We start from the raw sequence: 144179 nt of genomic DNA, 5'->3' as shown, positions 1-144179 counted from the left end.
GAGTGAACAAACACTCAAGCGAAGGAAAAATTAATTTGAATATAACTTTCAGTGAGTAATTTTAACAGCTGATTTGAGGTTAGGATTGAAGTCAAAACGATACCAAAAAGTAAAGTGTATGGACAAATAGTATTTCATGCAAGCCAGTGTTTAAAGTCACCTGGAAGTGGTATTTTTTCAAAATAAAGCCTTTGTCACTAATATGTGTTTTGATGAGTGGAATGTGAATAAACGGTTAACTAAGGTTTAAAAAAATCAGTTCTTATGTTATTTACAAATTTAAGAGTAGACCCCGACCCGAGAGGGCGCTGTTCGTGACGTCAATCGAGGCAGACTTTGCCTGTAATGCGTAGAGTAAACACAATTGCAAAGTACATGTACGGACCAAGTCGTGAGTTTGTACGTTTCAAAAACAAAACAAAATTGTTTTTTTCCGGCAATGCCGACACTTTTTGAAATATACCAACTCACGACTTGGACGTACATATACTTTGCACGTGTGTTTACTATACGCATTGCAGGCAAAGTCTGCCTCGATTGACGTCACAAAAGGGGTAACGCGGAGTCAGCCCCCCAAACAACTTTATATTTTTTTTAAACATATAAATCGTGACAAACAATTACCCAAAAAATTTATTGTTCGTAAGCATATACTCTTATGTGTATGGGCAGATACAAAGCCAGGAGCTCTACCTCCATGTTCCAACTAAATTGGAAAGTATTATTAATTTTTATTTCATAAATCTGTTCCACATACCCCTGGCTATATCAGACTAGCGCCCCAACTTGTTAAGTCTGCTAATAAGCTCAACCCAATTAATTTAATAAGGGAAGAATTTACGAATTTTTGTACTGTATGCACTGTATGCGTAAGGTATGGGCAAATACAAAGCCAGGAGTTCCATCTAAATTGGAAAGTATTATTAATTTTTATTTCATAAATCTGTTCCACATTCCCCTGGCTATATCAAACTGGCGCCCAAGTGTTTTAAGTGTGCTAATTATCTCAGCCCAATTAATTTAATCAAGGAAGAATTTACGAATTTTGATACTGTCTGCGCTGTATGCGTAAGGTAGGGGCAAATAAAAAGGCAAGAGTTCCATCTTAATTGGAAAATATTATGAGTTTTTATTTCATAAATCTGTTCCTTATTCCTTTGGCTATGTCAGATTAGCGCCCCATTGTGTAACGTTTTCTAATGAGCTCAGCCCAATTAATCCAAATAGGGAAGAAATTGCGAAATTCGTACTGTATAAACGCTATTATGCCTAATACATCATTCGTAGGATATAGGCAAAAACTAAACAAACGAATTCCATCTAAGTTGGAAAATATTAATATTATTTATATCATAAATGTGTTCCACATACCCATGGCTAATTTAAATTAGCACCTCGACGTGTTACCTTACCTAATTAGCTCAGCCCAATTAATTTAATCAAGAGAATCATTCACGAATTTCTTACTATACGTTGTATGATATACTAAACACACGCGTAAGGTATGGGCAAATACAAAGCCAAGAGTTCCATCTTAATTGGAAAGTATTATTATTTTCTTTTTTCAAAAATCTATTCCTCATACCCCTGGCTATATCAGATTAGCGCCCCAACTTGTTAAGTCTGCTAATTAGCTCAGCCCAATTAGTTTAATCAAGGAAGAATATACGAGTTTTTGTACTTTTAACGCTGTATATATGCTATACAAAGAACAAGCAAAATCTATTCCTCATACCCCTGGCTATATCAGATTAGCGCCCCAACTTGTTAAGTCTGCTAATTAGCTCAGCCCAATTAGTTTAATCAAGGAAGAATATACGAGTTTTTGTACTTTTAACGCTGTATATATGCTATACAAAGAACAAGCATAAGGTTTGCGCTGAGCTAATTAGGCAAGGTAACACGTCGGGGTGCTGATCGCATTTAGCCATGGGTATGAGGAACAGATTTATGATTTAAATAAGAATAATATTTTCCAACTTAGCTGGAATTCGTTTGTTTCGTTTTTGCATAATTATACCCTACGCATGTATTAGCATAATAGCGCATACAGTACCAAATTTCGTAAATTCTTCCCTGATTAATTTAATTGGGCTGAACTAATTAGAAGACTTAACACATTTGGGCGCTGGGCTTATATAGCCAGGGGTATGAGGAACAGATTTATGAAATAAGAATTAATAATATTTTCCAATTAAGATGAATCTCTTGGCTTTGCAATTGCCCATACCTTACGCTTGTTCTTTGTGTATAGCATAATGTACAGCGTAAAAAAGTAGAAAAACTCGTAAACTCTTCCCTTATTAAATTAATTGGGCTGAATTAATTAGAAGACTTAACACATTGGGGCGCCGGGCTTATTTAGCCAGGGGTATGAGGAACAGATTTATGAAATAAAAATTAATAATATTTTCCAATTAAGATGGATTTCGTGGCTTTGTAATTGCCCATACCTTACGCGCTTGTTATATAAGTATAGCGTATAAAGTACAAAAATTCGTAAAATCTTCCCTGATTAATTTAATTGGGCTGAGCTAATTAGCAGACTTAACACTATGGGGCGCTAATCTGATATAGCCCAGGGATATGAGAAATAGATTTATGAAATAAAAATTAATAATATTTTCCAATTAAGATGGAACTCTTGGCTTTTTGATTGCCCATGCCTTACGCGCATATCATATACAGTACAAAAACTCGTAAATTCTTCCTTGATCTAATTAGCAGACTTAAAGGAACACGTTGCCTTGGATCGGGACGAGTTGGTCAAAACAAAAGCGTTTGTAACCGGTTTTTTTTATAAAATGCATATGGTTGGAAAGATGTTTTAAAAGTAGAATACAATGATCCACACAAGTTTGCCTCGAAATTGCGTGATTTTCCTTCTACTGTGCGAACTAACATGGTCGGCCATTTATGGGAGTCAAAATTTTGACCCCCATAAATGGCCGACGTGTTAGTCGACAAGGTAAAAGGAAAACCACGCAATTTCGATGCATGTTTGTGTGGATTATTGTATTCTACTTTTACAACACCTTTCTACCCCTATGCATTTTATAAAAAACGGTTACAAACGCTTTTCAAAGACCAACTCGACCGATCCAAGGCAACGTGTTCCTTTAAAACACTAGGGCGCTAATCTGATATAAATATAGCCAGGGATATGTGGAACAGATTTATGAAATAAAAACTAATAATACTTTCCAATTTAGATGGAACTCTTGGCTTTTTATCTGCCCATACCGTACGCGTGTACAATCCCATCGCACTGTCTTCGACGATCATTGACGGTCGTTGACAGTTTGTTTAAATTTGGTGCTGGCAACAAATTTGGTGCTCATCACCAAATTTGGTGTTGGGCTCAAATTTGGTGCTCACTTCGAGTCCTACTACTCACTTCAGATGCTTCAGTCTGGTTGTTGTAATAAAATCTCGAGACTTTCAACGGATCTACTACTTGTATGACTTAAACTTTACATAACTAAGGTAAGCTTTCTCCATGTTTAGGGACAAATGCAAAATCCGGAGGACGAAAAGTGGCCATCTTCTTTTCATCAGGATGATCAGGGATATTCATGTAGCTACTTCTACTATCTAGAAACTAAATATAAGGCTCCCCTGCGAGCCTTATGTTAGTCTTGGCCCAAGACGATGGTGCTTGATTCTGGATAGTGTATCCTCTGCGTGCCAGTTATCACGCTATTATGCCTTTTTCTTTGAATTGGGAAAAAAATACTGATGCCATATATCAACCGATGCCCTAATTATCTTCATTTGTTAATACGAAGTATGCAAACATGTATTAAAACTTGATGGACATTGAAATGTTCACACCACACACCGATCTTGGATGACTTCAACTGGCCCCATTTGTTTTGAGTTTTTCCTGTTTTCACGGCAAACGAGAAAGTATGGTTTCCCGGTGAAGCCATACATGGAAGTAGACCCAGTAACTGGGGCGCTGTACTCCTTTTCAACAATTTTTGACTTTATCTGTCGTACTAGCGCCCCAGGGAATGGCACAGAATTTTAACGAATACCCAGTTTTTCGCGACACCCAGCCACAAAAAATGCCTCAAAATGACAAAAAGACCAAACAAACTAGCTCAAAAATCGCCTACTCTATTCTCGATACGTCTAGGATGTAACATCAGGCATTTAATTGTACTCACGATCATTTTTTAAACTCCAAATCGATGATTTTTAACTCCGCATCGTGGAGCGATTGACAAGTCTGCGATTTTCGGATGTGTATGGTAACGAAACATGGCGTCGCGTTGTGGGTGGATGTCCATCAACGGCTGTTTAATGCTACACTTGTTACAGGCGTTGCAGCGAATGCTATACATTGTACACGGGGATGGGTACAGGCGCTGCAGCTAGCGAGTGCCCACGTGCGTTCAATCATGGGCAACGTAACTTATACGGTGCCGGGTTGTTGGAAAAATATCAGAAAGGGGGTGAAAGGTTCTCAGAAAGGGAATATTGTCTGAAAGAGGGGATTTTTCTGGTCATCGCCCCCCCCCCCCAAAAAAAAAAGGGGGAAAAATATGATAAATAAATAAAAACCGCTGTACTTCATCTAGGCCTACGATTTTTGTGCATGGTTAAATTGCTTCTTATAATGTTTAGTGCTGCCAGTGTCACTGTAGAATTTTTATTTATTTATTTATCATCTTTTTTCCCCCTTTTTTTTTTCCCTTTTTTTGGGGGGGGGGGGGGCGATGACCAGAAAAATCCAGACCAGCAGACTTCATCCAGAACCATCCAGCTTCATCCAGCAGACTTCAGACCAGAAAAATCCCCTCTTTCAGACAATATTCCCTTTCTGAGAACTTTTCACCCCCTTTCTGATAATTTTCCAACAACCCGGCACCGTGTAAGTTACGTTGACCATGATTGAACGCACGTGGGCACTCGCTAGCTGCAGCGCCTGTACCCATCCCCGTGTACAATGTATAGCATTCGCTGCAACGCCTGTAACAAGTGTAGCATTAAACAGCCGTTGATGGACATCCACCCACAACGCGACGCCATGTTTCGTTACCATACACATCCGAAAATCGCAGACTTGTCAATCGCTCCACGATGCGGAGTTAAAAATCATCGATTTGGAGTTTAAAAAATGATCGTGAGTACAATTAAATGCCTGATGTTACATCCTAGACGTATCGAGAATAGAGTAGGCGATTTTTGAGCTAGTTTGTTTGGTCTTTTTGTCATTTTGAGGCATTTTTTTGTGGCTGGGTGTCGCGAAAAACTGGGTATTCGTTAAAATTCTGTGCCATTCCCTGGGGCGCTAGTACGACAGATAAAGTCAAAAATTGTTGAAAAGGAGTACAGCGCCCCAGTTACTGGGTCTAACATGGAAGAAACATCTGCAGTGACTACAAGTGTTCTTTGAGACTCTGTGTATGACTGTATAGCCAGCAGTTGCCTTCATTTTATTCAAAATATTTTTTTATTAAATTTTTAAAATTACCATGGTAACTTGCAAAAAATAAAAAAAAATAAAAAAAATATAAAAAGTGTGAATAATTACTGGCTTCAAAATCTGATTTCTATTTATTTGTTTTCTATTTTTTTTTCTTAATATTTATAATAAAGCGTATAAATAAACAGTGATAATTGAATCAACAAGCTGATGTTTAAATTTTAATATAAATAATAGTATTGATACGAGGGTGACAAAATAAAAATCTCCAAAAATATTAGAAAATGATATAAGGCACAGGCTTCTTTAAGCCTCGGTATTTTTTTTCAAGAATGCTCAGCAAAACATTCAGTGACATGATTTTGATCATCATGAATTGTGAATTGAAATAGCGTTTGATGAAACTTTTTCGGTGGGCAAATATTTTTATATGGCCTCAACATTATGACATATTTGTGTACCTTGTAGAAATGCCTAAAATACCAAACTTTTTGCATTTACAAGTGCAAATGTCCAGTGGAGCCTTACGTGTTTCTAAGTTTTGGTCAAAGAAGAGGAGACTCTTTGCTTGGCGAATAAAACCACACAATTTTTATCTTGGGACTGTTTACTTGGGACTGTCAGTATAACTTCCCTTATTGAAGAGAAAAACCTTCCTTCGGGGGCGTTTGACAAATTTAGCCCTGATACTGGCGTCGATAACAACAACGTCGTGGTCACTAATTCCAGCTTGGACAACAACTTTGTTCACGAAGGATGGACAGTTCGTGAAACAAAGATCCAAAATGTTGTTGTGTCTGGTTGGTTGACTCACAATCTGCGAGAGGTTGTTATCCATGGCAATATCTATCATGATCTTACTTGGGCCAGGGTATCTGCCACTAGGTTTGAAGCTGTTTGTTGTCCAATCTACATCGGGTAAGTTAAAGTCACCAAGCAGCCATATAGCTGCCTGCCTGGGGATTTTTTCAATGCTGATTTCCAATTGTCTCAAGTAGGTGTTGTCTGTTTGTTGTGATCTATAAAAAGCTCCGATGTACACAGGGCATACTCCTTTCACATGAATATTCGCCCATATAGCTTCGCAGTCACTATGGAGTTCTGTTTCCTCCTGAGCAACTAAAGTATTTTTTACTGCTAGAAATACACCACCGTAGGAGTCAGATCTATCCTTGCGAAAAACGCTGAAGTTTGGGGGGAAAACTTCACCAGAGGCGATGCTTCCATTTAGCCAGGATTCTGTACCCACGATAACGTCTGGGTCCTCAGTATCAATCAGGTTATGAAAGTTTGGGAGCTTAGATTGTAAACTCCGACAGTTCATGTTAAGAATCTTCAAAGGTTTTTGTCGAGGTTTCTTAGCGGACTGTTGTGTGGTCTGCCTAATGGGAGTTGAAGTAGCAGTTGGGTCACTGATTGATAAATCTGGATTTGAAGAGACTGTGGTTTCATTGCTATTCAGGCTAGAAAGCGATTCAAAACTCTTGGATGTACTAAGACTACTCAGCGATCCAAAAAGAGAGGTGTCACAATTTGGTAGGCCGCAACTGCAACAAATCCATGAGTAGGATTGGTGAGCCCCGATAATGTTGTAAATGTTTCTGTCCATCTTCATGCATTCAACATGAAACCAGTCATTGCACTGATCACACTGGAGACATTCTTGACCCCATTTTGCAGCTTTGTTGCAAGTTAGGCAGGGAAACTTTGGTTGGTAAGGACCGGGATTTAAGGCAACATCTCCTGAAAGGATGATGAGAAGTGCAAATTTAATGCTAGCTTGTTTTTTTAAATTCAGAACAGGAGTTATCAGCTGCTTCGTATTTCAGTACTGGTGGTACATGTATGACTGAGAGTTCAGGAAAAAATGGAACTGACTCACCGGGGTGTGAAGGCTATGGGGGTCTGTCACAGTCACAGGTGCTGTCCAATGTTCAACAAAGTGTTGGTCCGGTATCACAGGCAAAGTCCCACAACATAATCTCAGCATCATGAACATAATTGTAGACACAACATAAGTCAAGGATGCTTGAGGAGTTTCCATTGTTGCACGATGCATGATTATGACTGTAAGGGGAGCACACGACACATCCAGCAAAAACGGAATCAGGAGACTTGTGATGCAGTTAAAATACCCACACGGCTTTCAAGCTCCAAAATGGCCGCCGATGGCATAAAAAACACCAAGAGCAATTCCACGGTAACTCGCGTTACGTTTAAGGGGTAGTTCCATGAATGTTTGGGCTGGTATTCTTTTATTTTGAGGTCAGATAAGTAGAATTTCTCTGAGGAACATTAATGGAGTTATGACTAACAACCCCCCTCAAAAATTATTTTAAAACACTGTTCGTCTTCCTTTGACAACAGCTTAATTTTCGGTAACTCATGTTACATAAAAAGGACATACATGTAACATAAAAAACTTTGGCTAGTTTTTCAAATTCTCATCAAACTGGGCAACACTGATGGAAACTTTTCTGTGTTTCTATGACATAGGCATGTATGATGCATGATTACATTCAAATATTTACAAAACAATTGATAACAAATCCAAAAGGACCTCTCATGTCGGTAACTCGCGTTACGGTAACTCGCGTTACACTTTGTCTGCGAAAAAACGATGTCTCATTTCATGCATATATCATGTCAAGTTTGCAACATTTAGGGCCTACTACATAAAACAAATTGATAACAAGTAGGATTACCGACTTATGTTATAACTACTGACTAACTCATCATGTACACACTGGCATACACCCCATGTCCATACATACAGTATGTATTGTGCACACAACTTGGCTGCATACAGTGTAGTTCCATTGGATATTCCGACCAACTGTACACTACATGTACACTTACAAAAGTAAATGGAAAGAAATCACTGCTTTCCAGAAAAGGTAAATGATCTACATGTGTGCTCATTGTTTCATTTGAAATATACAATGTCCTGTACATATGTACATCATGTGTAAAGTCTCAAAAGTTGGTTGAAAACTTAGTGGCAGCGATTGTTGGCTATGTCTGGCTTCTTAAGCTTCACCATCATACTGCGGAGCCGATAGAAGATGACGTCCCTGGAAAAAGGCCATTTCCAGTTATTTCCTGCTGGCTCCATCACTGAGACTTGAAAGTCATTGTCTTCTCCAATTGCAATGACTTCACTGGGAAAAGGATGTCCTCATAATTCACAGCATACCAGTCCCCAACCTGAATCAATGCGTCTCCTGTCATCCTGTCTTTCCTTGGTGGATGCTTATCTTTTGAGAGAAGTAGCGCTACAGTAGCTCCATTTACATCTTCAAAGAAGTGCACATGTATGTAATTCCAGTGATCTGTTCGGCTTTATCAAATACAGAATTCAAGACCAGTGACTAGTTGTGTTTACTATAATGAGGTCCAACAGATTTACTTTCAAATAAAATCAGTAAAAAATCAACAAAACACCAAACACAGAAAATATAAGCCTGACAGAGGAGGGCATTTAAAGGTTGACAGAAAAACAAAGCAAATATTGTCTGTAATTATTTTTTTCCTGGCACAAGACTACTGTAATTTCGCTGATTATTGCAGCCTCTCATACCTAATATCTATCAAAAATAAAAACTTTGTCAAGCGTCCACTTTTTTTTTTTAGGTAAAAAACGTCAGTTTCGAACGTTATTTTTGACAGATTTTAAGTGACGATCGCCAAAAGATGACAGATTTGCATGACGTTCCAGAAAATAGACGGACTTAATTGCAAAATGACGTTCCAGACTTTATTACCTTCGCGCAATCCACATCAAACGTACCTGAATGGAAGTTGATTTAGTTTCCAAAAACTAGCGTTCTGAAGAGAGTATTTCCGTTGTAAATCATCTGAAAGACGTTTTGGTTTTTCGTCTGGAGCTGTCCGATGGATTGTCGAACGGCAGTAAATGCCGACGTCATTTTCTTGACAGAATTATTTTGCCCGAGTATAAGATCGCGCAGAAAAACATGTGCTGATCGCGCGTTCCGTAAAAACACTGAGTGTGCCTGATTACAAGCAGACGTTTGAGGGGGTATGTCTCGTGTCAAAGGTCAACTTACAGGGCGATCAGAAAATTCATGAACGTCGCGCGAAAGTAAATGACAGACAAGGAAAAATTACATCGCTGGAGATTTGAAAAACTGATTACTCTGATAGTTGACCAGGTATCGCAGCAATCATTGTCACAAAATAACTATTATTAAAACGTGTTTTCTTTGAATTTTTTTCGAACTTATTGAATGTCTTAAAAATTGGTTAACTCACGTGTTTCTTATTGTTGATATTTTTGACGGAAAAAAAAGGCTCAAGGAAAATTACCGATTTTTTTTTTCTTTTTTTTTTTAATTGTCGGACTTTGATTGTCTTTTGCTGTTAAATTATTTGTCAACATCCCCCACCACCTGCGCATTCAAAAGTTAAATAAATGCCCTGCAAATATGAAGTTTTTTTCATTTAAATACCTCAATTATCTAACAGGTTGTTGAGGTCTGTCAAAAATGCTGATGTCAGGGACTCAAAATCTTCTACCTTGATTTATTTGAAAGGCCTGGGCTATCAAAATTGTGTATAATATCTTGCTAGGTACCTCTTAGTTTATTACAATGTATAAATAAACAAAATAGCTTTCACTTATGAAAATATCAGGGTCCGAATTTCAGACTTACAAATGGTCCACATAATAAAGAAGATGCCTTATTACAATATATATAATCATTTGGCTTGGTTTTGTTCAATTATTTTCTCTGAAATATCATACCCTTTCTAATTACCATTTATTTCATGGATTCTTTTGACAAATTGTCCTTAAAACAATTTTTGTCATATTTTGAAAAATCCTCAAGCTTAAAAAAAAAAAAATTCACAATGCAAAACTAGAACTCATACATAAATTAATTATAGTGCCTAAACTTTCATTTCTTGAAGTTGAAATTTTCATGTAATGTCCACCTTTCCATGGAATTGCCCCCAAGAAGAAAACTCAAAAATACTACACCATAAGTTGATTTAAAAGTAGGCCTGGGCGAATTATTCGAATATCCGGTTAATGGCGAATAGGTTTTCCTATCCGTAACCGCGAATGCCTTTTTTTTCTTAACCGGATATCCGCATAGGGCGCGAATACCTATTTACAAACCGGATAATTCTGTAATTACAACCGAGTAACCGGATATTCTTTAATATCCGAATATCCGCGGACGTCGGGCGACAACTGATATGAATATTTTGTCTGAATCCTTATGAAACTTCTATTAAGACAGCATAAAACAGCATATATTAAGTATTTAACTATGCTCACCTCCGTGAAGAGTTAAAACAATGACATTTCTGACGTAATTTGTTCAAAGATTACAAAAGTTTTCCTTCACGTAGAGTCAATCACGATCAAAAGAAAAAGCAAATCGCCATCTTTAAATTAGATCCGGTCATTTTTATGAATGAACCGAGTGACACTGTCTAAAACTAATATCAATCCGCCCATAAGATCTCATTCACAAACGAACAGCGCCCTCTAGCGGCAAAAAAAAAAATTTTTTAATTTTTTTTTAATTTTATTTTTTTTAAATAGCGCCCTCTAGCGGCAAAAAAAACTATTCGAATAGCCGGTTAATTTCGGATAGTTGGCCAGCGGTATCCGAATAACAAAAATTCACTATTCGCCCAGCACTATTTAAAAGCTGATGCATTGACCAGCAGAGACCACAGACGATAGATGACATGAACAGATTAAAAAAGGATGTCAAAAATGATGATATAAGGGCTAAAAAAAGTAAGGATTTACAGAGCTAAAATAAAGGCTGCCTGCAGCCTGCATGCATGACGAAAACATGTAAAGCATTCTGTTGTTTTCCTGCCGCATCGCACATTTTTTGACTTCTCAATAATGCCCAACGCTTTATCTTTTGGTCACTCGACCACCAAGCACTGTACACCAGCCTACTCGCCGAACTGCCAAGCCACCACCGAGTTGGACTAAACTATTCTGTGGAAGGGGTGATACAAACCCGTGTGGCAGTGCGTGCGCTGTTTGTTTACAATAATACCTACCGTTCACGCATAAAGCGCACGAGCGTGCGCATATTATTTTTTTCCAAGGACAAATGTGGAGAATTATCTACTCGCGTTTGTCCTAGAATAAAAAAACACTTGATCCGTGCTTTGTGTACAAAAACATATGGACTCGCGTCTGGGAACCAGACGTCTGATTCCTAGACGCGTGTCCATATGTTTTGTACACAAAGCACGGATCAAGTGTTTTTTTAAATTCTAGGACGGACGAACGTGTGCGAAAATACTCCACGTTTGTCCTGGGAAAAAAATGATATGCGCACGCTCGTCATGTGTCGTGACTTCGCGATGCGTACGGCAGAGTTCGGGAATCAGCATTTGTAGTGTAGTGGTAAAATGGAGTATTTGGGGGCTGAATTACGGTAAGAATTTATAACTTTTAAAATTTGTTGAGATTGCGGAGTGGGTTCTCTGGTCGCCCCCTCGGACATTGAGATATCAAAGGACACATAGAGCCTAACTTTGGCGAGATTAAAATAAAAATAAAGAGAGATTTTTGATTCCAAAATTCATTGAACATTGATTGAACCATCATCGTTTAATGCTTGAGAGATATAAACCTATGAGGTTACGGGAGACGATAGCCGGACGAAGCCGAAATAGTTCTTGGAGTAGATCACGTGAGGAGGTATAGTCTAGACCAGATTTTAAAAAAAAAGGCTCTAGTTAAGGAAGTGAACGGCATTTTTTAGTAAAAGTTGGTAACATACCTGATTTAACTAATTTGGGGGTGCTGAATCCGAAAATGGTGGATACCAAGGCTTATTTTTAGTCCTTCACCCTGAAAAATCAAATTTAAAACAATACAGAAAACCTAGCAGACGATGGACTCCTCACGTGAAAAATAGTCAGGTTCTGCTGTGGTTCCATATTGATGTTGTCCGGATACCATACAGGGCAGGTACCCGGGTGCAGGTCAGGTATCCGTAACAAACTTTTGATTGTACTGGATAGATCTACAACCAAATTGCACTTTCAGAGGGACCAACAGGTGCTTTCAATGTCAATTTGAAAGTATTTTAGTTGGTGTTTTTTTTCTAATAAAGAGTTATTTTTTATTTGAACATAATTTCTCTGTTGTTAAAAGGAAAAACCGTTGATTATTTTCTCTTATAATGTAGGCCTACACTACTTAAAGGATTCGGATACTTTTTCAAAATGTTCACAGATTTACATTAAACTTACAGGGTTTGAAGATAATGATACCTTTTAAATCATTTTTTTTTTGACTGGTAAGATAATTTCAAGCCATGAAGTATCATTGTTGAGTCTAGACTACACCTGGTAGGCCTACTAGACCGGCAGCCTTGAGCACTTTGGTTAAAGGAACGAGGGTACCAATATTTGACTACGGGAACTTTTAGTGGATAACCTGACATAATCAGATATGGATGTCTGCCGGGGACCCCCCGCTGCATGTGGCGCATGGACCCCCAACAAAGAGGCAAAATAATGGGCTGAATCAAACATTCTAGGTACCACATGAAACCAAGTGGAAATGGTCATTACCATGATACTAAGTAAACAAAATCAACCGCCAGACAAATTTTCTGCTGCATTAGGCCTGCCAGACACCCCCTTCCCCAAATATTTAGTGTACAAACCTATGGGTTGAAAATAACCAGTTGTCAAATTACCTTAGATTTACATGAAACTTTGTTTAACTGTTCCACTATGGCTATAATGAACACAAACCAAAAATTAAATCCATACTCCATGTCGTTTCTGAGATACAGCCTCTTACAATATACTAAAATCTCCCCCTTTTGGAGCTCCGCCCCCGGCCGACACCGCGCGTCGTGGTGGTATTCTTTCAAACGTTAAGCCCGTAATTTAATAACGACACCAGCTGTGCGGCTGAAAGGTGTATACTTTTTAAGTTGTGGCCCTTGATTCATAATTTGGCTGCATTGGGCCTACCAGACACCCCACCCCCGGGGTTCAACATCGGAGGAACGACCTAAAACCAAGTTGAAATTACCAATAGGCCTATTCTTAACACAAGACAATATCAGGCGCCGGACAAATGTTTTGCGCGGCAGACACCTCCCTTACCCGGGTTAAACATCAAAGGAATCACCTGAAACCAAGTAATGACCAACCACACTATTCTTTGACGTCCAGTATCAATCACCAGATGAAAGTTTTGCTGCATTGGGCCCTGCAGGCACCTCCCTTCCCCCGGGTTAAACATCTGAGGAACCACTGAAACCAAGTTGAAATGTGACCAATACAATATTATTCTTAATACAAGTATCAACTGCCAGAAGAAAGTTTTGCTGCATTGGGCCCGGCAGACAACTCCCTCCCCTGGGTTAAACATCAGAGGAACCCCCTGAAACCAAGTTGGAATGACCAATAACAATATTCTTTAGTATCAACTGCCATCACAAAAGTTTGGCTGCATTGGGCCTGGCAGACAAATCCCCCCCCCCCCCCCCCCCGGGGTTAAACATCAAAGGAACCACCTGAAACCAAGTTGAAATGGCCAATAACAATATTCTTAATACAAGTATCAACAGCCAGACGAAAGTTTTGCTGCATTGGGCCCGGCAGACAACCCCACTCCCTCGGGTTTTAGAAGAACCGCCTAAAACCAAGTTGAACTAGATATAGTGTTTGTAGAAGCAAACACTAGGTGTTCGGCTATTGTTGGGTCAGTGTTTGAATAAATGAAACAAGTATTGTTAATAGCTCGTCAAATTACAAAGAAATCAAAACCAAACAGTTTTCATGATGTGTAATAATTTTATGGAAAAAGCATCAAAAAGTGTACATTTCAACCTAATAGCCTTTAAATACTGCCTTTTCAAAGCATTTTACAGGCTCTTCCAGTTTAAAAAGGTCAAAAAGTCAAGAGAAGGTCACCAACATACCCATTTTTGTGGAATACGTGAGGCCCTTTCATATGGTGTATAGATTGTCAAAATAGCTTTTGTGTTTGAGAAAACGTGAACTGATGAATAATGGCGACTGGAGAAGAGACTAACTAACCAGGAGGGAAATGTTTGTTGAAAACGCCTTGAAAACAGACTACGTACGTAAAGCCCTTTCATATGATGTATAGATTGTCAAAATAGCTTTTGTGGTTGAGGACATAGGAACTTATGCATAATGACGACTGGAGAAGAGACTAACTAACCGAAAGGGAAATGTTTGTTGAAAACACCTTGAAAACAGACTACGTACGTAAAGCCCTTTCATATGATGTATAGATTGTCAAAATAGCTGTGTGGATGAGGACATAGGAACTTATGCACAATGACGACTGGAGATTAGACTAACTAACCGAAAGGGAAATGTTTGTTGAAAACACCTTGAAAACAGACTACGTACGTTAAGCCCTTTCATATGATGTATAGATTGTCAAAATAGCTTGTGTGGTTGAGGATATAGGAGCTTATGCATAATGACGACTGGAGAAGAGACTAACTAACCGGGAGGGAAATCTTTGTTGAAAACGCCTTGAAAACAGACTAAAGCGAAGCTATTTATAGGAGGAAAAAAAATTAAATACAAAAATAAATAGTACAAATTTTGGTCGCCAAGTGGTCTCCCATCCAAATACTGACTGGGCCCAATTTTGCTTAACTTCAGTGACCGGACGAGAACGCAGACTAAAACGATCAACACGTGGTGCAGAGCGTGACTATGCTCCTCAATGCACCGCATACTTACACGTGGTGACCGCAATGCACCGCATGCTTACACGTGGTGACAAAGTACATGTACATGTAATTGTAAAATCTTTACGCGCAATCAATGGGGGAATTTTGTAGTTCTTTATACATGAATTTTTGAATTTTCAACCTCGATTTTGAACCAGAAGACAAGATCAAAAAGGGGTCATGTCTGTGAGGCGTTTACGGAGTTTTTAATGCCCTTTCCGATGATGTATTGATTGTAAAAATCCCTCATGTAGATCAAAAGTTATGATTTTTTGAAATAATAAACTTTGAATTTGTGTATCTCATCAACTGATGACGTCATCGTGACGTAACAACTTTTGCATCATCTACTGGTTATTGTCTACCTGTGTGCAAAATTTCAACTTAATGCAAGCTTCGCATCTATGCTTTTTCTTGCGGACAATCGACAGCGAGAAGAATAAGAAAAAAACCCCCCCCCCCCAAAAAAAAAACAAAAAAAAAAACGAACAAAATCAAAGAGTTGTTCGGGCTGTTGCCCGTACACCTAAATAACCAATAACAATATTCTTAATACAAACGGAAGTATCAACCGCCAGACATATGTTTCTTCATTGGGCCCGGCAGACACCTCCCCAACCCCGAGGTTAAACTTTGAAGGAACGACCTAAAACCAAGTTGAAGTTACCAATAACAATATTCTTAAACCAAGGGGGTGGGGGTGTCTGGCGTGCCCAATGCACCAATTTTTTGTCTGGCGTGTTATGATACTTGTATTAAGAACAGTGTAAATTGGTCATTTCAACTTGGTTTGAAGTGGTTTTTCTGATGTTAACCCAGGGGAGGGAAGGTGTCTGCCGGGCCTAATGCAGCAAAACTTTCGTCTGGTGATTGATACTGGTATTAAGAATATTGTTATTGATCATTTCAACTTGGTTTCAGGTGGTTCCTCTGATGTGTAACCCGGGGGAGTGGGGTTGTCTGCCGGGCCCAATGCAGCAAAACTGTTGTCTGGCAGTTGATAATGGTATTAAGAATATTGTTATTGGTCATTTCAACTTGGTTTCAGGTGGTTCCTCTGATGCGTAAAACCCGGGGGAGTGGGGTTGTCTGCCGGGCCCAATGCAGCAAAACTGTTGTCTGGCAGTTGATAATGGTATTAAGAATATTGTTATTGGTCATTTCAACTTGGTTTCAGGTGGTTCCTCTGATGCGTAAAACCCGGGGGAGTGGGGTTGTCTGCCGGGCCCAATGCAGCAAAACTGTTGTCTGGCAGTTGATAATGGTATTAAGAATATTGTTATTGGTCATTTCAACTTAAATTTAGGTGGTTCCTCCGACGTTTTACCCCGGGGGTGGGGGTGTCTGTCAGGCCCAGTGCAGCCAAATTATGAATCAATGGCCACAACTTAAACAGCATACAATTTTTAGCCACACAGCTGATGTCGTTATTAAGTTACGGGCTCTTAACGTTTGAAAAGAATACCACCACGACGCGCGATGTCGTTCGGGGACGGAGCGCCAAAAGGGGGAGATTTTAGCATTTTTTAAGAGGCTGTTTCTCGGAAACGATATGGAGTATGGATTTAATTTTTGGTTTGTGTTCATTTTAGCCATAGTGGAACAGTTAGACAAAGTTTCATGTAAATCTGAGGTAATTTGACAACTATTAATTTCAACCCATAGGTTTGTACACTAAATATTTGGGGGAGGGGTGTCTGGCAGGCCTAATGCAGCAGAAAATTTGTCTGGCGGTTGATTTTGTTTACTTAGTATCATGGTAATGACCATTTCCACTTGGTTTCATATGGTACCTAGAATGTTTGATTCAGCCCATTATTTTGCCTCTTTGTTGGGGGTCCATGCGCCACATGCAGCGGGGGGTCCCCGGCAGACATCCATATCTGACTATGTCAGGTTATGCACTACATGTTCCTGTACTCAAATATTGGTACTTCGTTCCTTTAACCAAAGTGCTCTGGGCTGCCGCTCTATACCAGTTTAAATATAGGCCTACATTATAAGAGAAAATAATCAACGGTTTGTGCTTTTAACAACAGAGAAATTATGTTCAAATAATAAATAACTCTTTATTAGAAAAAACACTAACTCAAATACTTTCAAAATGACATTGAAAGCACCTGTTGGTCCCTCTGAAAGTGCAATTTGATTGCAGATCTATCCAGTACACTCAAAAGTTTGTAACGGATACCTGACCTGCACCCGGGTACCTGCCCTGTATGGTATCCTGACAACATCAATATATGGAACCACAGCAGAACCTGACTATTTTTCATGTTAGAAGTCCGTCGTCTGCTAGGTTTTCGGTATTGTTTTAAATTTGATTTTTCAGGGTGAAGGACTAAAAATTAGCCTTGGTATCCATCATTTTCGGATTCAGCACCCCCAAATTAGTTAAATCAGGTATGTTACCAACTTTTACTAAAAAATGCTGCTTGAAGTTTTTTTTTTTTAAATCTGGTCTAGACTAGTAGTTGCGATAACGTAACCCTCCTCCCAACGGCCGGAAATTGGTTCTTGACAGAAACCATACAAAACACCCATGTTCTTTGTGACCTTTGACCTTGGCAACAGTTACCCACCAACATTAAACTAACACCATTTGTAAAAGCAAGTCCAATCTATATCTGGACCAAAATTTGTTTTGGAGACCTATCCCCTTCATGGTTTGCCAACGTTTTGAAATTGGGGGATATTTCTCACTGTTGGTTGCCACAGCAATGCAATGATATGCAGGCATGTATTGTGACCTTTGGTCTGTAATATTTGTTAGCGCCACTCAAATTCCATTTGGTTTTTGCTTTTAATGTGTTGCTGAGAATGAGAATCTAATATCATAAAACGCAGACAATTTAATGGGGTCATTTGGCATGTGGATTTCTAGACGACGCAAAATCGCCCGAAATAGGCAGTAGTGTAGTTTCATATGACCTTTGACCTTTGTTATATTGGTGGGCCAACATGATCCCAATTATTTTTCAATTGAAATCTGTTTAGGAACACTCAACTTAACCAAATACGAGAAAACATTGATGGGATCTTGTTGGCACAGATACTTACAGTGATGAAAAAAGTGAATGTTGTGCCAATTTAGGCCAAAATGTGTGGAGTGGCAAAACTTTTTCAAAAAAAAATTTTTCAAAAAATCTTTCATGACATGCAAGTTGCAGAGATCCCAAGATTCTTTTTTCATTTGTCATTAGATGAAAACTGTTCCAACACCCGGTTGCCATAAAACAACTTTTTGTTGTTGGCGCGCAAGGTTATGGAGGTACAAAAACGCAATATATTGGTAAAATTTGAACTTTGACCTCTTTTATTTCTCTCGCCAACGAGATCCCACTCACTTTGCACTTCAATTTGTTTTAGGGATGCAAGCTCTTTCATGTGAACTTGTTTAATTCATGGGATCTTATGCGCGTTGAGTTACAAAATGTATGAGGCGTTGAAAATGGCACGAGGGCACTATTCGTCAAAGGTTCTGGTGCGCGTAACATGACGCGCCAACGAGATCCCAAATTTTTGTTTTTTTACTTTTGTTATAAGCCCAACTAGAGGTTTCAAAAAATGTTTTACTTTTGTTGGGATGACCTTGGCGCACATTTTTGAAATGCCACGCCGCCTGCGAAGTCTTCACAACAAGAGTGATTATTCCAGTATCGTACATGTGATTGGTTTCCAAATACACACACAAACACAAGTCAGAGATTGTGCTTTGTGCGCGTTTTGTGGCTCACATCATATTTTCACCCATTTTCTGCATAATTTCAAAAATTTTAAAAACTAGCATGACTAGTGTATAATTACGTAGGATGTGAAGAGTGTTGTCACCGTGTTGATGATAACAATGATAAGTCGTGGACAAATTGTGTTTAATCAACCCGTTAGTTTATTTGCACTCAGCGAGGAGCAGGTGAACTAGAGCAACAAATAATGAAATAGATAATTAATATATAAAAATACATAATTAACTCAATAATAAATCAAAGTACAAGAAAGATATTTAAAGAAAACACGCAATCAGAGGTTTCCAGAAGGATTACAAAATGTAATCGGAGGCTTCCGGAAAGATTATACGAAAAATGAACAGTCAATAGTTTCCAGAAAAGATTAAAAACAATTAGCAATCGGGGGTTTCCAGAAGGATTAAATAAAGCAACTATTAAAGGCTTGAACAAATCTACTTCACAACAGTTCGATAACAAACGATGAACAACTATAACAATTATAGACTACTAAATTAACACTTACAAATTGTTAGCGGGGAAATTACTTCAACACAGTGGGAACATACAGGAGTTTACAGGAGTCTACGGCGGCATACAGATATAACAAAACTGTTGGGAAATACACACATGAAAATAATGTAATTTAAGAAACAAATACGTTGGGTGCAAAAATAGGACTTAGAGGAATAAACAACTTTGCCAGTGGCACCATAAAAACTTAGTGTACCAAAAATGTAGTGACGGATCTATTTTGGATACCGAATAATTCAATATACGGCTTAAGGAAGAACCAGGAAAATAGCTCAAAATAGCCCAAATCATTGAAAATAGAAAGAAAGTAATTTAACAGTAACCAGTAAATTTATACAATTGAAATAAGTGACATTAAATATTATACAATGAAGAAATACTACTTACGAAAACGGCAATGAAACTAGCTGGGGTTGACTACAGAAAATACAGCGAACTTAACCAAACGAAACCAGGAAAAGAAATGACTTAGAAATACACCCTAAACAAGATTCCTAAGATGCCAGCAGGGGATTGGCTGTGGTCACTAAACTTTGACTTTATGCAAACAAGGATAAGCTGATAAACGTAAGAGAAACGTGTAAATTAAACAACAATATAAACACATCACCGATGGGAGATGACAAGTGTTGATGATACATTGATGGTGGAAAGTAAGTTCAACAATTAATGTGAAGTAAAAAACATTGTGTTATCCATTACCCTTGTAACAGGCATCTTCTTTATTATGCGAACCATTTGTAAGTCTGAAATTCGGACCCTGATATTTTCATAAGTGAAAGCTATTTTGTTTATTAATACATTGTAATAAACAAAGAGGTACCTAGCAAGATATTATACATAATTTTGACACCCCATGCCTTTCAAATCAATCAAGGTAGAAGATTTTGAGTTCCTGACGTTAGCATTTTGACAGACCTCGACAACCTATTAGATAATTGAGGTATTTAAATGATCAACATTTCATATTCGCAGGGCATTTATTTAAATTTTCAATGCGCAGGTGGTGGGGGATGTTGACAAATAATTTAAAGTCACCTGGACAGAGATGCCAAGTCCAGAGGCCAGCTTTGCTTGAGATTTTTCGCATGCAGTGCCAACACAAGATAGTGACGCTTGGCGCAAGCTAAAAACACGCCCTAAAAAGTTGAAACAATACCTGTTTTTTTTCACGTTAGGTTCGTTACGTCTTTTAGGTACCTTCTTCGACTTCCCCACGAGCTGGAAAAATCGTTGGGATGGCGTCATGTTTTAGAAAAGGACTTTTCTCTTCATGTCAAAATATGTAGTGTATTCCAGAAGTGTTTTCTGCACATCCCTGGAAAAGACCACTTTGCAAACTGACCCCATCTTCAGATGTTTTGCTGCATCCAGCAGCAATACACCTGGTCAACATTGCCAAAAAAATGCAAGAAAAAACCTTTTTCGAAACGTACAAACTCATGACTAAGACTTAAATGTACTTGCACGTACGTGTGTTTAATGTTTGATCGAGGCAAAGTCTGCCTCGATTGACGTCACAAAAGTGGTAGGCGGAGTCACCCCCACACAACACTATTTAGTTTTTTAAACATATAAATCGTTACAAACAATAACTTAAAAAAGGAACATACTCTAATTTTTTGAAGAAAAAAAATCTATTTCCAGGTGACTTTAAACAGTTTGAAGATAATGATAGTTGAAAGCCTCCCTTAAAATATTACTTGCTGTGGTGTTGTAGTTTTTGAGAAATGAGTGACAAAAGTGTCAACGTATTTGTAGGCTCTGAGCGTGGCGTCGTCCATGGACCAGGTTCGTTTAAGGCGTCGAGCGTGGACGATGAAAATAGACCGCCTGGGATTTGGAATGATTTACGGGTGAAGTTGCCTTGTTTGCGCGGGGAACTATTTGCCTAAACTAATTCCAGTATTTCGGAAATTAGACCATGACAAACAAAAACTCTTGACAGGAATACAAAAGCAGAGATTTTATTTTGCTGACGTTTATCTGGTGGTTGAGTGGCTCAATGTTATAGAGCTCTGCTTATAATAAATAGGTAAAACATTTCGTTTATAATTCTGTTTAATTCTGATACTTTGTTTAATTCCTTTAAATTCTGTGCAATTAGATTGTTTCCGTGTACGGTGTTCTACATGTACACCAATTTCTGCAATTCAGTCGGGTGTTCACCGTGATGCGGAAAATTCGGAAGCATGGAATTCAAATTCGCTTGAAGCAAAAAAAAACTAGTCTTCATTTACTTTTTCAAATTTTGTTTGTAATCCACAGATGACACCTGATGGCTAAATCTAGCTGCATTGGAGATACTTTGATATTAGAAATCCTCAGTGATAAATATGACACGTATTACTCTGAAGCGTGTGCTGACTGCATGTATGGCTGTGACAGTTATTTACTTGATTGGCAAGCCCTGGAATAATAGCAATGGTAAGTTTTTTTTTGTTATTTCAAAAAATGTGATGAGATCAAGCTAGATGAGTTGTATATCAGCAATTTTTTATTATCAATATACACAATGTGAACCACAAGGGAAACTGACTGGGTAAATTTTAAAACGATTTTTGGTGTTGAACAAAGAATTAACTAGAGTGGGATTCGAACCAACGACCTCAGGATTAACGGGGCAATAACAGGGCAATCATTTTCAAAATGTTTTGTTTGTTTGTAGATTCAAGTGCCAAAATATCTTTATTTTACTTTGGTTACTTCCTTTCTGATAAATAACATCATCAGGGGTTAAAATTAGCATGAGAATAAAGTTTGCTGATGTACCTTGTGTGAGAAAGAATTCAAAACAAATTTGAAAACTCATGTTGCGTACGTAGGTTTGTTACATGGAAAGTTCTGCACAGAAGTTCTCTTAAATTTGCTGTCATCTCAACGGCGAAAAAAACAACTTCAAAAGTGATTGAAGACGACCACAACATACCTTTGTAACTGAATATGAGTGTCTTTGTTACCTACAGAACTTCTGCACCTCAAACCCTTTGACAAATACTGGCACACCACTGTATTCGGTGTGTAAAAACACCAATAAGTTTAATTACATTACAACACGGTTTGTACACACACAGAGATCGAACAGCAACTCCTGCTTCACATGCGGTGTGATGACAGGATTTCCGACCTTTGAACCCTTCAGGGGAGTTTTGCTATGGGCACCAGTGCTTTTTTTAGACTGTTTTCATGTTGAGATTGCTTTCTATCTACAGCTGTTAGCTGCATGTTACTCGCATGTTTAGAACTTTGCATCTCGTCAAACTTCAAAAGCATTCGGCGCATTATTCAAAGTAATACGGGGGCGCCTGTGATATGTTTTTTTTTCACGCTAAAAAAGGGTTTTCAACCCCTTTCTCTATGTTTCAGTTACTCATATCTTTCGGTGTTTCTCCTTTCACAACTTTTGAACAAAACGTCGTATAAACATGGAGTTTTCAAATGAGTAAAACAAAGCTTTTGCTCTTTTCAGGTTAAAAAAGATTACGCGATTACATGTACTTCGTGTGCAACAATGTGTGCGTGAGGCTATGGCACGCAACCATGGCATTGCACATATACATAGCTGTTTCGTCAATAACATTTCAAATTTCTCATTTGAGTTTTAAATTATTTGTTGTGTATTCAAAGCAATTTGCCCAATGTGGCATAAAAAAGAAATAATTTGGATTACACCATGTTCAGATAGCAATTGATGTGTTAAAGGTGTAAAAATGGAAAAAATAATTAAAAATCATGTGATGACGTCATCATGACGTCATTTCATAATTCAAGAGAACTTGCCGATATCTAATGATCTACATAGTTTCAACATAATGGCGTCATTCCTTCGAGAGTTATACGACTTCAAAAAGTGCACCTTTAATGATGCGTCACGTGACCCCCGATGACGTCATTGATCTGAAACTTCACACATATGATGCCTGCCAGACAGTAAACGTGTGTGTAAAATTTAAAGTGATTACAAAAACTTTCGCCACAGACATCTTCAAAAAGTCCATTTTGAAGAATTTTCAACTTGCCACTAGAGGGTGCTGTTGCAATTTATGACGTCATCAATACTTTTTTTGAATTGCCCACCCTTGCTAGACACTTTTATCGTGGAGAAAAAAATTTCCATAACTTTTACCACTTTTGAGTTACAGGGCACTTTCGTTTTTGGCTCGTTTCGACCGGAAGTAGAGGTCATGTGAGGTCACGCACACGAAATAAAATGAAGACCTAATTTATTCCTACCAAATCCCGTTAACAGAAATCTACGGTCTCTTGTGGTTGATTTGATATAGATTTTCAAAGATTTAAATAAAACACCTTTAAGATGACGTCACATGACCGGTGATGACGTCATCATGACGAATTTCGTTTAGGACCCTCCTTGCACCAATGCCCTTCATCACTGAAAGTTTCATTGCAATTGCTCTTTAGGAACCATGCAAAAAAATGCGAGTACTGAATAATCCTGAAACAACCAGATTAAAAAAACGAACAAAAACAATAGCTGTTTCGCTGCGTTACGCTACGAAACAGCTAAAAAAAACTTTAACAAAAACAAGAGCTGTTTCGCTGCGCTTCGCTACGAAACAGCTTTAAAAAAATTTAAAAAACTAGAGCTAAACTGCATTTGTGCACAAATGCAGAGCTGTTTCGTCAACAAAATATTTCTCAACTGAGTTTTAAATTTGTTGGGTATTCAAAGCAATTTGCCCAATGTGGCATAAATAAAAAAATAATTTGGATTATACCATATTCAGATAGCAATTTATGTGTTAAAGGTGCAAAAATTGAAAAAATCATAAAAATCATGTGATGGCGTCATCATGACGTCATTTCACATTTCATAAGAACTTGTCAATATCCAACAACCTACCAAGTTTCAACATGATCGCATAATTACTTAGGGAGTTATATTAGTTCAAAAAGTGCACCTTTGAGGCCAAGTCACGTGACCCCCGATGACGTCATAAATCTGAAACTTCACACATGATGGCTGCCTGACCGTAAACGTTTGTGTAAAATTTAAAGTGATTACAAAAAACTTCACCACAGACATCTTCAAAAAGTCCATTTTGAAGATTTTTTAACCTGCCGCTAGAGGGCGCTGTTGCAATTTGTGACGTCATCAATATTTTTTTTGAACTGCCCACCCTTGTTAGACACTTACGTCCTTGGAAAGCAACTTCATAACTTTTACCACTTTTGAGTAACAGGGCACTTCCGTTTTTGGCCCGTTACGACCGGAAGTAAAGGTCATGTGAGGTCACGCACACAAAACAAAATAAGACCTAATTTATCCCTACCCAATCCCGCAAACAGAAACCTACGGTCTCTTTTGGCTGATTTGATATAGATTTTCAAACATTTAACATAAAACACCTTTAAGATGACGTCACATGACCGCTGATGACGTCATCATGACATCATTGCTTTAGGATCATCATTGCACCATAACCTTCGATCCCTGAAAGTTTCATCGCAATTGCTCTTTGGGAACTATGCAAAAAATTGTGTGTACTGAAACAGACAAATAAAAAAAATAATAATAAAAAAAACTTTAACAAAAACAAGAGCTGTTTCACTGCGCTTCGCTACGAAACAGCTAATAAAAAAAACTTTAACAAAAACAAGAGCTGTTTCGCTGTGCTTCGCTATGAAAAAGCTAATAAATAAATCAATAATGGAGTGGGGGCCTAGGTGACTGAGGGTATAGATGACCCAAAGCAGTCTAAAGCCCTTTTCACACGAGAGCCGAAGACCAACGTCCCTTGTTGTGGGCGCCAGTTGTCTGTCACAAAGGTTGTTTGCGATTTCATGACCAACATTCACACGATCACGCACATTGCGTTCCCGACGTCCCTTGTTTATGTGAGATCGCACTGTGGGTTGTTTACCAGTTCGCTGGTGCTCTGTCAGTGTCCCGTGTAATGTCATGTATTTGCTTAAGGTTACCATCGATCATTTTTTGGCGCACCACTGTGTATTTCAGGCATAAGAATCTTCCGGATTTTTCACCTTAAAATAATGTGTTCTCCGAGAGTTCAGTGTAAATTTGAATTAAAAAACGAGGGATAAGCGAGAGGGTTTGCGTCCACACACCATTATTTTTTGCGTGCATTAAAAGACGCTCAGAGTGTTTCTCGATCGGATTCAACCCTTGCTAAATGTTGACGTCGCCAGAATATGCATGTGTGGAGAATTTGCAGCGAAGTACATGTACTTCAATTGTACAGCGACTGATCACAACCAAATTCTCACTACATCCTGTAATAGAGTAAGGAAAAGTCCTACTTGTGTTTTGTGTGCAGTACGCGCGATGTGTACACTTTCGTTGAACATAAAACGGACTGACTGTCAAGTCTATATGCACACGTGTGTTTACAGATTTTCTTTCCCGTTTTTGATGCAATCAAAATGAAACTCGGTAGTCGTTACGTGTTTTGCAACGTGAATCCGTTTGGATGTCAAGGAAATTGACAAAACGATAACAAATAAACATTTCTCAGCGTCCCGACTCCAAAAAAAAATGTATCCGAAAGCATTTTGTTTGAAATTGCAAGCGGAAAAGTCAGATTCAAGGCTTTCTTGGCCGGAAGCTTATTGGTTCAAGAAACAAACTTTGAGGAAAGCAATAAAACAAACTAATTTTCAGTTTGTGCTGCCGACACCATTTTGTTGGATACCTGGAATATACGAACTTTCTCCATCAGCAATGACGTGTGCTCATAAAGAAATGCAACCCCATGGTTTGTGCATGCATGATCGTTGTGCGATCACCGAGGACCTTTGTAATCTACTGTGTGTCGTTTCACACGAGTGACTCGGCGATTCTAAACAGGGTTGCGATTTTTTGGAGGAGGTCTTGATCCCGGTTGTTTATTACGCGGGTCCTTGGTGATTTCATCGCACGGATTCATTTCACACGACGCAAATTTGTGATTATATAACGGGAATGTGATTTCGCTCCCAACGACCATGGTTTAGAAAGCTCGTGTGAAACGGGCTTAAGTAGTCTAAGTAGTGGTGGGCTAATACACACCACCCAAGGCTACACAGCAGGTTTCACCCAACTCATTACAGATAGTCATTACATGGTGTTACCGCAAATCTTTCTATATTGTATTTCCACCATGCAAAGTTTCAAATCCTACTTAAAATAGCAAAATAAAAAAAAATTCCCAATTTATTACATTGTTGTAATTCCCAAACATTCTTTGGAGTTTATTGGATAATGGCAATATGAAGTGCAAAGAGAACCTTTTGCTTGTCACGACTTTCCTATTACAGTTACATCCTCCGTCAGCTCATGTTGTCATAGTACTTTTTGAGCAATCATTACAACAATTACACGTATGACTTTCACAAAATTGTTTCTGCATGTTTGATCTGTAAAATTTCAATTATTCTTAAATTGATTTTATTCTGTTGTCAGGATCTATTGCAAAGAGACAAGAGTTGAAGTCAGGGTTTTCTGAAAGTATACATGAAGGTGACATACATGTGGATCAAGAGGTAAGTAAAGACATGTACCTTCCATTTTAACTACATTTACAGTAAGTCTTCTCCAATCAGTAGATTTTAACAGGTGCTGTAGTTTTTGAGAAATAGTAGAACAATGGGTCGTATGAATAAAAAGTAGTATTTACTGACAAGTACTAGCAAAAAGTAAAAGCATAAACTTCCAAGTAGAAGCATTCAGTAAAAGCATCTTCTAAATTCCGTATGAATAAACCTATTCTTTTACTGCAAAGTATTCACTTAATGCTTTGGAGTAAATACTTCTGATATACCATGGCTGAATGGCTCTTAACAAAAGGTTTCCTTTGTATTACAACTCTCATTCACGTCTATGTACGCACTCACACACACAGCCAAAGCAGCATTTGATTTAACAGAAACATAGAAATCTTCAAGTCAGCCATGAGGTTTTTATTCTGACAACATTTTGATGAAGACGACTCATCTGGACACACATAATAAGAACGTTTTTGTTAAGCTTTTGAAACTTGGAGTGGAGCATGACAGCGCTGTATAGAGAAGATGAGAGCTGGATATGAGCATAGCTATTTAACTTAAACTTAAAAGTTTTAATAATAACACGAACAACATTCTATTATTGAAATGCATTTAATTATTTGAAAAATTACTTCTTCTGATTTTATGAACAATAAGCCTTAATGATCGAGGCATTCATTTCTGAGTTGAAAAAATTCTTTATATCTTTTTAAAAAGCTTACTGTAATGATACAAAACAGGTTTTTTTACAAACGGTTTTATTTTATCCTCAGCATATATAAACAAGTTTAATTAAAAGCAGTTTGAGTTTGTGTGTATTGTTTATGTTGTGAAACACTGTGTATGTGTCTATTTAGTATTTCAGTGATGTCTTTCCTTTGGACTAAACCATTTATCCTGTGAGGAACATTCATAAACACTGTCATTTCTTCGAACGAGCCTTTTACTTCTGTGCCCAAGGTAGCTCTGGAGCTACCTTGAAAAATCACTAGTTTTTACTTGTATTTTGTAGTATATTCTCCGTTTTATTCATGTGGAAGTAAGTAAGTGCTAAAATTAAAAGAATTTACTTTTTGGTAAAAGTAGATACTTTTAGCATTTTAGTAAATACTTTTAAGTAACAGTTTTTACATCCTTTTATTCATATGGATGGTAGTAAATACTTAAAATTTTCAAGTAAAAGTAAGTACTACTTTTCATTCATACGACCCAATGTCACCAAAGTATTTTAGTCTCAGTTTTAGCATGTTAAGCTATTAACCAGTTATGTTTTTTTACCATGACATACTGTAACTGGTTAATGCGTTTTTACATGCAAAATAATTTTCGTCTCACGAAGAGTGGGACAAACACTATTTTTGTGACTTGTTTTTTTCTCATTTCTCAAAAACCATAGCACCTCAACAAGTAATAATTTAAGTGAAGCTTTTAGCCATCATTATCTTCAAACTGTTTGTTTTTGGTTTTGTACCTGTTTGAAGTTTGCTACAGTTATGATAAAAGGTAGTTATCAAAACAGGGAACAGATACCAGCGAGTCATTTGGAAGAACTCGTTACAATAACTAGCGATTACAAGCGAGTTCGAGCGGGTTCGAGCGATAGCGTGTGATTACAAGCGGAAGCGAGTGTTTTTGGGGAGTACCCCGTTTACCATGTTGAACAAGGGCTAAAGAGGAGCATTCTTGCGTAAATAATGACCTGTAGAGAATTCTTCAGTGGTGCCTGTTTGCGGACTGATCTGAGTGTAGTAACTGCGTAAACATGGTCCATAAAAGCTTCTGCCGACACAACAAAGCACAATTGACTGGTGTCGACCACACAAAGCACTGTCAGAAAATCCTTCGTGGTCTGGCGACGGTTCCAGCAGTATGGCAGTTAGTTCCTCCATCGTTGTGGCCTCTTTTTAATAATTATCCGTTCTCAGACTTTCGGGTATTTTAACAAAATGTTTTATATAGAAAGTGTCCGAACTCCTACCTTTTTAATAATAATTGTCGTTGGGACATTTGCACTTGGCAGGGATGAGATTGTTCAGACTTTTGGCTGAATTTTTTTCCACAAATAAAGAAATCCAGCTCATTGGTCTATTTTTCTGGTGCTTTAGATACTGTTTCCAACCCCAGAGAAAGTGGAAATGGCATCATTTCAACATCCTTTGAATTTGTATCCTAGTTTCAGACTTTCGTTTGTAATGACTCTTACCCCTGACTTGGACAATAATTTGTTTTAAATGGAAAAAAAGACGTTGAGATATGCCTACCCCGTCTTTATTTAATTAGTGGCAAGAATGTCTGTTAAATAATAATCCCGTTCTGAGACTTTCGAGTATTGTTAACAAAATGTTTTATATAGAAAATGTCCAAACTCACATCATTTTAACAATAATTGTCGTTATGGGACATATGCAGTTGGACAATAATTTAGTTCATATGAAAAAAAGAATGTCTGTATAATAAATTAAGAGGTACCTAGCAAGAAATTATACAAAATTTTGACAGCCCATGCCTTTCAAATAAATAAAGGTAGAAGATTTTGAGTTCCTGACGTTAGCATTTTTGACAGACCTCAACAACCTGTTAGATAATTGAGGTATTTAAACTTTTGAATGCGCAGGTGGTGGGGGATGTAATTTTTCCTTGTCTGTCATTTACTTCCGCACGACGTTCATGAATTTTCCGATCGGATTGTAAGTTGACCTTTGACACGAGACATACCCCCTCAAACGTCTGCTTGTAGTCAGGCACCCTCAGTGTTTTTACGGAACGCGCGATTAGCACATGTTTTTCTGCGCGATCTTATACTCGGCAAAATAATTTCTGTCAAGAAAATGACGTCGGCATTTACTGCCGTTCGACAATCCATCGGACAGCTCCAGACGAAAAACCAAAACGGAAAAACTTCAGAACACTAGTTTTTGGAAACTAAATCAACTTCCGTTCAGGTATGTTTGATGTTTATGTGGTCAATAACAATAGGATGACGAGTGGTAACAATGCAACCCAAAATCACAATAGTATAGGTGGTAACAATGCAACCCAAAAGCACAATAGTATAGGTGGTAACAATGCAACCCAAAATCACAATAGTATAGGTGGTAACAATGCAACCCAAAATCACAATAGTATAGGTGGTAACAATGCAACCCAAAATCACAATTGTATAGGTGGTAACAATGCAACCCAAAATCACAATTGTATAGGTGGTAACAATGCAACCCAAAATCACAATAGTATAGGTGGTAACAATGCAACCCAAAATCACAATTGTATAGGTGGTAACAATGCAACCCAAAATCACAATAGTATAGGTGGTAACCTAGTCTTGGTGCAAGACGTTTCTCGTTTCCTTTTCACACACACCGCGGCCAATTCACCGACAGCGCGCGCAACGACTCACCTGACTTATAGTCCACTCACCGCCGGAGAAACGTCTTGGTCCATGTACAGATCGCTCGGGAAATTCCGAGCACATTCCAATCATGCCATGTTGCGCTAGGCCTGCATAACTCTGACGTAGCAGTATCAGCACAATTTCCCACAGTCTGGTATCTGTACGTCTTCGGTGCAACGCAACCAGAAACAGCCAGGCTTCCTCGTATGTTGGTGTGTAGGGCTTGTAAATTTACGTTCGTCTTTTAATTTTTGTAAACATGATTGCTGCTGAACGATGTGCGAATTTTAGTTTGCCCTAAAATTTGTTTTTAGGAGAGATTTTGAGAATTTTTGTAAGTGCAATTAATTGAAGGGAATGGAATCTTAAAATGTTATGAACGAGGATGTTTATTAGCAACAGAGCTAACAAAAATAGATCGATGTACACGAACATGGGATTTTCTGGCATTTTTAGTCTTAGTCCAAATGGTAACTTTGTAGGTACAACTAATTATAGGGTCACAGTGCCTGAAAGTACTTTTTATGCAGAAAAGAATAAACACTACACCCGAAACTTCCGTATCATACTCACACAGCTTGGTCAAAATCAACCGGTGGTCGACCACCATTATATCTAAGCCTACGAGTAATTTGACACGTCTTCGCGCGAAGATAAGCCCGGCCACAACACCACATTGGCATTAGGTTGTGTACCGTGTGCATGTGTACAAGAAGGTACATGTACATGTCAGACCATGGTCAGACATATCCTTTGCCAACACATTTGGCCACAATTAGACGTGACGTGAAATGAATAACAATTGTCGCCCAAAACTGTGCTTTATAGTAACGTGCAGATTTCTTTATTTTCGAAATAATGTGCAAATATACCCATACAAGTTACAAGTTCTCTCATCCGCAAATAAAACACTTGACTCCTCGAGTATTGCCGATGCGGTCAGCAATATTGTTATAGTATTTTTTCATTGACTGACAATTTCTTCCCTCTAACATGTCTAACAATCGATCGCAACCGCTGATCTCTAATTAATAATAACATAAAGATCAGTGATCGCCTAGCTTTGCATGCACAACAAAACGCACATGGTGAATATTCCCGGGTTCCAGCCGTAGCATGATAGAGCGAGGCTTTCACTCGACACGTCGGGTGCATGCAAGTTACCAGGCTGGCCCGCTTGTCTGTTTCCAGTTGTGCGCGTGCGCAGTATTTTGTTGACCCACACGTTGAATATGTATGTGAGGTCACATAACTCAAACATGTACACGGACCAAGACGTTTCTCCGGCAGTGAGTGGACTATAAGTCAGGTGAGTCGTTGCGCGCGGTGTCGGTGAATTCGCCGCGGTGTGCGTGATAAAAGAAAACGAGAAACGTCTTGCACCAAGACTAGTGGTAACCATGCAACCCAAGTATGGGTGTTCGATAGTAACAATTACTTGCCCATAGTCAGTAGTGATCAATAACACAGACATACTTTTGGGATCCCTGTTCATAGCTATTCCAGCAACAACAGTTAGGTTTTACACCCCTGGTATCAGCATTTAGCCCACTTGGAACAAGTATACAGCAAAGCGGAAAACCAAGATTATCAAAGGAGAATACGTAGTAGTACCGTAGTTTTGGTGACATTGTTAGAAAAAAGGGACCCCTACTTGCAACATCAAGAAACCCAAGGCATATCTTTATCAGTAAACCAGGAGGGTGAAATTGTGTGGAAAAGTAATAAACCAAAGCAATTTTTAACATCCATCAATGCATGGACATCATCCCTTTTAGTCTATATCCATATATTTGAATGCACACCCTAGCCGAACACAAGAGTTACTCGAATACATGCATCTGATTAGAACTGCCGCCTCGCGGTATGAGGGTTTTGGTTGGCGGTCATATTTATGACCAACAGTTTAGGGCGAGAATGCAAGAAAGTCCACAACGTTGTTGGGCGATGGTAGATAGTGAACTTTGGGCACTATACATGACACCATAACCATCTACTGGCAGTAACTACACTACCGGAATACGACCACGTGGATTTAGTAAAGACGCATAATTTTGAGATCAGACAATGTTAGTGGCAGTAGCAATAATACATGGGAACGATGGAAGTCCTCCGCGTTTCAAATTTACGTGAGACCACACCGAATGTTGTAATTCAGAAATAATTAATAATCACGACAATCAAATCCCGTTAGAACAATGAAAAGGCGTTTATCAATTAATTAATTAATTTAACTTAATCTGTCCTTCCGTAGGTATACAATATGTGGAATGCTGAAAGTATAACACTTTCATCAAATAAAAAGGTACCTATTGGATTTACTAGCAAATTTTGTGCAAAACGAACAAACAAACAAACCAACATGTGCTAAATACAGCATCAAAAAGTATGTGCTCGTTGCTGCTGTGTTTCTTTCTCTTACTTTTTTCAGAATCAATGACAACGTGGATAATGGGCAATTTGATTGTAGCCAATGCGGGAAAGAATGGAGACCAACTACCCAGGGGAGGTCGCACTATCGGGTCCAGTCTGTCAGGGGCAAGGTGTGCTGACCTTAACGATCAGTTACGGAGGCTGATTGCACAGAAACCAGGCTCCGACGATACTTGTTCTCCACATAGGGACCAATGACATCCTCAAGAGTCCCATATGGGAGATAGGTAAACGGGTAAAAGAAAATATTAAGGGTATCCGCCAGCTTTTGCTCACACTAGTCGGATATTTTGATCAGATTAGCATATATGCAGATGAAATTAAGAAATGTTTTTTACCTGCGTTACGCAGTATAGCAGGTAAACATGGTTTATACGTTTGACATGTGGGAACACAATGTCATGGTTACAGATACAAACCACACAACTTATGACAATGAATGCATTTAGTGAACAATGGACGAAGTTATCACAGAGCGCCGCCATCGTTTTCATAGTGTTATTGTAACATGCTCGTTTACAGTTGACAGTCAGCAGCCAGACAATGAATAACCATGAATAACCAACCTTCAATAGTTGTACTTCGTTGGTAGTTACCAACGAAGTACAACTATTGAAGGTCGGTTATTAAACCAACGTGCCTGCATGATACGTTTCAATTGACTCAAACATTTTGTTTAAAAACGAAACGTATCTTTGATTGAGCTAACTGAATAGATTATATCCGAATGCCAGTTTGCCAACACTTCTTTGCAACTCCAGTTTACAGGAACATTTCCGCTGCCAACTCATCTTTCTTTGACAGTGAAACTTGATACATTGTCTGCAGATAAGGAACACACAACTGACCTTGGCTGTATAAACCTAATGTTTTCCGAATTTTCAGCGCGATATTCGCCGCCTTTATTTTTCTCCTGGTGTTGCAGGTAGAGGCCTTGATATTTTTTACTCGCTTGCCGCAAAAATATTGAAGTTTTTATATTTGTCATAGCATCTGTATTCATCATGACAGTTAAATCATACTAAAAAGACGACCAAATCGGCACCTTTACTATCTGAAAACATTTCCTACGGCCAGCCAATTGATCGAGGTGATCATCCCCCTTCCCATTCACTGCAGCACATGTGCCGTTTCGCTCGTCCCTAGCGCCTTGCTTTAACCAAAGGCACTGGGATGGGCAAACGTATCATGCAGGCACGTTGGTTTAACAATGCGCAGTCCCATCATGCATCACACTCACACTGCACCATATTTCTATGCACTGCATACATGACGTACTTCCTGATCAAGAATCTGTGCAACCGATTAGCCCATTCAGTGGTCCTGGATAGACTGGCCGCTGGGGCCGAGCGAAATGTGCCGTACGTGATTCGATGACATCGCGCACTAGATTATGGGGACGAAATTGTAATAAAGACCAAAACGAAGTTTCTCATTCGGAATCAGTTAGAATTCAAATGAAATAGAATCGTTGCGAGCTTTGACCAAAAAAAACAACCCCGGACTGGGAAAAATTAAGGGGCGGGAAAATATTCAGGGAGAATAAACCCGGATGAGGAAATAAACCTTCTTTGATGGGGAAACAACCCAGGTCAGCAGAATAATTATTACGGGACTGAGAAAAAACGGGAAGGAGAAATAAACCCTAAGACGGGACACAACCCTGGACGGAAAAAATTAAGGGACAGAGAAAAAACGGGCGGGAAATTAAACCTGGGATGTGGAAAAACTTGCGACGGGGAACTTAAACCTGGGACGAGGAAATATTACGAGCTAGAGAAAAACAGGGAAGGGGAAATAAACTTTGGATGGAGAAATAAACCTGGGAGGGGGAAATATTACGGGACTGAAAAAAAAAAACAGGGAAGGGGAAATAAACTTTGGATGGAGAAATAAACCTGGGACGGGGAAATGTTACGAGACAGAGAAAAACCAGGGATGGGGAAATAAACATAGGACGGGAACAGGACGGGAAAATATTAAGGGGAAAAAACCAGGAGGAGGATATAAACCTTCTTTGACTGGGGAAACAACCCAGGTCGGCGAAATATTTATTACGGGACTGAGAAAAAAAATGGAGGGGGAAATAAACCTTAGACGGGAAACAATCCGGGATGGGAAAAATTAAGGGACAGAGACAAAAACGGGACTCGGGAAATAAACCTGGGACGGGGAAATTAGCCGAGTAAACCGGGACGGGGAAGTACTATGAGAAAAAACTGGAAAGGGAAAACAAACCTGGGAGGAGAAAATAAACATGGGACGGGGAAATGTTAAGGGACGGGAAAATAGGAAATAAACCTTCTTTGACAGGGAAACCACTCAGGACGGGAAAATAATAACTATGGGACTCTGAGAAAAAAAAAACGGGAAGGAGAAATAAACCTAAGATGGGAAACAACCCTTGACGGGAAAAATTAAGGGACAGAGAAAAAACGGGACGGGAAAATAAACCTAGGATGTGGAAAAACTTGCGACGGGGAACTTAAACCTGGGACGAGGAAATTATTCCGGGACTGAAAAAAAAACAGGGAAGGGGAAATAAACTTTGGATGGAGAAATAAACCTGGGACGGGGAAATGTTACGAGACGGAGAAAAACCAGGGATGGGGAAATAAACCTAGGACGGGAACAGGAAGGGAAAATATTAATTACGGGACTCTGAGAAAAAAAACGGGAAGGAGAAATAAACCTAAGATGGGAAACAACCCTGGGCGGGAAAAATTAAGGGACAGAGAAAAAACATGACGGGAAAATAAACGTAGGATGTGGAAAAACTTGCGACGGGGAACTTAAACCTGGGACGAGGAAATATTCCGGGACTGAAAAAAAAACAGGGAAGGGGAAATAAACTTTGGATGGAGAAATAAACCTGGGACGGGGAAATGTTACGAGACAGAAAAACCAGGGATGGGGAAATAAACCTAGGACAGGAACAGGACGGGAAAATATTAAGGGGAAAAAACCCGGAGGAGGATATAAACCTTCTTTGACTGGGGAAACAACCCAGGTCGGCGAAATATTTATTACGGGACTGAGAAAAAAACTGGAGGGGGAAATAAACCTTAGACGGGAAACAATCCGGGACGGGGAAAAATTAAGGGACAGAGACAAAAACGGGACTCGGGAAATAAACATGGGACGGGGAAATGTTAAGGGACGGGAAAATAGGAAATAAATCTTCTTTGACAGGGAAACCACCCAGGACAGGAAAATAATAATTATGGGACTCTGAGAAAAAAAAAACGGGAAGGAGAAATAAACCTAAGATGGGAAACAACCCTGGACGGGAAAAATTAAGGGACAGAGAAAAAACGGGACGAGAAAATAAACCTAGGATGTGGAAAAACTTGCGACGGGGAACTTAAACCTGGGACGAGGAAATATTCCGGGACTGAAAAAAAAACAGGGAAGGGGAAATAAACTTTGGATGGAGAAATAAACCTGGGACGGGGAAATGTTACGAGACAGAGAAAAACCAGGGATGGGAAAATAAACCTAGGACGGGAACGGGACGGGAAAATATTAAGGGATGAAAAAACCAGGAGGAAATAAACATTCTTTGACGGGGGTAATAACCCAGGTCGGCGAAATAATTATTACGGACTCTGAGAAAAAGACAGGAAGGGGAAATAACCCTAAGACGGGAAAACAACTCCGGATGGGGAAAAATTAAGGGGCGAGAAAATATTCAGGGAGAAAAAACCCGAATGAGGACATAAACCTTCTTTGTTGGGGGAAACAACCCAGGTCGGCGAAATAATTATTACGGGACTGGGAAAAAAACAGGGAAGGGGAAATAAACCTGGGATGGGGAAATATTGTACGAGACAGAGAAAAACCTGGTCTGGGGGAATAAACCTAGGACGGGAACGGGAGGGGGAAATATTAAGGGCGAAAAAAAACGGAGGAAATAAACCTTTTTTGGGGAAACAACCCTGGAAGGCAAAATAATTATTACGGGACTCTGAGAAAAACGGGAAGGGGAAATAAACCGGGGATGTGGAAAAACTTGGGGACGGGGAAATATTACGGGACTGAAAAGAAAAACAGGGAAGGGGAAATAAACTTTGGATGGAGAAATAAACCTGGGACGGGAAATATTACCGAGACAGAGAAAACACCCAGGATGTGGGGAATAAACCTAGGAAGGGAACGGGGATATATTAAGGGGGGAAAAAACGCAGGAGAAATAAACCTGGGCTGGAAACAATCTAAACAACCCTGGGAAAAATTAAAGGACAGAGAAAAAACCGGGATGGGGAAATAAACATGGTTGTTGGTCGGTCGGTCGGTCTGACGGCTTTATTGATGGCTGGACAAATCTCGGGTGTGTATTTTCTTCAGTCCATATCATGCCCTGTATTGGAGCGTGTTTAGCGTGTAGCACAGGGAGCGATAGAGGTTTACTATAATCCAAACTAATCCCCCCATCGTGTCTTAATTCACACACTTCAAGCTAACACGCTTGGCTTGGATCGTGTTTGTTGTGTTTCTAAAGGCTTATACTCTGAGCGCCACTGTATGTAACGTTATGGTCCGCCGAGCGGCGGGTAAATTTAAATATGTTAAAAGGCAATGATGCATGAAGGGCGTGTACCGAATGGGGGGCCATTCTAGCCTTGCACAGCAGATGACTAGCATGTTTTTTGTTTTAACAAGATGTTATTTATTTTTGAGTAAACCACGCAAAAGGCGTTAACAAATGTAGACATCAGCATGTATGTGTTCCAGGCGGCTTATTAAGCCGTGGCCGAGGGTTTTTCCAGAGTTTTGCAATTTTCAAGTTTTATCTCTGGTTTTTTAATCCCGGACCGTAGTTGTCATCTGTATCAGGAAAAGTGATACAGCAAAAAGCAAAACACTCTGTTTGAGTTTCTGGCAGTTATAGAGCGTTTAAGTGAAGTACATGTATTGTGTTGATGGCTGTGATAAGGATGAACAGGGGCAGGGCTAGCAGCCACGAGAAATATAAATAAGATAGCTCACAAGTTTTGTAGAGAAGAAATAACATCAAACGTTCATATTATCAACCACTCAAGTGTCCTTAACCGAACAAATTTAAGAGTAGAAGATAAGCCCATATACAAATGGGACGGCACTCATCTTTTTTTTTATACTTTATATGTTGCTGTACGAAAGGATTGTAAATTTCATGTATTTGTATAATACCTGACGAATAAACCATTCAATTCAATTCAACTCAAGTCAATCAAAGTTTGGCTACCACGTATTCAGACAAACGCTATCACAAGCATTAATATTCTTCAAATTCAGCAGAGAATACTGTAATAAGGATATAAGGATAGTTAATTATAATAATAATAATAATAAGATAAATAAAGAAATATGAATTAAACCCCAGTTATTTGTAGCAACAAGGGGAGGGGGGATTTAGCAAGTTGCTCGCATTGCATTGTCATGCAATGCGAGCAACTTGCTAAATCCCCCCTTTGTTTGGTGGTTTGCAAAAAACTGACTTAAATTATGATTAAATATAAATAATTAGCTTGAATTCATAGTTTCTTTCAGGTAGACTTCTTTGAGAAATGCTTCGGCATACGCCCGGAGCAGGTGATGTATTATGTATGAGACAAGAATTAAGGTGTCAGCCATTAGATCTCATAATGCATGCTTGTTTTTATTGTCTGGTCCCTTTGGCTTCACCGGTAATAGACACCGGGTGGTGGAGTCAGTGCTTTGGAGTAGACACTTCCAAAGCCGTTTATTGGGATGCAAGGTTTTGTAAGTCCGCGGCGAACTTATTTGAATTTGTTTTATTTGAATTGAATAATTCTTGGATTCCTGGTAGACATCAGGAAGTTCCTCAAGTATTATCACTGTAGGAAAAGAATTGTGTGTAGTGGCATTTTGTCCACTTTTGTTGTAACCTTTCGAGTTGGCTGACTCCTTTCATTGTTGAAATGTTTTCTGTTGAACAAAAGAGTAAAATTGAGAGAAATAAATTTTGACCCTGTCCGTGCTAGACAGCGAACAACAAATACTTTGTGTCATGAGTCATGAGTCTTTCATTATTTGTCCGGGATAATCAGAGAAATTACAGTAGTCTTGTGCCAGAAAAAAACAATTACAGACAATATTTGCTTTGTTTTTCTGTCAACCTTTTGCCCTCCTCTGTCAGGCTTATATTTTCTGTGTTTGGTTTTTTGTTGATTTTTTACTGATTATATTTGAAAGTACATCTTTTGGGCCTCATTATAGTAAACAATGAATGTTCCTTGTGATTTACTTCAAAACTAGTTGTGAATTAATTATAAATAACCACAGGTTTCACTGCTGCAGACTCTACATTTTTAAAATGTTCACCACACAAATAAAATCAACTGAACTATCCTTATATGAACATTTTAGTAAACCTTAATATGATGTATACAATTATTTAAAATATCTGAAAAGGTCAAAAATAATTTTTAGAAAAATGACATTTGAGGTTGTAAAATGGTCCATATGTATTTCAAAGAAGATGCCATAATGGAAAATTCGCCATCGATGGGAATGTTGTACCATGGAGGAAGGAAGAGAAGGAGCTCGCACGAAGGGACTTCAAAAGTCGAACCCGTGGTACCGCGGTCGTTTAACGACACCTTGTAATCACCCACATACCTTATAAAGACAATGGGCGATCTTGCGTATGTGAGTTTGCGTGTGCGCACTTGGTTCTTCACTCAACTGTGGTGTCGTATGTCGTATGGATATAACACAGAAAAAACAACTTTTTTGAGACCTGATAAAAATTGTGTACACTTGTGCCCACCAAATCGAAAAACACAATTGAATACCAACCACCCACGTGTGCTAATACCCAAATTTTGAACCACCGCTAGTGACCAGAAAGTCACAAAAAATGTAAAAATATGCCTTGATGTTTCCGTGAAACACCACAAACGGTAAATGAAAACACGTAATATGGGTTATTATTTTTTGTGGAGGCCAGTTGTGGTTTTGCTATATGATCTAAAAAATAATGGTATAACATTTTAGTTGAATTATATGTACGATTTTCATATTTATATTTCTGTTGCCCATTTATTAATGTATACTATAATTAAATTTAAGCTAAACATTTTTTTTTAAGTGACCAATGAGCTGAAATTATTGTTCGTGTCCCCCTATTTTTTCTTATTTGTGTGTGACATGCAAAGTATAAATGTTTTGAGCAAGTTAAAATTACGTTGGTTTGTTTGAATTTGTTTTTAAATGTAATATAGCCTTGCTCAAGGCAGTCGAATTATTCACTCCGAAAAAGACCGCCGCTGTATAAAAACCCACCCGTATTCACTGTGTGTAACATTGCACGACACGATGCCCCCGTACACTATCCGCATGCGTCGGCCGTCAGGACGACAGCCTTGTAGGGTCTGTGTTGAAGCCACTGACCTCATTACTATAATAAGCGAAGAGTTCCCACGGTCAGCTCATTACCATAATGCCCGCGAAAGACGAGACATGTCTACATCACACACCACCACCATGGACGCTCAGCGAGCATGATAGGCGTGCGTGATTGGACGTCAACATGAATACATAATTCATTTGTCTCACATCCTGTGTTGTCTGATAGGTCTGACGAAAGATATAAATATTCATGGGCTGCATACTAGCATATCCGAGAGCCCCCCCATTTTTTTCCACTAGTGGAAATTTTTTCATGAAACACATTAAACCCGGAAGTTACAGACCCGACAAGGCTGTCGACCTGACGGCCTCCGCATGCGGTTAGTGGTACGAGTGCGGATGACCTGTGTGCACAGTAGTCGTACGATGTGACAGTGTGTATACGGGTGGGTCATGCGGTGTGATCGCACGCACCACGCACAGGGTATACGGATGGGTTTACAGCGGCATCTTTTCGGAGCGAATAATGCGACTGCCTTGAGCAAGGCTATGACACCTTTGGTTTTTGTTTGCACTCCCTTCTTTGTTTTTTTTCTGTCATTCTCTGAGCACTTTGTAACCTTAGGAAAAGGCGCTATGTAAATGGTATTATTATTATTAATATTTGCTATTTTATAATTTTGTTGAAAAAACACCCGTTGTCTATGTGTCGTGTACGAAGCTCATCTTAAAGCTGTTATTGTTTTGAGATGTAGTTGGCACCAAATAATTGGGAAAAACAACAAAGAATATACTGAAGTTAGCTTATGTCCGTCATAGTCCATCACTACAATCCTTTTGTGACGGAAAGAGAATAAGACGAAAGAAGTGGCCATCCTTTTGGATTCGTATTATGTTGCTAATAATCAAAACGAATCAAAAACATTTCCTTCACTGCCTACAACGTGAGCTGATCCTCCTCCTTCCCCATACACACACATGGCACGTTGTGGGATGGTGGCATTGTGCACTAATGGGTACGAAATTGTAACATTGAATGATGCTGTGCATTGAGTGACCAAAACAAAACACATTTCTCATTCTGATTATCTGTGAATTTAATAAATAGAATAGCTTGTAACTCTGATAGCATGTTACGTGTCTTATTGTCACTATGTACAGTGTGTTGACATTATTGTACATGTATGTGGTACACTTTAAACAATAAATGAATAGATTAGATCAGATTACATGTATGTAACCTAAGCTTTGGCCAACTTGTAGATTTCTACAACAAAACTATATTTATGCAGTTGCAAAGGAAACATACCTCATTGCAGGCGGGAGCCATGTTGAGTTCTCTGCAACATGCCAATATGTGGAAGCGGCATTGGTAATCACGTGTTATCTTCTTTGTAAAATCAAAAACCAGCAGGGAGGAATGGCGCAATTTGATATTGTCGGGACTATAACAAGTGCATGAGGATCAAGCCAAAAACCGGTATTTATGTAACCTAAATTTTTAGACTGTTGGTTTGTTATATTAAGCATCGTTTTTTGGTGTCATCCTTAAATTCGTCAACATTTTCACAAAGTAGCACACACTGCTATTATACCAGCAAAAAACAGCAATCAGAGAAAAAAAAGCCTCTGAAGTTGTACACTTTTTAGAGACCAGGGGCGGATTGCAATAAAACGGTCTTAGTCAGCGGTCTAAGACCGGTCGGTTATAGCCGGCTGTCTGCCTTGGACGGTCTTAGCTTAGTCGGTATTAAAGCCCGTTGCAATAAGCCGGTCTTAGTTAAGGCGGCGAAGAGTAATGAAACACGAACAAACGTCCCTTACTTAGCTTGCTTCGTCCGTACCGACCGTCGGTCCGTAGCGCGACTGGCCGCCATTATTCAAACGTGAGAGCCGTGTAAACAACGATCGACAATGGCCTCGAAAAAACAAAACACGAGCGTTAGGCGACCAGCCTTTACCCAAGCGGAGAAGTTGGCACTTGTTGAAAGTTATGTGGACAGCAGGGACATCCTGCAGTCACAACTAAGTAATTCTGTAACATTAAAAGGCAAAAGGAAAGCTTGGGATGAAGTTACCCGCAAAGTAAATGCCATCAACCCTGCAGCTCTGAGAAATCGAGAGGAAGTGAAGAAAAAATGGAAGAACTTAGGAGCGGAGACGAAAAAAGATGTCAGCAAGGTAGACTATACGTAGACTATACGTAGTTGAATAAATATTTAACACCAACAAATATCTGACGAGATATAGTGATTGGCTGGGACCAATTTCTGTTTCTAATAATGGATGGAATTGTTGCTGGTTTTTTGTTTATTCATCGGTTTGAGGTTTAACATGTACTCACAAGGGCTATAAATGCGTGGCTAGTGTGAGTGTGACTGTGATGCTTTGCCAATTTTAGAATATGCGCCACCTTCTTGTTCAATCGTGTTCAAGAAATATAAGTGTGTACTTTTTTACTGATTTAGATAGTTCATTTAAAAAACATGTTGCGCTGTGATTAAGATTGTCTGGTACTGACTGGACATGTAGATTATCATGAATCTTTGTCGAAAAGTGCCTTCACTCTCCGCTCCCCAAAAAATAACAAAAATGCGCATAGATAGATGATATAGATTAGCATGATATTAGTAATAGTAGCTACTTACTTTACTAATCTATATCATCTATATGTCACTTACCTTTACTGGAGGGAATTCCAACTGTAGGGTGAGGCCGAGAGTAACATGCACGATGATGCAGATATATCATTGAAAGTTAGCGATGTTGTGTTTGTTTTAAAACCGAAACAGCAATGATTTATTTGTGTAAGGTCGGTCGTTGTCTGTGCAACCAACCATGAAACACACACACAGCAAATTCGTGAATTGTATTACATTTTAATGGTTGTGCACTGTGACCTTGTACAATCAAACTTTATTATTGGCTAGTTTTACATTGTGTGACCTCTATAAAGACTCACACAGTGTACAGCCGGCGAGCTCGAATAGAGTGCAATAATAATGGAAATTTAATGAAATATGAACAATAAAACGATGACTTGCACCATTTTGGTTGAATTGAAAGTAAACGCATTCATATCTGCTTCTTTTGTGAATATTTCGTTGCAGTTTGTTAATCCTTGACATTAGGTTAATCAATTTTGCCCCCAATCCCTCCCCTAGTGCTCTAAACCAATCGCCCTGTCCTCTTAATCATGAACAAAAATGTATGCCTTGATGTAGCTCTGTTCAACATATTTTTTGTATTTTATTTTTCCTATCAAATTAAAAAAAATTTTTGCAATTACATTGTTATGTTTTTCTGTGTAAAGGCCTAATAAATAATAATAGTAATAATATTTACTCCAACAATAATATTTACTCCAGCGACCCCCAATCCCCCCCCCCAACCTCTCCCGATCCCATCTGGCATTAAAAGAAAAGTATAGCAAGTTAAAAGAGAATGATGGCAGCCCGCCCTTGGAAAACTGTTTGACAGTTTGAACAGCATTCACCACCGCTCTCGAAATCGGTGAGAGATAGCCCCCGTTACAGAAAAAAAAAAATCCCTCATGTAAGTAATATTTACAAAACAAGATAATACTTCGCATTTAAAGAACACATTCCATTGAAAAGTATTTTTTATGTTCTAGAAGCATCCCCCAACCGGAGGTGGGCCGCCTTATGTGATGCCTGAGATTTCTAGTCTCATATCTGATATTTTTGGAGGAGTGGACATGGTGGATGGTCAGATTTTCGTTGGTATTTGCAGTGGGGCGGAAACCGCATTGGCAAAACACACTCACTGTGCACCCGCGGGACACGGTGAGCTAGCTTGAACATACATAAAAATTAATATTTAATCTGGGTAGGCCTATTTTACCCAACATACCTAAGATTAAATGAATGGCAAACTACATTATTGAAATTGTGACTAGTGTACAAGATTAGTTGATATTTTAAAACCTTAACTATGCATTTATTTATATTAGGCCAACAAAAAAGAAGAGTAATAAAGAGAAAAAAAAGCTTAAAACAAAAACAGTTTTGTTTGTGTTCAAGTCAATGATGCGGCCTCTGAAAGAGATGTGGGACAAAGTCGTGGGCGAGATAAATTTTCAAAAAGAAGTGTCTAGATGCTTTCTTATAAAATAAAATAAAAATAGCTCAAAAATAATGCTGGCAGTTTTTGCTTATAAAAGATAATAATAATTTGGGGAAGTAACATGGGATTATCTTGGGGAAGTAACATGGGAATGGGATTACCATGTCCAGCTGCCAGACGCACATTTGGTATGCCTTAATTTAATTGTGACATCTCGATCTCTGAGAGTATATTTTTCGATCTAATTTAATAATCAGATGAAATTGATAGCCATGAAAATACCGATGATGACGTCGACGAGAGGGACGAGGTAATGGCAGCAGGGCCTTCGCAAACACCCCTTCGGCAGCAGGTACATACAGGGAAACGTCGACGAGATGAGGAGTATTCCAGCTACCTGAAGTGGGGTGTGAAGCTTGCACAGGCTAAAGTTAAAAAGTATGCAGTAGAGGAAGAAATGCTGAGAGAGGAGACGAAGAAGCTTCAACTTGAGCAACAGAAGCTTCAACTGGAAGTCGCCCTCTTAATGACACAAGTTGTTGGTATTAATGAAGCTTGATAACTCTCCACTCCATTTGCAAACATAGCTTTTCTTGGTTGATTTCGGCAAATTGGCAGCCATATTAAACACGCTATTCGCGCGAAATAGAATGCTATACTGAAATGGGTCATTTGATTTTGTTTTATGACTAGTCAAAAGTACTATTGCGTTATTTGATTTAACGAAATTAGTCGTTCCATTTTAACAATTCACAAAAGCAACTTTTTAATTCGCAGAGGCTTCTTGGGTTTTTGGACATTCCAATTCATTTTGGGCAGTCGTTTCTGAAATTAGTGCAATCTAAAAATAAAAAAAAACACGCTTGGTTGAATCATTTGAATTTTTGAGGAAGAAACATCAATAACTAATTTAAAATTGAATTGCAGTAACAACTTGAGAGGCAAACAAAGTTTTGAATCGAACACATGAAAACTGAATTGGCTGAAATTAGTGCAATCTAAAAATAAAAAAAAACACGCTTGGTTGAATCATTTGAATTTTTGAGGAAGAAACATCAATAACTAATTTAAAATTGAATTGCAGTAACAACTTGAGAGGCAAACAAAGTTTTGAATCGAACGCATGAAAACTGAATTGGCTGAAATTAGTGCAATCTAAAAATAAAAAAAAACACGCTTGGTTGAATCATTTGAATTTTTGAGGAAGAAACATCAATAACTAATTTAAAATTGAATTGCAGTAACAACTTGAGAGGCAAACAAAGTTTTGAATCGAACGCATGAAAACTGAATTGGCTGCTAATTTGCCGAAATTGACCGATACAATGTATAGGGCCTATACTCTTAACTCTTTTTCACTTAAATTACTTACATAACTGTTCCTCACGTTGACGCTTCGTGTAGTTCGTTTTGGGTACGCCTTTAAGCTAGCATAGTTTTTAGAGAGAAAAAGTGAAAAATTGACTCATGCCTGATCTTTAAAGTAGATACACATATTGAAATATAAAACAATATTTATTTATAACCAACAGCGTTAACCACAAGTAACAGCTACCGCCTATACAAGAAATACGAAAACACAAAAAGTACATAAAATATAAATATTTAAGAAAACCATAAAAACTAAAAAATATATAACAAACATGTTAGTAATTCGACAATATAAAATAATATCATAAAACCAAGAAGATCCATACCTGTAACCCGAAAAAAAAGCGTTGTTCCGTGGATATTCTTGTATTTAGAACATTTTAAATGTAAACTTGCATATTGGTGAATTACTGACATGTGTTTTATATATTGTTAAAATCATTAGACACGTTTGGTAACATTGTCAAAAAAAAAAAACAGTATTCTCGCCCAAATTTATTATGCATTTAATAACAAACCTGTGAGTAGGCCCTATTTGAGCAAAATTGTTCATCGAATTTGCAGGGGAAGAATGAAAGAAAAGCATCCTTGTTGCATCCTTCTTTGGTGCGTCTTTTATTATTTGAGAAAAAAATACGTTACTTCAAAAATCCGTTACTTCAGAGAGTGCCGTTTCTCCTCACAATGTTTTATACTATCACTAATATAAACAATATATAAAAAAATAACTACCAACAGCTCTCCATTGCTCATTACCAAGTAAGTTTTCATGCTAATTATTATTATAATTAATATATTGGATATTATCTTAAATATAGCATTTATCTGTAATTTACTAGTTTAATCATTTTCAAACACTTTGAATACTCTGAATTTGAATTATAGGAAGAACGGTTTGTTGCAAAAAGTACCATGGGTGAGATTAGTTGGTTCTTTATTCGTCTTCAGAAGGACTCGCCAATCAACATTTCTTTCTCATTTTTACAAATTACTATAGGTTTTCTCGGTCAAATTCGGTAAGTGAGCAGTCAGTTTCATTTTCATGCGTTCGAATTAAAGCTATTTTGCCTCTTCCAGTTGTTGCTGCGTTTCCAATTCAGAATTCGGCCATTCAATTTCGTTTTGAGACTAGACGAGTCAAATTCCTTTAGCACTCTGTTCAGTTTAGCGTATCGTCATTCTTTTTCGTGAAACACACGCATCAAGAAGCGAATGCGAATGTGAATGCTGCTTTGATGAATTGTTAAAATTGAATGTCTATTTTGTTATGTTGAATGACGCAACATTACATTTGACTGTTCATAAAACGAAATCGAATGACCCTTTTCATTAGCATTCGATTTCGAGTGAAATAGCATAGCTTGCGTCGTTAAATCGGCTGCTCATTAATTGCCGAAGTTGACCGAAAAAAAAACCCTATATTTACAAGACACTATGCAAAAGTTTGCCTACAAAATGTTGGTTACCATCCGACGTACAACCTGCCCATTTGGGGCTATGGGTCCATTGAAAATATCCCCTTGATCATCGTTGTCGTCAAAGTACTCTTCATCATCAAAGTCTGGAATCACTCAAATTCTTGTATCACTCGGCATACTGACAATTAAAAACAACCCCTGTCTGAAGACATAAAGTGTAGGCCTACTTAATAATGTCTTACCTGCCATTTCACCGGAAACGTCATGGATCACGCCAGTTGCGTAATAACGCAATGCTGTGCACATCTGCAGCACTGGTGGAACGGCACTGTTCTTATTGCTTTGGTTTAAAGCATCGGATATCAAATCTGTGAGTTGTAATATTTTTACTCTAGGGAATCTGTATTTACGATACAATGTATCATCATCATAAGCCTCTAATGGATGCAGCCTGTCTCTAAATATTCGGTCTCGCTGTAGAGCTCGTCGCATCAAATCGTCTACAACTAACAAATGCAGCGCCATCTTTAAAAAACAAAACTAAGACCGATTATAGCCAGCTCTTAGCAGACTTAAGATTTAAGACCGGCTTTAATTATAGACCGCGCTATTGCAATCGGTCTATAATTAAAGACTGTCTAAGCGCGTCTCAAGTTAGCCGGCTATAGCGCATAGACCAGTTTAAGACCGCTTGGTGCAATCCGCCCCTGTTTTCCTTCAAAACTTCAAAGTATTTCTAAATGTAGATACTTGATGAATTGAACTTAAAAATAAATCTTATTGTGACTCATTTGCATGATTAATTATGAAACTAAACTCGAGAGAAGTTCTGTGCTACTTTGTGAAATCCCAAAAGTGCGTAATATGTTTTTTTACACTTCAACACCTCATGTTGTGTTACTTTATGTAACTGCACACTTGAATGACCTTTCATTAAAGACTGCATTCCCACTAGATCCACAATTGCGAGATCATGACCCAGCAAAAGGATTAGTCGTAGACGTGAAGTCGTGGTCGCGTTCCCTCTTGAGTATGATCGTGAGTTGATCCACCTTTTGGAAATGGAAGTGGTATAAAAGTTCACCATTGAAAGTTAATTCTAATGTGTGCAGCTCGCATGTGCAACATACATGTACCCATGACGACCGCAGCCTGCTCAAGCTCTGCATGATGCTACATGTAGCTCCATCGCCAGCCACCTTTTTGTTGTCATAAACATAACAGAAACTTAATATCAAGTATACTTGATATATTCAATGAAAGATGTCTCCCAAAAAAACATGCTTAAGTTAACGAAGACGGACAGTTTGTGGCTTGCATACATGTATAAATACTGTGTTTCGGCTTGATCCTCTGCAATCGCCGTCCCTCTTCACTTGTTTTTGGTTTTAAAACAAAGAAAATTTGCCGCTACTGTTTAGGCATGTTGCAGAGAACGCTACCGGGCTCCCGCCCATAGTGAGTCATGTTTTCTTTGCCACTGAATATAGGTCTGTTGAAGAAATCTATGTTGGCTGGAAGAGTACATGTAGCTTACATAATACACATGTCGAGTAACATGCTTTATTCGAAGTTTGCTGCAATTATATTTGTTTTAATTCACAAGGAATCGGAATGAGAAATGTGTTTTGTTGTGGACAATGCCACCGTCCCACAGTGCGTGTGTTTGGTGTGCATGGGGAGGGAGGATGATCAGGTCTCGTGGTCGGCTGTGAAGCAAATGTTTTTGCGTCGTTTTGATTATAGCAAAATAATTAGGATCCGAAAGTGGCCACTTCTTTCGTCTGTATTTTCTTTCTGTCACAAGGAATATAATGGACTACAAGTACAACGAACATTAGATAACTTGAATATATTCTTTGCTATTTTGCCGAGTATGTTGTGTAAACTATAACTTCTCCAAATTTTAAGACAAAAGCAGCTTCGTACTCGAAGCGTAGACGACGGGTGTTTTTTCTTAGGCTACAATTTGTTGTGTTTCTCTTCCATGGACAGGTAAAAAACAATTATGCGAGTGTTAATCCTACATGCCATTTTGGGCCCACCGGATGTTCGATCTCAAATTGCGGGGTCCTAATCGCCCTTTGTGTTTCTAGTAGGCTTTGATGGCCCTTTTAAAGGCAGTGGACACTATTGGTAATTACTCAAAATAATTATCATCATAAAACCTTTCTTGATTCAAGCAAGGGGGGAGAGGTTGATAGTATAAAACGTGAGAAACAGCTCCCTCTAAAGTGACGTAGATTTCAAGAAAGAAGTAATTTTCCAGCAATTTGACCAATCAAGCATCTGAAAGCACACAACTTCGTGTGACAATGGTGTTTTTTCTTTCACATCACACAACTTCGACAACCGACCGAGCTCAAATTTTCTCAGGTTTGTTATTTTATGCATATGTTGAGATACATGTACACCAACAGTGAAGACTAGTCTTTGACAATTACCAATAGTGTCCACCGTCTTTAATCCACAAGGGCGCTCAGATCATGTTTCAGTCATGTAAAGCAATGCAATTATACATACTTACATGTATCCAAACGTACAAAAGACAACTTTCTAATAATACCAAACTTTTTGGATCTGTCTTTATAGGCTGGTAAAGCATGGTTGGAACGGATGGATGAAAAGCACAAGGCACGCAAAGAGGCTGTACATAAAGCATGTATGGAACACTTCAACATCTCTTTGAAATCAGAAAGGTCACTTGCAGCAAATCCCAGTAAGCTTCGTCCCTTGATAGTAAACGATGACCATCATTTCATCTACAGTATTGTCTACAAAGTGGGATCTTCCAATTGGGAGAGAGTACTGGTTGAAGATCTTGGTGGATTCAAGAATGTTCCTAATCAGAAGTTATACAGTCACAAAGCATTACACTGGATAAGGAGGTACAATTCCACACAAATTGAAAGTCGTCTGAACAGTTACAAAATATTTATTTTTGTACGAAATCCACTAGCTCGGATTCTTTCTGCTTATAGAGATAAGTTTGTTGACCATCGTAACAGTGTCTTCACAAGAATGGGACAAAATATTATTATGTTATATAGAGACCACAATCAAGTAACTTCTGGAAATGTGACTTTCACAGAGTTTGTTAAATACCTTGTTGATTCACCTGCCCATCGATCAAATCCACATTGGAAGCCAATCTTCAACCAGAATTTCCCATGTGAGATCAACTTTGACTTTATAGGAAAACTAGAGGAGGCTTCTGATGACATTCCTTATGTGTTAAAAAGTCTTCAAATTGACCATCTTGTAAAGTATAAACAAGGACAGCCCAAAAAGACACCAGAGAAAAATTTGTTGGCCATGTATTATTCACAGTTACCACAAGAACTTTTACAAAAATTGTGTGCTATATATAAAGCAGACTTTGTTATTTTTGGTTATGACATTCCAGACAGTTTTTCATAATAGTGAATTGTATTGTCCTGCACAAAGCTCCAGAATGTCTTCTAGTGTGGTGTTTGTACTCCAGATTTGTGCATCATTCCACAGCTATGTTCATGTACATGTAGCGAGTTATTTTGAGGTAGTCTCAAACTGGGGATGCCCTAGCCAAAAAGAAAAAGCAGCAAAGACTCCTTCTTGCATTGGGATTTGGCTTTGAGCTGTATCAAACATTGTAATGCGTCTACACATCCATGGATTACCAACAAATCATGCAAGGAAGTTTCTGACACTCCTGCATGCTGCACTCAGTGCGATTTCCAGGCATATTTGTGTGGATAATTATATTCTACTTTAAAAACATCTTTCAAACCATATATATGGGCAGTTCCAAGCAAACATAGACATGACAGCAAAAACAATTTTTTACACCACTTTTTTTCCACTTTGAAGTTATAGCTACATGTAACATATGAAATCAATTTATTTCTAGTTGTTGACAAGGAATGAACCCAATTTTGACAAATAAGAACTCGGCTTATTCTCCGTGTAGGTCTGAGTCACGCTCTCCTGCACCACAACCATTTTCTCACGCATTGGGGCCAGACCGGGAATTTTTTTAAAAATAATGCACAATCTTCAGATTGCACACAGTTTTTCAGAATTATCAACTTAAACTGGCATTAAAACATAGCGCAAATTTGAAGATTGCGCACGCTTTTTGCTCTCTCTCAGAAGATTCAGTCGGTAATTAGGCAGAGCGCAAAACAAGTTTGTCTTAATTTCTTAGCAGATTTATTGAAGGCAGAAGTCGTGAGCGGAGGATTTTTGACGTCATTTAAGCCAGAAATTTATCTTTTGGGGGGAAAATAATCTGACCCAATCGTACCTGCATTCTGAAAACACCTTTTTCTCAACAAATAATTTTATGCACAAAGAAAGTTTTTTTTTGGGGGGGGGGTCCCGGACCAAGATTTTTTTCTCCAGCGGTGATTCCGTTACCCGAGTAAAAAAAGCTGGCCTCTATAATTGGCATCTCTGAACACTTTGCCTTGGATCGGACAAATTGGTCTATAAAAAGCGTTTATAACCGTTTGCGGTGAGGTGCATATGGTTGGAAAGATGTTATAAAAGTAGAGTCAATGGTCCACGCAAATTTCCATTTTCTTTGCGAACTAATACGGTTGGCCATTGATGGGAGTCAAAAATGGCTGACCGTGTAAGTCGACGAGGTAAAAGGAAAACCTTGCAATTTCGCGGCTATTTGTGTGGATCATTGTATTCTACTTTTACAACATTTTTCTACCCATATGCATTTTATAACAAATGGTTACAAACTTTTTTCAAAGACCAACTCGACCGATCCAAGGCAACGTGTTCCTAAACTAGTGGTTTAAACCCGCCGAGGCCTGGTTCTTGATAATTTTACCAAGACAAAGTCAAGGTAAATTATCACGTTGCCTTAGATTGGGCAAGTTGGTCTTTGAAAAGCGTTTGAAACCATTTGTTATGAAATACAAATGGTTAGAATGATATTTTAAAAGTATAATGTAAGGATCCACACAAGAACACTCAAAATTGCATGGCTTTCCTTTTATGTCGTGAACTAACATGACCAATTTTCTTCGCGACGTAAAAGGAAGAAACTGTCCCTGAGATTGTCACATCCCACTTGTTCAGCTTGTATTGACTGACAAGTGGCCCATTGCAGGGAAAAGACAGATCATGGTGAAGTTGGTACTAGCAAAAAAGTCTTACTTTTACTCATGAGGATTTAAGTAGAAGGCTAGTAAAAGCTAATGATAGTTTTTACTTACACATGTATATGGCCCAATAAAACAGTTTTTACCTGTAATACAAATGTAATTATGATTTATAATTAACAAACATATTTTTAAAAGAATCATTTAACTGTGAGCGTCTTAAGTAATGTAGCAGGCAGTGTTGAAAGCTGGGGCCGTATTCTTAGGCCTTATAGTAAGCATTTACATGTTCCTAGTTCTTTCTTAGCGAGTTGCATCATATTCACGAGTGCTACGTGGGGTGTTTTCGGCTTCATAGCGTTTTCTTAAGCCCTTTTTCAACATTCCTGGCCAACATTTCCTGGCGATTTGAGCTTTATTTCTCAAACATTGCGAAATTTTGGAGAAGGTACCAACATATTTTTTATCTATTTTTAATAAATTCTCCTTGATTTGTGTTAGTTCATTTCATCATTATATTATTTGTTTATGTATTTATTTACTTCATTGACTTAATTTACTGTTTATTTATTTATTTTAGTTCAGGGGTAACCAACCACATTTTGTACTCTCATTGCATGTTTGAGTCGTGTGAAAGCTTGCGAAATCTCTGAATGTCATCCCATTTGTGATGAACCACTTTGATAGTTCTGAGGACTTTCCCTACATGTACACAGTTGATTCTCCGCGAAAATCTGGCCTTTCTCTTCAGCGTTACAACATCTGAAAATTTGTTGTTAAGCACTGACGAATTCAATGCAACAAGGTCAACTAACTTCACTATCTCAGTAGGCGAGAAATTTGCCTTCCGGTGATTCCCCTTCGCCTCCTCCTTGTGTTTTGGGACAACGGTCTTTCTCCTGACTCTCCATTTTTGCAGGGTGACAAATATCTTGTAAGTGACGGCAGTCAGTCCAGTCACTGTATAAATACTTATTCTGGACAATGAGATCACGCTCCAGTGAATTACATAACAAATCCATGACTGTTCAGCTCAAGCGCGTTCCCGCTTAAGAAGGCGTTACGAAAGGTATAGTAAGTAACGCGGTAGTAAAGCGATAAGAATGCTTCATGAATAACACTTGAGGGCTTTACTAAAGTCTTACTAAGAGCCACGTAAGTGACCAGTTTACGAGGGCTTTGTGAATACAGCCCCTGTATCCTCCAATCAAAATGACAAAGATCTAATTGTATTTTATATGAAACAAATAATGAATGATTTTCATCTGCAATAGTGAGAACATTTTCATTCGGCTCCGCCTCGCTGAATAGAACACTCCATCTTTCACCTCATGAAAATATTCGCACCATTGCACTCCATAACCATTCATTATGCATAAATACCTAAGACAGTTTATCCATTCTGATTAGTCAAGAGGGCATCACGAGGGGTTGTTTTTTGACCGAAAAGGTATTTATGAATGGGAATCAAAGTGTGTTGAATCGGTTTTCAACTAGTGGTTTAAACCCGCCTAGGCCTGGTTCTTGATAATTTACCTCGACTTTGTCTCGGTAAAATTATTAAGTCCAGGCCTCTGCGCGGGTTTAAAACCACTAGTTGAAAACCTCTTCACCACATATTGATTCCCTAATTAATATGTCATAAATTTATTTAGTCTTTGTACTTTTTTTTATAGAGAAGTGTTGTAGTTTGTTGTATTGTGTACTGTAGGCCTATACGGTAAAATTAAGTTTATTGTAAATTTGATGTACATGTAAAGGCAGAAACAAATTTCTAAATAAAAATAGAATGGAATTAAGCATAACAAGTTGATGTTGTGGATTTTTCAAATTTAGAGCGCCAACTACAATTTGTTTGTGTGTCTGGGGACAAACCAGCTCTTTTTGGCTGTCAGTGCTAGAAGCATTCAAGGTGGATTGGAACAGTATCTTTAAGGTGGAGACAACAGTAGCTCCCGTTAAAGAGGTAAAAAATCAATATTTTCAAATTATGACACTCATTTGATAGATCTATCCATAAAATGTATTTTTAACTTTATGTTGATACTACAAACATGTAACTAACGTATGAACTTTGACCTTGTACACAAATGTATAGCAAAACAAAATGTAAAAGTGTGATAATCTTGAAAAGGGTACATTTTGAGTACACCAATTGTTTTTGCACTCCCCATCCTCATTGGTGCATATATTGGTTTCAAACAACTTTTTTTGAAAGGTAAATATACCCAGGCAGTTTTTGAGAAAAACAAATAATTCAAATACCACCTTCATGTGGGGTCATAACGACTCAAAAGGCAAACATTTTGCATTTTTGAAAATTTCCCCAAACTGACCCCAATTGATAGATCTATCCATAAAATATAGTTTCATCATCATATTGACATGCCAAGCCTGTGAAATTATGAGTTAATCTTTTGTCTTGTACACAAACGCATAGGAAAATTAAATCTTAAAGTGCGATTTTCTCAAAAAGTATGTGTCTTGAGCATTATAGAGTGTTTTGCACTTCCTATCCCAGCAATGCATATAATTATCTGAAAACATTGGGGTTTTTTAAAGGTCAATTATACCAAGGCATTGAAAAAAAATCATATCAAACTTTCTTATGTAGTAAAATGAAACAAGAAGGTACTTGTATGCTATTCACGTGGAATAGTTCGACATAGTTTTACAGTTTGACATGGTGCCCTTTGACTTGCATCCTTATAAAACTAACTCAAATCAAGCATTTGAGATAGGGGTAGTCTTCCAGGTAACCTCACTCTTTCTTTTAAGCTTCTGTGTGTCTGTGTCAGTGACTGTGAGAGATGAGACGTCCATGTATGTTTTCCTAGTTTGCCTGACAAGGTTGATGATTTTTACCAAGATTTTTACCAAGGTGCACAAGTGTTACCAAACTGCTCAATGAGAGCAAGTTCTCCATTACCGCCGATTCCCTTGACACTAACTATGCTTTTCAGAGACTTTCTTTTCCCAATGGTCATGTAGGAGAGGCTGTGTCGCATCATGTAAGAGCATGGAAGCTGCCTTACAGGTTGTGCAAGTCTCTCACACTAAATTCACCAGAAGTTTGTTTGTTTGTTTGTTTGTTTTATTTCCATTTGTACAACAAAAAATACAACAATGATGATTTCAATTATATAAATACTGTTATAAATTTAAATTAAGTACAAATGGGGGTTGCAGCCAGTGACATTTCTCCACCTGCAAATCACTCTTATCCTTCATTGACTGCCTCTATGCATGGAGCATCAACCTGGTGTCAGCCTGCTAAGGTGTCCTCAAAACATCATCTCTCCTAAAGGACCATGGCTTCCGTAACATAAAGGAACCCCGCCTGTGCTCCTTCTCTACGAAAACTTCTGACAACTTCTGACAAAGTATACCTGACGTGAAGGAGTGGAACCCGGGTCTATCGATGACCTTTGAATTGGCTTTTTCTTTCCCATTCTCTTTGACTGTGTCAGTGCCTTGGTGGAACCCTCTGTCTCCAATCTAGTGATCAAGACCATGTTGTAGGTTCCAGTGGCAGCATTGAGCAATTGTTGCAGTAACTTTCTGTCTGTTTTGATAGGCTTTTGTACTGTACATAATTCGTTTGGTTGAAACATTTGTATTGTACAGATCAGGAAAAGTTTTTGCACAATGTCTTTTTCAGGGCGTCACTAAAACCAACAGTTTCTTGAAGCAGACTGTGCTTCCAGATGGTCATCATATACTGCACTGCATTCCATGATCTGGAGTTGTTAGAAGATCACTTACCACATCAACTGGTTCAATGTCTTTGGTTGGCAAAGATACCAGTGGTATCTCTCTAACAATATCAGAGTCTGTGTCAGATCATCTTCTTTGCCAAGGTTGGGTTTAGTCGGAACACATCAAAGCTTAGTATAACTGTTTGTTATGAAAGATTCTAAACATCATCAACATCTCTGTGTTCTTGAGGAGTTTCATATCTGCCAGATGAACACATCCCTAATGATCAAAGTTACTGTGGTCATAGATGATGGGGACGGCAGCATTGCGGAAAAGTCTCCCAGATTGGTGATCAAGTATACTAGCGGGATGCCGCGCTCTGCGCAGCACCCCGCTAGATGATGAAAATCCTTAACACAAATATTTTGAAATGTAATGTGGGTGAGGGTGTTATACGCCTCTCTTAACATTTATGCATGGCGTCATCATTCTAACCCAAAATGAAGCTATTGCGCACGTCCGCAACTACTTGCAGTGGCTGCGCCCACCTCGTTTTGGGTTAGACGACGTATCTTATGCATACTTCTAGAAACTATTATGCTCCCCCGTGAGCCTTATAGGGGTCTAATATTTTGGGCCTCCTTGACGCTATACGTTTTTCAAATCAGCGTTGATAGGTGAAAGTTTTACGACCGTTAGCCAGCAATAAATAAAGTTTCTTTTGTACCACACTACCAAAACTTTCCACACACACTCAATATACATTCATAATGCTTGCATTTCCTTTTTGTTGAGTGAAATTAAAAAACATTGTCAAAAAATGACAAAATGACATTTTCTGCTCGGTACTTACTGTTGTTTTTCTGCCGCATCGCACCAGCTTCTACATGTAGATCGACGAACTGCCGAGCCGCGGCCGAGTCGAACTGCCAGTGTGAAAGCGGTGTTACAAGGCAGTGCAGCATGTAGTGCGTGGGTGCTGTCCGTTTACAATACCCGCCGTTCACGCATAAAGCTTGCACGCACTGTGGCGGCCATATTGGAATTGGGATTTTGAGGCATTATAGGACATTTTTGAGCTTGGCATACAGCAAATTCGAGCTCAGCACCCCTCAATACCCCTAACAAACTTGTATGCCATAATTAACACAATTTGCCTTCAGGGTTGATTTGTTTTTGAAAGTTTACCCAGTCTATCTTGGGCCCTTTACTTATTCATCGCGATTTATGGAGCGTCACGTCCCACGATACATAGCGTTGTTACAGCACGAAATAAAGCGAGTTTTCAGAACATGCTGTGTGCCAAAAGTCTAATCTATCTACTGTCTTTTTTATCACCGCTGTTTTGGGTTTTTTTTTCGGGGGGGGGGGGGCGTTAAGAGCGTTTTTAGTTTATTCTCATTTGAATTATTTTGTCCTGTAAACTTTCTGGTCAATAGGCTGGAGGTTACGGGAGCACTAAACGTGAACGCCAATTAGTGTATTGTTTATTGCCACTTTGGGCTTATTGCATCTCGCGAAATTTTAACGACACAATTTCTGACCGTTCATGTTCACGCTGCTCTAGAAACAAACCTCCATACATCCCATATCTCTGGAACCCTTTATCGTTCAAACTAAATAAAAACGGTAAATTCGTCATCACTTCTTAATTTTCTGTAACTTATTTCACTTTCAGAAAGCATGTCAAGTTATTTTGGGGGTTTGTTACGTCCAGTTTGGGTCAATTTTGTAATAGATAACTCCTAGAAATGTGCCGCATGAGGGATCTTTTGTTAACATTATCTCCAGTAACCAACCCGACGGGCCGATTGCTAAAGTAGGCTACAAAATGGATTTGGCAAAATGTACATTCTGAGACCTGACCAACACACTGCTCTAACCAATTTTGTGAATGTACTTATTCAAAAGGAAACTTAATGTCGTTTTGCTCCACAACTTTGACCAAATGCAAAGTTCTTTTTTTACAGCTTCAAAACAGCCTTTGACGTACGTGTATAAGTTTCACCATGTACTCGTTTGAGTTTACTGGCAAAAAAAATCAGAATGTATACACTCTCTTCTTGTAAATAATTTGTTCTATAAAGATAGTGTCCATAGTTTAAAAACAGCAAGATACGTTTTGCATCAATAGTGCAATTTCTGTATGGAGATTTATTGTAAGTCCCAGGTCGCCACCCACTTTCAACCTGAAGTGGTCCCACGGCGACCTCCTTCATCAAGCAACAGGTGGCCTGTCTCAAAACCAGACAACACACCACTCACAATACATTGACCAGAATGTGAGGTTGGGCTCGATTTCACATGCTTACTTTATTTGTGTAAGCCCCCGCCCCCAACCCAAGATGTTATTAATAGACACCTTTCAGGCTCCTTCCAACCTATAGCCCTACCCAATGTTTCCAAATTATAAAGCTTCCGTTTGATCCCATCCGCCTTGTCCATGATTCTCATGCCGTTTGGAAGTGACTGCTTTTTTATAAATATTCTCGATTTAAATTTAATCTTTTCAACAAATGAGTCACCTGTCAGAAGGACTTCTAGGAAGTCTGGTAACAACATCGACCAGTGGTTGACACATGGTCGCCTGCAAAACATCTATCTGTGAGTTACTTCATTCACTCAATGCAAATTCGTGAGATTTGTTTCGGTTTTGTCCTGGCACCCAGCCTCTTCGAACCTGCGCGGCAATGAATGAACCAATCCGGAGAACCATGCTTAGTACAACACGAAAGTAACCCGACCAAAAAGGGCGGATCGAATGGCAGGTGGGCGGGCAAGGGGCAATGAGTGAACCAATCCGGAGAACCATCTGCGAAACACTGTCCAATGAGTCACCTGTCAGAAAGATTTCTAGGAAGTCTGGTAACAACATCGACCAGTGGTTGACACACGGTCGCCGCCCAAACTTCCTCCAATCAGATGACTCGTAAGTGGGAGTTTGGGTCAGGGTTTTGTAGACTTGCAACCCGACGTCTGAAAAGACACAAACGTGTTGAATTCCACACACACAACCGTGTTGATTTCCACAAGGATGCCATGCCACTGGACCTTCTAATTTCAATCCAAGATGGCGCGGGTTACGCTTTCAATAGTATAGATCTGTCTTTCCGCCATCTCAATGTAATGAGACCACAGTTGGGAGTTTGGATTTCTAGAGTGCTTGTTTGATTGATTTGTTTATGAGCCATTGTCACTCCTTAGAAAATCTGACAGCTGGCCCACTGTGCTCCGGAGAGTTCTGATGTGTGATTGCCGCCACATATTCTTGTTTAAAACAATTTTAACAAATTTTAATATTCAAGCACAGACCATTTAAAGTGCCACAGAGCCTCGCAGGTTAGCCGATGTCCTAAATTAAAGGCACAAAAGTAGGCTTTGCCTTGGAGCATGGGCTCAGTCATAAATTATTGGCTTTATTAACACCTGCTGCCTCTGTCCACAAGTAGGCCCAACAAAGCCCGGTACTTTCCATGTGTTGGAAATTAGCCTTCAGAAAGTTGAAGCAGACGTATAGTCCTCCCTGTAGAAAAATTTCAATCTCAAACTTTGGACTTGCCCGTATAAGTTCTATTCCTCTGCTGTGTTTAGTGGCCGGGCAACTGTGATGACGGTATGTTTCTGACCTGGTTTATGTCATCAAAGGGATGAGAGTGTCATTGTCGTCTGCTAGTGCCTCCTGAAGAGTAGTGAGAATTCTTTCATCAAAGAAACTTGGCATATAACCATGTCAAGCTGTAGTGGTTTTGTTGGTGTGTCTGGTTACATGTAGCTCTGGAGTTAGCTTTGAATAATGGCACTCCAGATAAGAAAGAATACAATGTATCACTGCACGATACCCCATACCCCATCGTAGCTACAATGTTTAAACCTAACTAGGATAAAACATCGTTTTTACTGCAACATATTAATTTCATTTCCACAGACTTGGAATGTCATTATGATGATGAAAATAATGGATAGATCTGCCAATTTTTGGCACTTTTTGATCTCATTATGACCTTACATGAAGGTTTTTTTTTTGTTTTTTCAAAAACTGCCTGGGTACATTTGCCTTTCAAAAAAAGTTGTTTGAAACATATATATGCACCATTGAGATGGGGAGTGGACAAAAGGTTGGAATACTCAAAATGTACACTTTTCAAGATAATCACACTTTAACATTTTGCCATAGAGTAGTTTTGCTTTGCTATACGTTTGTGTACAAGGTCAAAGTTTATCTGTTAATTACATATGTTTGTCATTTCATCATAAAGTTAAAAATACATTAACTTTGATTAAACTTGACATACATTTTGAAAATATTGATTTTTGACCTTTTTTTGACCTTTTGACCCCAAAATGACATTAAAATTCAAAATCAAGCTGAGCATCCAGTCCCTCATCGTCTTCCCAAGCCCATGATCCATACATCTATAGCATGGATGCCAGCCATTAACAAACTATGCCGTGTTTTTTTTTTCTAGAGCACTTTTTAAAGCTTGGCTGGTCTACATGTACTACAATTCCGATGACCAATTGAGCTCAAATTTTCACAGGTTTGTTATTTTATGCATAAGTTGCGATACACCAAGTGTGAACACCGGTCTCTGACAATTACCAATAGTGTACCTTCCCTTTTAAAACACAAACAACTTAAATGAATGGACACGGAAAGTTTATAGTATTTCCAATAATTGAAATGATTTTAATAAAGGTTTGCACTTTCATCGTGGTCGCCCAGGGAAGGCAGTTTACTTGTAACTCTTTATAGCAACATATAACCAGACAATTAAATGAAATATAAAAGCAAATAGCGGAACCAGCTTGAGCATAGCCTTGCTCAAGGCAGTCGAATTATTCACTCCGAAAAAAGACAGCCGCTGTATAAAAACCCACCCGTATTCACTGTGCGTAAAACCCACCCGTAACATCGCACGACACGATGCCCCCGTACACTATCCGCATGCGGAGGCCGTCAGGCCGACAGCCTTGTAGGGTCTGTGTTGAAGCCACTGACCTTATTACTATAATAAGCGAAGAGTTCCCAAGGTCAGCTCATTACCATAATGCCCGCGAAAGATGAGACATGTCTACATCATCACACACCACCACCACGGACGCTCAGCGAGCATGATAGGCTGTGTGATTGGACGTCAAAATGAATAATTCATTTGCCTCACATCCTGTGTTGTCTGATAGGTCTGACGAACGATATACATATTCATGAGCTGCATACTAGCATATCCTCGAGCCCCCCCAATTTCGTCCACTATTGGAATTTTTTCAATACAACACATTAAAACGGGAAGATACAGATCCGACAAGGCTGTCGGCCTGACGGCCTCCGCATGCGGTTAGTGGTGTACGAGTGCGATGACTTGTGTGAACAGTATTCGTACGATGTGACAGCGTGTATACGGGTGGGTCATTCGGTGTGATCGCACACACCATGCACAGGGTATACGGCGGGTGGGTTTACAGCGGCATCTTTTCGGAGCGAATAATGCGACTGCCTTGAGCAAGGCTAGCTTGAGCAAAACATTGAGCATGCTTAAAACTAACTTTTTATATTTATGCGGAGCAGCACGTTGTAATTAATGAAGTAAATGTATATAAATATAAAAATAATTATAAGAACATGAAATAGTAACATCTCTTGGTAAGTGCTACCTACTTGTACCAAACAATTGATTGATATGATTTAGACAATGTAAATGTCTTTTTGTACCACCACCTGAAACCCATCTGTGTTTGCTTTCACAAACAACAGAATTCTAGTGTATACACTTCTCTCCGAAAATTCTCATAGCATTAACAAGTGAAATTTGTTATGGTTCGATCCAAAAGACAAATGATTCATCAAATGAAGCATGGTCTAACCATAGAGCCAGAAACAGAAGGAGTTACAACTCCAGTCTTAATCCCCGAAGCTCAAATTAACCCGATTAGTGCTGCTCCCACCTCCAGTGGAAACACTATGGATGTGAACCGCAGCGCCTGTAAAAGGCTGTATACATTCCGACCGCAGCGAGCTCTTTGTACCCCATGTGTGTTACCGCCTTTCGCTGCCCTCGCTGGTATCACATCGTTTTCCATTCATAATTATTGGAATGGTAAAGTAGCAACACATAAGTTCAACACATGCGCAGTAAACAATGTCAGCCGCGTTGCATGCGCACAATGCTACATTAGAAGCTGTCGACTTTGAGCTTCTTGAAGCAAACAAATCGGCCTTTCCTGTGATGAATTATGACATTTGTTAGGTTTTGCCAAAGATACTATAAAAGGAAGATAGGACACTGAGTGCGCAACCGTGAAACGCAAAATGGCGGGAGCATGGAAGGGCGCCCGCTATTGTCGGGCAAGTACAACCAAAGTCGGCTCTGCGCTACTACACTGCACTATGGCTATGGAAAACTTGCAACCAATAGGCGCTAGCTCAGCACAGCAAACATGTCACTATGGTGCTCTGCAGTGAATTGTGTGAACAATTCACAACGGAATGGAAATCTTCACTTTTACAGGTTTCCTAAAAGCAAAGAAAGGTAAGGCGAACTTTATGGCAGAACATTTTGATGTAATAATGACATTAACATCGACATCGTCCAGGCAGAAATTGGCAGAAATTGGCAATGATTGGCTGGAGTTGTTTTCTGCAAAATGTTATCAATGTTTACACAGAAAAGCATAATTAATTATTATATTAGGCTACTCTACAATTATATCGTTTTTTTAATGATCAGGAAACAAACATTCATGACCCCAAAGTGTAGAATGGAGTAGCTGTGTAGCAGTGTTCTTGTATTTATTCCAGCCATTTAAGTTTTTATTTTGTAATTGACTAACAACATTATTATAAATTTGTGAATGTGATGGTAGTCTTGAATAATTTATTTGTAATGTTTTGATAAACCAGGTCAACCCAAATAATCAATCAAGATGGAGGTGTTTGTTTTTAATTTGGCCTCTAGTATTAAAATCTGCACAGATCACATGGGTTTATAATGATGCTTTTGTTTATTTCATTTGTGGTACCACAGATCAGACCGATGGGTTCAGTCTACGAGAAGATCAGATCTGCGGAACAAGTCACCCAAATACTTGTACAATAATTGTAGAATCTGCTCAATGCATTTTGAGCCATCCCAGATTCTATGTACTGGTAGACTGGTTTGGAATGCGGCCCCTACAATTTTCAACATACCAAATACACCATAGAAGGTGACTTTGAAGGGGAAACTACCCAGCAGACATGTCTCCATAAAAAGATCTAAGAGTAAAACAGGTATTGTTTTGTTGAACCTGCTTAGTTGAAATGTTTTAATTTTTTTTCTTTTCCAAAGGTGTGAACTACATGTAAAGTTAAATTTACTTATGGGAAGAATTGATGCTGACAGAATTTAAAGACAATTGGGTGATAATGAGTTTGAAGTTACTATTACTGGCTGTCACCCACAAAGCTGTTGTTATTAGCTATTCAGAAACAATAATGATGCTTGCCCAGGTGACAAGTAAAGGAGGGAAAATGAGTGAAGTATTGTATTTGTTGATTTTAAACAAGCTTTTTAATTTGTTATCATAACAGTTGAAAATGATTTAGCTTCTGGAGGAGAACACAGTGGGGTAAAGGCAGACCACACCTATGCAAAGAGAGACAATGTACAGCGCAAAGTACCACAACCAGACACTCAAGAACATTTGGACATCACAGACCAAGAATCTTATGTAGACCACATCAGCTCATTCTATAATGAACCAGGTAAAGATAACATGCAAATGATATCCATATACACATTCAATCCAGTAGACCCTTTTGGCTAGGAAATGCCCACTTCATTCCTGTAATAAACAATTACAAACAAAACTATTGCCTTTTGTTTGCATTTTAAGTCATACTGAGGTGCTTTGATACCTGGATTTGCATTTCCATAATCTCAGCCATATGTTTCATTCCATTTTTCTTACTTAAGTGGAAGATGTACAGCCTGGTCCAGATACTGCAAGAGAGAATGCTGGTCAACGTACAAAAACCAAAGTGTCCACACACAGAGTAAAGATTCACAGACTAAAGGGGAAGATCAAAACGCTTACAGCATCCTTAGAGAAAGCGTCCAAGTCTGGATCAATCACCAACATTATCAAGAATGCGAGTAGATACCTGGACACAAGCACTTTAGATTTCTTTGCTAGCCAGCTTAGAATAGGTAAGCAGCGTTTGAAGGGCAGACGATACACAAACTCTTTGCCTTTGCCCTTCACTACCAAAGTCCGAGTGCTTACAGGTATTGCCGCAAAATTTTTGCTTTGCCATGTGAGAGATCTCTTCGAAGATGGCTGGAAAAAGTGAGAGTACAGCCTGGCTTTAATAACACAAGCTTTGAAATATTGCAGCGAAAGGCTAAAACTATGTCCGAAAGAGATAAAGTTTGCGTACTAACACTAGATGAAATGAGTCTCAAGTCAGGGCTGTACTATGATTTGCAAAAGGACATTATTGAAGGAATGGAAGATTTTGGCTCTCTTGGCAAGTCCAAAAATTTGGCGACTCAAGCACTTGTATTCATGGTACGAGGCCTTGCATGTAAGTGGAAGCAACCAGTGGGTTATTTCTTGGCTAATGCAGCTACACCTGGCAGTAAACAAAAGGTTCTCTTACTTGAATGCATTGAGAAAATAGAAGAGGCAGGCTTCACTGTAAAGGTAGTCATTGGGGATCAGGGATCAAACAATCGAAAAATGTTTCGTATGATGGGTGTGAGTGCGGACAAGCCATTCATTGAGAGAAAGACAAGTGAAGGTAATGTCAAGAAGGTATATTGCATGTTTGATCCACCTCATCTGTTAAAGAGTGTCCGCAACAACTTGAAACAGCACATTTTTGTAGTTGATGGATACGAAGTTAATTGGAATTACATTGTTGAGTTTTACAATCATGATTCCAAGTTGCCTCTCAGAACGGCACCTAAGCTGACAGCCAAACATATAGAGCTCCCACCATTCACAAAAATGAGGGTTTGCCCTGCTTCCCAGGTCTTGAGCCATAGCGTTGCATCTGGGATACTAACCTACTCTTCACTTGGTAAATTACCATCAGAAGCAGTGTATACTGCTGAGTTTCTAGAGCGGATGGACAAACTGTTTGATTCCTTTAATTCAAGAAAGTTGAGGGAAACTAAAACATACAGAGCAGCAGCAACACCAAGCTCAGTTCATGTTAGCTTCTGGAAAGATTGTATTGAATGGATAAAGAAATGGAAAGTAAAAGACGGGTCTACAGACAAAATTGCTTGCTTCCAGGGATGGGTAACCACTATCACAGCTGTTGTCCAATTTGTAGTGTTCACGCGATCACACTGTGATACATGTAATGTTATACATTTATGCAAATGAGTTGGCCTCGTGTAAGAGTACACGGAGGGAGGTGGAAAACTGAGGAACAGAATAAAGACACATGTTGATGCACATAAGATTGAATTCGTCTATAGTATTGGTTTAATCCGTTTGTCTAGTAAGACTCTACAATTGGCGACGAGGATAAACATCATAGCAACTTTTGGAAAAGTTTAAGTTGTTTTGAAACAGAGGAAAAGTGCGAAACACCGACGAAAATGGCGCAGAATATCCAGCTGAATGGAGTTGAGAAATTTGACCCTCATGGTGACCCCGCACAGTTGAGACAAATGTGGCGGCGATGGTTGTGTGGGTTTGAGTATTTTGCTGTTGGAAAGGGAGTCACAAATCAAGGACAGAAGAAAGCCCTTCTACTGCATTGTACCGGTCCTGACGTTCAGGATATTTTCTTTTCCCTGACGGAGGAGGAGGGAACAGACGAGTATGATAAAGCCGTGAAAACCTTGAACAAACATTTCGAAGTGAAAATCAACGTGCCGTACGAACGCTATGGTTTTCGCAACATGGAACAGGCGGCCGGGGAAACAGTTGATCAGTACATAGTGAGGCTCCGACAGAAGGCATTATTATGCGATTTTGACAAGTCAGACGAGGAGATCAGGGACCAGGTGATTGCACAATGTAAGTCACATAAAATTCGTACCAAACTGTTAGAAAAGGGGCAATCATTAACACTTGACCGTTTGAGGATGATCGCAACAAATGTAGAATTGACTGAGAAACAGTCCAAGGATATGGAGGCGAAGAAACCAGACTATGGTCCACATGTAAATGCTGTAAGGCGACACATGGCCTCTGACTACGAGCAAAGGAGAAAGAATGGTGAACATGGAGACGCCAGCAAGGGTTATAGAGGCGGCGCTGGGACAAGACAACATGCCAACGGTGATCAGTGTTTCCGTTGTGGGCACAGAGGACATTACGCCCGTGATCAGGAGTGTCCAGCCCGAAATGCGGTGTGCAACAAATGCGGAAATCGCGGACATTATGGAGTTGCTTGCAAGACCCAGACGAGCAAAAACAGAAAAGACAATTACGAGCAAAAGGATGCCAAATGGAGAAATAACAAAGGACAAAAATGGAATGGAACCGGAGGAAATAAACCAAGAGGAAAAGTTCACACAGTGCAAGAAGACACTGAAACTGGTAGTGACACTGAATTTGCATTCCATGTAGGCATGGTGGGAAGTAATACAGAGGAAAAGATCAAAGTAAGTTTGGGGCAGGGCATACCAGTAGATGTTATCATTGACAGTGGAGCTTCAGTAAATATCATTGACAAAAGTCTGTGGGAGGAATTGAAAGGTAAAAGAATTCAGTGTAAATCTGAAAGAAGCAATAAGAAGTTGTATGCATATGGATCAACTAATCCATTAAAGGTTCTTGGTAAATTTGTAACCAACATTAAAGTTGATGGTATGAGTCATGAAGACTCTGAAGTAGAAGCAGATTTTTATGTCACAGAAAGTAAAGGGCCTGCACTGCTAGGTAAAGATACAAGTGTTGAACTAGGTGTGCTTAAGATTGGTGTAAACCTTGTGGCTGGAGAAGTGATAGATAGTTATCCAGAATGTTTTCAAGGGGTAGGAAAGTTGAAGGATCATAAGCTCAAGTTGCACATTGACAAAGAGGTTAGACCAGTGGCACAACACATGTACCGGGTACCATACACCTTAAGAGAGAAGGTCAGTGACAAACTAGATGAATTAGAGTCACAAAATATAATAGAGAAAGTTAATCACCCAACTTCGTGGGTAAGCCCAGTGATTGTTGTACCCAAACCAAATGGCGATATTCGACTGTGTGTTGATATGCGACAAGCAAATAAGGCCATAACCAGAGAAAGGCATCCTATTCCTACTGTTGATGAGATTTTGTACAATATGAATGGTAGTGAAGTATTCAGTAAGTTAGATATGAAGTATGGGTATCACCAGATAGAATTGGAAGAAGATTCACGAGAAATCACAACGTTTGTAACCCATAAAGGCCTGTATAGGTATACACGATTGATGTTTGGCATAAGTGCAGCACCAGAGAAGTACCAGCAAGTAATAGCTCAGGTACTACATGATTGTGAAGGAGTTCAAAACATATCAGATGATATTGTTGTTCATGGAAAAAACCAAGCCGAGCACGATGAAAGACTAGTGAAAGTCATGCAGAGACTGAAGGAAAAGAACTTGACCTTAAATAAGGAAAAGTGTCAGTTTGGTTTGACAAAGATTACGTTCATGGGTCATGTGTTATCCAAAAATGGAGTTGAGCCCACAGAGGGGAGAATCAAAGCCATGAAAGAGGCAAGACCCCCCAACAATGCAGCCGAAATCAAGAGTTTTCTGGGACTTGTGAATTTCTCAGCACGATACATTCCTAATTTGGCGACTGTGGCTGAACCATTGCGTAGGCTGACTAGAAAAAATGAGAAGTTCACATGGGGCAAAGAACAACAAAACAGTTTTGATGTGTTGAAGGATTGCCTAACTAAGACTGAGACATTAGGGTATTACCGTCTTGATGCTACACGTACGCAACTTGTTACAGACGCAAGTAATGTTGGTTTAGGGGCTGTGTTACTTCAAGAATATGAAGGGGAAACTAGAGTCATTAGTTATGCAAGTAGGACATTAAGTGATGTGGAGACAAGGTACTCTACTACTGAGAAAGAAGCACTTGCCGTTGTATGGGCATGTGAGAAATTTCAGATATACCTGTATGGATTGAATTTCGAATTGATCACAGATCATAAACCACTAGAAGTGTTGTATGGGCCAAAGTCAAAACCAAATGCCAGAATCGAGAGATGGGTGTTAAGATTAATGCCATTCACATATACAATTCGATATGCACCTGGGCCCCAGAACATTGCAGATGTGTTGTCAAGGTTGGTTAAAAGCAATGTAGCTGATAAACCAAACACACTAGCAAATAAAGCTGAGGAGTATGTTAAGTTTGTTGCAGAACAGGCAACACCCCAAGCTTTAACTACACGTGAAGTGGAAGAAGCATCAAAGGACGATGCAGAATTGATCGAAGTTAGAAAGTGTCTAGCGAAAGGTGATTTTGATAAATCTAGTGTTAATTATTTTCCAATCAGGAATGAGTTGAGTTCAATCGGTTACCTGGTGTTGAGAGGAACAAGATTAGTTATACCTAAGACGGTACGTGCAAAATGTGTAGAATTAGCACATCGTGGTCATTTGGGCATAGTAGGCACAAAACAAAGGTTGAGAAGTAAAGTGTGGTGGCCAACCATGGATAAAGATGTTTTGAGATTAGTTCGATCATGTCATGGATGTCAACTAGTAAGTGCGATGCCCAACCCAGAACCATTGCATCCAACGCAAATGCCTACGGGTCCTTGGCAAGACTTGGCCATTGACCTACTGGGACCTCTCCCATCAAAACACTATGTGTTTGTTGTGGTAGACTATTACAGTAGATTTTATGAAGTAGAAATTATGAAAGATACTACAACAGCTAAGATTGTGAATGCACTAGAGAATATGTTCTCTCGTTATGGGCTACCAAGGTCAATTACCTCGGACAACGGCCCACAGTTCAGGTCAGAAGTGTTCAAGGAATACTTAAATGAAAATGGTATTAACCATAGATTAGTGACACCTCTGCACCCTGCAGCAAATGGTGAAGTCGAACGACAAAACAGATCGTTGATGAAGCGCATTAGAATAGCTCATGCTCAGTCACAGGACTGGAAAAAGGAAATCCGGTCGTACATGTTTGCTTACAGAACAACACCCCATAGCACTACAGGTGTGTCCCCAGCTGAGTTAATGTTTGGGCGAAAACTCAGAACAAAACTACCACAAATAGAGGAGTTAGAGTACAGAAATGATGAGGAAGTTCAAGACAGAGATGCTCTGATGAAACACAAAAATAAGTTGTATGTAGATAACAAAAGAAGAGCAGAAGAAAGTGATTTGAAAAAGGGAGATGCTGTACTGGTGAAGCAAAGTCAACAAAACAAAATGAGTACACCATTTCATGCAGTACCATACACGTTAGTGGAGAAACAGGGTAGCAGTTGCACTGTTGAATCTCCAGAGGGAGTGAAATACAAAAGAAATAGCACTCATGTAAAGAAATACCAGCAAACAGAGTCTGACACTAGTCAGGAGAGTATCGAAGATCCAATACAGAATGAGGATATTAGTGGAGACATGGTAGACCCACAAGTCTCCATCTCAAGTCCAATGCTAGGTCCACCAAGGGCAGTTCGTACAACAAGAAACTGTCTCCCTAAGCGTTTTGATGATTTTGTAATGGATGTTTAGATAAAACTTAAAGTATGTGTTATAAGCAGTAAGCACAGGATGTAAGGATAAATATTGTTTACCAGAGGAGATACAAGATATAACTAACAAATGTTTTCTGGGATAAACAAATGTTTTCTGGGATAGTTTTAAATATATCACCAACATGAAATTTGCAATAGCCCGGTCTAAGTCTAATATGATAAGTCATTATGGACTACTATTTTTAAAAGAAACACAATTGTTTTGTTAAACGGTTAACATTGTTTAAACTTGATGGTGTTGTTAAAAGTTAAAGTTTGATACTGTGCGTTTACTTTCCAGTTTAACTAAGGGTTTGTTATTCTAAAGAAAGGAGAGAATGTAGTGTTCACGCGATCACACTGTAATACATGTAATGTTATACATTTATGCAAATGAGTTGGCCTCGTGTAAGAGTACACGGAGGGAGGTGGAAAACCGAGGAACAGAATAAAGACACATGTTGATGCACATAAGATTGAATTCGTCTATAGTATTGGTTTAATCCGTTTGTCTAGTAAGACTCTACACAATTGTTTAATGAGTTGACCACTGGGGACCAGTTCTCATTTCTCCTGACAAACAGGCTTAACCAAGATTGTTTGGAGAATCTATTCTCGGTTCTCAGAAGCAGGGGAGGGCATAGAGATAACCCCACAGCAAATGAGTTTAGAGCAGCTTTGAAACAAGTAATGTGTAGTAAAATGATGGCCCCTCTGGGAAATCAAAATTGCGAATCAGACAGTGATAGTTTTCTGGACTTGACAGCTTCTTTCAAATCACAGGGAAATTCTGGAACCTCTGAGGGGTCTACAGAAACAAATGACCATTTCAACCATATCTGTGATAACTTGGATAAAATGATAGACCAGCCTAAAAAAAATGTAATAGTGTATGTGGCTGGTTATCTGGCCAAGCAGATACTTGCCAAGCATAAAAATTGTGAAACTTGTAAAAATGCATTGTTGAAAAATGCTGCATTCATGGAAGATCCATCTGAACTACTATTAAATTATAAGGCCTACTGTGTTGAAGAATCGGATTTTGGTGGTTTAACTGTTCCAAGTGACAATTTTTCTGACTTTGTTGTTGTATGCGAGAAAGTGTTTGTCAAATGTTTTAATGATTATTTCCACATCAATGCCATCGGCAAAAGGATTGTAGAGAGAATCCATATTGGTTTGACTAATAATAACCTTCATCTTGATTTGTGCAGTAGTGAAAGGGTAACATCGTTCATCTCATTTTTTGTGAGATTTAGGTTGCATGCTGCAGTGAAGTTTTATAACAAGAGCTTGTTTAACAAGAAAGTTGTGGACAGTGAAAAGAAAGTGAAAAGGAAGAGTAGAAAGTTGGTAAAAATTTCTCACCTGTAATTCCTGTGATCTGTAATCGATAATGACTGACAAGGCTAGTAGTGTGTGTGTGTGTGGGGGGGGGGGGGGGGCAAGCGGGACAAATACATAATTTGGAGGGGGCTTTTTATGTACCAAACCATTCATTTGTTCATTTGTTCGATCTCATTTGGGATCAAGAAAGGTGCTGAGCAGAGGGGCTCTGTTAATATGTTTAATAATATATTATGTTTATTAAATTATATAAACATTAATTAAATTAATATATAATATAGTTATGTTACAAAGATTGGTAAAAAAATAGAACAAAGACATAATTTGGAGTGGGCTGTTTAATGTAGCAAACCATGCTAACCCTACTCATCATTAAATGTGGTATACCTACTAACTCATGTATTTATTGTTTACAAACAGAGTTGTGAATCTGGGTCGAATTGCATGGCTCTGCCTACTGCGTAGAAATCTGCATAAGCAGAGTCATGGATTTGGTCCCAGCTGGTCATTAATTGAACCTTGTTATTGTCTGTAACCAACTTGCAAGTGATTATTAAAAATGATTGATGCACAGGATACAATGTCATACTTTTGCACTTTGTTGATTTAATTAAAAGATCCAAGTATTCAGTATCCCCATATCACCACATTTATTATGAAATTAAAAGCTTTTTGAAAACTACCTCAAATTATAGTAATATAAAGGCAGGGTCAAAAATAAAATAAGATTAATTGGAATCAAAGATTACCACTTGTAGACAATTGTGCAGAAAAACCCGATCGACCAAGAAACACTCTTTTATCCAAGAAACACCCTTTTAAATCCCTAATAAACACACTTTCAAATCCTTAAGAAACACCCTTTTAAATCCTAAGAAACGCCCTTTTAAATCTAAGAAATCTTATTGTTTTAACGCAAATTGCCAACATTTGCCATGACCATCCTATTTATTTCTATACTGCGCTTAACGTCACCTACTTCGTTTTACTTGCCCACCGAGTGATGGCGCCCTTCCCCACGTTCCAATTGTGCCGAGTCATCGCGTTACAACGGCCTGCGTTTAAAACAGCGCTAGTGTCCTATCTTCCTTTTTTAGTATCTTTGGTTTTGCTGACCGGGAAAATTATGAAATATGTGGTGTTGATTGTTTTATCATGAAAAGAATGTCAGTGGTCTCTGGCCGTTGAAAACGAATTGAGACCGTTTGCAAACGCTTTTCCTAGCAGGGATATGCATTTGAACAGAAGACACAATTAGACACAAACTGAAAAGGGGGAATATAAAATGAATTTTATTTTTTTATTTTAGACAATCTCGCGTAGGATATTTTTGGTTAAGAAAATTGAGAGAGCCGTTACTATTCAATTGATTTTGTGTTTGTTTTGTAAGAATGTCACAAAGAGGTAATTCCTATTGCATTTTTGTTTGCCAAAACCATTGAAATGTCGTTATTCATACATGTACATGTAGCTAAAATCGTCCTTGCCGTATGCCGTTGGTTGAGGACGACGCTTGAACGCAATGCAATCGAACACAATGCAATCTGTGTATATAATACCTAGTTCTTTATACTTCGCTCGTTAGGAAATGCGCCCCCAGATGTTTCTGCCAATTGGCGCTGGTTGTTTGTGACCGCGATAACACACATGGAAGACGTCTAGTTGTAACTCCTTCTGTTTCTTGCTCTATGGTCTAACTTTGATCCATAAACACTGATGTAATGATGACGTCATCATCTGTCAAGTGACGTCAAAGGTTTCTATTTTAAATATTTGAAAAACCTGTATCAAATCAGCCATAGAGAGATCATTTTGAAGATGTGTGAGGAGAAGTTATTTGTAATCACTTCAAAATGTACACACATGTTGATCGTCAGGCAGCCATTATACGGTATGTGTCAAGTTTCTGATCAATGACGTCATCAGGGGTCAAGTGACAGGGCATTAAATGGGCACTTTAAAAAGCAATATCCGCGGGAAGTATTAGTTACGATCATATTAAAACTTGGTAGGTTAAAAGCAACTATAAATAAAAATATTAATAGTAAACTTGCGGGTACAACCATGGGTAAAAACTCTTTTGAGGGAGTGGTGGCTCTGAAAAGAGCCGGTTTGGTCTCGACGTTTCGAACAGTATACTCTGCTCATCTTCAGGAGAATGCTGGACTACTGGAGGTGGTGGAGCTTATGTATGACTGGAGGGATGCACTTTTGGGCAGGGGATCGAAGCTGTTCTTGTCCGGTGAAGCGTGTGAGTTGGTTGCTGGCTGGATGAGACAAGAACAGCTTCGATCCTTCCTGCCCAAAAGTGCATCCCTCCAGTCATACATGTACATAAGCTCCACCACCTCCAGTAGTCCAGCAGCTTCCACCAGAAAGACAGAGATGATTATACAACCTCCAAGACCATGCACCCCTGACCACTAGAGGTTGAGCTTCGTCAGTGTCCTGATGAGAGATGCTGGGGCAGAGACCACAATAGAGTTGGCTGCCTGCATAAAGGAAAGGGAGGGTGAAAGACGACACCGGAGATCCCTCCTGCAAGCGACATGATGATGGAACGTCCTCCAACACCTTGTCGACACTACGACTTATGAAGCAGGTCAACCAGTTTACTTGCGGCTGTCCTTAAGCTGGCTGAAAAGTTTGAACTAGGAGATACTCCCCGTTACAATTCGATGGGTACCCCCTATCAAGCAATGTTTTGAAAAATAATCACTGTTCCATACCTAAGCTTCCTGAGCCCATGTACAATGGATGGGAACATGGTGATTCAGAACCACAGCCCATACTGATGTCATTGAGTCAAATCCCTAAAAGTTACCTGTTTGGAGTTATTTTGTGGTCATGCCAGAAGCATGGGTTTCAACACATCAATGAGTGCATTTCAGCAACAGATTGGTGATCAAACTCATTGTATGGCTATAAGTTCCTAGGCAACAGCAGTTAACTCTATACCCAACTGAAGATGGGGGATTTGTGAGCGACACCAATTGCCCTTTCGGCCTGTATTGACATAAAGTAGTATTTCGGTGTAAAGTTAGGATTAACCTTAGATACATTAAGCATTGATTAGTGATTATCAAATTCATTAGTAGTCATACTACCTGATTTGCATATTAATAAGCATTTGAAGCTATTTTACTAGGTCGTTTGCATATTTATAAAGCATCTGGCTTATCATTGACCACATTGTTTCAGCCTCAGAGCATAGGAAAAACACTGTTGCTTGCCTAGTTACAGAGATATTGAAGAGAATTGACGTTTTTGTAATGGCGGCCACTAATTTGCATAATTATGAGTGTTAATTACCACTAATTACTTCAGAAATGTTTTAATCCTATTCAGTGACTTTAACCAAGTACAGATGCATCACTTGTCATTTTTTGTTGTCATACTACAGAGGTTTGCTTAAAATGGTTTAAAAAAGTCAAAAACATGATTATGCAAATTAGATGGTCAAAAACTCAAAATTTCGCTTGGGAACCATTTTTTCGGAATCAGCAAACCAAAATTGTAAAACAAAAGTCTGGTTCCCCGCTTTTACCCCAAAATGCCTCAATCACCTTATCTAGGACTCTTTCAGAAACCCCACTAGACTATAAAGTTGTTTTGAGGTTCTTTTAAATTTTGTGCCAAAATAGAATGATGCAACATTTATATTGACTGCTTATTTGCCAATATACATGTACACTTCTGGAAAAACCTATACATGTACATGTACGTGTACTTAAAAGCTGTGTCCCTTAATGTGTATAATTCCTTGTTTTGTTAACAAGTTTCAGTGAATAAAACAACACAGAAAAACAAACAAATAAAAAAATTAAATGCTTCAGTTTATAATCCACCATGTCCAAAGTTTCAGGTCAGTTTCATATTGTTTAATTATGTAAAATTCCTTTTAAACTGCTGTGCACTTACAATCTTCTTATTGGCTGCCAGGTTAAGCCAACTGTTTGTATTGCATGAACAGCTACTTAAGTACTGTATGTCTTCTTCTGTAAGGGGACCAATGCAAAGAAAAGATGACAACAAGTTTTGCCAAACGGCAAAGTGACTTGAAAAATAAGCTTCTCGAGAACTTGTAGCATGTAGAAAATGCTTCAAAATGGTTCCTCTTCATATTTTGCTTTTTTTTTTGAAGCTTCTGTCTTGTTTCTTTGTCTCTCCAACAGTTGACTTTTTTTCCTGACCACAGAAATATTTCCCTCGTCCGCCATTTTGGTTTCCCAAGCATCCATTGCTAATTGGTAGTCTCTTCTGGCCTTGCTTGCCAAGGTGTAGTAATCCTATTGAACACAAGAGAAGAACACAAGTTACATACTGAAGACCAAGCAGGGGTCTTTATTTTAACTGCATGTAATTACATTGTACATCATGTAGCACTTTGCACACCATGTTTATTCACTAAAACTGCACTGTCTTTATCATGTTTATGCTTAATGAGAAAATCCAAAAGGAAAGAAAATACATGTATTTATGTTTATTTCATTTGTTGGACAAGCATTAAACATGCTCATAAAATAATGAAAATGATGTCAACAGGAGGAAACAGTTGTGATCCAACTAGAGACCACCGCTGGGTATAAAAAGCTTTGTTAAAGGGGCACACCGGCTGAATTGGGCTATTTTGGCTACAAAATATGTAGACTACGTATTCAGATTATGGATACAAATTGTACATGGTCAAAAACCTAACGGAAGATTAGTATTCAGAGAGTTTGTGTAACGTAAACTTGTCATATGGCCCCATGGCGTGGAGCAATCAGAACGTAAGCCCATGCTGGTTCTCATGGGGGCTGGAGGTGTAGTTACGGGCGCTATGAACTCGCAGCTTGCGGGTCTTGCCGTGAGCTTGGGAGGGAGCCAGACATCAAAGTACATGTTTGTCATCGTGGATTTGTCAGTTGGTACACCTCGTGTCGAATCCATTTATTCTTATGATCACATCGTTCTAATATGCTCTGTTTTGTTTCATGGCCCCCTAATTTCTTTTTGTTAGGAGTTTTCAGGTAATTAAAAAAGGATGTCAAAATGTAGGAATACCGCATTTTGTTATAGTTTTGACAGTTTTATTGTGTGAGTAGCTTAAAAAATGTTTCATGAAGAAGACTAGACAGCGAAGCTGCCATGGCGAGCTGCTGATCGCCAGACAGAAAAACCAATTCATTGATCAACTGATGGTCAAAGGGTGGAGACATTGACAAGTATTAATGGCCATTTAAGGTTTCATTGTTTTAGCTCATTCAACTGGAACCAATGATAGACTCTTTGATTTTCATCTATTCATATTATCTACATGTAAGCAGCAATATTTGATTTAAGTTTTAAATCTTTACATTATTGCAATAAGGAGTTATGACCATTTAAGGTTTTATTGTTTTAGCTTTAATTCAACTTGAACCAGTGATAAACTCTTTGAGTTTCATCTTTTCATGTGAATTTACATGTACAAAGCAATATTTGATTTAAGTTTCAAGTCAATACATCATTGCAATAAGGAGTTATGACCACCTAAGATTTTCATTGTTTCAGCTCATTCAACTGGAACCAGTGATGCACTCTTTGAATATGTTCTTTTCATATGCATATATATGTAAGAAGCAATATTTGATTTAAGTTTCAAGTCAGAACATCTTGGCAATAAGGAGTTATGACCACCTAAGATTTTCATTGTTTCAGCTCATTCAACTGGAACCAGTGATGCACTGTTTGAATATGTTCTTTTCATATGCATCTATATGTAAGAAGCATTATTTGATTTAAGTTTCAAGTCAAAACATCATTTAAGGTTTTTTATTCGAACTCAAGTTCTGGTGCTGATTCGCCGGAGTGTGGGTTCGAATCCCGGTCGTGACACTTGTGTCCTTGAGCAAGATACTTTACTATAATTGCTCCTCTTCACTCAGGGGTATAAATGGCCCGATACCTGCGAGGGTAGAGGTTGATATTGTGTATGAAAAAGCCACACGCACCTTACAGGCAGCTCAGGGCTGTATACTTCCACGGGAGCTGAGAAACATTACAGGGATGTTTTTGGCCCTATGACCAGGGCACTAATGTAAAGAGCATTGATACGGTTATTGTGAAATGCACTATATAAGAACTTGTTACTATTATTATTATTGTTTCAGCTCATTCAACTGAAACCAATGACATAGAGATTGATTTTTGTTTAAACAAATTATTTCAAAACTTTAAGATTTAAGTTTGAGTTTGGTTGTTTAAAATCCAGATGTCAATGTTTGAGCCTGAAAAAAACTTTAACATTTTGTATTCCAAAACTTCAACATTATCGGAAAACATGGCTAAAAATTACTGGAAAGTATATATAACAATCTCACTTGGGCTTGTACATGTACATACCAAAAACAACTCAACTCAAAGACTGAAACTTAAACCAAAAACTTTAACATTTCCACTGAGCACGGACGGCCGGACGGAAGGACGGTATTACATAGGCTCGCATTCTGCTAAAGCAGCTCGCCAAAAATAAGCGAAACAAAATACAGAGCCCTTGATCGTACAGGTGAATGAGAATATTTTATAAAAGTATGAAACAAAAGTAATAATAAAACAAAATTCCCTCAAAGCATAATTGTTTTGTCAAACAAAATATTATTTTTTAATTCTGTGAATGAAGTGGTTTTTTTTTTTCTTCTATACTAGTCGCGAAAGTCCCATTGCCCAAGATGCATTGTGACATATTGTTTGCCGAAGGCGCAATAAAGTTAAACTCGTGCTGAAATTATTTAAAGATTGTGTCACTGATGTCTGGTTGTGTTTTGTAAAAATTTGTAAATAGTCGTGAGCGACAAAAGTGGTTAACCAAGCAGGAATTTGATCACGCCTACTTTTATAGTATGTTTAGTCTGGTCTAAGCCGCACAATTAACCAAGTGAGTTGAATAGCAGTAGTTGCGACTCGACTAAGCAATCAAATTTCGCAATTTCCCATGAGTTGTTCCAAAAGATATGGTTATGACTACGTTCCAAAATATATTATATGGTTACATGTACGTTCCAAGCTATACATGTACGTAGCTACTAAGCTACGCTTACGTTCCAAGATACACTTATGTTCCTTCAAGTTACGCTATGATATCAACAGGTACATGTACGCTTTCAAACCAGAGTCAAGTTATGTTTACGTTCCAAGATATGCTTACCTTCCAAAAGATATAGCTACACTCACAGCTACGCAGTTACGCTTATACATGTACATTCCAAGTTACGCTGTAATTTTAAAAGGTACGCTTGCAATCCCGAGTCAAGCTAGGCTTACGTTTTAAGAAATTCTTGAGGATAAAAAGATATATAATTTTCCATAACCGAATAACTTTCGAAATGAAATATTTCTCAAAATGCACTATACATCCAAGCTGCTGTGTAGAGATCATGCATCAGGATACATCAGGTGCTCCATGATTTATGTTAAGGTCAAAGGTCAAGTAAATAAACAAACAGTTCTAATAATAACTAGACATTAGGTGTTTGTGACCAAACACAAGCTGTTCCGTGTTCTTTTGTTCGGATTGTGCTAAAATTACCAATGAGTCTGTAACTGGAAACAAAGTTTGAAAATCGGTTGTGTATAGTTCTTGAGATATGGTCCCACTTCCGGTTGACCCGGAAGTAGAAGTCAACTTGGGGTCAAGGTTTTTCAAAGTTTATTTTTAATGCCTAAGGAGTCTATAACTGAAAAAAAATTTGAAAATCGGTTGTATAGGCCCTAGTTCTTAAGATACATGTATGGTCCTACTTCCGGTTGACCCGAAAGTAAAGGTCAACATGGATTCACGGCTAGCCTGTGCGAATGTCCAATGTCAAAGGAGTCAATAACTGAAACAAACTTGAAAATCAGTTGTGTAGTATTTGAAATAAGGTCCCACTACCTCAATCCAATGCCTTTTACAAAAACCCTATCAGATTGTACATTCGTTTAAACGAAAACCCTGAACCACCGTAGGAATCCAATGTAGGCCTACATGTACAGTATGTGTACAAATCCAATGGAGTATGTACAAGTAATAGGTCCAGAACTTGGTTAAAAAACAAATACATGGATGCCAACATCAGAAACGGAGAGAGGATAAAGGGTTTTGGTTTGAAGGCATTGGATTGGGATAAGTTGCATCCTCTAACCATCATGTACCTTATCAAATTTACTAGTATATGAAAAACACATTTTTGTGAGGGCCTTAAAAGGGAGCCAGTATTCACATAGCCGTGATTGCGCTTCACGGCACAATTTGCCAGCTAGACATTAGGGTGGATTGATCATTTAGTCGTGAAATAATACATGTTTAAAAACATAAATTGTATTTAAATCTCATAATTTTTTAAGTGAATATATGCCTTTCCTACTCCTGCCGATACGTGGTGCTCTAAGGAGACATATCAATTCAATATGCAAGATTTCTGCAATGTCAAGTTAAACTTCCCCTCAAGCAATTTCACAAATTAGTGAAGCAAACTATAAACCCACTTTAGAACACAGGCCTGCTTGATGGCTCTGCTTCCAACTAAACTCTGTGCATACACTCACCATTCTCCGCTTCCTGTGCAGGTGCTGAAATATCTGTGCAGGCTTCGAAGCAAAGGCTACGTATGATGAGTTTCCCCGGGCACAAGAAAAGATATCCATGCTAAGCTGTGAAATACGCTTTATGTTGGGCCAGTTTCACTACATGTACAATGTAGATCAATTTATACCCACAACAAGAAATTTCACATGTTTGAAATGTATGCCCTGGAGGGCGCATACTAGAGGTCTCAGAAGCTGCCAGATCAGTCGGGCTAAAGATACACATGTAAACTCCATGATTTGCAGGTATTGTGTACCACAGACAACTTGGACATAATTGCTGTTACAGAAACCTGGTTATTAAATGACACAATGTTGGATGGCGAATGACTCGACCCCTTCTTCCAAATATTTCGAAGAGACAGAAACCGTAACGGTGGAGGAGTTCTATTTGCTTGCAAATCTGTTCTTCAGCCAGTTTGTCGGGCAGATTTTGAACCTCCAGAACTTCGTAAAGATTTTAAACAATGTGAGCTACATGTACTCTGGTTACAACTTTTACTGCCTGACAACAAAGGTTAACTTCTGTTTGGTACATGTTATAGATTGCCGTCATCAAACTCTCGTTTTGCTGATGCTCTTGCCTTCTCTTTTGATCGCATTTTGCCACACTGTAACCAATTCAAATCCATCGTTCTCACCGGAGACTGCAACTTAAACTTGCCGCTCACCATCGACCCGGAATTTCCTCCTACTTTGAACAAATGTGCAACCGACAGTATCAGCTTAACTGAACTGCTCAACATGTCGCAGTTAGTGACTTTTCCACCTCGGCGTAACAACAACGGTCAGGACTCCATGTTGGATCTCATTTTTTGTAACAACTCTAACTTGGTCAGCGACATAAGCAGAGGTGCTGGTCTGGGGACTAGTGATCACGATTCTGTTTATTTTCAACTTAACCTCTCTATATGCCTAATCAACAACATTCTAGAACATTTTTACAGTTCCACAAAGCTGATTCTGTAGATTTCAAGCGGACTCTAGAGTGCATCCCCTGGGACCTGTTCTACGATGAATCCAACATAGAAGATACTTGGGACAACTTTACACTTCTCATACAAGCTACGGTCAAGGATGTGATTCCTGCGGCCATTTCAAGAGGTCATCGTCGTTCACCCTGGATACCCCAGGAAATTATTGCTTTGTCTCGTAGAAAGAAAAAAAACTATCAACAAGCAGTTGCTCGCAAAGACAATAAGAACTGTACAGAATTCAGCCTTTTATCTCCCAGGTGTCCCTGCCTAATGCAATGGCCACCCTGGTGTCTGCCCTCTTCAAACTATACAAATCAGGCAAGATGAGGTGTTACAGGCGGTGCAAAAGCTTAACTCATCCAAACCTCCTGGTCCAGATGGAATTTCATCGGTTATAAATCTCATATTGCTAACTACCGGCCAATTTCTCTTTGTTCAGGGCCATGTAACGTGTCATTTCTAGTCATCTTACAACAAATGTTCTGTGCATTCTAAAAGTTACAATAATATTCCTGAATCACAACACACTCTTTGGTGGTTGCCTGTGAAGTCATCCACCTAGTCCATGGACATTGTTCGCCCATCTGGGGACAATGGAGGTAAGTATCATTTTGATTCTCTCCCTGCTTGCTAGACCATTGTACTGACTCATCTTTGGTCAGCTTTGTTCCATTAGCATCAATTGTGCTTAGTGCTTGCTTTCTACCAAAGACACAGCTAGGACTCATCCACCATCAAAGATATCTGAAATGCCCTCTTTCTTACTATGACAACTCCCCAGCCACTTTTCATTTGGAAATTGTGATCTTTGGTGACATTGCTGTAAATCCCGGCCCTGAAGCTGAAAATAACTCAAACTCAGCAGAACTCTGCAAATTCCTACTCAAGAAACAAGCGTCTCTGAGTCTCCGTTATGCCCCATCCACACGTGCTACAACTCTGCTGCCTTCCTGTATATTAACATTGCAGAACCTTGGCCTTTTTGTAAATCCCAGCACTGTTTACCAACCTTCACATCGTGGTAAAAAAGCTGGTCGCCGTAGAACTGTTCATAAACCCCCTATACCCGAAGTTACTCCCATCTGTTCCAGCACCAGTGATGCCAGCCAAATCTCAACTCAGCCTTTGTGTTTTGAACACACAGTCCATCTGTAACAAGTATGCGATTTTGCTGATTTTGTTCTGCAAAAAGATATTGACATGGCTGAGACCAGATGACAACTTAAAACAACTCGTCAGTGTACCCCTGCTGGCTACTACTTTCATCACATCCCAAGACCCCACAAGACCGGTGGAGGAGTTGCAATCCTGTACAGATCTACTTTATCTGTCTCTGTGAAAAGTAATGACGTCCAATACACAATTTTTGAATCTTTTCATGCTGAGGCTTCCGTAAACTCTAAGTCTGTTCGCCCTGTCATTGTGTACAGACCTGAAAGAGATTCAAATGGCCAACATGTGACTTTCTCAAGTTTACTTTAGTTTGAGAATCTGATTTTGGAATATCTCCTTCATCCATCAGAAATCATCATCACCGGTGATTTTAACATTCATGTTGATGACATCCACAACAACAATACAAACCAGTTTTTAAGCATCTACTTCAGGCTTTCGGTCTTACCCAGCATATCAAGGAGCCGACTCATCGTCTCGGTCATTGCCTGGACCTTGTCATAACTCGTGACATCACCCCACCTATTGTCTCAAACTTTGTTATTCTACCTGGATTATCAGACCATTATGCAGTCATGTGTAACTTGAGTCTGTGCAAGCCAAAAGTCCCAACCGTTACTGTAAAGAGCCGACAGTGGAAACATGTGAATTCTCCTGAAGTGTTCCGTGACATAGAAACTCATTTGGCAAAGCTAAAAGTCGATCATGACTGCTTGGATTCCTATACCAGCCAATATGAGAGTACTGTCAGTGACATCTTGGATAAGTTCGCACCTGGGAAAACGAGATCAGTCAAGGTCCGAACTGAAGTCTCCAGGTTTAATGATGACATTCGTCCAGCAAAAAAGATCCGTCGTCAACTGGAGCGGAAATGGTGGTTAAAAAAATGGCAAACTGGAAATACAACGACGAGAATATCACAACTAATGTAAAGTAGTCAGGAATTTGATCAACCAGGCAAAGATCACCCATTATTCATCTCAAGTACAAGATTCCTCAGGAGATCAAAAGAAGCTCTTCAAGATAATTGGTAAGTTGTTGCTCAAACCCAAAACCCCTGTCCTTCTATCCACTTACAATGATCCTGACCTGGCAAATGAATTCTAGAAATTCTTTGTCACCAAGATTTCAGACAACCGCTCATCATTTTCATCAGTCCCTTACAACGTGCCGCAGACATTGCCACAACTTCAACCAGAGTGTAGACTATCTGTGTTTGAGCCTGCCACTGTTGCTGAGATTCAAAGGGTTATTATGAAATCTCCTTCTAAATCATGCAAGCTGGATCCAGTGTCAACATCCATAATGAAGCAAAATATTGATATGTTTGTACCCTACATCACTAAGCTTGTCAACAAATCTCTCAGTTCCGGTTGTTTCCCCGATAGCCTCAAAGTTTCCTACATCAGGCCGCTCATCAAAAAACCAAACCTTGACAAGGAGGTATTCAAAATCTACAGACCAGTTGCAAACTTAAATATCTTGGAAAAGTCATCGAACGAGAAGTCTCATCACGCATTTCTGATCACATTCATGCTTTCAACCTCTCCGACGTGTTCCAGTCACCATACAAGCCTTTCCATGGGACAGAAGCTGCACTATTGAAATAGTATCAGAGTATAAGTACCTTGGAACTGTTATAGACGATAAATTAAAATTTGATAAAAACACAAGTTGTACAACTAGTAAACTACATCAACGTTTGTATTTTCTCAGAAAGCTTTACTCCTTTGGCGTAGATAACACTGTTTTAGAACTGTTTTACTGCACTATTTTAAAAAGTGTTTTATCTTTTAGCCTTATTTGTGTTTATGGAAACATGCTATCTCGGGCAAACAATCTATTTTAAGAGTAGTTAAGCGAGCTAGAAAAATAATCAGAGCCGAACTACAAAGCCCAGAGGCACTCTACCATGACCAAGTATGCATTAAAGTAAACATGATCCTGTCTGACCCATCCCATCCCATTTACCCTAAGTTTTTATTAAGTCATTGGCGGGAGGACCGCCTTTTACAACGTAGAATTAGGACACAACGCTACAACAACTCCTTTGTCCCTACTGCAATCCGTTTTTACAATGGCCCTTATGTAAGTCTGCTGTGTTTTATGCGTTGTCGGTTTTAAGGACCTCTCTTGTGTACATTTTACCACGTTTATAAATATTGCTGTGCATAATTTTTAATCCATGCTAGATACATATTTTTATACCTGATATTCTTAATTAATATTTTTATCTATCTGTTTGTTGTTAAATAATTTTTAGTGTTTTTGTCTTTACTGTTTGAATCATGGCCAGTTTTAATTTCCCCAGTGTGGTATAATAAAGTTCTTATCTTATCTTATCTTGTCTTACTAGTCCGTGTGAGCAACGATATTCTTTCTGTAATGGATAATGGTAACCTAACAGCACTAGTCCTGCTAGACTTGAGTGCTGCTTTTGACACTGTTGATCACTACATCCTTCTCTCTCGGCTCCAGAATCACCTTGGCATAGAGGACACAGCCCTAGCTTGGTGCAAATCGTATCTCTTCAATAGAACTCAGCATGTATGTATTGGTACCGCGATATCAGACCCTGTTGTTTGGAACTACTCTGTGCCACAGGGGTCGGTGCTAGGCCCGCAAAACTTATCTTATGTCACAGGTTTTCAAGGACTAATTTTGCTGTGTTTTTCTTTGTTTTGTTTTGTTTTGTTTTATTTGTTGTTGGTTTTAATAATAATAAGGCGTATCCAGGCATAGTGTTCGGGGCCAGACTACATATTTTCTCTTCAAACAACGCGCCTCGACTAATGTCATGAACAGCGCCTTCTCGGGTCGGGCCTACTTTTAAATTTGTTAATAAAATGGAAACTAGTTTTTGTAAACCTTAGTTAACTGTTTATTCCTATTCCACTCATCAAAACACATATTTTAGTGACAAAAGCTTTATTTTGACCAAATACCACTTAAACTCAAAGTTAACGCGGCATGCTTTAATTTTACGCCCTCTCTACCATCGTGCGTCTGCGCATAAACCAGCTTTTATAATAGCTGGTTTAGACAAAATTGATTAGTAGTTTAACATATGGGCGTAGATTTACAAAAGGGGTTTCAAAGTCCTTTTGTGGGTACTGAAAATAATTCTCTGATCTTCTCGAGTGCAGGATCCGTTTCTTCAGAGAGGCTGTGCTCTTGATGCGATCCACACAAAGGCGGTCCAATGGGAGGGTTGATAACCATGCACGATGTGTTTCCTCCCCTCCTACACTGGTCTTAAAGGAGCGACGCCCCGATGAATCCTCTGGGATATCATCGGTCGGTAGCTTGAGGACATGTACCATGTCACGTACCAACCAAGGCTGAGTTTCGAATGATGAGAAACTGCTTGGGTCTGCGGGCTGTTCTTCATCAGAGCGTGCGCGTGACCCACATGAGTTCCATTCCCCTTCGGGCTCCTCAATGGGGTCCTCCCCGTCAATTGCCTCAAAGGTTGTTGAGGGGTGCAGTTAGTTGGCTGCAGGTGAACCTTGTGGTTGACAGTCACGCCCCGGAGTGCGAGGCACCTCGACCCAATATGGATTTTCTCAGACGAGTTTGACTGGAGCTGCTTTGATTAGCCCCTGAACAATCAATCCTGGGTCTGGGTCTGGGTCTGGGAAGTTGTATGGTGGGGGAGCTCGCTGTGAGGTGGGTGTCGCCCTCCATCGCTGTTGGGGATGGCTGCCAATGAGGTCATTATGGAATCAAATGCCTTCATAATGGCTGCCGGGGATATGGCATCCTTTTCCTTCTTCTTCTTGATCTTCAGTCTCGTTGAAGAATCATCAAAAGAGGAAACTGAACAGCAATCAGTGAATGAGGTTGACTGGGATTCCTTCACTCTGTGGGGCAGTGGAGGTGGAGCTTCTTACCCTGGTCCCACCTGCCCGACAGGCGGGGACCAGCGTAGTGCCTGGAACGCAATGATGGGGCTGGAGAGAGATTTTACACCGACCACCCTCGCTTACAATCACCTACCTTGGCTAGCAAGTCAAGGTGTTGAGAATCCTGAGGAAGCCTTCGCCCTAGGACTGGGTGAAGTTGTAAGTCAAAGGAATTCCTTCGCCAAATCAGAGCACTCTTTCATTGTGAGACCCTTATCAGCTTATCAAGCAACAGGTATAAAGCCTGCCCCCATTACTTACGACTTAAAGACACTGGGGTCGGTTTCACAAAGCAGTAAGATTCATCTTAACTTAAGACGAGTTGTTTTCCACAGTGATTTTTATTGTGACATCACATTTTGCTTTGCAATTAAGATTGATACACAGTTAAGATCAATCTTAACTCTTTGTGAAAGCGACCCCTGGACACATTTGGTAATTGTCAAAGACCAGTCTTCTCATTTGGTGAATCTCCACATATGCACAAAATAACAAACCTGTGAAAATTAGAACTCAATTGGTCCTCAAAGTTGCAAGATAATAATGTAAGAAAAAACACCCTTGTCGCACACAGTTCTTTGGTTTCAGATGCTTGATTTCGAGACCTCAAAATCTAATTCTGAGGTCTTGAAATCAAATTTGTTGAAAATTACTTACTTCTCAAAAACTCATTACTTCAGAGGGAGCCGTTTCTCACAATTGTTTATACTATTAACAGCTCTCCATTGCTTGTTACCAAGTAAGTTTTTATGCTAACAATTATTTTGAGTAATTACCAATACTGTCCATTGCCTTATAACAATATGGAATGATTTGTATACTTACTGATTTCTCATCCTCTGACATTTGCTTCCATTCTCCCCCAACAGCCACCATTTTGCTCTGTAGATTAACATATAGATTACATTCAAACATATTTTACATATGTACATACACAATTTAATTTGCATTCTTACAACAATGGCAACATTAATCACAATGTTTTCTTTGACCCTTTGTATGTATTTTCTTGAACTGCCCGTGGTCTGCAATTTTGTAAGTTAAACTGAATCTGATGGTGAAGTTGATGGTGTCCCTCTAACCTTACCACAACCAAAAAACACACTCGGCACAAACATGGGAAAGCTGACTAACAAATGGTGCAACCGGGAACTAGTTGTTGGCGTACTAAACTCACAAAGATCCATTTGATAAAATGTGGGCTTGTTGATTAGAATTAAAATAAGTGTTAATTTTATGCAATACTTTAACTAAAACAGCTATAACTAGACATTAAGTGATTCATTTAAAGCTTTAAAGTTGGTTTGATTTAAAAAATAGAAGACTCTTGACCATCTCCAATGTTCAAAGGATCTACAGTATAACTAGAAAGAAATTTAAAATTGTTTGTGTACATGTAGTTCTTGAGATACAATGTATGGTCCCACTTCTGGTTGACTCTCAAGTAAAGGGTCACAGCTACCCAAGGCAAATCTCCAATGCCCAAGAAGTCAATAACTGAAAAAAGTTTTAAAATCTACTGTGTGCTGTTTAAAATATGGCCCCATATCTGGATGTCCTTGAAGTAAAGGTCAACATGGCACCCAAGGCTACTCTCCAATGCCAAAGAAGTCTATAAATAAAAACAATTTGAAAGTCGGCCATTTACTTCTTGATTCATGATTTACCAGTTAAACCTTTGAACTACCATATTTCGACACCTGATGATATCACCGTAACAAGACTGTGTTTTTCATACTAATGAATTTGATAAGGTACATGTACATGTACATGTACACTACACTGTAGTATGTAACCTACATGTACATGTATGTCATAACAATATGAAAATCTGTTTGTATTTCATGCAGTTTTGATGTATGAAGCCTGTCAGCTTGAGAAAGAATCACTTTGCATTATAAAGGGAAGTTTCAAATTCACAATAGTTACTTTAGGGTCTTGCGTTGACAACAGTCATGCACTAGTAAATTAAGTTCTAGTATAGAGAGAGAGGGAGATTGAATGATTTTTGAATCAAGATTAAGTTAATTAGGCAAGATGTGAGATTGATCGTGCCTTTATAATATTGTCATCAGATGTAGCATATTGCTATAGCAGACATCATTTTGGCAGCGGCAATGTGAAGACATTACTAACTGCAATTGTCTATAGTGTTGAAGACATTATTATTTGTAATTTTATATAGTGTTGAAGGCATTACTTATTCGTAATTGTTTATTTTGAGAAGTTTTTCCAGTGCTGTCGCTGTCTAAAACACACTATGATGTAGCAATCCTATTCAAGTTATATTTCTTTAATCCTAAGTTTCACAGTTTTGAATTGAGATGGGAGTCATTGATTGTACTCAACACAGCTTACGACGAATAGCTGATTGTTTAATTTAAATAGAAGATTTGTTGAAACAGAAGTTACACAGTTTTGAATAAAATACAAGAATCATTGATTGTACTTAATGTCTACAGACGAACAGCAGATTGTTTGATTTAAATGGAAGATTTGTTACATCATGTAGAAGAGGCTTGTAAATATGACTGAAGTATGCCACAGATGATCACAGATACTTTGACGTGTTTCAAAATGATGACTACTGTACGTCTTACCCGATTTTGTTAAGTATTGATCTACGAAGGTTGTTTGAGCAATACATTGTATATTATTCCGAGATTCCTTGATTGTTTTAATTATATAGATAGTTCCGAGTTCTGGGCTAAGAGGTATTTTACTACCGAGTTTTGGTCTATATGTTGATCTGTCACGAAAAGGCCAATTTCCAAAGTCCAAACTGATTGAAGACTCATAGAAGCCAAAGGCGTGGCAAGTGAAGACATTGACTACCCTCACCTACACATAAAGGCCAGACTGATGAACCAGCACTCAACGTGGTGAACCAAGATTACTTACTTACTTACTTACGATTGATGGGAGAAATTGTTTAGGCTTATGCCTTTGTGACCCCATATCCTATCATTGATTCCTTCCAATAGGCATCGAGCTCTTTCTTGAATGTTGACACTGTTTTGGCATTTACTACTTTGTGTGGGAGACTGTTCCAATCATTAATTATTCGCTGTGAAAAGAAGTTCCTTCTGCACGCAATGTTTTTGTTGAGAGTCGGCTTGTACAATTTAAGAGAGTGGCCTCTCGTACTGGTGTTTCTAGCTGTATTAAAGAATTTCTTGCAGTCGACTTTCTCCAGTCCTATGAGCAGCTTAAATGTTTCAATAAGGTCACCTCTTAGTCGTCTTTGTTCTAGTGTGTATAAGTTCAGGGCTTGAAGCCTTTCTGTGTAAGGGAGGCTTTTCAACTGTGGCACCAACTTGGTAGCTCTCCTCTGTACCTTTTCTAAAACTAGCTTGTCTTTCTTTAATCCAGGGTTCCAGGCTTGAACACAATACTCCAAATGTGGCCTTATGTAGGTCTTGTACAGAATTGAAAAGCTGTCGACATCTATGTACTTAAAGGATCTTCTCACGACTCAAAGACTGTTCATACCCTTTAGTGCAGCTTTCGTACATTGTGTGCTCTGCTTGAAGTCATTGGATATAAACACTCCAAGGTCTTTCTCTATGTCAGTTGTGCCCAAGGTTGTCTCGCCCATGTGATAGTTGCAGTGTGGATTGCCTGATCCAATATGCATAGATTTGCATTTATCAGCATTAAAACGGAGCAGCCATTTTTCTGACCATTTCTGGAGGTTGTCTAAGTCGCACTGAATCTTTGCTGCATCTTCTACTTTATTTACAGTGCTGTATAATTTGGTATCATCGGCAAACATTTTGATGTTACTATCACGTGGTCTGGTAGGTCGTTGACGTACAAAATGAATAAGATGGGTCCCAGTACCGACCCCTGGGGGACGCCGCTCATTACATCAGTTGAGTTTGACGACGCTCCTCCTACAGACACTTTTTGAGTTCTCCCGGTCAAGAAGGATTTGATCCAATTGGAAACTTTTCCATCATAACCATATGCTCGTAGTTTTTCTAACAGCCTTTTATGTGGGACCGAATCAAACGCCTTCTGGTAATCCAGGAATATAATGTCAACAGCCTCGCCTTCGTCCAGACTGTTTGTGATGTCTTCAAAAGTCTCCAGTAGATTGGTAAGGCATGACTTGCCTTGCATAAAACCATGCTGGCACTCTTCAAAAATATTTTGATTCTTTGCGTGCTCTAACATTCTTTCACGTATTATAGTTTCCAAAATCTTACAGGGAATGCAGGTGAGACTAACAGGTCTATAATTGCCAGCCTTGGTTTTAGAGCCCTTCTTGAAGATCGGGGTTACTCTTGCTATCTTCCAGTCAATCGGTAGTTCACCGCTTTCAAGAGATTTCCTAAATAGCAGGAAGAAAGGCCTTGCTAGTTCTTGGCTGCACTCCTTTAGTATCTGGGGGTGAATGTTGTCAGGTCCTGGGCATTTGTCTGGGTTTAAGGCGTCGAGCCTCTTCTTAACTTCATCCTCTGTTAAAACAATGTCACTTAGGAAGCAGTTAATCCCAACTTGCTGATCCATCTGTGGCAATCCTCCATCCGGTTCATTGGTGTAGACAGAATGGAAGAACTCACTTAGAATTTCTGCTGCATCCTGGTCTGTATCAGTTAAGTCTCCGTTCGGTTTCTCGAGTTGTGATACTCCCACTCTAACTTTTTGCTTGTTCCTAATGTAGCTGTAAAATGCCTTGGGTTTCTGCTTAAACTGTTTCATCAATTTATGCTCGAATTCAGCTTGTGCCTTTCTCACTAACTTCCTTGTCTTGTTGTTTTGCTTTTTGTACTCAACATAGTCACGACAGTTTTCAGTCCTTCTGTATTTCTGGTACAGTGCATATTTCTTCTTGATAGATTTCTTGACGCTTGATTTCAACCATTGAGGTTTATACTTCTTATCTTTCTGAAGTGGAACGCTATCCTTTACTGCTTGATCGTAGTTGTCTTTCAATAATTGCCATGCTTCTTCACATGTTAAGTCTTCCATCTCATCTTCCCAATCGATACTTCTAAAATGATTCTTCATTTGGTTGTAGTTGGTCTTATTAAAGTTACGCCTCGGAAGGTTCCTGTCTGTCGATGTGATGCCAGAGTTGCAAACATAAGTCCAAACAAGACCTACGTGATCACTTTTACCCAGTGGAGCTAGCTCTTTCAGATTCTCGACCATGAATTGTTCATTCGTAAAGACCAAATCCAATAATGACGATCGTTGTCCCTCTCTGTGACGGGTAGGCATTCTCACATGTTGAACGAGGTACAGATCTTGGAAAATGTCAAAAAATTTGGTGGCTGGGTGATTGTCGCTGGCGTTGACACTTTGGTTATCCCAGTCAATTTCTTTAAAATTGAAATCCCCCATTATCAGGACATGCGAGACTTTTATGGTATCGGTCAACATCAGTTGTTCCATTCGCGCATCATTGTTAATGTCTGTACTGCTGGGACTTCTATAGCAGACCCCAACTAACAGTGTGTCTTTCCTGTTCAGTTTTACTTGGCACCAGATAGAACTTTCCAATGTAGGGTTAATTAGTTCATTACATCTCACTGCTTTTAGCTCATTGTGAATATACAGTAATACTCCTCCACCTATTGCAGATTTCTTGTCCTCTCTAAACAGTGTATACCCATCAAGTGTGATTTCGCTATCCAGTACACTCTCGTTGCACCATGATTCGGAAATGCCAATAATTTTTGGTTTCCAAATGTCAACTACCGCTTGTAGCTCATTGAACTTGTTTAGCAAACTATTAGCATTAGTGTAGTAGCAGTTCATGAAGAACCGTGCTTCTGTACAGTTTTTTGACTCTGGGTCACTGTGCTCTGTGTAGGGTGCAGCTGTGTAGGTGCGTGTGCTTCTATTTACATGTGCATCTGTGAAACCTTTACTTGGTTCCTGTTTCTCCTGACGCAGTGCATTCTCTGTCATGGGCTCGAAAATTGGAGTTTGGTCTCCTTATGCCTTTGACCACCTTTCCACCTCTAATTATAAGGCTCTCTTCTCCCATAGAACGCCTGGTTCTTAGCTCCTCTCGCAGCTTCCTGTTCACCTCCCTTTCTTTTGGTGTCAGGTCTGGAGTGATGTATATTCTTCCAAACATCTCATGCCCCTTCAGTTGCTTTGCTTTGGCTAGTGTATTCTGTTTTACTGATGTACTGTCTATTGTTACTCTCAAAAGTCTTGGTTTACTTGACTCTGCGTCTCTTCGGCCTAGTCTCACCGGTTGATCTACTTGCACTTTTTCGTCAACCTGTAGGTAGTTAAGTACTTCTTTTACTTCATGAATGTCATGCATTTTCTTGTCTTCAACATTTTCACTCTCTGCTTCTGCGATGTTATGGAAAATAAGATTGAACTCTCTCTTCTCTTTTTCCTTCCTCTCATCCATGTAGTTGCCGACTTTTTCTTCAATTACAATGTCTAAGTTTTCCTCCTTCTTGGCTAGTACTTCTACCATTTTTAGCATGGTTTCAGAAACTTTATCTAGTTTGCGAGTCACCTCCGTGAGTTTGTCGTCGTAGGCTTGGTTTGTTCTTTCTATCCCATCTGGTTTTGTACCTTGTCCCTGCAGCATTTTCGCAACTTCTCCTGTACACATGTTACAGAACCACATCAAGTTCTGACCCGCTTTCTCAAGTACTTTATATTCTTGGTTGCTTATATTAGCACATGCCTGGTGTATCCATTTCATGCACTTCTGACAACTTATCGCCCTGTCACAGTCTGATACTTCTTCAGAACACACCATGCATTCAGTGGTTTGTGCACTAGATGCACCTTTGGATGTTACGCCTGCCGCCGTGTTGTTTACAGCTGTGGGCTGGACGCCGCCATCTTTGGATTTTCCGCGGGTCCCATGTAATTTTTTTACACTCTCATTTTCAGATACAGACTTCTGTTTGGTATTTGTCTTCATAGTGAATGATAGGTATGGGGTCAAATACAAGCAAGGCCTTAATTACTCCCAACAAACCGTAATAGTTCCTCTTCTTTTCAGCAATTTTCAACCAGCAGAATCGGCAGCTCAGAAAAACACCACACCATCTTGAACAGCGCCCTCAAAGGTAGTATTAACTTTGATGGCTGAATAATGTTTAGCCACTGAACTGGTTGGAAGTCCTCAACTAATAATTATATTGTGATTGTACATAAGATTGTGACGGCTTCAAAGTATTGGTCAACTGAATTGAATGAAAGTCTTCACTGAAAAATAATCTTTTAATTGTACATTCACTTGTGACAACTCAAGTGAATTTGATACTAAGATTTGAAGATCCCTATGCACTCAATATACCATTTTACGATAAAAAACTGCATCCAAAAGAGCAGTGTTGGAATCTCAGCTAGGTCATTAATTCGCATGACTCTTAAAGGAACACAAACGTTGCCTTCAGATTTCACGAAATCTCACGTTTGAGGGTGTTCCTTATACTTATTAAGAGTTGTTCTTGCAATAAAACACATTTAATGTGTTATAATTAGTGAATGGTAACTAAAAAAACAAACACTGACCTCTGACCCTGAAACATGTCCCGCGAAATGATACGTTTTTTAAGCCGTCAAAACGATCGTCCGTTTATGCGCGATGAACACAGTTAGACTGGCGCCATAGCCGATGGCCTGGTAAACCTACCAGATGAACTTGAGGTACATTGTAACATACCGTTCTCTACCTCGCGACGTTGTGTGAAATGTAAACACACCATTTGCTGTCAAAATGGATCGCCGAAAAACACACAGATTCAGCGACTTGCTCTACGCAAACAGATGATTAAAGCAACGTCCAAAATGAAGAAACAGGCACCTCGCCAACCAGGGCAAGAATAATGTAATGGAACATGGACTAGCCGAGAGAGAGAGAACGGACCGTGACTTGTTTATACCCAATGCAATGTTAGTAAGTTATTATTGTGGACATGACACGCAAATTCACAGCCATGACAGCCGCAGCACTGTCAAACCATGGAGGTAGACTGGTCAAACCAATAGTTTGGCATGTGTGAGTTGTGAGAGTATGTACATGTACTACGACAAGTTTACATGTAATTTTGTATATCTATTCACTCGGTGCATAGATGGGGGTGGGGATTTGAATCGAGTGTCCAGCATCCTAATGACTTGGCAGAGTTAAAAGAGTTGTTTATCTGGCTGGGAAGGGAAGGGCTTTTGTAAAAAAGTACATTTAAAAAAAAGTACAGATTTATTAAATGTTTTTTTGTATGTTTTTAACAGTTTACCCAAAATATTGTACCCAAGTCAACTCGTACCCAAGTCAACCCGAATTCTTTCAAAGAAGTGTGACCTTTCAAACAATAACAAATAAAATTGTCAAGAACTAATAAGTTATATCAATGGTTATCAATTTCTTGTTGAAGGTACTATGTGAGCAGATGCCAGGACTTGGCGTAAACATCTTGGAGACCTCATCAAACCCGGCACCTCCAAGTCCACATCATCCACCTCCGCAAAGCTCTTGCCAAGCTGGTGTGTTTGTACCAACTGTAGGGAGATGCCAACACAACAGGAGAAGTCATGTTGCCAACAAAGGCTGGATGAATGCTTCTCAACCTTGGCAGTAAGAGACTGATTATTTCATACTGTCAATGACATGTGCATGTATAACAATATACACATGTACATTGTACTGTCAAAGCAGTCCAGTTTTGTTACATGATATTTTGATATGTGTCCCCCCCCCAAAAAAAAAAAAAAAATGGAAACAAAGTAAATGTGTAAACATTTAATCAGGAAACACAAATTTAAGCTTTCATTCATTGTAATTACTTGTAAACAGCCTCTTTCGCCAACGTTGCATTACCAAAACACTTCATGCTGAACAGCCACATCCCAAATTTTAATAACATCATGTCTTTGACCAGCAGCCGATTTCACAAAACTTTACGCAACTGCGTAAGTCCACTTGTGCAACATTTTAGAGCAACTTGCGCCATAAACGTTGCGCAAATGGACTCACGCAGTTGCATAAAGTTTCGTGAAATCGGCTGCAGGGAGGTAATATTTGCAAAAATGTCACTTTAATGAATCAACATCAAGTGCATGGGTTTTATATTCCATATACATGTACAAATAACCATTGTATTTTGTTTATTGTTTCAAAATTGTTTGTGTTTATATTTGAAAAGATCTTGAGGCACCCTGTTCTGGACCACCATTAGAGTCACTGTTGTCACCTCCATTAGCTTCTTCTTCAATGACATATAAACTTTGTTTTTCAGCTTCAAGTTGGTTGCTTTACACAAAACCTGGCTGTTCTAACCAAGGTGAGAATACTAAATTATGAAGCAGAAAATTGGCTGTTTACTGCCGCAAATTATATACTTTGAAAACAACGCATTCACTTCATGTACAAAAATTAGTCAATAACAAGTCAATAACAAAAGCGCCCGTCTATACCATGGGCTGAATGAGGAATCAGCTCATTCAGCCCATGGTTTAGACGGGCACTTTTGATGATGCAGTGAATCATACCTTCTTGCTTCAACGAATGTCAGACAGACTTGGATCAACATCAGGCACACTAAATTGGTTTCCATCCTACCTCACTGATAGGATGCAGCAATACGTGTGAATGATTTGCTCCCATCACCATTCAACCTCTCCTGTGGTGTTCCCCAAGGTTCCGTGCTGGGCCCATTTTGTTTACCATCCTTCATCATTGGGAGACTTGGCAACACGATATGAACTTTGTTACCTTTATTAAATTCATCTAATTCTACCGTTCCCTGTTTGGGAGTTGGAGAGTGTGTTGCTAAGATTCAAGAATGGATGGTGCTAAACAGACTCAAGCTGAACAATGATAAGACTGAATTTTTGCTTATTTTAAGATTCATCAACCAAGCATTGATTTACCTAACTGTACTTTCCTGCCCAAGGATCATGTTCGCAACCTCGGTATCATCTTCAACTCATCACCTCGGTTTGCAAGGCTGCGTATCATCAGCTGTACAACATAAAACTAAACAAAAAGCACCTCATGAAGCAGCAGCAACTGCAATTCAAGCTTTCGTCACCTCACGCTTGGCCTCATGTAATGCTCTGCTGCATGGTCTTCCACAGTGTGCAATATCTCGCCCCCCAACAAATTCAGAATATGGCTGCAAGGATTCTTGCTGGTACTAGATATCACACCAGTTTTTAGATCCTTACACTGGCTGCCTGTACATATAACTCGCAGGATTCATTACAAATTGTATCCTATCATCTACAAAGCCTGCCAAAACCTTTGCTCTCGATACCTTTAAAAAAAAAAATATGCTAATGCCATATACTCCTGCCAGAGTTGTTGACTCCAATCAAGTGACTTTGACTCGAGTCGGACTTGAGTCGCTATTTTTTTGACTTGCGACTTGACTTGTACATGTTACTTTCAGCACTGACTTGTGTAACTTGTGACTTGACATGGTCTTGCATTAAAATGCCATGTGACTTGACTTTAAACTTCCCAAAAATAACATGTTACACACATGTAACAACTAAGTCAGAAGCTATTGACTAAAATGATAAAGTAAAAATGTTTACGTCAAGTGTGGCCAGAGACTTTGCTTGTCTGGTCTGCCCCCTTTAGCATCAGTCACATAAAATCATGGTTTTCTATAAACATGCTCCAGCTAAACGACAACAAAACGGAAGCTCTTCATATCACGTCCAAACATCGACACCGTAACGCAATCCAGAGCATACATATTGGCGAGTTGCAGATCACCACTGGAAACAAAGCTCGTGACCTCGGGACAATCATCACTACTGACCTTTGCATGAAAAATCAAATCAACAACATTTGCCGTTCCTCGTCACTAGCCCTCCATAAAATCGGAAGGATACAGAATTATCTTGACCAACATACCACTGAAAGGCTGGTCCACGCTTTCATCTCATGCCGTCTGGGTTTCTGCAACAGCCACCTCCATTGTTTTCCAATCGCTCAAATCTCAAACATATCCACCCTGCTGGGTGTTCAAGGTGCAGTGTAAAAAAAAAAAAAAAACACCAAAACAGACACAACTAAATTAGTCCTTGAAAACCTGTGACAAGTTTTGAGAAGAGATTTGAATGTTGTGGTACAAAGACAAGTTCTAAGATTAAGTGGTGTGGCCAGATGCGTGGGGCAGCTGAAGAAAAAGACCTGTCACCCCATGAGTGTCAAGCCTTGGGTTCAATGAGGAGAAGCATGGAACTTGATCAAAGATTCCTTGATGGAGTGTTAACTTGAAGAAGTTCAGATATATAGCATGTATAGTGGGGAGCCTTGCTATTGAGAGCTTTGTGGACAATGAGCATCAGCTTGAGATGATTCGTTGAGAAATCGGGAGCCAGTGAAATTGTTTCAGAATGGGGGTGATAGAACAAGATTTTCTAGACAGTGTCACAATGCGGGCAGCAGTACTTTGGAGGCGTTGAAGTCGGGAAATCTGGTTGTTAGGAAGACTATAGAGAAGAGCATTGCCGTTGTCAAGACGAGAAGTAACAAATGCATGAATGACCTTTTCAGTGGCACTTTTGTCCAAGTACTTGCGAATCTTACCTATATTCCTGATGTGATATGATGACAGACGAACAATGTTGTTGATGTGTGGCTGAAGTGTCATCGATGAATCAAAAATAACCCCTAAGTTCAAAGCTTCAGCGAGGGAGCTATCCGAGCATCACCGATGGAAATGTATGGCACTGAAACCTTTGTTAACTGTTGACGTGACCCGAATAGAAGGAACTCTGTCTTGTCATCATTTAACTTCAGGAAGTTTTGTTGTGTCCAACGTCGAATCTCTTGGTTGCATTTCTCAAGTCTTGCAATAGATGCATTGGCGTTTTCTTGAGAAGATTTAAACGTGATGTACAGCTGAATGTCGTCTGCGGCTTCTGTCCCGTGAAAAGGCTTGTATGCTGACTGGAACACGTCAGACAGGTTGAAAGTATTAATGTGATCAGATATTTTAAGTTCGCAACCGGTCTGTAGTTTTTAAATATCTCCTTGTCCAGATTTGGTTTCTTGATGAGCGGCCTGATGTAGGAAACTTTGAGGCTATCGGGGAAACAACCGGAACTGAGAGATTCGTTTACAAGCTTAGTGATGTAGGGTACAAATATATCAATGTTTTGCTTTATCATGGATGTTGACAATGGATCCAGCTCACCGGATTTTGAAGGAGATTTCATAATAACCCTCTGAATCTCAGCAACGGTGGCAGGCTCAAACACAGATAGTCTACACTCTGGTTGAAAAATTTGGCAATGTAAGTGGATGGAAGGACAGGGGTTTTGGGTTTGAGCAACAACTTACCAATTATCTTGAAAAGCTTATTTTGATCTCCTGAGGATTCTTGTACTTGAGATGAATAATGGGTGATCTTTGCCTGGTTGATCAAATTCCTAAGTATTTTACATTGATTGCGATATTTTTGTCGTTGTGTTTCCAATTTGCCGTTTTTCCACCACTTTCGCCCCAGTTGACAACAGATCTTTCTCCCTGTACCATATCATCATTGAACCAGGAGACTCCCTAAGAAAACTTTAGAAAGTCACATGTTGGCCATTTGAATCTCTTTCAGGTCTGTATACAATGACAAGGTGAGCAGATTTAGAGTTTAAGGAAACTTCAGCATGAAGAGATTCAAAAGTTGTGTACTGGACGTCATTAATTTTCACAGAGACAGATAAAGTAGATCTGTACAGTATTGCAACTCTTCCACGGGTCTTGTTGGTTCTTGGGATGTGATAAAAGTAGTAGCCAGCAGGGGTACACTGACGAGTTGTTAAGTTGTCATCTGGTCTCAGCCACGTTTTTGAAACAGCAACAAGGTCCAGATCTTTTTACAGAACAAAATCAGCAAAATCGTCATATTTGTTACAGATGGACTGCGTGTTCAGAACACAAAGGCTGAGTTGAGATTTGGCTGGAGTCACTGGTGCTGGAACAGATGGGAGTGTAACTTCACGGTGACCAGCTTTTTGCCACAATGAGTAGGTCGGTTAGGTCGGTAAACAGTGCTGGGATTTACAAAAAGGCCAAGGTTCTGCAATGTTAATATACAGGAAGGCAGCAGAGTTGTAGCACGTGTGGGTGAAGCATAACGGAGACTGAGAAGCTTGTTACGTGAGTAGGAATTTGCAGAGTTTGGACTAGCTTCTGCTGAGTTTGGGTTATTTTCACCTTCAGGTCTGGGATTTACAGCAATGTCACCAAAGATCACAATTTCATGACTCTGTTTAACCGTAAGCAAAAAATTGACAATTCAGAAGTGCGGAAATTTTGGCTTCCATAAAGCGTATTTCACAGCTTAGCAGGGATGTTTTTACTTGTGCGGGGGAAAACTCATCGTACGTAACCTTTGCTTCGAAGCCTGCACAGATATTTCAGCGCTTGCACAGAAAGCGGAGAATGGTGAGTGTATGCACAGAGTTTAGTTGAAAGCAGAGCCATCATTAGCTGGTCGATCATTAGCTGGGCCGTGTTCGTACAGAAGTGGGTTTATGGTTTGCTTCACTAATATGTGAAGTGAAATTCCTCGTTAATAGGAGGCCTACATGTATATGAGGGGAAGTTTAACTTGACATTGCATAAATCTTGCATATTGAATTGATATGTCTCCTTAGAGCGCCCCCTATCCGCCGGAGTAGGAAAGGCATGTACAATTACAAAATTGTGAGAGTTAAATACAATTTGTGTTTTTAAACACACATTATTTCACTAAGAGTTACTCCAGTCCATCGAAACTAATCAAGGTACAATTAATTGACAAGATAATTAACAATGAGAAATAGGAACCAATGGCTAGCTGGCAAATTGTGCCGTGATTGCATAATCACGGCTATGTGAAGACTGCCTTGATGGGAATCCTAAACGGAGAAAGGATAACATACGTTCTAACAGGGCGCAATCACGGCTACATGTATGTGAAGACTGGCTCCCTTGAAATGGGAATCTTAAACGGAGAGAAACTTCTCTTCAAAATTCAAATTTATTAGAATGAAAAACACATCTTTGCTTATACTGTACGACGTCATCGGGTGTCAAATTAAGGTACTTAAAGCTAATGAGTTTTTCTTTGCAGCACCATATCTCAAGAAGTACACAGCTGATTTCAAATCTTTTTTCCTTCAGTAATAGACTCCTTAGGCATTCTGAGACTAGCCTTGGGTAACCGTGACCCCGAGATGAACTTTACTTCCGGGTCAACCGAAAGTGGGACCATATCTAAAGAATTACACAACAGATTTCAAACTTTGTTTCAGTTATAGACTCCTATAACTTTTAAGCATTACATATTATTTTTGAAAAACCGTGACCGAATCTTGACCTCTACTTCCGGGTTTACTTCCGGGTTAACCGGAAGTGGGACCAGTTCTCAAGAACTACACAACCGATTTTCAAACATAGACTCCTTTTAGGCCTAGATGAGATTAGCCTTGGATAACCATGACCCCATGTAGACCTTTACTTATGGGTCAACCGGAAGTGGGACCATATCAAGAACAACACAACAATTTTCAAACTTTGTTTCAGTTATAGACTCCTTATTAGGCATCTATACTATTAAAGCCGTAACCTGCACCATCTTGGATTGAAATTAGAAGCTCCAGTGGCATGGCATCCTTGTGGAATTCAACACAGTTGTGTCGTTTCAGACGACGGGTTGCAAGTTACAAAACCCTGACCCGAACTCCCTCTTACGAGTTGTCTGATTGGCTGGAGTCACGAGCGATATCTCCTTACATGTGTGGTTGTCTGGTTTTGATAAGGGCCACCTGTTGGTCGAAGGGGGAAGCCGTATGATTGGCTGGAGTCATGAGCGATATATCCTTCAGGCATGCAACTGCCCGTTGAAAAAAAGAGGACAATTTTCAAAGGCACAACGCAAGTGCGGAGTGAGGCAGCCGAAACACCACGGGACATGATACCCACAACCCTAAAAAATGTTGAGGTTTATTATGCTCTTAGGTGCATTTTTAGCATGTACTAGGCTTATTTTACATGATTGTAGTTGTACACTAAGGGGGGAAACCGTAGGCTGCACACAGAGTCACCTCTTTAGGTTTGAAGTGGGTGGCAACCAGAGGGACTCATTGATGTTTCGCAGAGTGGTAAATGGCATTGTGTATATACCATTTTGTACAGGGGGGTTTAATTTCGCGTGTTAAATAAAAAACATTAGGCTTTAATACATGCATCTGTTACATATGTGTTTATTACAATTAAGTCACTCATGTAGGCCTACCCAACTCTCCAGCATTTTTTTAACGCATCAAACAGCAACCCATTGTTGTGAAACTTTATTTGTTCCATTTAACTCTGCACCATTAGTGGTACAGTCCATATGTCATCCCCCACACACAGAGCGTATACACGCAACAGTTGAAACATTTTCAAAAAGAAAGTGAATACATTACTGATTCTTTTCATATACATTGTATAGGTTTTGCCAGTTAAACCTACAAAAGAGTACATGAAATCACCGTTAAAGAATAGTATGCTTTCATAGTTACGATTTTTGTGAAACGGCTGTTTTGAAGCTGTAAACGAACATTCCATTCAAAGTTCTGAAGCAACAAAACTGTTAGAACACAGTTTGGTCAGGACCCAGGATGTAGATTTTGCCAAATCCGTTTTGTATTAAGCAATCGGCCGTCAGGTTTTATTAACGAAAGAGCCTTCATGTGCAGCTGAATCGGGTACTTTTTACAAATTTCTCCATACAAAATTAACCAAACTTGCTTACAAACCCTTAAAACAACAAGGCAAATGTTTTCTGACAGTGAATTAAGTGAGTGGATGTAGGGGTAGCTGGCCTACAAACCCTCAAAATAACTAGGCAAATGTTTTCTGAAAGTTAACTAAGTGAGAGAATGTAGGAGTAGTTATTAAAGACCAACAAAATTACCGTTTCTATTATTTTAGTTTGTATAGGGTTCCACAGATAGTTATGATAACATATAAAATTGGATGTTTTATCAGGGGACTTCGTCACGCGGGGCGCGCGCCCCGGCGGATGTTGACCAGAAAGTTTAGGCCTACATGTACATGAGAATTAATTGATATGAGGATAAACTAAAAACTAATGAGGCCGACGCTCTGTTACTCCCAAAAGCGGTGGTAAAAACAGTAGATTAGATGTTGCACAGCATGTTCCGAAAACTCAGACAACTTGCGTTGCTCAGACAACTTTGTATGCGTCGTTGGACGTACGCTCAATAAATCACGATGAATGGGGCCTTAGATTATAAAATCGTGTACACGTTATTGGAAACAAAGCAAAAATCATTCAACAATTATAGCAACCAATCATTAAATATATTTATTTTCAATACAATTTTGCAAAAATTGACTTTGTTGTTAAAGTCCATACCAACTGGCGCGTTTTTGTTTTATCTGCTGTATACCAGAACTTCTTCGAAGCTTCCTGTGATTATGAGTTTGTTTAAACGAGGGTACCACGTACAAGCCTTTTTAGTCAGATATCTCCTCTGCTATTAGCAGCGGTGATTATTGTTGAGGGGGGAGACCAGACTTAGACCACTCAAATCCGTGGCTATCAGTGACTATGGATTGGTTGCTAAGGGAACCAAATACCACTGCTGATTCCAAATTCAGCGTGTTATACATTGTCCGATTGGCCCATCTCCATATAAATTAACCAAACTGGACGTACTGTACAGACCCTCAAAATAACAAGGCAAATGTTTCACAAAGTTCGTAACTATAATGAAAGCAGTTTGGGGGGGACTCAGGATGTACATTTTGCCAAGTGTAACTGATTTATACCAAATGTGCTCAACACAATAAAAATAAGTGTGTCATTGGAGCAGTGTACGTGCTATATTTTTAGTCGACTAAGCATTATTACCCTTACAGGCATCTTAGCTGGGAAATACTCAGAGCAGTGGATAGAATTGATACAATGACAAAAGCCGATTGAATTAAAACTATGCGTTAAAGAGGCGAAACATAATCCACATTACGGACGATGCGTTGGCCCGCTCGATCAACACTAAAATATTACGAAATACCCTACATATCATGCCAACCTTGTAATTTTTTTTTGAGTACCACATTATCGCAGCGGCATAAACATGATCGCCCAGTGCACACGACATATGGCACAATGCTTACGGTCAGTCAGCAAAAAACCATGGACCACTTCATTTTAGATGAACCATTCATTTAATGTAATTATATATCATATTCACACAAAATACAGGCTACTTCATAAAAAAAAAGTTGTATCATGATATCAGTGGTTATTTTAGGGGTGGTTGATGTGGCCTTTTCTGACTTTTTGTGCTCGTGACCTTAACAGTCTGGGAAAAAAATGAAAAAGAAATAACCAGTTGACTGCTGGAACCATGTTCCAAATGCCTAGATCAAGGATTTAAAACTGAAGGAGTGAAGGGGCAAAAAGTTTTATTTTATTTTTTTTTTTATCACAAAAAAAATTGGCCAGGGGTTTCCCTACGAGCGGTGAGCCCATTTTGACACATTTCTGATCCATAACATATATTAATTTCATTGACAAGCTCTGTTGAACAATGTTCCTACATTATTAGTAATTTAAACTCGGAATGCAAATATTATAACTTGGTATCCATCTTTGGTTGCCCAGTAAACGGACAAACGACAGCCCACCGTAGAGTTTTCCAGTTCCACTCCAATTCAGGCATGCTTCAATTCATCATTTGTTTCCCTTATTAGGCTTATACAAAGATTACAGGCCATCAAATTCCCATTATTCTCCCCAAATTCTCTGGAGTTGGGAAAAAATCGTGACGTAAATAATAACATGAATGCTACCTCCTGACCTAAACCGCTGCCGCTCTTTGAGATGTCTAAATGTCAAAGTGTGTGCACTGCCGACTGCACACGTGCACTGTGCAAAATGCATTATTTTCCACGTTGAGGAAGAAACTTCTTTGGAGCATGCATTCTTTTTTTTCCGGTTGGAGGAGTACTTTTTCCCCCATCACTGACACTTCGCCTTCGATCAGCGTCCATGTTGCATAGTATAAACACACGGCGACGCGAACGAATTCGAGCCAAACACGTGCGTTGTGTGCACGTACATGTACATGTACATCCATGCATTTAAGGCTGTACATGTACTATACCAGGTTGACCGAACTGGTATGCACCATTCCCACCCCTTCTGTTACGCATTGGTTTATTAGTTATCCAGCGGGAGTAAGAATTTAAAAAATAATTCTAAGCACAACCTCTTTTTTATCGAAGCGCATAGTGTTCACTCAAATGTGGGGTGTATGGGGTGTTTTTGATCTGTTGTTTTTGCACTTGGGGTCGAACGAATAACAGTTGATTAAATTGAGAACAAAATTGTCTGTTCGTGCTGCAATTTTAAAACACCGCGATATAGATTTAGCTTTTTGCGTACGTTCTGCAGAATATCTCGTACCACCGTACTCAGGGGTGAAAATGCGAGCATGGTACGCAAAATGCGTACAGGTTGGCAGGTCTGCAAGTACCATCATTGCCAAGTATACCCATCCCCAATATTAAAGCTCCATTCCAGAAACAAACACCAATTCCTTTAGTTGGAGAACGCAAGAGAGAAGGTGAGGAGGGGAGGCGACGCGTCGCGACGTTTCACAACTAAGTTGTGCACGCTCAACAATTAGTTTTTATCAAAATACAACATTAATGACAAATTTCCATACCGATTATAAATACAATTTCTAATCCAATCCTACGAAATGATTATTACCTGTAAGAATACCTCCCTTACCCCCACATTACCTTTTACAACATTTGTATACTTTAATCCTCCTCATCTAGCGGGGTGCCGCGCGAAGCGCGGCATCCCGCTAGTTAAATATTATTTTTGAAGAAACGTGACCCCATATTGACCTCTACTTCCAGGTCAACCGGAAGTTGGATCATTTCTCAAGACCTACACAACCTATTTTCAAAACAAATTCAGTTATAGACTCCTAAAGCATATGAGATTATTCTTGGGTAACCGTGACCCAATGGTGACCTTTACCTATGGGTCAACCGGAAGTGGGACCATATATCAAGAACAATACAAACAAATTCAAACTTTTGTTCAGTTATAGACTCCTTGGTCATTGAAGCACATAATCCTAATCAACTGGTGTATTTTTTGATGTTCTAAAGCAGGCTGTCATCACATCCATCCTCAAGAAACCATCTTTGGATATTAATCAATTGAAGAACTACAGACCATATATTCTAGTATACCTATGATGTGGTCTTAAAGTCATTGAAAATTCTGAAAACTGAAGAAACATCTGTAACGTCTGAAAGTCCTACCCAAGGGAATGAAATATCTGCGCCAAAGAAATATATATGTCTCTGACATGGCAACTCCACTCCTTGATCTAGTTCATTGACCACAAGCTGTCCTGGAAACCTCATGTTGATTATTTATGTAAAATTGTTGCTTGTAACATTGGCATTGTATCTCCTTGTATAACACTTTGGTTTTGTCCTACATAATTATGGCATTTTATCTTGGGGTAATGCTTCTAGAAGTGATGTTCACAGAGTTCTCTTTATACTCCCATTATCTAGCCCATATTGATCCTCTCTTAAATCAAATCAAAACTTTTAGGGTCAGTGACAATTTTAATCATCAATTGTGTATTCTTGTTCAAGTTGGGCCACCACAGTCTTCCCAATAGCCCGGCCTCTTTGGTCACTATAAATTGTTCCCTTCATTCTTACTCCACTCGCCAAGAATTTACCCATACCAACCTTTCTAAACAAAACATCATGTTCACATCCGAAACGATTACAAACACCACATTCTTAATAATTACAATGTGTCTTTATGGCTTTGCTGGTTTTTGATGTGATTAGTTTGCCGACTTAATTTGAGTTTTTCTTGATCATTATTTACCAGTTCATTTGTTCAGTTTTATTTAGGCCCTACTTGCTAATTGGGGTTTGTTCACCTCCTTTTATCTTTGCCAAAACCGTAGTTCACATTGTAACACATGGAAGTTCCATTCCAAGGTGAGGGATGTAGCTTACTGAGTGAAAGAAGACTATTGACAAATACCTCACGTATATTTAGGCACAATGAACTAACCAAACATCAAAACAACAACTATCTCCTGCCTATAGTGTTAGGCTCACTACATTACACACACATGTATAACTTACCGTGATGTTTCCTGAAATGCCGCTGAGTTGTGACTGTACAAAGATACCATATGCCGTTAACGGCCTCTTAGGCCTCTCCAGCTTGGTCAGTACCTAAATAATAATACAAATAGTGAAAACCAGAAAAACGACATGGTCAAACATGTACAATTTCGCCAGCTAATCAACAGATTTGCTCCATTTTTACCACTTTCGAAAATCATGGCACAAATTCTATGAACACGAACTTAATCCTCAATGTCTAATGAATAACACTCAAAACCCCATTGAGAAAATATTTTGAGAAAAAAGGAGCGAAACAGTCACAAATGTCCCAGGTTGATATGTCGCATCGCCTTTTTGTGACTTCCCGATATGTTCAACGCTTCATTTTTTGGTCACCAAGCGCTGAACCGCAGGTACCAACCAATTGAAATGACGAACTGCCGAGCCGTGTTGGACTAAACCATTCTGTAAAAGGGGTGTTATAAGGCAGTGCCGCAGTGCGTGTGCGCTGTCCGTTTATTATGCCGGTCATTCACACATATAGCGCGCACGCACTGTCGCACTACCTTGTAACAGTTCCTCAATCCAATTGGGTAGTACCTGCGGTTTAGCGCTTAGAATTTGTGTCATGATTTCTGAAAGTGGTAAAATTGAGCACTCTGTTGACTAGACCATTTCACCCTTTACAAGTCGCGTTTGGCTCGTAACCCTCCAGCTCCGCCGTCAGGAGGAGGGTTACGTTATCGCAACTTAAGCGACCTAGTTAAAATTGTTGTTTGAGTTTGAGTCTGATGAGAGAAACATGAATGTCCTATAAATGGGTAAAGGTAGTCATGAAAATCTGTAATGCATCATTTGGTTCAACAAACTTCAGAACTAACCAGTCTTCATGTTTTAAGCTATTTTTAGTTTAAGTACTAAATGTCATAAGCAATCAACAAAATGAAATGACATTCTTCTCAGACTCATCTCTGTATAAACCTTAAACTGGAAAACTTTAGGAAACTTGTAAACTTGTTAGGACACAGAATCTCAAAATATAGAGAATCAAACACACTCTTCTCTTACATGGTGCAACTGTTAATTTGGATTTAAAACTTGTGCATGTTTTGTGATGAATGAAATAGAACAAAAAAGCACTAAAATGCAATTAAACAGAAAAGGGGATTCTTCATGGGACTTTAAGAAATGCAGATAGAGTAACAGGTTCCCTTAATAACGGTAGATTGATCCAAATCATTGGCCCAGCTACATGTACACTGAAAGCTTTTTGGCTTAGAACTTTGTTTGCTCAGGGAACATTCAAGCAAGTGATGTCAAGTGAACTTTAACAAACAGATGAAATGTTATGTACCTGTCTGTTTTTCTTGTTAATATTCATCAGTTTCTTTTGGTGCTTATGCTGAGCAATCATCTTTACATCTTCCTCCGTCAGACTTGCTTTAAAACCTGCCATTTCTTCATTGTAGTTTTCCATGAACTGTTTTGCTTGTGCTGTGTAAGACTGTAAAGAAATATTGATATATTATGTCTACAATGATCCCAAAACACAAAAACGGTTGACTATTTGCCTGAAAATTTATCACTAAAAAGCAAATAACTGTTGGTCACTTTTTTTCAAGGGTTTTTTCAAATTTTTTGGGAGAGGCTTAAGGCAGAATTTTTTTAATGTCAGACCAACTTTAGAGCCGAACAGCTGACATTTTTATCCAGCCAGACTTACCAGTGTGCAGACACATACCACATCCGCTTTGTTTCACTACTAAGAGATTAAACAGATTCCAGCAAACATGCTTCTTTCTAGGGGTTAATTAGTACCCCCTCCCTATTCCAGAGCTTTGTCCTGCTGTGACACAAATGGGGTACATGTATACTAGAATGGACAGACTGCCACCATTGTTTTCCATTATATTCAGTTTAATGGGAGGGAAGTCTGAGCCAGTCGATCTGAGCATTGTGAAATTCAAGCAAACAAAGGCAAAATTTCTTCGGTAATTTTTAAATACCGAAGTGAAGTGGTTTGCAGCCTCAAGTTTCAAGCCTGTAGAGAGTCTTTCTCAAAGGCTACATGTACATGACAACACATCACACAGACAATATACTTGCCCAACAAAAGCAATCAAGTAGAAAAGAGTGAAAAGAAAGATGAAGAATGCAGTTCAATAGATCTGTAAATTCAGTACTTTCCCCGAGTCCTGTAAAAACAATTCACAGGCATATTACTCCGGTATAAGTTCCAACCTACAACCTTTGACATAAATTAACTCACAAGCCTTGGGAAAGTACTAAGTATATTAGGCCGCAAGGGATAATGATGTCAGAAGCGCTTCGGGCTGTGATAAGCGCAATATAAAAACTGATTATTATTATTATTACTATATACTGTTGTTTTTTTCAAAATATTCTCGTGCCCATCTGCGATGAAATGACAGGTACATGTACATCAGACTAAAATATATAATAACATATGGATTCCCAGGGACAAAGCTCAGACCTATTTTCCGATCAATGTCATTGATGTACATGTAGAGGTGAAAGTACACAAATGACTCAACTTTGGCACAGGTTGTCCCTAAAGCCTGGTTCATACTTCCTGCGAATGCGAAGCGAATCTAATGGCATTACACGGATTTCGCAAAAGTTGGACACAGTCCAATTGTTGCTAATTAATTTGCCAAAATCGTTGCCAAAATTTGCAGCGCATTTACGTTCGCCTTCAATCGCATTCAGTATGAACTGGGCTTTAGTCTGTCATTGGTGACACGCACAAACAAAGATTTTCTGTATTTAATTGGGAGTTGTACTAATTTGAGAAGTTTGAAGTCCTGCAAGTAAATTTCCTCCTTGAGGAGACAACTCCCATGGTTATCTTCATCATCAATGAACCACTTCTTGGAATAGTGGATTCCCTTCATGCATCGAGGCGTCTTCTGAATGCACCATCTTATTTTTGGATGGCTTGATGGCCAGGTAAATTTATCGCTCACTATACACTGTAGGTAGTCTATTGACATGATAAAAAAATTACATCTGAACACCATTGTTGCGACTCCACTACCAAGTCTGGAGCAACAATTTTCCCAAAGATGCAACAAGGCATATTAATTAATAAAGTCATCGCCTCCAAAACACCGCAGCCCGCATTGTGACATTGTTAACATAATCCTGTTGTATCAGCCCCATTCTGATACAACTTCATGGCTCCCCATCTCTCAATGATTCATCTTCAAGCTGGGTCATTTTTCACAAAGTTTTCATTCTTCAACACCTTCTTAATTTGTCAATTTTTACTTGGTTCTATTTCTGTTGACTCTTTGATCCTCACATGTACATGTACAACACAAATATAATGCAAAACTGACCTGATCTCTAACTATCATTAGAAATGCTCTCCTGATGGTTCTATTTCTGTTGACTCTTTAGATCCTCACATGTACAACACACATACAATTTCTGGCATTGGTATAAATAAAATGCAAACATGTAAAAAAAAAGAAGAAAAAAAAAAGACTCCTAATAAATTAAGCTTCTTGATTCTTTTAGATTATGTAGTTCATTATGTTAAAGTCACCTGGAAGTGGTATTTTGTCAAAATAAAGCTTTTGTCACTAAAATTATATGTGTTTTGATAAGTGGAATGTGAATAAACAGTTAACTAAGGTTCTAAAAATTAGTTTTTATTTCATTTACAAATTTAAGAGTAAGCCCGACCTGTGAGGGTGCTGTTCGTGACGTCAATTGAGGTGCGATATTTAAAGAGAAAATGTGTAATCTGGCCCAGTACACTACGTCAGGGTACCTGATCGGTACAATGCCTACGTACAGAACGGAGCAGACTGCACGCACTATGGCTGCTGTGCAGACGGTCCACTAGGATTACCCTGCATGGTGACTCGCATGCAGTGCCAACAAAAAAATGTGTTGCTTTGCATTTAAGCTAAAAACATGCCCTCAAAGTTCAAACTTACTCGATTTTTTTCAAAATGGAAAATGCTCCATTATTGGTTCATCACGTCTTTCATGTACTGTACCTTCTCCGACTTTCCACTAGCTGGACAATTTTTTGGGATGGCGTCATGTTTTAGTAGAACTTTTATCTTTATGACAAAATAATGTGTGGTGTATTCAGGGTTCAAATCACAACGGCTCGCAGTGTTCGCTGCACAGCGCAGACCTTCGCGGCCCACAGCCGCCTTTACTTGGGATCTGCAGAAAACAGATGCTACATGCTGTAACTGACCACATCTTTATAGTTGTTTTGCTGCATCAAGCAGCAATACACCTGGTCAGCATTGACGGAAAAATGTAAGAAAATCCTTTTTTTCGAATTGTACAAACTCATGACTTGGAGGGGGGTCGATGTTAGATCGACGCAAAGTCTGCCTTGATTGACGCCACAAAAGGGGATAGGTGGAGTCACCCCCCCCCAAACAACTTAATCTAATTTTTAAACACATACACAAATAATTACAAAAACATTGTTTTATTATTCATAAACATACTCTTATGTTTGAAGAAAAATCTATTTCCAGGTGCCTTTAAAGCCATTGGACACTTTCGGTAAATAGTATTGTCCAAGGCCAACACGTGTATCACAACTTATATATAAAATAACAAACCTGTGAAAATTTAGGCTGAATCGGTCATCGGAGTCGGGAGAAAATAGCGAAGAAAACCCTACCTTGTTTCCGCACGTTTCGCCATGTCATGACATGTGTTTTAAATAAATTCGTAACTCTTGACATTGAGAATTGATATTGTTTTAATGGTTTCTCAAAAAGTAAAGCATGAAATAATATTTCAAGAGAAGTCTTTCACCATTACCTTTTGTAAACCCTGTAAGTCATTTGTAAATCTGTGAGCTTTTAATTTTTTTTTTTGTACCGAAAGTGTCCAATGGCTTTAATTCAAAGGTACACATTTATTGTTACAACAATCATCAGTAACATATTGTGATATTTTATTGGTCGAGAACCAACCAAGTGCGAAGGAGTGTTGTTAACCGGTGTACATCTGGATCGTTCCCAACATTGGTCAATTTTTCGGCGCTTTGTACTACCGGTACTCAGCCACGGGTTCGAGGCATCAGTGAAGAATTGTTTCTTATTTGAACAACTGTTTGTCTGCTTATTAAACTATGCATACTCCGTCAAAAGAATGTTTGGAGATGACAACAGAACTACGGGAAGAGTAATAATAATGTTACCAAGGTACATGTAAAAGAAAACAACTGTTGCACGCAATTGTACACCAGTACACCGATTTCACCAAACTACGTAGGAAGCATTGAACCCATCCTAAGTTAGGACGGGTTACTCGTCCTAACTCGAGTTAGGATTAATCCTAGAGTTTTGTGAAATCGGCTGCAGGGCACCCTGTCACAGCATGCAACTATTGTATACTGGTCTTGAAAGAAACAAATGTTTGACTTTAAACAACAATCAAAGTTGATTCACAATATATCAATCAATTGGTTTCTTTAAAGACAGTGGACACTATTGGTAAATGTCAAAGACCAGTCTTCTCACATGGTATATCTCAACATATGCAAAAAATAACAAACCTGTGAAAATTTTAGCTCGATTGGTTGTCGGAGTTATGAGATAACTATGAAGAAGAAAAAAACCCTTGTCACACGAAGTTGTGTGCTCTGAGATGCTTGATTTCAAGACCTCAAATTCTAAACTTGAGGTCTCGAAATCAAATGCGTGGAAAATTACTTCTTATTGTAAAACTACGTCACTTCAGAGGGAGCCGTTTCTCACAATGTTTTATACTATCAATCTCTACACATAACGCGTTAACAAGTGAGGCTTTATGCTGATAATTATTTTGAGTAACTACCAAAAGTGTCCACTGCCTTTAACAAGTTACATTTTTTTTACAACTACTGTCGAGTCGATATTTGGCTAACATGTGGAACATGCAGAGTACATATGTAGGTGAAGTCTTGCTAACATTAACATAGATTACTTATGTCTTATATGAAATATTCTTAAATGAACCAAATTTAGACCTTTATTTTATTAAATATCTGTTGGAAACTGGAAGGGAAATAATTCACCTCGAGTTATCCAGCAGTCTTGCAACCTTCAGTTGAAATGCAATTGATAGCCTATACATGTACATGTGTATGTATTACTTTAAATGCCTTGTACTTCAGGATTTGTTCTCATCTTGTGGAGATGTTCAGCCGCCACAATTTTATATCTACGGCCTCCATGACAACTGCTACAACTTGATAGATTGCAAGTTAATGATAGCACTTTGTACCACAAACTGTACCTGGGGGAGACAGTACCCAAATTCTATGGTCAGCCAAAAATACACAAACAAAATACCTTGTTAAGCCCACTCGTTTGTATACAATGTATGTATTGGCACTGCGATATCCGACCCTGTTGTTTTGAACTTCTCTGTGCCACAGGGGTCGGTACTCGGCCCGCAGTGGTTTACGCTGTACACTTTACCGATTCGTGACATCATCCTCAAATTTAATCTGAATTACCATGTGTACGCAGAAGACACTCAGCTATACATCACGTTTAAATCTTCTCAAGAAAACGCCAATGCATCTATTGCAAGACTTGAGAAATGCATCCAAGAGATTCGACGTTGGACACAACAAAACTTCCTGAAGTTAAATGATGATAAGACAGAGTTCCTTTTATTTGGGTCACGTCAACAGTTAACTAAGGTTTCAGTGCCATACATCTCCATCGGTGATGCTCGGATAGCTCCCTCGCTGAAAGCTCGGAACTTAGGGGTTATTTTTGATTCATCGATGACACTTCAGCCACACATCAACAACATTGTTCGTTTATCATCATATCACATCAGGAATATAGGTAAGATTCGCAAGTACTTGGACAAAAGTGCCACTGAAAAGGTCATTCACGCATTTGTTACTTCTCGTCTTGACAACGGCAATGCTCTTCTCTACAGTCTTCCTAACAACCAGATTTCCCGACTTCAACGGCTCCAAAATACTGCTGCTCGCATTGTGACACTGTCTAGAAAATCCTGTTCTATCACCCCCATTCTGAAATAACTACACTGGCTCCCTATCTCTCAACGAATCATCTTCAAGCTGATGCTCATTGTCCACAAGGCTCTAAATGGCAAGGCTCCCCACTATATTTCTGAACTGCTTCAAGTTTACACTCCATCAAGGAATCTTCGATCAAGTTCCATGCTTCTCCTCATTGAACCCAAGTCTCGACACTCATGGGGTGACAGGTCTTTTTCTGTAGCCGCGCCACGCATCTGGAACTCTCTACCACTTAATCTTCGATCTTGTCTTTGTACCGCAAAATTCAAGTCTCTTCTCAAAACTTATCTTATGTCACAGGTTTTCAATGACTAATTTTGTTGTGTCTGTTTTTCTTTGTGTTGTGTTTTTTTGTTTTGTTTTGTTTTGGTTTACTGCGCCTTGAACACCCAGCAGGGTGGATATGTGCGCATTACAAGTGTTATTATTATTATTATTATTATTATTATTATTATTATTATTATTATTATTACAATGTACATGTAGCTAAATATCTGGCATACATAATAGGATCGCTAGCAGGAAAATCCAACCATCATCTCTTTATAAATAGCCAAATCATGTCTGTCTGTCTGTCTGTCTGTCTGTCTGTCTGTCTGTGCCTGTCTGTCTGTGCCTGTCTGTCTGTGCCTGTGTCTGTCTGTGCCTGTCTGTCTGTGTCTATCTGTCTGTGTCTGTCTGTCTGTCTGTGTCTGTCTGTCTGTCTGTCTGTCTGTCTGTCTGTCTGTCTGTCTGTCTGTCTGTCTGTCTGTCTGTCTGTCTGTCTGTCTGTGCCTGTCTGTGCCTGTCTGTGCCTGTCTGTGCCTGTCTGTGCCTGTCTGTGCCTGTCTGTGCCTGTCTGTGCCTGTCTGTCTGTCTGTCTGTCTGTCTGTCTGTCTGTCTGTCTGTCTGTCTGTCTGTCTGTCTGTCTGTCTGTCTGTCTGTCTGTCTGTCTGTCTGTGCCTGTCTGTGCCTGTCTGTGCCTGTCTGTGCCTGTCTGTGCCTGTCTGTGCCTGTCTGTGCCTGTCTGTGCCTGTCTGTGCCTGTCTGTCTGTCTGTCTGTCTGTCTGTCTGTCTGTCTGTCTGTCTGTCTGTCTGTCTGTCTGTCTGTCTGTCTGTCTGTCTGTCTGTCTGTCTGTCTGTCTGTCTGTCTGTCTGTCTGTCTGTCTGTCTGTCTGTCTGTCTGTCTGTCTGTGCCTGTCTGTGCCTGTCTGTGCCTGTCTGTGCCTGTCTGTGCCTGTCTGTCTGTCTGTCTGTCTGTCTGTCTGTGCCTGCCTGTGCCTGTCTGTGCCTGTCTGTGCCTGTCTGTGCCTGTCTGTGCCTGTCTTCACTAGTCGGTTCTATGTTTTCAGGTGTCCTCACTAGTCATTCGTGTACAGAACCAATGGGGATTGCTTCAATACAGGAACAACAGAAAGTACAATACATTGTCATCTAAATAGCTGTGCTGTAGCTGTGTGTACGGTGGGCATGTATCCTATTGATAACCAAGGACTTTGACAAAAGGGATCCGGGAAAAAGTCACATCGGGGACAGTTCTCGGTAGATTTTGTGTACAAAACCAATGGGGACGTCTGAAAAATAATTTATGTCCAAACAATGGGAGAACAAAGAGAAGTCTACGGTCTACACCATAAACATGTGTGTGCGTGCGTGTACTTGTCATCGCTGCAAACCGAGCTCTTCGGTGTGAATACACACTAGCAAATCGAGGACTTTTAGCACAGCGAGGACGTCCTCGCTTTGAAAAATTGTGATAAATGCAGCATTATAGCCAGTTTGGACGCCACTGAGATATCTAAGCTTTTGGGACTAATCCTCGGTTTACGTCATTTACGAGAGGAGTATGTGTGAGTTAACACAATTCTGTTGCCGGAGCGGTGGGTTAGCACTCTTGGATGGTTACATCGCCCTCTGTTGATATGAAGTTTCCTTCTTGTAGGTAGTAGAGGCGGCCATTTCTAAATCTGAACTCATTTATGCATGACGGTTAGCTTATTCGATTTGAGTCGGGTAGCGTGGCCGGTTGCAGCTGTCATGGGGACGCATCATAAACATTGAGTGCATTGCATCCACCAGGACCCTAGAGTCAACCATTCGACCCATGGCAGCTCTCGAGAGAAGACAAGAAATGGTGAGTGATCCGAGTGTAAATAAATTGCCATGTAGGCCTAAATAAATCCTTACTGTACTGACTACATCTCTATACTATATACAGTCGTTTGACCAGTTAACGATTCCTTACACTTGTCAACAAACACATAGTTAAATGATTTAGGACATGACCAATTTATGTTTATGATTGTTTCTTTCTTGTTAGTAACTAAGCCGCCACTCTGGAATTCGGAGTTAAAAGGGGAAACTAAAACATAATATAGTTTTAAACTCCATGAAAGACATTTTTCACAAGAGTAAATACTCATGTTGCATATTGTATCACCCCTGCGGTATCATAGAATCGTCCAAGTGCGTTGAAAGACAACATGGCGGATATTGCCGTTCGTTACTAAATTCGGGGTCACAAACACCTTTTCTACAGTTACAAATACAATTGTTTCCACAGTTTTAAAGTGATTTGGGTGCATATGACTCTTGTGCATATATTGAATGTTTGACTTATGTTAAAATGTTCTGTGAAAGTGCACTGAAACATTGTTGTCGTGAGGGGTCGTGAGTTGTCGATATTTAGTGCGACCCTTATGACATGTTCCACTAAACCGATCGACTTTTGTTCGATGAATAACGTATATGTGACATCATTTTTATGTCTTCTTTCTAGTATGAAGGGGACAGCGTCATGGCACTGTGGCCTCCAAACTCGTCATGGTATCCAGCTGTAATCACCTCCATAACCAAAGGTATTTAAAGCCATTGCACCCTTTCGGTACATAAAAAAAAGGAACAGTTCACAGATTTACAAATAATTTACAGGGTTTACAGAAGGTAATGGTGAAAGACTTCTCTTGAAATATGAGTCCATGAAATGCTTAACTTTTTGAGACAACGGTAAAACTATATAAATTCTCGTTAACGAGAATTACGGATTTGTTATAAAGACATGTCATGACACGGTGAAACGCGCGAAAACAGGAGTGGGTTTTCCTGTTATTTTCTCCCGACTCCGATGTCCGATTGAGCCTAAATTTCCACAGGATTGTTATTTTAGATATACGTTGTGATACACCAAATGTGGGACTTGGACAATACTGTTTACCGAAAGTGTATAATGGCTTTAAACAAGTATCATTACTTTTGTACTGTGGACACACGAAATGACAGTTTCACACCCTTATTGTGATCCACATTACGTGAAGAGCACGTTTTAAAGATGGCACAAAGTTGTATGTTTCCCCCACCCCCCCCCCCCCACCCCCCAAATGAAATGAAAATTAATCAAACGTTTGCCTTTCATTTTTCAGGGAAGTCACTAATCAAGTACTGTGTGCGTTACAGTGATGATGGCATCACACGCTCCTTATTTGAGCACAAGGTGAGTAAATGATGATGTCATGTATTAATTCCATCGATATTAATTTAATAACATGCTATGTGTCTTCATAATATTTTATGTTCTGTACAATTGAGACGTTTTTCCAAGGTTGACGTGTTGAGGCAAACAAATGTCCTCTCTAAATGTAACAGAGTGCAAAAACACTTGCTGTTTACGGCAAGCGGCTCGCTTTATAGTAACAGCTGGATAGTAACCAATCCGTGCCACATTGAGTACAATGATCAACACAAATATGGCTCAAAATTGCGTGGTATTCGTTTTACCTCGTCGACAAACACGGTCGGCCATTTATGGGAGTCAAAACTTGGACTCCCATAAATGGCCGACCGTGTTCGTTCGCGACGTAATATGAAAACCGTGCAATTTGGAGTGATACTTGTGTGGATCATTATATTCTACTTGTAAAACATCTTTCTAACCATATGCATTTCATAAGAAATGGTTTCAAACGCTGTTCATAGACCAACTCGACCGATCCAAGGCAACGTGTTCCTTTAAGTTCTGACTAGCTTAGTGCTTATGTATTATTTGCCTATCAATTTAAGGGCACGCTGATCCACTCAACCGTATATATTTAATTCGTGTCATAATCCTAATCATATCTCAGTGGTGTTAATTATGTCATTTATCTTTTCCTTGCTAGCTGGCCCATCAAACATCAGGTTTTCAGTCTGATACTTCAAGGTGTGTCAACCCCAACACCAATTGCAGGGATGACGATGACCCACAAGCTATTTTTCAGTCTGATCCTTCAAGGTCTGTCAACCCCAACACCAGTTCCTGGGATGACGATGACCCACAAGCTATTTTTCAGTCTGATCCTTCAAGTTGTGTCAACCCCAACACCAGTGCCTGCGATGACGATGACCCACAAGCTATGTTAGAAACTGCCGAGCTTCACCAAAGCAATGAAGCTGTAGGATGTGAAACAAATGATTCGAGTGAGAAGTGTGCCGTAACAGTCATGCAGACCGATAATGTCGGTAGACAAAGGAAATGGGACAAAAAACACTATTGCTTTTACTGTGATGAGCCTCAGGCCAAGTTACCCCGTCATCTTCAGTCGCGTCACAAAGAGGAGAGGGAAGTTGTAGAGATAGCATCGGAGACCGACGTTAGTGCCCGCAAGAAACTTCTGTTATACATCCGCAATATTGGTAATCACAGACACAATTGCCAAGTCCTTAGAGAGGGAAAGGGTGTCCTTATTATAGTATACAGACCAAATCATGAGGCATCTCCACACGCATATGGACCATGCATACATTGTTATGGCTATTACGTGCGTCTTGATCTTTGGCGTCATCAGTGCCCACTTAAGCCTGCGCTCCCTGCACAGACTGATGGTAGCAGTAGGAGAGGTTGTGTTAGGGGGCGAGTAGCTAACAAGAGTGATTTGTTAAAACCACCCCCTGCTGGTGTATCTTTCCAGTTGAACAAGGTTCTTAGTTCTATGAGGAGAGACAATGTTGGTCTGATTGTCAAGAATGATTCTTTGATTCTGGAAGTTGCCAAACGTGAATACCTTAGACTTGGCCACGATGTTACCCAACATGGCTACATTCGGAACAAACTACGAGAACTTGGTCGTCTTGTTATACAACTGAGACAAAACACCCACCAACCAAATGCATCACTGGAAGTATTCGTGCATCCCCACCATCTGAATGATATCGTCAAGGCTGTTCATGATGTCGCCGGCTTCAGTGAAGGAAAACAGATGTATCACGTTCCATCTCTAGCACTCAAGATTGGACATTCCATCAAGAGATGTGCACTCATACTTCAAACAAGTGCTTTAGAGTTTAATTTTAGGCAAAAAGCGGAACAGGCCGAACAGTTTAGGCAGTTATGTGAAATAAAGTGGCCAGAACTTGTGTCAACGCACGCCCACAGAACACTGTACCAAGGAAAGCGCAACAAACCTGCTGATCTCCCCACAAATGCAGATGTGGTGAAAATCTCATCGTTCCTTCATGAAACTGGCAACCGGGAAGTGCAGCTCCTACACTCTGCTAAGGGCCATGAAATTACACCAGCTTGGAAGAAATTGAATGAAGTCACACTGTGCCATCTCATTATCTTCAACCGCAGACGACAGGGGGAAGTATCCAAAATGAAACTTGAAGATTTTCAGAAGCGAAGTAGTGCAGCCATTGTGAATGGTGATTGCCTAATGACTGATCTTGAATGGCACCTCTGTAAAATGTTCAAAGTCATTGAAATAGTTGGTAAGAGGGGCAGAACTGTTCCTGTGCTTCTTGGTACTGATGTGATGGCGTGGTTGAAGGCTCTGGTCGCAAATAGAAATGCAGCTGGAGTGGCACAAGACAATATATTCTTATTCGCACGAAGTTGTTACGGAGGCTCAGGTCATATACGAGGAAGCGACTGTCTACGAGCATATGCAAATCAGGCGGGCCTTGAGAATGCTGATAGCATGCGGTCTACAAAGCTTCGTAATCATGTAGCGACTGTTTCACAAATTCTGGCCTTGAATGAACATCAGCTTGAAACACTTGCAGACTTCATGGGTCATGATTTGCGGGTCCATCGTGAGTACTACCGGTTGCCAGACACTGTCCAGAGGGTTACCAAACTGTCTAGACTTTTCCTCAGCTTGGAGAGAGGCAACTTGGTTTCGCAACATGGCAAATCTTTGGAGGAGTTGCATGTTACTGGAGGTAAACAAACCTGTTTTTAACTTGTCTTTCCAAATTAATTCCCCCCCCATAACATTCATTCATTCACAACATAACATTCATAACATTCATTCACTGTACAACCTCCCCCCCCCCCCCCCCATCCCCCCCCCCAATGGATTGGCCAACATGTTTAGGTGTGTGCGCCAAAAAGCAAGCATACCTAAATGTTACAATTGCTCTTTGTTTTTGGGGCATGATAACTCGGCCTGTGGCCGTCATCACCTAACCCCCCCCCCCCCCCCATTTTGAACATCATTCACTGTACACCCCAAACCCCACACACCCAACCCAACGGATTGGCACACATTTTTATTTGTGTGCCAGAAAGCAATCAAAGCTAACTGTAGAAGTTTTATTTCTTTTTATTGCAGAAGGCTTCAGCAGCGATGACGACAGCAGTGATTCAGGTGACTCGTGTGACCCAGCTTTGGAGGACAGTGTTGATGACAGTAAGTTTGTAATATTTGTGACTGCCTATATCTCTTGTAGGTCTCTTGCATATGCTGGTCCTATTCCCTGTTGACCGACCCCCCTAGACCCAAATGCGATAAGATGCCAGACTCCGTTTGCTTTCAACAAATTTAAGGTGTCATGCACCACCAAAGTACAGTCATAACCTAAAGTCACTCTGTAGGCACAGCCGAGTGATTAGCCCATCTCGGCAACTCATTTTGTACGGTAGCATGAAACAAGATGGCTGCTTCTTGTCAGGCATTTTCTGCAGGTACCTTTATCGCATTCTTTTGTGCTCAGTTGCGTATTGATTTACTCGAGGAGTAAATGTCACATCGGTAACATGAACATATTTAGGTTATGTATACGCCCCATTTGATTATGTTGACTAATTTACCTCTTCTTTCCTGTGTGTTGTAGGAAGGCCACCAACCCAAACGGATCCAGCTCCAAAAGATCAACAAGTCAAGCGTCGACAATTCAAGCGACGCCCCTGGACTGCCCAGGAAAAGAAAGACGTCACCGAGGGCTTGCAGAGATTCTTTTTGCTGAAGAAGATTCCAGGGAAACGTGACATTGAATCGTCCTGTCCTGTGGCATTGCAGACCAGAACTTGGAGAAACATTAAGGACTTTTGTAGAAACACGATGACACTTCAACAAATTTAAGGTCTCATGCACCACCAAAGTACAGTCATAACCTAGAGTGACTCTGTAGGCACAGCCAAATTATTAGTCTAGACCTTTGGCCTGCCCCCCCCCCAAGAACAAGAAAATACATGTACCACCCCCAACAACACTTCCTAGAAGGCCAGTATACACATTGACATTAGTGAACCGCAAGAACAAGGATTCATGTGTTATGTCCTCACATCGATAGGTACCATTCGACTTTTGGCAATGTCCTCCATTGGATAGTATGAAAAGTATGTCCTCAATCTGCAGTGTACACATGTATTGGTGTGTGTGTGTGTGTGTTATTGGATCTCCTCCCTGGATACTGCATCAAACCTCGCCAAATTAACACGGAAGAAAGGAGCTGACTTTGTCTTGACACTCATCGAAATCCGTTCAAAATTAACAGATTTATGAGCAAAAAAACACCAAAATTTGTGGGGTTTTCCGCGCCATTTTCACTGTTGCTATGGGCAGCGCGCGCCTACAGTGCAAGCAAAGAACTGTTGCTATGGGCCGCGCGCGCCTACAGTGCAAGCAAAGAACTGTTGCTATGGGCAGTGCGCGCCTACAGTGCAAGCAAAGAACTGTTGCTATGGGCAGCGCGCGCCTACAGTGCAAGCAAAGAACTGTTGCTATGGGCAGCGCGCGCCTACAGTGCAAGCAAAGAACTGTTGCTATGGGCTGCGCGCGTACAGTACAACTTTTGCTATGGGAGGGATCATGGAGAACCAAGGCAGGCATTAGAGCATGTGGGACGAGGAAGGGGCAGTAGGGGGGACGGGGGAACGGCACCTTTTATTTAAATGTTGCTATGGGACGGGGATCATGGAGAACGGACGCAGGCATTAGAGCACATGGGCGGGGAGAGGAAGGGGCAGGGGGAACGGTACCTAACATGCAGCTTCATTTTTTCAGGACCAGGACATGCATCCGTCCTCAAGCAAACTATGGCAAACTTAATAAATACATGCCTTAAATGTTTACACATGGAGACACTAATTACGGTCACAGTAAGCCAACTGGCAGAGATTATATATTAAACTGACATGGGCCCCACCCATACACCTTGCAAACATTTATGTTTGCAAACCTATGGTATTTAAGTCAACAGTCTCAAAATGTCACTGAACTGGACAGCGCCATCATTTATTTACCATTTATATCAATACTCCTTACCCCTCCCTTGGGGTATTGTGGGTTGATGAGCAACTTAAAGCTACCTTCGCATACCACCCTTCTAGTGGGAGCGGTATCTTCAGGTTGTTTTGAGACTGAAACACATGCAAGTACCATTACATGACTTACCAACCATTGGTCCATGTCAACCACGACCAAAAGACATTATTTTATGTCCAATTACTTCACATTGTTCAGCCTTTCTAAGAACGAACATGACCTCCACATAAATAAACAAAAATTGAAATAAACAAAGAAAAACCATATCCCCCAGCGGAAAAAGATTTACTCCTGCCCATTTCAATATTATTCCAAAACTTCACACTCTGATGGAAACCATTAAACATGAACACCCGATAACATAATATAAATCACAACAAAGAAAACACACGGAATTAAACCAACAGTGTTCCCGTTGTTTTCCTTTAAAAACACCTGAAATTTTATCCAACTGATGTACCGCCAAACCCGTTCAATACAACCTAATAAACACAAGGTATCTGACACCGACCTTTTCCGTACTTGGGAAATCTTTCACTTAAATTCCCTTGGAATTTTGGTTTTCTACTATACTTGTGCATTGTTATACCACAACCCTTGCTAGTGCACTGGATCGTCATGCCCCTCAAATGGTTAAATCCATTGCTGTTCGGCCTCTAGTCCCATGGTTCAACGATAGCATTAAGGCTGCGAAAAGGTTAAGAAGACAAGCTGAGCAGAAATGGCGACGCACAAGAAATAATTCGGACTTGAATGACTATAAGGCTCATAGGAATGTCATGAATAGTTTAATGGAAAGAGCTAGGCGTTCATTCTATTCCAGCTTAATTGATGTTAACTCCTCAGACCCAGCTAAGCTTTTCAAAGTCACCAAAAAGTTACTGAAACAGCATTCTGATCATCAGCTTCCTCCATTCAGTGATAAAACAGAACTTGCTTATGAGATGGGTTGCTTTTTTAAAACTAAAATTGATGATATTCATGCTAGGCTCAATTGTCAAGATGTCAGTGGATCTAGTTTGCCTAATTTTAATCTAACTTCTGATACCATGTTTGATAGGTTTCTCCCACTCACTGAATTAGAGGTGAGAAAACTTATTATGGATTCTACACGTAGGTCCTGCACATTGGATCCCATGCCAACATCTGTTGAGAACTGTATGGACACGTTGCTACCGGTTATTACTAACATTATTAACACTTCATTGACTTCTGGTACTTTCCCCGCTGACTGGAAAGAATCCCTTGTTACTCCTCTTTTAAACTAGACAGCGAAGCTGCCATGGCGAGCTGCCGATCGCCAGATAGAACCATTGACTGACAGAAAAACCAATCATTTGATCAACTGATGGTCACAGGGGTGGAGACATTGACAAGTATGAAGTTAAGACCATTTAAGGTTTTCATCTTTTCATATTATCTACATGTGAGCAGCAATATTTGATTCAAGTTTTAAATCTGTACATCATTGCAATAAAGAGTGATGACCATTTAAAGGGACACGTTGCCTTTTCCAGAAGAATAGTTTCAATTCAGTACATCGTTGCAATAAGAAGTTATGACCATTTAAGGTTTTCATTGTTTCAGCTCATTCAACTGGAACCATTGATGCACTCTTTGAATTTTATCTTTTCATATGTATCTATACGACAGAAGCAATGTATTAAGTTTCAAGTCAGTACATCGTTGCAATAAGAAGTTATGACCATTTAAGGTTTTCATTGTTTCAGCTCATTCAACTGGAACCATTGATGCACTCTTTGAATTGTATCTTTTCATATGTATCTATACGACAGAAGCAATATTTGACTTAAGTTTCAAGTCAGTACATCATTGCAATCAGGAGTTATGATCATTTTATGTTTTCATTCAACTGGAACCAGTGACAGAGAGATTGATTTTTGTTTAAACAAATTATTTCAAAACTTTAAGATTTAAGTTTGAGTTTGTTTCTTTAAAATCCAGATGTCAATGTTTGACTTTGAGCCTGAAAAAAAAAACTTTAACATTTTTTGTATTCCAAAAACTTTAACATTTTTTTTATTCCAAAAACTTTAACATTTTCTTATTCCAAAAACTTCAACATTATTGGAAAACATAGCTAAAAACTACAAAAAATGACTGACAAGTATATATAACAATCTCACTTGGATTTGTACATACCAAAAACAACTCAACTCAAAGACTGAAACTAAAACCAAAAACTTTAACATTTCCACTGAGTGCGGACGGCCGGACGGACGGACGGACGGACAGACGGACGGACAAAATCAGTATTACATAGGCTCGCATACTGCTAAAGCAGCTCACCAAAAAGGAGGGTCTTGATGTTAAACGGTTAGAAAACTATCGTCCTGTAAGCAATCTATCTTTCATTTCCAAATTAGTTGAAAGGGCAGTTTTCAATCAGGTTCACAATCATATGACTTTTAATAATTTGTACCCGCCCCTACAGTCCGCTTACAGGAAAAACCATAGCACAGAAACCACACTCATTAAGTTGAACAATGATATTCTGTTAAAAATGAATTCTCAGCAGGTTATTCTTCTTATTTTACTTGATCTTAGTTCTGCATTTGACACTGTCGATCATTCCATTTTTCTGACTCGTTTGAATGACAAATTTGGCATTGCCGGTCAGGCACTTGATTGGCTTAAATCATATTTACAGGGTAGAAGTCAGCGAATTCTAATACAGGGTGCAAAGTCCGACAAATTTGACCTTATGTGTGGCATACCCCAGGGTTCTTGTCTTGGACCACTTTTGTTTACTATTACTATGATACATGTACACAGTTGTATTTATCTTTTAAGCCTAACAGTGTGATCAATCAATCTGATGCTATTTCTGCTATGGGAAGCTGTGTTAAAGACATTAGAACTTGGATGTTTCATGATAGACTTATGTCAAACGACACTAAACACAATTTATTTGTCTCGGGACTAAACAACAGCTGTCCAAGATTAACATTCCTGGTATAGTTGTTGGCGATGCTAATATTGTGCCTGTAAGAATCTTGGCACATGGTTTGATTCTACAATGTCTATGTCTACCCATGTTACATGTACTAAAGTTTGTTCTGCAGCTTATTATCATCTCTACAACATTAAACGTATTAGCAAGTATTTGTCATCCAGATCACTTACTATTTTAATTCATGCTTTTGTGACTAGCCGCCTGGATTATTGCAACGGATTACTTTATGGGTTGCCTAGTTGTCAGTTGTCAAAGCTTCAAAGGATTCAAAATGCCGCAGCCCGGCTGGTTTCAAATTCTCACCGTTGGAGTCACATAACTCCCATTCTTACCAGCTTACACTGGCTTCCTGTTAAGTTTAGGGTTGAATTCAAGATTTTACTAATGGTTTTAAATGTTTACATGATCTTGCTCCGACTTATTTAAATGAAATAATTACTGTCAGAAGTCAAAGGTGTCACAACCTCAGGTCAACAGGTGAAGTCTTTTTAGAATATCCAAACGGCAAAATGCTTATCACTTTAGGAAATCAAGCTTTTTATTCAGCAGCACCAAATCTATTGAACAACTTGCCAGCAAACATTCGTAAACTGCATTCACACACCCCGCGAGAAAATTTTCCACATCTACCTAGAGAAAACCAATTCGACCTAAATATTACCACCTTTGATACCTTTCCTATATGTGCAAACACAAAAAGGAAATAAAAAACCCGCTCATAACCTGACACATATCAATGGAAATGAAATACACACACCATTTTCTCATAATTCCATGTTTGGAAGGGAAAAATTTACCATTTCCAAAGTATAACAAACACAAATTAGCCCCGGAATCCAGAACTTCAAGGTTTAGTTTTCCCGCGCCTTTGTGAGAGCCCACCCACCAGAACCACTGGACACTAATCTCCGCATTCACTACAAGGAACCCAGGACCAACTTACACGACGCCATTCAAGCACGGATGTATACACAATGGATTATATACGGTGAACTTGCCTACGTCCGCACTAAAGCCTTATAGCTCCCGACCCTCAAGCGTACAACCATCGACATCATGTCTACCAAACTGAGCAAGAGCTACAAGATACCCAAGCGTTCTCGCAAGTCAAGCCTGCCTCCGACCAAGCAACAGTCTCTGTCACCGACGTCTTCAGATTGTTCAGACATCCCCTGCGGCCAATTACCCTAATCGACCATCTAGTGGATTCGCTTCTAACACCCCTCGAAAGCCGGGGAACAAACCAACCGAAAAAAACACCCTAAAGGAAACATGACTTTAATCTGGTAAAATCTGTAGCAGAACCGGTTACTAAACTGACTTCTGCACAGAGACATATTGCCAAACAGCTATCGGTTTTCCAAAAGGCCATCTCGTCCAAATCTCCCCTACCATACCTCACTACTGCAGTGAAGTCGCCACACCCACACCGGGGCCTATCCTACCAGCAATCCTTCAAGGATTCCTGGGAATACGGCCTCACTAGCTTTCGCTCAACTAGCTCTCGAGGAGTACAAGACTTTGGAACAAGACACGGTGGCAAAACTCACAACAGCAAAGGAGGCAAGACAGCGAACCAAAGAACACTTCGAAGAACCAGAGTTACGGAGAGCAAACCACCTATTCGGCTTTTTCACCCTTCCAAAACAACACCCGACCAAGGGGACGAAGAGAAAGCTCGAACAACGTAACTGAGCTCCAACACAAACCAAACCAACCGGTCCTTTTCAGGACCAACACACCTTCCTAAGAGAGATTTAAATACTTGTGATTAATAATATAGTAAGGCATTCCCTTATACTTATTACTATAATAAATCCAGTTTTATTTTAATTAATAAAATTCACTTTCCCTATCTTCTCTTACAATGGCAAAACGTAAATTGGTTAAAGGAGCTCCCCACTCACAATCCAACAGAAAAGCCAACCGCTTTTCACGCAAGTGCGTACAACACAAACATGTTAATAAGAATAATATTCTTACCAACTTAGCGCTAGACAGTGAACGTTTCATCACAAACCTATCAAAGACAAACCTCTCCACTATCGAGAAAATTGCCTTAGGAAAAGGTCTTCATTTTGTTCCCACTAAACACAACTTTCACCCTGAACCTAAGGGCAAACACAACCAACAACCTTTCTTTCTTGAGAATGGAGACCTATAGATTCAATTTGAATCACCCACACTGCAATTGAAGAGTGCACAAAATTGAGGCACGAAAACATGTTATTGCTATAAAGGGGATCCTGAAAAAATATCCCCGCGGTCTAACCCCCACCTACACAAACCAATGACACAACCGTCATAACGGCTTCCTCGGTCACCCACCACAAACCCTATGGTCATAGTAACCCAACTGGCAGAGATATATTAAACTGACATGGGCCCCACCCATACACCTTGCAAACATTTATGGTTTGCAAACCTATGGTATCAAGTCAACAGTCTCAAAATGTCACTGAATTGGACAGCGCCATCATTATTTACCATATTTCTATTTCAAACTGTTTTTTATTATTACGCTAGCACGTTTAACCAGATGGGTTTTAAATTTCTTAAAAAGTCTTTGGCATATTGGCTTTTTCTATAAATTTCAAAACACTAACACAATATTTCAAATTCAATTCAAAATGTTTTTTTATTACGCTAGCACGTTAAACCCTAATACAAAAAAATGGAATCGTTAATATTTCTCAAATGAAAGTAACTGCGGAAGTGTCAAAATATCGTTAATGTTGAAATTAAACAACAAGCCAAAAGCTAAAATTTTTAAGAAATTTAAAACCCATTTGAGCCAAATTTAATGGCACTGGTAACCGTGGAATTCTGAAGCTGTTTTTCAGTCGAGTTTTCAATACAATGTGATTTGGCTTATTCTTTAAGTTTCAACATTAACGGTATAATGACACTTCCGCAGTTACTTCCATTGGCGAAATATTAACGGTTCCATTTCTTGTACTACTGTTTTCCTCATAAGGTGATTGTTTTAAGTAATCATTATGTTGTTTGGCTCTCTTGGCATTTTCTGTTTTGTCTACTGTCTGTTGATGCCAGTTGTTTTTCAGTCGAGTTTTCAATACAAGGTGATTTGGCTTATTCTCTAAGTTTCAACATTAACGATTTTATGACACTTCTGCAGTCTCTTTCATTGCCGAAACATTAACGATTCCAGTTTTTTCTTTGTGTTTTCCTCATTTAAGGTGATGTTTTAACTATTCATTGTGTTGTTTGGCTCTCTTGACATTTTCTGTTGTGTCTACTTTTTATTGATTCCAGTTGTTTTCCTGAATGTTTTTTTTTTAAGTGACAGTTGACAGTAAAACTAACACTAACACTGATTTCTTGATGTGATCTGATGTCATCGCAACCTTACTGTCGCCACATGGTCATTGTGTAACGCATCACCCCCTTGCACTATGATTCGATCATCAACAGTGCTTATTGTTATGCAAAGCAGGTATTCAGGTGTGCTAACTACCCAGTTTACCTGTCTAGTGGGACCCGCAGTACAGGAATTTGCACAAAACAAAAAAAATTGCAAAAATGCGTACAAGTGCGCAAACAGGAGATAATGAACGGGCCGAGGGAAAACAAATTATTTGACTGACAAATAATACAAAACGGGAAAAACAGGACATGAAAATATCAGCAGGACGGAAAAAATTAACGGGGCTGGGGAAATAATACCGGAAAGGAAAGAAGAAAAGGGACTAATAAATGAGACGGGACAGGAACAAAATCAACTGAACTGAGAAAAAAAAAAATGAAACGGAGTACAAAGACGGACAGGGTAATTGGTATTGTGGCGTCCCTCTTTGCTTAGCAATTAAGATTGATACAAAGTTAAGATGAATCTTAGTGCTTTGTGAAATCAAATTAGCGCAAAACTCTAGCGGGACCCGCGCCTAGCGCCAGTTTCCCACTAGTATCATCATTTTTGTTGACAAAATTAAAGACATTCAGTTAAAGGAGGGGGAGAAGATTACATCTTATGACATGTCAGCCCTGTTCACTTGTGTTCCACCTGATGAAGCGGTTGAAGTGGTCAGAGAATTCTCGGTCAAGGACAGCACGCTAGATAAATGAAACAAATTAAGCCCTGACCAAGTGTGTTCACTGTTAGAACTGTGTCTGAACACTACTTATTTTGAGTACAATGTGCAATTTACAGACAATGGTTGTGCGATGTGATCCCCAGTTTCTCCCAATTGTAAAGAAATTGTTTATGGAACCATTCAAACGCCAAGCTCTTCAATTGTTTGCTGGTACACCTCCAGCATGTTGGCTTAGATGAAGATGACACCTGCTTGAAAAACAAAGAAAATCAACTTGTTCCATTCCTTGACCACATCAACAATGTCAACAAACACATCAAGTTCAGGGGAGAGCAATCAAAGGACGACAAACTTGCATTCCTGGATTGTCTAGTCAGCATTGTAAGTGATGGCAAGCTACACACCTCAGTCTACAGAAAAGACATCCATTATGCCTGCTGTTCGACTCGCACCATCCTTGAGTCCATAAACTGGGTGTCGTTATAACGCTGTTCCATCGGGCACAACACATGTACCGATGTTCCAATGAGGACGCTAGAGTGAACAAACACAAGCACTTGAAATCAGCTCTTGGAGCTTGCGGATACAACAATTGGACATTTGAGAAAGCTCTTCACAAGTCTAAACTACGACCTCAGAGCAAACTTTCGCAAACCACTGCTAAAATCGAGATTCAACGATACAATACCATCGTCCCATACGTCTGTACTTTTGGGGAAAAACTAGAGAATTTTCAGCAAACATCAAATCCCTGTCTCATTCAAGCCCACCAATACTCTGAGACTGAAGCTAGTTCACCACAAGGACAAAGCTCTCAAGGTCAAACAAAGCAACATTGTTTTAAGAATATGTATATACATTTCTTTAACTATAACTGTTTATTTTCTGAATAGTGCCAATACAAGGCATGGTTTATGTTGCGAGTAAAATATGTCAAATGAGAGATGTGTTTAGTAAATTAAAAGGTGTTCATTTTATATTTCTAAAAAGAAGAAAGACTCCAAAATTGCAATCGGATTTCCAATCAAACATTAACTATTTACCTCTCTTTCTTCATCTGGAAGTTCTCGCCACAATCTTGCAATTTCTTTTGCTGTTTCAGTAAAACTTAGATCTGAAAAGTAAGATGTATAACACTTAAATTTTGTTTATGTATGACACATGTTACCTCTCACAGTGACCCTGAACCTTCCAAGCACTTTTATAAAATCACCCATTATCAATTAAACTCTCTGTAGGTTTGGCTCAACTGATCTTGATAACTAACCTCATACCCACGCCTCACTCTCAGTCTAAAAAACATACACCACCTCAAAACGTCATCTGTACAATGCATTTACTATGGCAGCCGATACACAGAAATAAACTATTTCGCAAAGACATTTAATGTAGCATGTAATTTTTATCTGTGTGGAAAGGCAACCCGACTATATTTCTTCTGCAGCTATCTCGTACCTTATACTCACACTCGCGCTTTGTGATCCAACCCACTTTATTGTAAGACATTACCTAATATATCATCGGTCCCGGATGACAATAAAATTTTTGTCATTATTTCAATTTGCCATAAAGAAATCCGCTAGACTTACATAATTTTGACAATCAAAGTGTTTATAAATATGAACAAAAAAATGATATGATTGACCAGACGGATTTCTTTAATCAACTTTTGAGTAGAATTGAGACATTTTGCGTTCCATTCAAAAAATAAAAACGATATGACAAAATAAACTGTTTTGTGCATTGATTATAGGGAAGTAATCAAATGTGCTACATGTACTTCTCAGCGTGGTAGCATGCGGTTGCGTGTAGGAATGTCTGCATCCCACGATTACTATTTTAATTTTGTCTTTCAATGTTGAACTAATAATTTACATTTATGTTGCATACATACGACAATGGCTCCGAATAGCATCTGTGAAACAGCCCCAAGAAATATGATTGACAAAACAATTGAAAAATGTCGGTCACAAATGTTTTGTTTTTCAGTTATTTTTCTATAACTATAGTATTGACAAAAGATTACTATATATGCGATGTGATTTTACTTTAGGGCTACAACTTTTCATTTTTCCCCAAAAAGATGGCAACATGTAAGAGCTGAGTTAACAGGAATTTTTTGTAGTTGAAGGGGTGGGGGAGGGCCATTCATTTTTAATCATTCATTTGTAGATTTTTGTTTTTATTTTTAAATCTTTCTGTCTGCTATGGATGTTTATTTTGCACTGAATTTGTATGACATGGGATAGCAACAAAATAATAATTCAAGGCTGATTCAATTTACTCTTCGAATTGAGTAATAACAAGTTTAAATATTTACTCGCTTTCAACACTCCCAACATTTTAATTCAAAATATGACCCTACCTTGACCTTTACTTCCGGTAAAAAGCTCCAAAATGAAAAAATAATATCTCCTTAAAGGATTTGGGTACTTTTTCAAAATGTCCATAGATTTACATTAAACTTACAGGGTTTGAAGATAATGATAGTGGAAAGCTGCCCTTCAAACATTACTTACTGAGGTGCTGTAGTTTTTGAGAAATGAGTAAAACAATGTCATGAAAATACGTTTGTAAATGATTAAAATAATTTTCGTCTCATGAGACGGAAACTATTTTCATGACATTGTTTCACTAATTTCCCAAAAACTACAGCACCTCAGCTCATAATATTTTCAGGGAAGCTTTCTACTATCATTATCTTCAAACTGTGTAAGTTTAGTGTAAATCTGTACACATTGTGTTTTTTGTCCTACAAAAGTTACATAGACCCTTTAATCACATGTCAAAACAACATTGTGGTTGTATTGTCTTGTAGCTTTCAAAAACTGTGTAAGTTTAGTGTAAATCTGTACACATTGTGTTTTTTGTCCTACAAAAGTTACATAGACCCTTTAATCACATGTCAAAACAACATTGTGGTTGTATTGTCTTGTAGCTTTCAAAAATTTGAACATTTCATTAAAAAAGATAAACCCATATTAATCTTTACTGCCGGTAAAAACAGGATAGGTTCAAATAAAATAAAAATTCCTGAACCTGAGGTCAATGTCACAAGAGCTAGGATTTATCCTAAGTGCAAATCAATCGTAGTTGGTTAGTAAAGTGTGATGTCCATTACAAATCATTATGGTGATACTGACAACTCATAGTACGATAAATCTTAGTGCTTTGTGGAATTGAGCCCAGATGTCATTAAGTCATAATATTTGCGCAGTCTTATAAAATGTGACCCATTAAATGATATATAAGTACTTAACCCTCTTTTACTCTTTCCTACCAGTCCAAATAGCAAGTTCAAAAGTAAATTGGCAAATTTCCTGAACCATGTCATCAAGCCATAATTTGTGTGGCATATTGTATCTTAGGGTACATTAAACAATTTATTCAAAAAACGCAACCCCAGTTTGACCTTTCCTCTGGTCCAAACATAGATTCAAAATAGAAAAGTAACTATTTTTTTAACCAGACGGGATTAGGATATGAATTAGGGTCCTATTACTACGTGGTTCTTATATTATGAAGGAACAGCAGGGTTAATTTCAGGGGTAGGGTCAATAAGATTGTTGAAGTCAGTATCAGAATGAAGATTTAGCTAAGTTTTTCAGGCACACTTAAAAAAAAAACAATGAGGGCCTGTCAGAAGTAAGGGTGTTCTGTCTCAATGGCAGGCTCAACAAGAAAATTTAACTGGAATTCTGGTAAAGAAAACTTCTTGGGAACTGGGCTTGCATTTGATGTAAATGACTCGGACTCGGACACAAGGACTCGACTACAACACTGGCGTTGTATCTTCTGATGTCCCTCCTTTACTTACATGTAGACTGTAAAAAAGTACCTTTATATCTTCCAGGGTTATTTTATTCAAATTATCATTTTTCTTTAAATGTCAAGCTTTGACAAATGCACCAAAACAGAAGAACTAAGTCACAGCCATGCCGCTGCTGCATGCAATAATAATAACCAGAGTGTTGGGCGCAACCTTTGAAAAGATGGACTCTTTCAAAATTCACACAAGCTGGTATTTTTTAAGGCGCAAACTTTGTATCAAATTCCAAAATGCTTGAGCAATCTTCCAAACAGAGGTCATCTTCAAAGTTGGCCCTTAAGCGTTCCCTGTCTTTTCTAGCTTGCAGTCCATTTATTGAGAAACATTCGGGAAATGTATGTGTCTGCAATCTTCAAAACGAAAATGAAAAAAATATAAAATATAAAAATAGAAGCGAGGTTTTATTTATCAACGTGATAACTAAATTAAAATTCCTTTACGTTATGTTAAGTGTTCTTATAATCATCACAGTGACCCCCGTAAGTGTTGATGAACAAGCAGTGAAAGGGATCCTACTAGCAGATATTTAAAAATTGCGTTACAGCAAGCCTATAGTTAACAAATTGCGTTACAGCAAGCCTATAGTTAACAAATTGCGTTACAGCAAGCCTATAGTTAACAAATTGCGTCTTGTCCAGCGCCTTGTCATTGGACAAAAATATTGTTTCTATAATTTTGAGTACTTCATCTTGTACGCAAAGCGCCTTTGAAAGAAAGTTTGAGAAAAAGTTGCCAGAAACGCTGCGAGCGTTAAATTTATGGGTGAATCCTGTATATTGACAGCCTTACGTACATGTCAATTAGCATTTTTGAGATGTGGTGGCCACTATAGGAGTGCACTGTTTGGTTTGGGTGTTAAGAGTTTAGCCAAACCTGCATGGAATAGTGTCATCTGTGTCCACCATACCTCAAAATTGCTAATATTAGCAACAGGTCTATATTAATATGGTGCTCAGTGGTCATAGGCGACAAGTAGTGTGCCAGTATAACCATATTGAACACTGGTTAGTGGCTCAGCTCATTCTCAAGGGATCCATAAGTTGCTGGTTGATGAGGCATTCATAAATACCTAGGTGTTTATCCATTCTGATTGGTCGAGAGGGCATCACGAGGGGTTGTTTGAACAGATGATATAACACCAGCAAAAAGTGTTGAAACATGGGCGCGACACGCGAGCTTGCACCTGTGCGTATAGGACAGTTTCTTCATTCCTATTGGTCGAGAGCAACGGCCGAAACAGTTGTGCAACGTCACGCGATACGCGTGACGCGAACAGCATTCCCTTATAAGTAGTTGTTTACCCAGGGGCCTTACCATTTAATAGCTGGAGGGGTGTTGTGTTGAAAGAAATCATTGAACAATCATAATTTTTGCATTTTATTCGCCTTTTGACCAAAAAGTGTTGATATTTTTTGACCGAAAAGGTATACATGAATGGGAACCAAAGTGTGTTGAATCGGTTTTCAACTAGTGGTTTAAACCCACCAAGGCCTGGTTCTTGATAATCATTTCATCATCAGGTGTAAAACTACATTCATTCAATGTTATTATTTTCAAATTTGCATCTTCCAAACCACATGTACATTTAACAGATGTATTATCTTTATAGCTTACACACATGCAGTGTATGAAAAGGTTAAACCAAGCACACACCTTTTCTCACCAATAAAAGGTAAATGAAAGTAATGCACTACCTTACCTGGGTTCATAGCTCGCACTTGTGGATGCTTCTCTTGACTGAATACCATGTATTTACCCATAGGTCTCTTTGGCTTCTGTGGCATACCTGTTTTTGAAGTCACATATCTTGGTGAATTCCTAAAGAGATAAGATCAAGCATCATGATCATCAAACACACTTTACACTACATGAACATGTTACTAACTCAATCTATCTTGAAATATTTATTCTTGTTTTTAAAGGCAGTGGACACTATCGGTAACTAATACTCAAAATAATTATCAGCATAAAACCTTACTTGGTGACAAGTAATGGGGAGAGGTTTATACAGTGTAGGGGTGTCGGAACATCTAGGGGTGTCGGAACCCTATGGATGTCGAAATATAGAGCAGTCACCATTATTAAGGGGAAAGATCGTCCAAAAAGCAATTTCCAAACTTCACTTCGCTTGTGGGCCAAGCTGCTACTTTAGCCATCACACGCCAAATTCTAACACGCTGATACTTCTTTTCATATTCGCCCCCCCACCCTCAAGCCCCCCCCCCCCAAAAAAAAAACAAGTTTTTTTTTTTAATAAATAAATTCCTGGTTTACATGCCTCGTGACGTTGGGGTTAATTAGAATAGATAATATATATTTATTTTTTTTGCATCCGTTTGTTTTTTGTTTGTTTTTTATAATGATATGTCTCCAATCAAATGGTTCCCTAATGTTTTTAAATCCTCCATTTTCCGTTATTGTTGCTAGGGTTTTTGATAAATCAATAAATAATTAAAGATTTATTTTCAACCGGGAAATTTGCCGTCTGCACCGTGTTCAGTCATTAAGTTTTTAAAGCCTCGTTTAAGCTAGGGCCGCGCTAAATAATTGCGACCATGAATGATGGACTCCACGTCGGTGAAAGTGCGGCGCCATTTTTTGGTTCATTGGGCTTTGAAAAATGTTAAAGCCATGGACACTTTCGGTAAACAGGACTGTCGAAAGGACACACTTCGTGTATCACAACTTTTAAAATAACAAACCTGTAAAAATTTAGGCTCAATCGGTCATCGTAGTCAGGAAAAAATAACGGGAAAACCTGCTCCTAGAATTATTTCAGTTTCGTCCGCTATCGTCTCGTTTTGGGAGACAATAGCGGACGAAACCGTAATAGTTCTATGTAGGAGTTGGGAAAACCCACCCTTGTTTCTGCACGTTTCGCCGTGTCATGATATGTGTTTTAAACAAATATGTAATTCTAGATATCGAGAATTGATAATTGTTTTAATGTTTTCTCAAACAGTAAAGCATTTCATGAAACAATATATTTCAAGAGGAGTCTTTCACCCTTACCTTCTCACTTCTGTAAACCCTGTAATCAGAGATGCAACCAGGAAAACAAAATCTGTTTAACAATTTTGCGGTGACGTTTTGGACACTTAACCACCCCCAGAAATAGGGACAAACCCAGGCCCAATTTCATGGCTCTGCTTACACTTTTACAGCCGAATTCAGCGCTTAGGATCACATGCAAGTACCAAATTTCGGCGCTAGCCTTGTACGAAGACGCACGCGCAGAACCCCAAATTCGCCGTTAACCCGTGAATTACGCTTGCCGTGTAAGCACAGAATTCCCTGCTTCCGTAAGCGCCGAATCTGTTCTTACGTTAAGCAGAGCCTACTTCTAGAAGTTCTAGAAACTATAGGCCTAAGGCTCCCCTGCTCACAGTCACAGGGGAGCATTATACATGTAGTTTCTAGGAACAAGTAAGCAGAGCCATGAAATTGGGCCCTGGACCAATTTGTTGCGGTCGCCGGAGGTGAACATACAGAATCTGTATACTTTTGGGGGATCAAACAAACTTTGGGTTGCAAAAAAAAACAATTATCAATTCAAGTGTATCGTAGGAGGTCCTGTTTTTTGAGGTGTCCCTAAAATCATGGCAAATCTTTTACCTCTCTGTGCGGGATGTAAACAGTCCCTTGATACAAAAATTGTGGTTTTATTTGCCAAGCAAAGAGTCTCCTCTCCCTTGACCAAAACTTAGGAACACGTAAGGCTCCACTAGTTACATATTTGCACTTGTAAATGCAAAAAGTTTGGTATTTTAAGCATTTCTACAAGGTACAAAAATATGTCAATAATGTTGAGGCCATATTAAAAAAATTGCCCACCGAAAAAGCTTCATCAAACACTATTTCAATTCACAATTCACGATGATCAAATCATGTGATTGAATAGACTTGTGGACAAGTCGTTAAATCTGCCCCACGCGCTGAGATAGTGCTCTTGCTCCCCGATTTCGACTCCTCATTAACGACTTGTACAAGCTGACAGCAGTTTGTGCACAGCCTATGGGCACTTCAGCCGAAATCGTACGGACGCATCTGATTGGTCGATGTCGCTAAACTATGAATATTCAACATGTATGCTATTAAACGGTACACCCTGTATTGGATGGGTTCGGTAAGTCACATGTATGAATGAACGATCAACAAAACTGTCAGCGTGTATTTATATGCCTACACGACGTGCATATTAAATAAATAACTTCGTCTTAACTTGGTCTGTAATCAATCATAGACGTGGTTGATAAACTTGAAGAACAAGATATAGAAGCAGCTGTCAAGAAGCCAGTTTTCTCAAGGCATGCAACATGCAAGAGATCCGCTCCAACGACGACAGGTCGCAAGGAAGAAGAAGAAGCCACCATTTATATGCACGCCAACACACACACACAGCGTGTTCCGATGAAAGGCAATGACACTTTTGTAAACAAATGATTTGCACGGTTGCACCGGCCGAATATTCGATGTAATCAGTTGGTGATGGTTGGTGCATAATGTGTTGACATCATGAAATCAAAACAGGTGAGCTTGCTGTTAAGTTTCTAAAACTACTAATAAATTTGCGTTGACAAATAATATTGCGAAAATCTACCTCCATGGAGTTACCGGTAACTTGGTTTGGGGCTTCTTAATCTTAGAAGAACAAGTCTTATTTTTAAGTAAAATTTAAACAAAACATGTGTTATTGTTCATATAACTCAATGGTTCCACCATGGAGGTAGTTTCTACCTCCATGGTTCCACAACAAGCACTTTCAGTGGCAGTTGCACCGACACACACAGGTTATTAAAAGTGGGCCCCTACTTTTGTTGCAACGGTTGTATCTAGAGACATGAAGGTAGCTAGAGAGTAGAGTCTCAAGCAATGCAAACAAGTACCAAGTTTGTGTTTTTTTATAGAAACAATAACAAAACATATAAAAAAATGTTTAAAAAGTTCAAACACAAACTTAGATAAGATTTGAAACTACATGAGAGTCTTTATTTGTGATGGTGTTGCCTCGAACCTCACTTGAGCCCGTAAATAATAGGTAGGTTTTATAAACTGCATGTTATGTCAGCAAACACGTGAACGTGAAAGTCAAAAAATTGTGTTGTTAGGTGATGTCACCACTTTGGGCTTAATTAATGCTCACGTCAGACGTCTGCACCTGACGTGAAAAATGGTAACTTCATGTGTGATTTTGGCACCACAATTTTCTGACATATATGTTAGCGTTACGTATTTTCTTGCGTAACATGCTAAACCTCCCTAATGACATAGACAATAAGTATTAACCTATCATACTACGGATAGTATTACACAATCAACATAAGTTCAGGTCAACATTGTGTGTTTCTATCTTTTCTCTACAGGGTCACATGGCAGCCTGACAGTGCAGGGGAAACACTCCACATTTAGGAAGGAAGTTCATTCCACCCCTCATCTGCTGTAAGAACTGTGAAAGTTTGATCTCCTACCTTACTACGAGTCATGGGAAAAGTTAGCCGAGATGGATCTGCATTGGAGTGAAGATTTGTACGCAAAAACTGATACAACTCAAGACACTCATTAAATTACTCTGGTGCCTGATTAAGAAAGAAAGTTTCATACAAATAAAATAATCTTAATTGCAATCCTCTGTTTAATTGGTAACCAATGAAGCGATCTTAGAAGGAGCATGGCGATCTAACCAAAGTATAACACGAGCAGCCCAGTTCTGCAAACTTTGAAGTCTCTTTTAAAATATGCATGTGGGATTTCTGTAAGCAGCCCATTACAACAATCTAACCGAGAAAGAAACATGGCTGCGAATCACATGATGTTATGCATCGTCAGATACAGTATACTTCCTAATCTGTGACACATGAAATCGAACAGACTTGCAAAGCTGCAGCCGATTTCACGAAATGTTAATCTTAGGGTTTGCATGTAACGGTGCAAGGCTGGGACTCAACCTAAGTCGTAAGATTAACACAAGTTGGAAAGAGTTTGGTGAAATCGAAGGCAGGTCTATTTGATCAGTCATAGACATTTCAATCAAAATATGTTCCAAAGTTCTTGACTGATGTGGATGGTGCATTCTGAATGGTTCCAAATGTAAGAATGACATTCATACTGTGCAATTACCAAAAATTATTTTATAAATTTATTCTTTTTAAATTGATTCTTTATAAATGTTCAAGTTAGTTTCCCCTATCCACTGTTTACATTTCTTTACGGTCTTCTAGCAGTGTCCACCCCGAATCCGTTAGTCTGAAGGTTCAATGGTCCGAGGGTTCGATTGTCCGAACGCACAAATTTCCCATAACCCGCATAGTCCGAAGGTTCATTGATCCGAAGGTTCACTGATCCTAATAAGGTCCGATAGTCCGAATCGACGATCAAACCTTATTGTCAATTCGGACTATCGGACCTTATTGTTAATTCGGACTATCGAACCTTCGGACTATTGAACCTTCGGACTAACGAACCTTCGGACCATCGAACCTTTGGACTATCCAGCTGTAACCCTTCTAGCACCCGCCTAGTTTGTAAATTGTTTAAAGTGTTTTGTAATAAACAGTTTTTGCATAATCCTTGGTCACCCACCCACTATATTCATATAGCAACCTGGAGGTGCAAGGGAAACACTCCACATTTTCTTTCTTTATAGTTTCTACCAACTGAAGGGATTTTTATTGTTTATTGCTCAATTTATTGTTTATTTCAACCACTGGTTTGCTTTTGTTGATCGATTTATCAATAAATTTATTTCTTATTTTTTGTTTGAGGCAAACTACAATTTGAGTCACTGTTCCTTTTTTGCATTTCATTGTGTCTTTACCATACTTGACCCTTTTATTAATTGTTATTAATTGTTACGATTGCTTGGAAGTGAGTAGTGTTTTTCATGGTTACAGTTGCTTAAAAAAAATTAAAAGTACAGCTGCTAAGTGTCATATGAAACCTTGTCTTGCAATCTCTGGGGCAAGTAGAGTGTATGTTGATGATTAGCTATAATATCTTTAAAATACATCGACATCGGAAAAGAGTTACTGAAAATTTTCCGGAATCCCTGCGATCCGCACATGACTGCCCTGTGAAACTTGTCCACAAGACTCACATATCAACTTCCACATGTCGACCATGGTTTTCAAAATCGCTTTTTAGATGAAAACTTAAAATTTAAAAAACATTTGTCAGTAAACAAATAATGAATTTTGGGACTGGTAGTAATACAAAACTGTAATTTATGTTGCAACTTGTCCAGCTTTCATGATTAAAACACATTTTGATTGGTAATTATTTGACATAACGTACTGTCCAAGTTTGATTTATCCACAGTCCGAGCAGAACACATCGGGTTAAAGGACTGCATTGGACCATTACCATTGACCGTGGGCATTATTTATTTGCATGAGGCAACTCACGGATATTAAACAGATAATATAGTAATGCATTTGAAGATGATTTAGTAAGTTCAAGCTCTACAGTATTAGAAACTATTACTACCCTCTTATAAAAATGGACTCGTCTGCAGGATTGTCTCCGCGGCAACCGTAATGTATACCGCGTTCATACTTGAATACATGAATACCTACCGCTGTCAGCTTGTACAAGTCGTTAATGAGGAGTCGAAATCGGGGAGCCATCAGTTCGCGCGAGAGCAGTGATCTCGCGAGAGCACTATCTCAGCGCGTGGGGCCGATTTAACGACTTGTCCACAAGTCTATGGGAAACTTTAGACTATCTGCCAATCACCAAGAGAGGGCGCTCTTCACCAGGTAATGTCAACAACTCGGGAATAGGAGAAGCATGAGTGACGGTCACTGACAGCAAATACCTTGTGTTTTGCGTGTTTTTGATTTTGTATTTAGATTTAGCCAAACTGTATTTTGTTTTTCATAACACAATGCCAGCATAAACCAAACTGTTCTGTAACAGGACATACTGGACACGAGTTCCCCCAAGGATAATAAGCGGTGTGCATGAGTTTTTGGGAGTGTTTCTTCTAGGGTAATTAGCAAATATTCCAAAATGCTGACCTACCAAAAATTGAGAAGAAATCTGAAGTTTAGTTGTATGAAAATGAATCTGATTTAATTTTCAAGAGGCTGAGAGACTTCTAAATATTTTTTGAGTATTTTTTGAATTTTTAGCATTTACCATTGTTTGCTATAGGAGTTGTGCACCCTTACCTGGTAGGTCTGCTGCCCTCTAGTGGCAGAGCTTTCAAAAAGTCTCCCATTGACTGAACATTCTGCTGAGCATTCTTGAAAAAAAAATACAGAGGCTTAGAGAAGCCACGTGCCTTAAATAATTTTCTAATATTTTTTTAGATCTGTTTTTAACCCTCGTATCAATATTATTATAAATATTAAAATTTAAACATCAGCTTGGTGATTCAATTATCACTTTTTAATTTTTTACGCTTTATTATACACTTTCGGTACAGAAAAAAAAAAGTTCACAGATTTACAAGTAACTTACAGGGTTTACAGAAGGTAATGGTGAAAGACTTCTCTTGAAGAATGAAATGTTTTACTTTTTGAGAAAACATTTTCAAACAATATCAATTCTTTATAGCGAGAATTACAGATTTATTTTAAACACATGTCATGATACGGGAAACGTGTGAAAACAAGAGTGGGTTTTCCCGTTATTTTCTCCCGACTCCAATGACCGATTGAGCCTAAATTTTCACATGTTTATGTTTGTTATTTTATATATAAGTTGTGATACGCGAAGTGTGGGACTTGGACTATAATGTTTACCAAAAGTGTATAATGGCTTTATTAAAGGGGATTTTTTTTTTATAAAAATAATAATAAAAAAAAAACAGATTTAAAAGCCAATAATTTATTCACACTTATTATTTAATTTAAAAAAAATATATTTTTTGCAAATTACTATGGTAACTTTTAAAATGTCATAAAAAATATTGTGAATAAAAAGACAACTGCTGGCTATACACATACACAGAGTCTCACAGAGTCACTGCAGATATTTATTTCACGTATGGCTTCACCGGGAAACCATTCTTTCAATGTCCATCAAGTTTTAATTTATGTTTGCATACTTTATATAAAACAAATGAAGATAATTAGGGCAACGGTTGATATATATATCGCATCATTATTTTTTTCCCAATTCAAAGAAAAGGGCATAATACCGTGAAAACTGGTATGTTGAGGAGGATGTATCCTGGTGTCATGTGTTTTCAGTAGGATAACAGGAAAATTGTTCACAATCAAAAACTGAATGGTTTGTTTTTTTTCAAATCATCTATCCAATTTTTAAACAATAACACTTACACGTCATGGTGCGTTGAAATTTTTACAGTTTTGGTTTTACGTTGCGAGAGACAGTCCGCCATTAACAGGGCTTATGCATGCACGACATTGGAGCAACGTCATACCTTTTCACACCTTTCATTGGTTGGTATTTTTTTTAATATTCAGAAGCTACTATGGTGTGCAAAATAAATCAAAAATATTAATCAATTACTACTTAACAAATTTAATTACATTTTTGACATAAAGCATTATGGCTACTTTATTAGAATTCAGAGATATCATAAGGCATGAAAGTAAAACACCCCACCCCCCTTGAAGCACACACACACACACTTCATAACAATCCGTTTTCCTCCATTTCAGACCAGTAATGTTTGGTTTCAGGAGATAAGAAACCAATCTATGATATTTTCTCTTTAATGTAGACTTAATATTTTTTACGCTTATAGGAATTTATTACAGTAGGCCTATGCAGTTAATCAAAAAAATTGTTTTTTGTCATTTTCACTTAAAATATTTTTATTTTTCCCTCATATTGGCACACCATAGAATCCCAAATAGTAACCACCTCACGTGATCCATCTAGTGACTAAAGCAGAATGAAACTCAATCTAGTAGATAGTAATTTTATTTTGAACTTTCGAGGTTAGATGATGTTTCTTAAACTACAGACCGTGAGTAAACTGCATAGCTTCTGTCACCGGTGCAGCTTGCACAATCTCGCGGTAAACGGGAACCAAAGTTGGGGACCGAAAACATATGAGGGTCGATAACGTATGACGCTACGATCTAATTTACCTCAATGAGATATCCCTTTTTGTAAAAAATGTTTGAATAAGTGGTGGCGCCATACGGAAAGTTATCCAAGGTTTACCTTGTTGTAAAACATGTGGTGAGCACTCTATTGGTTTGACATAACAAACTGTTCAGTGCCCGTGATGATTTAACCAAGTTGACCATGTTGAAGGAGATGGGCGCTGCCATTTTGTTCTTGCTTTGGTTCAAGACGTTCCTCGTGTTAGTGGGAAACTTTCTGCCAATCACCAGGAGAGGGGGCTCTTTACCAGGTAATGCCGTCAACGTTTTTACGAATATTATGGGGCGCCGTTTATGACTTTATTACGAAACCAACATATACTAGCGGGATGCCGCGCTTCGCGCGGCATCCCGCTAGATGAGGAGGATTGTAGTATACAAATGTTGTAAAAGGTAATGTGGGGGTAAGGGAGTTATTCTTACAGGTAATAATCATTTCGTAGGATTGGATTAGAAATTGTATTTATAATCGATATGGAAATTTGTCATTAATGTTGTATTTTGATAACAATTAATTGTTGAGCGTGCACAACTTAGTTGTGAAACGTTGCGACGCGTCGCCTCCCCTCCTCACCTTCTCTCTTGCGTTCTCCAACTAAAGGAATTGGTGTTTGTTTCTGGAACTGAGCTTTAATATTGGGGAAGGGTATACTTGGCATGATATGTAGGGTATTTCGTAATATTTTAGTGTTGATCGAGCGGGCCAACGCATTATCCGTAATGTGGAATATGTTTCGCCTCTTTACGCGTAGTTTTAATTCAATCGGCTTTTGTCATTGTATCAATTTTATCCACTGCACTGAGTATTTCCCAGCTAAGATGACTGTAAGGGTAACAATGCTTAGTCGACTAAAAATACAGCACGTACACTGCTCCAATGACACACTTATTTTATTGTGTTGAGCACATTTGGTATAATTCAGTTACACTTGGCAAAATGTACATCCTGAGTCCCGCCCAAACTGCTTTCATTATAGTTACGAACTTTGTGAAACATTTGCCTTGTTATTTTGAGGGTTTGTACGTCCAGTTTGGTTAGTTTATATGGAGATGGGCCAATCGGACAATGTATAGCACGCTGAATTTGGAATCAGCAGTGGTATTTGGTTCCCTTAGCAACCAATCCATAGTCACCGATAGCCACGGATTTGAGTGGTCTAAGTCTGGTCTCCCCCCTCAATAAAAATCAACGCTGCTAATAGCAGAGGAGATATCCGACTAAAAAGGCTTGTATGAAAGTGGCACCCTCTTTTAAAACAAACTCATAATCACAGCCACTAATAGCCGCGGAGTTTATCTGACTGAAAAGGAAGCTTCGAAGAAGTTCTGGTATACAGCAGATAAAAAAAACCGCGCCAGTTGGTATGGACTTTAACGACAAAGTCAATTTTTGCAAAATTGTATTGAAAATAAATAAATTTAATGATTGGTTGCTATAACTGTTGAATGATTTTGGCTTTGTTTCCAATAACGTGTACACGATTTTAAAATCTAAGGCCCCATTCATCGTGATTTATTGAGCGTACGTCCAACGACGCATACAAAGTTTTCGGAGCACCAAATAAAGCGAGTTTTCGGAACATGCTGATCTAATCTAATGTTTTTACCACTGCTTTTAAAGGAGTAACAGAGCGTCGGCCTCATTAACTTTTAGTTTATTCTCATATCAATTAATTCTCATGTAAACTTTCTGGTCAACATCCGCCGTGGCGCGCGCCCCGCGTGACGAAGTCCCCTGATAAGGGAGCGTCTCAAAAGTCGGAACGGTAGGAACGTTCTTTTTGGATCGCAAGAGTATCCCCGCCGCTTTTGTCCGTTCCACAGGACCGGTCTTTTGGAACGCTCCGCGTATACTCTGTCATGATGTTGCGATCCTACGGGCATATGCCCGCAGGAACGTTCTTTTGTGCTAGGAACGTGCCCGACTTTTGAGACGCTCCCTAAACATCCAATTTTATATGTTATCATAATTATCTGTGGAACCCTATACAAACTAAAATAGAAACGGTAATTTTATTGGTCTTTAATAACTACTCCTACATTCTCTCACTTAATTCACTTTCAGAAAAAAACATTT

General features: G+C 39.1%; 3 protein-coding genes across 7 annotated transcripts; 2 read left to right on the top strand and 1 right to left on the bottom strand.

Annotated features, from left to right (window-relative positions):
- Positions 1–3360: 3360 nt before the first annotated feature.
- Positions 3361–54097, top strand: LOC139952872 (carbohydrate sulfotransferase 11-like). Of its 4 annotated transcripts, none has more exons than XM_071952140.1 (6): positions 3361–3486; positions 21708–21866; positions 26863–26942; positions 43760–43931; positions 44469–44749; positions 49593–54097. In XM_071952140.1, exons 2-6 carry the CDS (start codon positions 21776–21778, stop codon positions 50418–50420), a joined length of 1452 nt encoding a protein of 483 aa, XP_071808241.1. In that variant the 5' UTR covers positions 3361–3486; positions 21708–21775; the 3' UTR covers positions 50421–54097. The 4 variants fall into 4 exon arrangements, with proteins under 4 accessions (XP_071808241.1, XP_071808244.1, XP_071808242.1 ...); XM_071952143.1 differs by having other exon boundaries at positions 44469–44753; positions 49593–49728; XM_071952141.1 differs by lacking the exon at positions 3361–3486 and adding an exon at positions 4738–5131.
- A 16899-nt stretch (positions 54098–70996) lies between these two features.
- On the bottom strand, positions 70997–142305 carry LOC139952976 (transcription factor A, mitochondrial-like). The gene is made up of 7 exons (XM_071952328.1): positions 142161–142305; positions 133720–133838; positions 129235–129305; positions 106962–107111; positions 105623–105715; positions 86302–86358; positions 70997–75124 (listed from the first exon to the last, which is right to left on the bottom strand). Exons 1-7 carry the CDS (start codon positions 142268–142270, stop codon positions 74939–74941), a joined length of 786 nt encoding a protein of 261 aa, XP_071808429.1. The 5' UTR covers positions 142271–142305; the 3' UTR covers positions 70997–74938.
- Positions 117977–120059, top strand: LOC139952975 (uncharacterized). 2 transcript variants are annotated; one of them, XM_071952327.1, is made up of 3 exons: positions 117977–118832; positions 119228–119302; positions 119727–120059. In XM_071952327.1, the coding sequence occupies exons 1-3, from the start codon at positions 118265–118267 to the stop codon at positions 119972–119974; spliced, it is 891 nt and encodes a 296-aa protein (XP_071808428.1). In that variant the 5' UTR covers positions 117977–118264; the 3' UTR covers positions 119975–120059. The 2 variants fall into 2 exon arrangements, with proteins under 2 accessions (XP_071808428.1, XP_071808427.1); XM_071952326.1 differs by having other exon boundaries at positions 119225–119302.
- Positions 142306–144179: the final 1874 nt, after the last annotated feature.

This window comes from Asterias amurensis, chromosome 21 (genome assembly GCF_032118995.1).
Source record: "Asterias amurensis chromosome 21, ASM3211899v1".
In the NCBI taxonomy this organism is placed as follows: Eukaryota; Metazoa; Echinodermata; class Asteroidea; order Forcipulatida; family Asteriidae; genus Asterias; species Asterias amurensis.
Note: the sequence above shows the minus strand (reverse complement) of the source record. Positions and strands in the feature narration are given on the sequence as shown.

What these genes read in the sequence shown, in the direction of transcription:
- LOC139952872 (XM_071952140.1), top strand. Translation starts at nt 21,776, where the DNA reads ATGACACGTATTACTCTGAAGCGTGTGCTGACTGCATGTATGGCTGTG. An exon ending in ACATACATGTGGATCAAGAG is followed by an intron (nt 26,943 to 43,759) that starts GTAAGTAAAGAC and finishes TTTATGTTCTAG; the next exon opens with AAGCATCCCCCAACCGGAGG. An exon ending in CTGTGCACCCGCGGGACACG is followed by an intron (nt 43,932 to 44,468) that starts GTGAGCTAGCTT and finishes TTTAATAATCAG; the next exon opens with ATGAAATTGATAGCCATGAA.
- LOC139952975 (XM_071952326.1), top strand. Translation starts at nt 118,265, where the DNA reads ATGAAACTTGAAGATTTTCAGAAGCGAAGTAGTGCAGCCATTGTGAAT. An exon ending in GGAGTTGCATGTTACTGGAG is followed by an intron (nt 118,833 to 119,224) that starts GTAAACAAACCT and finishes TTTTTATTGCAG; the next exon opens with AAGGCTTCAGCAGCGATGAC. An exon ending in GGAGGACAGTGTTGATGACA is followed by an intron (nt 119,303 to 119,726) that starts GTAAGTTTGTAA and finishes TGTGTGTTGTAG; the next exon opens with GAAGGCCACCAACCCAAACG.
- LOC139952976 (XM_071952328.1), bottom strand. Translation starts at nt 142,270, where the DNA reads ATGGCAGCGCCCATCTCCTTCAACATGGTCAACTTGGTTAAATCATCA. An exon ending in TTCCAGATGAAGAAAGAGAG is followed by an intron (nt 107,112 to 129,234) that starts GTAAATAGTTAA and finishes ATTTCTTTACAG; the next exon opens with TCTTACACAGCACAAGCAAA. An exon ending in TGTCAGAGGATGAGAAATCA is followed by an intron (nt 75,125 to 86,301) that starts GTAAGTATACAA and finishes TGTGTTCAATAG; the next exon opens with GATTACTACACCTTGGCAAG.